This window comes from Phaseolus vulgaris, chromosome 6 (genome assembly GCF_000499845.2).
Source record: "Phaseolus vulgaris cultivar G19833 chromosome 6, P. vulgaris v2.0, whole genome shotgun sequence".
Taxonomy (NCBI): Eukaryota; Viridiplantae; Streptophyta; class Magnoliopsida; order Fabales; family Fabaceae; genus Phaseolus; species Phaseolus vulgaris.
In genome coordinates, this window is record NC_023754.2 from 27,376,142 (window position 1) to 27,520,320 (window position 144,179).

General features: G+C 30.6%; 17 protein-coding genes across 22 annotated transcripts; 7 read left to right on the forward strand and 10 right to left on the reverse strand.

Annotated features, from left to right (window-relative positions):
- Positions 1–2,975: 2,975 nt before the first annotated feature.
- LOC137832441 (dynamin-related protein 4C-like) lies at positions 2,976–5,291 on the forward strand. The gene has a single exon (XM_068640609.1). It carries the CDS (start codon positions 3,034–3,036, stop codon positions 5,062–5,064), a length of 2,031 nt encoding a protein of 676 aa, XP_068496710.1. The 5' UTR covers positions 2,976–3,033; the 3' UTR covers positions 5,065–5,291.
- A 737-nt stretch (positions 5,292–6,028) lies between these two features.
- On the reverse strand, positions 6,029–16,008 carry LOC137832440 (probable LRR receptor-like serine/threonine-protein kinase RFK1). Of its 5 annotated transcripts, none has more exons than XM_068640604.1 (24): positions 15,621–16,008; positions 15,147–15,321; positions 14,917–14,988; positions 14,690–14,758; positions 14,528–14,599; positions 14,272–14,343; positions 14,082–14,153; positions 13,915–13,986; positions 13,734–13,805; positions 13,559–13,630; positions 13,379–13,450; positions 11,995–12,063; positions 11,702–11,767; positions 10,396–10,452; positions 10,254–10,301; positions 9,808–9,851; positions 8,993–9,381; positions 8,721–8,919; positions 8,090–8,242; positions 7,774–7,892; positions 7,461–7,671; positions 7,075–7,312; positions 6,835–6,985; positions 6,029–6,720 (listed from the first exon to the last, which is right to left on the reverse strand). In XM_068640604.1, the coding sequence occupies exons 1-24, from the start codon at positions 15,712–15,714 to the stop codon at positions 6,334–6,336; spliced, it is 3,045 nt and encodes a 1,014-aa protein (XP_068496705.1). In that variant the 5' UTR covers positions 15,715–16,008; the 3' UTR covers positions 6,029–6,333. The 5 variants fall into 5 exon arrangements, with proteins under 5 accessions (XP_068496705.1, XP_068496704.1, XP_068496707.1 ...); XM_068640603.1 differs by having other exon boundaries at positions 10,254–10,304; XM_068640606.1 differs by having other exon boundaries at positions 10,254–10,304; positions 14,917–15,057; positions 15,621–15,875.
- A 2,040-nt stretch (positions 16,009–18,048) lies between these two features.
- Positions 18,049–22,513, forward strand: LOC137832446 (26S proteasome non-ATPase regulatory subunit 14 homolog). Its single transcript, XM_068640614.1, has 6 exons — positions 18,049–18,366; positions 18,459–18,636; positions 19,112–19,193; positions 20,262–20,438; positions 20,553–20,720; positions 22,133–22,513. Exons 1-6 carry the CDS (start codon positions 18,234–18,236, stop codon positions 22,322–22,324), a joined length of 930 nt encoding a protein of 309 aa, XP_068496715.1. The 5' UTR covers positions 18,049–18,233; the 3' UTR covers positions 22,325–22,513.
- An 84-nt stretch (positions 22,514–22,597) lies between these two features.
- LOC137832444 (uncharacterized) lies at positions 22,598–28,561 on the reverse strand. The gene is made up of 10 exons (XM_068640612.1): positions 28,320–28,561; positions 28,115–28,167; positions 26,852–27,660; positions 26,610–26,759; positions 26,434–26,532; positions 26,060–26,185; positions 25,801–25,899; positions 24,706–24,963; positions 23,926–24,287; positions 22,598–23,360 (listed from the first exon to the last, which is right to left on the reverse strand). The coding sequence occupies exons 3-10, from the start codon at positions 27,402–27,404 to the stop codon at positions 22,749–22,751; spliced, it is 2,259 nt and encodes a 752-aa protein (XP_068496713.1). The 5' UTR covers positions 27,405–27,660; positions 28,115–28,167; positions 28,320–28,561; the 3' UTR covers positions 22,598–22,748.
- Positions 28,562–29,961: 1,400 nt separating this feature from the next.
- LOC137832445 (seipin-2-like) lies at positions 29,962–32,795 on the forward strand. The gene is made up of 2 exons (XM_068640613.1): positions 29,962–31,099; positions 32,028–32,795. Exons 1-2 carry the CDS (start codon positions 30,056–30,058, stop codon positions 32,502–32,504), a joined length of 1,521 nt encoding a protein of 506 aa, XP_068496714.1. The 5' UTR covers positions 29,962–30,055; the 3' UTR covers positions 32,505–32,795.
- Positions 32,796–35,878: 3,083 nt separating this feature from the next.
- On the reverse strand, positions 35,879–41,615 carry LOC137833573 (nodulin-26-like). Its single transcript, XM_068641914.1, has 6 exons — positions 41,511–41,615; positions 38,051–38,134; positions 37,642–37,866; positions 36,553–36,750; positions 36,351–36,412; positions 35,879–36,250 (listed from the first exon to the last, which is right to left on the reverse strand). The coding sequence occupies exons 1-6, from the start codon at positions 41,613–41,615 to the stop codon at positions 36,037–36,039; spliced, it is 888 nt and encodes a 295-aa protein (XP_068498015.1). The 3' UTR covers positions 35,879–36,036.
- Positions 41,616–43,282: 1,667 nt separating this feature from the next.
- On the reverse strand, positions 43,283–46,273 carry LOC137832442 (nodulin-26-like). Its single transcript, XM_068640610.1, has 5 exons — positions 45,628–46,273; positions 45,004–45,228; positions 44,040–44,237; positions 43,809–43,870; positions 43,283–43,644 (listed from the first exon to the last, which is right to left on the reverse strand). The coding sequence occupies exons 1-5, from the start codon at positions 45,751–45,753 to the stop codon at positions 43,434–43,436; spliced, it is 822 nt and encodes a 273-aa protein (XP_068496711.1). The 5' UTR covers positions 45,754–46,273; the 3' UTR covers positions 43,283–43,433.
- Positions 46,274–58,420: 12,147 nt separating this feature from the next.
- On the reverse strand, positions 58,421–60,125 carry LOC137832443 (pyridoxal 5'-phosphate synthase subunit PDX1). Its single transcript, XM_068640611.1, has one exon. It carries the CDS (start codon positions 59,883–59,885, stop codon positions 58,947–58,949), a length of 939 nt encoding a protein of 312 aa, XP_068496712.1. The 5' UTR covers positions 59,886–60,125; the 3' UTR covers positions 58,421–58,946.
- A 9,796-nt stretch (positions 60,126–69,921) lies between these two features.
- On the forward strand, positions 69,922–71,015 carry LOC137832447 (uncharacterized). The gene has a single exon (XM_068640615.1). It carries the CDS (start codon positions 70,003–70,005, stop codon positions 70,858–70,860), a length of 858 nt encoding a protein of 285 aa, XP_068496716.1. The 5' UTR covers positions 69,922–70,002; the 3' UTR covers positions 70,861–71,015.
- A 7,696-nt stretch (positions 71,016–78,711) lies between these two features.
- Positions 78,712–82,573, forward strand: LOC137832450 (uncharacterized). The gene is made up of 5 exons (XM_068640616.1): positions 78,712–79,070; positions 79,403–80,323; positions 80,519–80,719; positions 81,101–81,296; positions 82,175–82,573. Exons 1-5 carry the CDS (start codon positions 78,957–78,959, stop codon positions 82,354–82,356), a joined length of 1,614 nt encoding a protein of 537 aa, XP_068496717.1. The 5' UTR covers positions 78,712–78,956; the 3' UTR covers positions 82,357–82,573.
- A 443-nt stretch (positions 82,574–83,016) lies between these two features.
- Positions 83,017–87,085, reverse strand: LOC137832451 (uncharacterized). The gene is made up of 6 exons (XM_068640617.1): positions 86,492–87,085; positions 86,241–86,390; positions 85,781–85,987; positions 84,866–84,925; positions 84,093–84,598; positions 83,017–83,859 (listed from the first exon to the last, which is right to left on the reverse strand). The coding sequence occupies exons 1-6, from the start codon at positions 87,057–87,059 to the stop codon at positions 83,206–83,208; spliced, it is 2,145 nt and encodes a 714-aa protein (XP_068496718.1). The 5' UTR covers positions 87,060–87,085; the 3' UTR covers positions 83,017–83,205.
- A 3,423-nt stretch (positions 87,086–90,508) lies between these two features.
- Positions 90,509–92,692, forward strand: LOC137832452 (uncharacterized). Of its 2 annotated transcripts, XM_068640620.1 has the most exons (4): positions 90,613–90,787; positions 91,163–91,216; positions 91,313–91,599; positions 92,486–92,692. In XM_068640620.1, exons 3-4 carry the CDS (start codon positions 91,335–91,337, stop codon positions 92,563–92,565), a joined length of 345 nt encoding a protein of 114 aa, XP_068496721.1. In that variant the 5' UTR covers positions 90,613–90,787; positions 91,163–91,216; positions 91,313–91,334; the 3' UTR covers positions 92,566–92,692. The 2 variants fall into 2 exon arrangements, with proteins under 2 accessions (XP_068496719.1, XP_068496721.1); XM_068640618.1 differs by lacking the exon at positions 91,163–91,216 and having other exon boundaries at positions 90,509–90,787.
- A 7,979-nt stretch (positions 92,693–100,671) lies between these two features.
- Positions 100,672–102,941, forward strand: LOC137832453 (heat stress transcription factor A-4a-like). The gene is made up of 3 exons (XM_068640621.1): positions 100,672–100,799; positions 100,971–101,656; positions 101,796–102,941. Exons 2-3 carry the CDS (start codon positions 101,438–101,440, stop codon positions 102,735–102,737), a joined length of 1,161 nt encoding a protein of 386 aa, XP_068496722.1. The 5' UTR covers positions 100,672–100,799; positions 100,971–101,437; the 3' UTR covers positions 102,738–102,941.
- A 6,232-nt stretch (positions 102,942–109,173) lies between these two features.
- Positions 109,174–110,621, reverse strand: LOC137833170 (transcription repressor OFP5-like). The gene has a single exon (XM_068641529.1). It carries the CDS (start codon positions 110,544–110,546, stop codon positions 109,329–109,331), a length of 1,218 nt encoding a protein of 405 aa, XP_068497630.1. The 5' UTR covers positions 110,547–110,621; the 3' UTR covers positions 109,174–109,328.
- A 5,435-nt stretch (positions 110,622–116,056) lies between these two features.
- On the reverse strand, positions 116,057–119,268 carry LOC137832454 (U-box domain-containing protein 17). Its single transcript, XM_068640622.1, has one exon. It carries the CDS (start codon positions 118,424–118,426, stop codon positions 116,276–116,278), a length of 2,151 nt encoding a protein of 716 aa, XP_068496723.1. The 5' UTR covers positions 118,427–119,268; the 3' UTR covers positions 116,057–116,275.
- Positions 119,269–127,634: 8,366 nt separating this feature from the next.
- On the reverse strand, positions 127,635–134,031 carry LOC137832455 (ankyrin repeat-containing protein At5g02620-like). The gene is made up of 6 exons (XM_068640623.1): positions 133,612–134,031; positions 133,269–133,352; positions 130,404–130,856; positions 130,231–130,311; positions 128,561–128,967; positions 127,635–128,387 (listed from the first exon to the last, which is right to left on the reverse strand). The coding sequence occupies exons 1-6, from the start codon at positions 133,631–133,633 to the stop codon at positions 127,710–127,712; spliced, it is 1,725 nt and encodes a 574-aa protein (XP_068496724.1). The 5' UTR covers positions 133,634–134,031; the 3' UTR covers positions 127,635–127,709.
- A 2,962-nt stretch (positions 134,032–136,993) lies between these two features.
- LOC137832456 (fasciclin-like arabinogalactan protein 11) lies at positions 136,994–138,136 on the reverse strand. Its single transcript, XM_068640624.1, has one exon. It carries the CDS (start codon positions 138,068–138,070, stop codon positions 137,141–137,143), a length of 930 nt encoding a protein of 309 aa, XP_068496725.1. The 5' UTR covers positions 138,071–138,136; the 3' UTR covers positions 136,994–137,140.
- Between the last annotated feature and the right edge of the window lie 6,043 nt (positions 138,137–144,179).

The following is a 144,179-nucleotide window of genomic DNA, read 5'->3' on the forward strand; positions in this document are numbered from 1 at the left end:
ATTTGTTTACCTTAATCCAAATAATCTCATTTTTTTATATATTTTTCATTAAAATGATCTGAAATAAACTCTCTCAAATCTACTTCCTAATTTAAAGAAAGCATAAAAGAAAAAGAAAGTGAAGTATGATTACAAATTTAGATAAGATATTCTTAATTTTAATATAAAATCTCAAAACGAATAAACTTTTGTTTGAATGTTTTTAACTAGGTTATTAACCCGTGCCTTGCGCGGAAAGATTTTATCTATAAAATGGGAAAGATTATATTTATGAAATATTATTAATATATTAATAAATAATTAAATGATTGTAATTTATATATATATATATATATATATATATATATATATTTATTTTGTAATAAAGATGGATAGAGATTGTCTTATAGTGTCTTATATAAATAATTTTATACAACCTTAAATTGAAATATTTTAATAATAAAAATGTTTACAACATATATATTTTCATCTAATACAATCAACTCATACAATTTGTAAGTAAAGAAATTTAACACAATATAACAAAGATACTAAATTTATAGAAAATAACAAAATATCAAATAAAAAAAACAAACAAACATAAATTAGAAAACAGAAATATAATAGTTATAAATATTAATAATGTTTGAACAACCTATATGTTGTCCACAATAAGTTTAACTAAAATTAAAAAATTATCCTTTTTATTAGGCTTAAAAACAGTCATGACTCCCAAATTTATTACAATAAACTTTCAATCAATTTTTTGTCCTTGAAAGTGTTGCCATGCTTTCTCATCATCTGCTTAAAAAATAATTTTATCATTCTCCTAAAGTGAGTGTTCCCTGCAGAATTCTTTCCATCCACCTTCCAATTTGACAGTCTTTTTGGGAACATTCCGCATTAAAACTTTACATTGCACCTGCTCGTTTGGTCCGTGCAAAGTGACATTTTGGAATCGACCTCTTCGCATATGATCTGCGAAAGTCACAGGCAAATCCTACCCAACAATAAAAAGTTAAATATTTGAAATTAAGAAAAAAAAAATACATTATTTAATATAAATAAAGCAAAAGTCAGTTATAAAAAAAAATACCAGACGACACTTGTTGTGCACTGAGAAGCAGTCAAAGTTAGTGTAAAATGCACAAGTGCATGATACGTTAGTGAGCTTCGACTTTCAATCTCTAGAAAAAAATCTACGACAGTATTTTCGGACAACGTCTCCTCGAACATCGTTACATCAAAACAGCTATCCCTATGTAACGGAAGAGAATTTGATGAGATCCTTCTTTTAACGTGTACAACTTACGCATTTCATCACAACCTTAAACGATCAAGGGATTGTACAGGTCCATATTATAACGTACCTTGAATATGTTTTCTCTTTGATCCGCAAGAGTCCATATACAATCCAGATCTGTAACAAATATAATTGCGAAAGATCAATCCAAAAAATCATAATATCATAATGCAGATAAAGAAAGTAGGTAGAGTACTTATTTTTTTAAAAAAATTATCAATATTATTGTTTTTGTGAAATTCCTGTAAGGTTTCTCCTTTGCATCCTCTTATAGATATTCAGAATTTCGGTCTTCGGATATTTGGATATTCGTTCTTCAAGTCCTCGGAAACATGTGATTATATTTCAAGTCTCCGTTTTTTATTGTCATTATCAGGTTGCAGAATGTGTGTTAGTTTCAGAAGAAGGTGTCAATAGAAGTAAAGGCTGAGTTGGAGAAAAGAATTGGCAGGGAGGAGATTGAGAGAATCAAATTTCAGAGTAATGACCGAAAAGTTGAAAAATGGATGAGAGGGTAAGAGAAGAAGATTACAGAGCTAAGGATAGAGTACACAGATGATAGCGTGTAAAAAAGACTGAATCTCTGGTCAGGACCTGACGCATCAGAATTCTGTTACTGTTCTCTTTTGAAATCACCAAAAGAGATTCTCCTTCGTAAACACGCTCCCACATTTGTTGGGATTAATCCAAGTCACGGGAAGAATAATTAAATAATAGAGTGAAAAAGAATGAGATAATTTGAATTAAATAAATAATAAAAGATAAAAACAAAATCTTTTTAGAGGATTTAATTAATATAATAATATATTATTAAACAAAATAATAACATTTTTAATATTAAAAATACAACATGATTAAATACTAAAAAATGGTCTCCTTATAAATTACATGTTTACTTATCAAACAATATATTTCATGTTTTGTAATTTCGTAAGATAATTTTATGCAAGAAAATATTTTTTAAAATACAAACTAGAATAGAAATAAATATTAAATTAAATAAAAAACCATTTTGAAAAGTTTAATACATAAACAAATTATTTTAAAACACAAATTAAATAAACTATTTTACAAAGTGTATTGTTTAGGTCGAAAAATCAACAAGGTTATACTGCCATGTGGAAAAGGTTAAATAAAAAAATAAATAAGTAAAATTAAATTAGATACGGTAACAAAGTTCATAAAACAAACTCAAATATACATGTGTGTTTACAAAATGTTGCAAAAAAAAAAACTCAAGTAGTTTTCAAGACCAATAAGAGAGTCTTATAAATAGATGTTCAACTTAAAAGATAAGTAAAATGAATTTATCTGATAATAATACAAAACTGATTCTAACTTTGGCATCAGAGTGTCTTCCACACACCAAATCATGATCTTTCACAATCCAAATGTCACCTTATAAACATTTTTTATAAGGTTTAAAGTTCATTAATAAAATAAAAAGTTAAAACTTAAAAGAAAAAAATTATAAAAGTTAAAAAATGAAGTTATTTAAATTCACTAAAAATAAAATAAAATATTTTATTATTTTTATGGTAATAAATTATTATTATTGTAATAATAATAAAAGAAAATATAGGATTATGTTTGTTATTATTATTCCGTAAAGTGTCATAAATATGATTAACTTAGTGATATTAAGCAGTATTTTTGCATAAATATAGGATAGGAGCTCAACTCTTGTGAACACAACTTCCTTCCTCAATCTTTGGCAGCACTCAGTCTTACCTTACTCCTCTCACTTGAAAATGGCAGAAAGAACACTTCCCTCTGGTTTCGATCACGCCACGCCAAAAACCGAGCCATACGAAAATGTTGCACCCATAGTGTCTTCTTACAATGAACGCATACGTCCGGTTCTTGATGCTCTTGATAACCTGAGGCGCCTCAACATCATGAAAGAAGGGATACAGCTTCCAACCATAGTGGTTGTTGGTCATCAATCTTCTGGAAAGTCCAGTGTCCTAGAATCTCTGGCTGGAATCAGCTTACCCCGTGGACAAGGTATCTGCACAAGGGTACCCTTGGTTATAAGGCTCAAAAACCACTCAGTTCCGAAACCTGAGTTGGAGCTGGAGTATAATGACAAACATGTGCCCACGGATGAGGATCACGTCTCTGAAGCCATTTGTGATGCGACGGATGAACTTGCTGGGCATGGGAATGGAATTTCCAACACCCCATTAACTCTTATAGTGAAGAAGAATGGTGTTCCTGATCTCACTTTGATTGATCTTCCTGGCATTACTCGAGTGGCTATTAAAGGTCAAGCTAAAGATATATATGACCAGATTGTTAATATTATTATGGAGTACATAAGGCCCCAGGAGAGCATTATTCTCAATGTTTTACCTGCCACTGATGATTTCCCTACTTGTGAGTCTATTACGATGTCACAGAGTGTTGACAAAACGGGAGAGAGGACTCTTGCTGTTGTCACAAAAGTTGATCTGTGGCCGCAGGGACTGCATGAGAAGATAACTGCTGATGATGTGAACATCGGTCTTGGTTATGTGTGTGTAAGAAATCGCATTGGAGAGGAGTCCTACGAAGAAGCTCGAGAAGAAGAAGCCAAATTATTCAACACAAACGCGCTTTTGTCCAACATTGACAAGTCCATTGTTGGCATTCCGGCTTTGGCAGAGAAGCTGGTTCAGATTCAAGCGGTTAGTATTTCTAAATTATTGCCGGAGATTGTTAAGAAGATCAATGACAAGCTTGCTTCTCAGCTTTCCAAGCTGGAAAAATTTCCCAGAAAACTTACTTCCTTGGTTGATGTTATCTCTGCATTCATGCATATCTTTGGGTTGGCAAGAGAGTCCCTCAGTAAGATTCTTCTGAGAGGAGAATTTGACGAGTACCCTGATGACAAACAAATGCATTGCACTGCTCGCCTTGTTGAAATGCTGGATCAGTACTCTAATGATCTTCGCAAGGGCTCTGAAAGTGATGCCGAGAATAAGTTTTTGATGGAAGAAATTAGGGTGCTGGAAGAAACCAAGCGAATTGGACTCCCGAACTTTATCCCACGCACTGCTTTTCTTACTCGTTTAGGACATAAAGTGAAAGCTATTTCATGCATGTCAATTGAGTTCATTGACAAGTTGTGGGACTATCTTGAGGAAGTGGTGATGGCTGTTCTGAAACATCACTCAGAACACTATCACCAACTTCAGACCTGTACAAAACTAGTTGGGCGGAAGCTTATTGATAAGATGAAGGAAAAATCTATGAAATATATGAAAGAGGTTTTGGAAATGGAGAAGCTAACTGATTACACTTGCAGTCCTGAATACACAATGGAGTATAATAAACTAATTGCCAACCGGCATAATTTGGTGGAGAGAGTTAATGCAATCTCTCCTCAGATATATGCTAATGCTTCTGGAGTAATTAAGGTTGCAGCCACTTCTCCGATAAATGTTGGTTTTGGGGAAATTCAGGTTAGTCATCTGAGCCAGTACATAACTTTGCTTCCGCAAGCGTTTGACTTGAAAGTGAGACTAGCAGCATACTGGAAGATTGTGCTTGAGAGACTGATTGACAACACTGCTAAGCATATGCAATTCAGCATTTTCAATCTTTTGAACGAGGATGTTGGGTATGAGGTTTTGAAGGATATGGTGTCTTCTAGTGGAGGTGGAATAGAGAGATTGTTTGAGGAAACTCCTTCTGTTTCTGTGAAGCGTGACGAGCTTAATAGGAGCATTAAGGTTCTCAAAGAAAGCAAGGAAGTGATGGCTAGCATAATTGACAAAATTTCTACAAATGGTAATTAGAATTGAGAATGTGTCTTTTTTTTTTTTATGTTTGTGACTTTGTTATGTTTGCTGCATATTAAGGTTTTAAAGTAGGTGTCGTTTAGTATTAATATAAATAGATATGTAGGTTGTAGGTTGGCGTATGTCCTAGTTGTATAACTTGTACTGTGAGGATGGCACTTGAGGGAGATTCACATGGATGTGTTGAGGTTTTATCCTTGTTCTTGGAAATTCCTAAAGTGTTTTGCTGCAAAATGACTGACTTGAACTTCTGTTTGTCTTCTAAGAGTATCCCTCCCTCAGAAGATGGAGGCCTGAAGGTTACACTGCCTTGAAAATAATATATGATTAGTATTTACATAACAAAACAAAAAATTTGACCCCAAATGTAAACATAAATATTGTATTTACATAACAAAACGGTTGACATAATATGTTGTCCCACGCACGAGCTGTCACTTTCGACGTGAGGCGGTGTGTTAGAGATCCCCCAGTGGGTGCAAACCTCACTCCATGAGCCGGTTTTATGGGATTGAGTTAGGCTTAAAATCCACTTCGTAACATATTTACATAACAAAACAAAAACAAACCTGATTGAAAGCATTGCATAAAGAGTAAACAACTGTAATGATCATTAACATTGACTCTACCTAATTGGGTTAATAAACTTTTCTTTTTTAATCTCTTTTTGTTTTTCAAAATTTAAGACAAAATGAACCTTTGTATGTGGCCACCCGTAATGAGAAGGTTCATACCAATTACCAAAAACATTTCTATCCGTAAGAAACACAATACATTATTATGGTTAACATTGGGTAAGAATTAAGCTTTTACATTATTTTGTGTGTGTAATGCTGGTAGTAGTAAGAGAATCAATCAGAAAACTATATACCACGAGGGAAACCAAAAGTATTTACTAAAGTCAAAATGGCTAAGGAAAAAATAAAGACGGAATATCATAGAAAGCTTTTAACTCATCGTGTAAGGAATAAAGATGCAACCAAATTTTATGATTCAGTGATGGCTTTATTTGTAGCAATATGTTTGTACACTACTAAATAGAAACAAAAATAAAGTATTATAAAGGTGACACAAAGGAAAAATATTCTCGTACTCCTTTGGAAAGACCTCTGCAGAAAGCAGAAAACTGCTTAAGTGGAAATGGAAGGTTATATGCATATGTAAAGATAACTCTGGCTGGTTGATGATAAAAAATTTCAAGGCCTAAAGATATGGAGCAACCAGTGCTAACGGGTAAGTGTGTATCCGAGTTGTTGACAGGGGTAGCTAACTATTGTCAACTGAACAATAATCCTCAATATTACTACTAGTGTGAGTATTACTAGCAGATGCTGAGCTGAATGTATGAGTTGATGAATTCTGGCTCTGGTTTACACTCAAACTCTGCTTTGATCGATGTTCATTGAGATCCCTTAAGGCTTTGAACCTTAAATCTTCACTGTAGGTACTTGGTTCTGGGATTGCATCAGGAATATCTAAATGTCCTTCAAGCATATTCACCACCTCAGACATTGTAGGCCTAAGTGATAGAGAAACATTTGTGCACAGAAGAGCTATTCTGACCACCTTTTCTACTTCTGTTTTATTAAGGTCTGGTCCCAACCTTTCATCAACAAGCCCCACTAATTTCTTAGCTTGATTTAATTGACATGCCTGCAAATATCAATTATTGTTTATCTTCAAAGGATGAGGTAACTTTTAATAAGTATTGAAAAAAAGAATGAAGGGTTTATAATTAAAAAATACAGCAAGGGGCTTTAAGCATACCCAATCCAAAAGACAAGTACTTCCATCGTCTGGTAAATAATTGTTATTGTTTTTCCCACTAACAATTTCTAATGCTAGAACTCCAAAACTGTAAACATCGGCTTTGTATGTAAGATGGCCCCATAATGCATATTCTGGTGCCATATACCCTCTACGAGAAAAAAAAAATGAAAAAGGAAATTTAGGTAACGGCAAATATTATTTAGAGATTTATGTATGATTAGTGCAAAGGCAACCTACATGGTTCCAGCAACTCGGGTGCTGATATGGGTCTTCTCTGCTTCATCAAGCCTAGCCAAGCCAAAGTCAGATATTTTTGGATTCAAATCGCCATCGAGTAACACATTAGAAGCCTTGATATCTCTGTGTACTATCTTGAATCTTGACTCATCATGGAGAAATGCTAGACCCTTTGCTATGCCAATGCAAATCCTAAACCTTGTGGGCCAATCCAATTTAAGCTGACGGTTCTCACTACCTACAAAGATCAAGGGGCCTTACAAACATATTGCCGAAATCCATTCTAGAGGGCATAGAGAAATATATGTAAAAATCAGATTTATTCAAGCAGAGCTTCTTGTATGACCTCATATGATCAAGAAATTCATGGACAAGTAATGACTAACCAAATAAAGCTCGGGCAAGGCTGTTATTTTCCATGTACTCATATACCAACAAAAGTTGTTCCCCTTCAGCACAATATCCATGAAGCTTTACGAGGTTGGGGTGTTGCACACAAGATATCAAGCCTATTTCATTTATAAATTCACGATTTCCCTGCCGTGATTGTGATGACAATTGCTTGACCGCTATAAAAGTACCATCTAGCAATTCACCCTGCATTGTCGCATCCAGGTTACCAGAAACCTAGTATGCCAGGCATAAACAGAAAAATTCCATTTAAATAAATAAAAAACAATATGGAAGTTATCTAAAAACCTTGTATACGGGACCAAAACCGCCTTCTCCAATCTTATTAGCAGAAGAGAAGTCATTGGTGGCAGCTCTGATATGCTCCAAGCTAAAATTGCCTGCCTGAATATCTCCATCTTTTGCACCTGGCCATGTAAGCCATGCAAAATTTGTATTAGTCAGTAGTTATCTATATTCCAATAGTAAACAAAAGCCTCAAAGTTATCATCTCTGCAGAAATAAAATAATGATTGAAAACAATATAATTAGTTTGTGCAAGCTTTTATTCTCACTCCCCTATGGATATTTCGTAGAATACAGTTTTCAAAGTATAAGACTCCACCTTCTTTCTTTTGCAGTTTCCCTCTGAAAAAGCCTTTCCACTTCCACCAAATGAGTCCAGATAAAAATAGCACTGAGCATAGAGCACCGGCTACGATGGCAATGATTATCGAACGATCAACTTTCTTTTCTCCATTTGAGCAAATTCTAGAATCTGTTCAAAGAACAAGGTATCACACTGAATTTTATTCAGCACTAGCCATCATATTCATAAGATCGCTTCAAACAACTAAAAAGTCATCCCATTCATAAGATTGCTGTCAGTTCAGTACTAAATTGTGTAGTATAGCCTTCAATTAATATCTGTAGAAATGATATTGAGAGTATGACCAATGCTTACCTAAGAAGTGATAAGAAACAGACATTGCATTTGATCTTTACTAGAAAGATCAAGAAAGCCATGTGAAGAGTTCTATTTAAAAAACAGAAAAGAGCATACCAAATATAAAAATGAAAGTAGAACTACTATTTCATGACGTTCATTTTTCTTTAAGGGCATTCTGTTTTCAATAGTATCAGAGTAATATACTCTAGAGAAGTGAAGTTAGACTTAGACATCATAAACAGTGATGATGACACCCTTCATTAAATCTAATAAGTTTACACTCATCTTGCCATGGGGTAGTATTCACCTGAAACCACAGATATAGCTGATACAAGTGGACCATAAACTCCAACATCAGGAATTCTAGTCGTTCCTTTTCCAGCCCAGTAGAATCTGATCTCCAAGATATTATTTGTGATTCCGATATTGTGTATTGGCAGTACCAGTGGTTTTTCAGTAACATTTGTCTCATTCTCTATATTAAAATTTTTGCGAGCCCTTCTTCCCTGAGACAAAGTCAACGCATTATTAATTCATATTCTGGAAATTAAAGCAAAATTCACTAGATAAATTGGTTACCTGAACATAGATATCAAATATGCGCTTCCCAAGACTTTTATATGTTTTATCATTTGTAAACTTTATTTCAGCAAAGTGAAGGTTTACAGTATAGTTCCCATTTGCCATGCAGTTGTGGAAATAAGTAAGTGTAATTGGAGATACACGCGCCGTTTTGTATAATTCTGGCATATTTGAAGATGGCAGAGATACAATGTAACGTACGTTCTGGGACTCAAAATCATCCATGAAGTCCCCGGTGCTACTAAATCCCCAGTGATCATCATTACTGTAGAAATAAGTTGCAGCGCCACCCTGAACATCTTCGTCTCCCACATAAAGGTTTTCTCCTTTATCATCTTTAACACTTACATCCTTCCCACCGCAGTTAACATGTAAACAACTTGAAACTGAAAGTTGGTTCAGAAATTAAAACAGTGCGAGAGTTTTTTTTAACTACTACTAACTGTACAAAGTTTCATATGCAATTTAACATAACAGTGTCATACAAAGCAAAAAGTTATTTTGCTACTATGCATTTATTTTGATTTGAATATTGCTACATATTAACACACATATCACCTTATATGTTACAATCTTCATCATTTGATTATGCAACATTTGATATATAAGGGGTAATGATATTTTAAATAATAGAGAATAATTTAGTCAAGTACAATAAGATTTTTTTTAATACAGAGGATATTTAACATCTTTAAATCATTAAATAATTACGTCATAAAATATATTTTCATAGTTGGTAGATGGCTGAGAATAAAAACAATAAGTGAACTGCCAGCACCGATGGCTTGATAACTGATAATAATATAACTTACAGCGTGAACAGCTGAAATTCTTGGAGCAAGGAACATACTCCTCTCTGTCAGTTTCAAATACAGTTTAATTAGTATGTACTGTTGGAATAAAGAAGTTTGAAGGCTTCTAGCAAGTACTAATATATCCTTTGACAAACATTTCTTCCATACATTCTCCTCGATCAAATTTTTGTGAGACATTATAAAATACATTCATTACTAAATTATGTCTTAGAAAGACACTGTCAAAGAATGTATTGTTTGCATTTTCTAGGAAATTTTATACCAATATCCACTGATTTATTACTTTATCATTTTCTCATTAATTAAAGTGGAAATAAATAATGATGTCAAAAATAATGGTCAGAGCTAGCATAGTGCTTGCTTGTTATATGGCAGTTAAATTCTTCCAAATAAATCATTTTTCAATTGCTTCTTCTCTCCAAAACTAGAGAAGGGGATCTTACAACTTATTCTTTCGAATCGAGCTTCTGAACAGATTCAGATTCAAGTTCCTACTAAAGGAAACAATCAGAAACAAATTTCAGTTTAAAAAAATATCAGCTTGAAAAATATAAAGGAAATTCCATTAAAAATGTTTTCACTTACATGCCATCCTTACAAGAAGTTTCGTCTTGCCAAGTAAAGTTGTTATATGATAGATCACTGTGTCCAACACAATATGAGAGCTTTTGTCAAATAAACCATAAATTGAAAACCAAACATGCTTATAATTATGTACTCCCACTAAAAAATGAAATTTAAAGCATTCAAGACCAGTTATGATAAATATCTTCTAGTATCCAACATATATTAAAATGCCATCATGGGTTCCCACACCCTCTTTCAACCTTTTCCAAAAACTAATATATAAAAGATCAGAGGAGAAGAAATACTGCAGAGGAGACAATACGTTGCATTTGCTGTTTATTCATGCCCTTAGAGGAGATTCAACAGTATGGCTTTGTATTTATAAGATAACTTCCTTAAATGTAGTTAATTCCTTTGTACACACAAATGACATCAGTAACAAAAGCCTAAAATGATAAAGAAAAAAGAATCTTGCTTTATAATATTTTCATGTATCTGGAATAACCCAGACGAAGCTAAAAAGGAATAAAGGGACCCTGGCTGCATCATCCTCTTTATGATGAAGACCAATGATGATGCCCATCATGATAATTCTGACATTTTTTGGCATGCTAACCAGAGATTACTTCCGTCCCAGTTTTTCTCAGTGCTTTTCTATTCTGATTCCACAAGCATTGATTATGAAACCATTTACAATTCAATAATATACTACATTTTTTATGCAATTAACACTAAATTTTTACAAGTTTGTTCTGACATTTTATTAGAACTCCCTAATTATAATATTTTATCTGTATTTCAATTTCTTAAAAAGATTGTTGTTGATATTGAAATATTGTCTTTTATTGTTAAAACTCATAGTTCTTAATTTTAAGACCTCCATTATATTATATAAACTTGTTCCAATAATGTTTTTATAAGATTTGAGTTTTAGACTTAAGTTACTTTATAAGATCTCTATATTAGAGATGTTCTAAGCGTAAAAAAGAAATAGAAGTCCTATTGCCCAATAAAGTACAACTTCACATTGGACATACTAAGTTCTTTCAAATACCATTTGAGATTTAGATGAGTGAGTTCAGGTTTCTCTCTATAGGGAATTTGAGTGGGAGTGTTTTCCTTTCAACAAGCTCTTATTAAGTAGATTTAGTAAATCACATCTAAATTTAAAGTATGAATTACTTCTAGAATAAAGATGAATCAACCGGGAATTGTCTATATTTTGACTATTGCTAGAAAATAATCTCATCATGATTTTGAGAGTTAAAACCTTAATTGCAGAAAATTAATATAGATAAAGAATTTTGAACTACAAGAAACTTACATGCTACTTCCATCCTTCAGGATTGAATTGGGTATATTGCCACTAAGCATGTTACCTGTTAGGTAGCTAACAGAAGCAATGCCAAACTGTTTAATTCATTGTGTCAATTGAACATAAAAACAATTATTTAGTTTCATTATAAAAAACTACGTACATTACATGATTATGGAATCATGAAAATTGGTTGAAAATTATCTAGTAGAAAAATAGCTTTCAAATGCATCACAAGTTCTTATCCCTTTTGTTTTAAGTTAAAATTTAAGTGTCAATATACATTAGAGTAAGATGCTTACATAAATCTCAGACGCCTTGCACTTACAATTGATGAAATTTCCCCAACGAGCTTGTTAAAACTGACATCCCTATCATAAATTTTTTTAAATATAGAATTTCAATTTTAATGAGGCAATGTCCTTTTACACGAAACATGTAATCATACAATTTGTAAAGCAAGTCAATAACAAATACAGTGCCAATTCATAAATCTTAATACACTGGAGATTCGTAACTTTTTTCCTGTCTCTCCTGACAAATAGGTTTGCAGTTTATGTATTTAGAGAATAAATAATTCTGAACCTTTAACACATCAAGCACATAGATTTACACTAATATTGCCTGGTACAGTTGCTCAACTTCGGATTCTAAAGTTGCAACCATGAATACTTAGCTCATTCTCATCTAGATATTTGCAATGTATTTGCCCTTTTGCTTTACTGTATTCAAATATGTATTGTTTAGAATTCAGTTAGCAGAAAATCTTTTCCTCTGTTTTTACTTTTTAATGCAGATGTAGATATGACTTATTATGTATGTTTCTAACTCAAACCTTTGATTAGTATGCTAGACAGGGGTGGATGCGCATTATGGATTATGGGAGCAATTGGTCCCACAAGAATTTATATTTTATCTGTTAACATAAAAAAAAGTACCCCATTAAAATTTATATTTTACCTCATATTATAACTATGGTGAAAGGTCAAACATAATATCATATTCAGTATAAGACATTCCTCCAGCATTTACGAGGGAGGTTAAGTTACTCTCTTGATCCCAGTCACAGAAAAAAAGGATTTGACTATGAACCTGGACATGGATCAGCCTGTGTCACTGCCAACATAAGGAGAGAGATCATTTTTTCGTAACTACTCCCAAAACACCATCTCAGAGGTGCACAATGCTAGCTCAAGCAATGGAGCATCATTGTAGGTACTCCCCACTGCTCGCTTCTGCACATGGTGCACCCATTCTTCACCTTCATCCATTCATGAATCAGGTCAGTCCTAACTTGGATTGAACACTATGCATGAAGAGAATAGAAGTATCAAACACCTAACTTGGTTATTGACTGGCTTTCATTTTCTATTCTTGATTCTTTTTTAACAATGTTAAAATTGTTAACATGTCATAGGTTATGAGAACATATACGCACGGCGTAACTTAAGTCCTTTTTCTCTGGTCATCCTTAAACAATACTAACCTCTTAAAGAATTAATTATACGATCTCAATATGCAAAATGATTTCATAAAATTAGGTGTAAACTTTTTGTGCATTGAGCAGCAGAAGACTTACTCTACCATCATTTGTCCGGAAAGATAAACTAAAGTAGTCTATTCTTATCAATACAGACATGCGGAATAAACATGTTATAGGTATAGAATCTTCGCACGCTTACTTACAGAACCGCCAAATTCCTCATTGTCCAGACGTATGAAGGTATAACACCAGATAAGTTACAACTCCTTAGAACCCTTAAACACAAAATTGAGTTGCGTTAAATTTCAGACTAATGGTTAAAAGAATATGTATTCCCATTTAAGAAACAAAATATGAGAAAATATTATCACTTGTAGACTTACAATATACTCAACTTTTCCATGTTTTCCAGATGTGGAAAGACCTGGGCAGGACTTTCTATATCACTGATTCTTCTGCATAAATATGCGTTACCATGAGCTAGAATATAAATATGATAGATAAAGTGAAGCACAAAATGTACCATGATTCGTAGGACTAAAAGAAAGATACACTCACAGCATAACTAAGTTCTTCAAGAGAGAGATATTTGATGGGAAGGGTCCCTCTAGTCCACTTGCATACATTTCTCTTCATAGATTTTACATTGGTAAGAGTATGGAGTTAGAAATAATATAAGATTTAATATTTTGCAAAAGAACCGTCAAATCATTTAAGAAAGAAAGGATTAGAATCTCACAATCTTTGGAGAAGTTGCCAGCTCGGTATGAAACTAGGTATTGTTCCAGTAAAATTGTTATCATTTATTCTACTGCAATGTGATAATGAATTGTATGCATGAGATGCGGTGTATGAGTTAAGTAGTTGGATTATATTTAAGGAGAAGGAACAAATATCAAAGCTTACAAGTCAGTCAAATTTTGTAGTCCAGCAAATGTAAGTGGTAAGTTCCCAGTCAATTGATTGGAGGACAGAACCCTTCAGTGTTAAATTGCAGATAAAAAATCATAAGAAAACATGATATCTTACAAGAGAAAGTAAAAATAATAGTAATTATATTAAAAAATGAAAACAAGAAAAGGAATTGTTGTCTTACAATGTCTGCAAGTTAATTAGTTTCCCAAGCTCCGGTGGAACAGCACCAGAAAATTGGTTTCCTTCAAGCATCCTAATTGACAAGACAAATGAAGAGATTAGTAAGGATGATAAACCACATACTACCACAATAACACCTTTAAAGTATACCTCATTCTTTAGGATTTAAATAAACTCTTTAGGATTTAAATAAACATGATAAGAGTATGTAATATGAAATAATATAGGAATGAATTGAATTAAAACTTGGAACATACAGGTATGTAAGAGAGGTAAAATTTCCTAGATGCTTTGGAATTTCCCCAGATAAGCGATTCACAAGAAGAGAACTGCACACAGTTTTATGTAATAGGTAAGTAATATAAAATAAGAATGGCAGAACGAAAAGTTTGCAGTAGTTGGAAAAGACTCGAACTAACATTGAAGTTAATTTCATTGAAGCCCATTCCTCTGGAATCGAACCGGTGAAGCAATTGTAAGCAAAATCTCTGCCCACAGAATAAATTTTTTTGGAAATATTAAGATAAAAGAGTCACTGAACTATTTAAAATGTTTATAACGGGAATGAAACAAAAAAAGTTGTAAAAAACCATTACAATTTATTTTAACAAAGAAACAATGATTAACTTATTTAAGTTGGTCATACACTTCTCGGAGAAAAGGTAGCTTGGCCAGTTGAGGTGGGAGTGTGCCAGGTAGACTAAGGCGCTTGAGAGTCCTAAAACATTGAAACATTGTTCATCAGGGCGAAAAGAGAAACTTGAGATTTCCTTGAGGATTTGCATAACTGGATGAGGAAATTTAAGAGATAATATCATGAACACACTTAATTCAAGAACTTTAGAAAAGAGAAATAAACTAATTTCGTAGTCATACATCTTCACAACATGACAGACAGCATTGTCTTCAAAACTGCAGTCACAACCAATGCTTCTCTCTGATTCAGCTGGTGGCTCTTGCGTTAGTCCAACCATTTCAATACTGCATGAATCAGCATCAAATTTCCAATATTTCGAACCCATCGCACTCGCAATTTCTCTGAGGGCAACAACTAAATGACAACATAAACATGGAAGCATAAGCATTTGTAGTTGTAAACAACAGTAATTGGAATGTGAATCTAATATCAGCTTGAAAACTTCCAACCCAAAGGGAAATACTGTTTCAATGTTCATATAATTAAGAAAATAAAAGTGGATAGATAGAAATATTAATAAAAATATCACTCATAAATTATTCCTTTTAAATCATGAGCAACTACAACAAGAAGTTACTGAAATACGCTGAACTAAAACTTCAGAAGCTCCAATCCGTAGTGTTTCATATCTACAAAGATGAAACTAAAGATACCTTCTTCTTGGGGTACTTTTGATGCAGAAACTCTCAGCAATTGGAAGCAACTTAGAGCAATAAAAAGGAAGATAAAGAAATTGACAGCTCTCATGTTGCTCTGAGGGGTGAAAAAGAAGCACTAGATTGGCTAAGCTTTAACCTCTATGAGTCAAGGCTGACTTTTCCTCAAACTGCAGCTAATATCGTAGGTGCAATAATTGAGTTGAAGGAACCTAACTCAAGTTGGACAATGAAGATGATGCATCTGAACATGGAACTGTGCAAGTCTAAGACCCTGCCACTTTATTAATTACGTGTTTGATTTTTTCAGATGGTACATAAATTTGAAATCTTTGTTAAACTTTATGCATTAAACGAATGAGTACTTCTATACTTCCTCCATTCTAAATTATCTTTTCCTACGTATGATTTAAGAAAAACAAAAAATACATATACGTTTTTATACAATTTTATTAAATACTCACACTTTCAACAAATACGAAGAATAAAGTAACTATTATAATTGAACAATTAGTATATTAATTTATATAAGAAGATACTAAAAATTTAATAATGCAATGTAAAAAATATTTATTTTCGAGTGAATTTTAAAAAGCAAAAAATATGTATAATTTGGAACCTAACTTGTATCATAAAGGCATAATGAATGAATATGAAACATTAAAGTTAATTAAAGTTAGGAAATAAAAACCTTATTTTGTTTGAGTTTTGAAAACGGATTTGAAAAAGTGCAGAATGATGGTGTACTCTCAAGGATTGAATGATCCCAACTATGTCAGTACTAATCTAACTATATGTGTTTGAGCGTATTAATTAAAACGTGTATTAATATTAGTTAAATCATACAAAAATTAGATAATATGATTGTTAATTGGGATGTACGTTTTAATCAATGTCCATTAGTAAAAGAGTCTATCAGATATTATAAATAGTCACAACAATCAAGATAAATATACATTATTATTATAATATTAACATATTATTATTATGTAATACTTATTAGTTGGTTCTCTACTTTACACAATATTGAATATGAGATATGTTTGAGTATTTTAACCTATTTTGTTATTAATGTGTTATTGTATTATTATTATTATTATTTTTCGTTAAACTCCTAACTTTGTTAATTTGATTTTTCTCTCAAGTGTGTTTTTTTAAAAAATTATATTTTTTAAAAATTGTCACATTCTTAATTTTTTTGGGCGAGTGACTTATATGAGTATATAGAGTGAGTTGTAGATCTTTTGCATCAAAAAGCCTTCTAAATAGAACATAACAAGTAAAACAAACAATTTGTTATAATAGTAACTATGTAAATAAGAGTTATTATTAATATACTTAAACTTAAATAATGTTAAAGCATATATATATATGTGGAAAAGACTCATACCTAAGAAAACGTTTGATAATCTTCAAAGGTGAGTTGAAATTGTACATTACATACAAATAGACAAATTGAGCAAAATATAAGTGAAAAAAAATCACAAACCTATCCTTAAAGGTTTGGTTGAAAATGGTTTTAAGTTTTCTTGGTCATTGATGAACATCTCTTAGATGTTTTCTTCTTCTTCTCAAATCATGTTTGGTGAATTGAAAAGTTAAGTAATAACTTTAGCATGTATGTATGTTATGCTTCATTAATTAAGAAATCTAAACAATAATTTAATATGATACCATGAAGAAATGGAGCACAATAAACACGGTGTGTGTACTTAACATTTATTTTCCCCAAAAATGACTACTTAAAATAAAGATTAAATTTAATCAAGACATCTAATATTGACATATAAAAGAGACATTTGGATGAAATGTTTATAATAAAAGTATGCGCTCAACTAAAGATTATTTTATACATATATTAATTGACATGTATTTTAGTGAAAGCAAGTTTGAATATTTAAAACATGAATTAACTTTTTATTATTTTTTTTGAATTATAAAAATGAAAATATAAATGATAAGAAACTGAAAAAATATTATATTAATCTTATTTTTTAAATAAAGATACTACTATAAGTGTATAAACAGGAATTCAGACTCTATTATAAATATTACTTCATATCGAAATATTATATTTTATTTAAAAACATGCATTGTTGGAAAGTAATGTTGCCCGTGTAATTATTTATATTGGTTAAAAAAATTTAAATTAAAATAACTCAAATAATATATAATGTTTATTTAAAAAATATAAATTTACTATTTTATATATTAAGATCGAAATATTAAAGTTATTTAATTACAAAGCTTTGATAAATAAATTGATAATTGGTAAAAAATAAATAAAATAATAAATTATATTAAAATAAGATTTAAATACAAATTTCGTTTTTGGTTTCATCATTTCTAAATACGGTTTTTAATGTACATTTAAAAAATTGAATCTAACCCTATAAAGGTAAAGTTGTTGTATTATATATAATTGTCATTATTATTATTATTTTATGTTTTTCGTGAGAGTAGAGATAAACTTCTGAAATAGATCGTTCAATCACCATTTTCTAGTTCATCGCTTCTGTAGTTTCAACTTCAACTTCAAATTCTCAGGGAAGCGAATTCAGTTAATTTCAAATCTCAAATCCGAATCAAAATTTGGAAGTGAGATTCGCGATGGAGCGGCTTCAGCGAATGTTCGCAGGTGCAGGTGGAGCGCTGGGGCACCCTCCCCCAGATTCCCCAACTCTCGATTCCTCCGAGCAGGTCTACATCTCCTCACTCGCGCTCCTCAAGATGCTTAAGCACGGTAGTTAAAGCTATAAAGTTTGCGTTTTTAACCAATTGAGTCAACGGGTGCCCGATTTCAAAATTAGGGTTTTCGTGTTTTTGTAATCACAGGGAGGGCTGGGGTTCCCATGGAGGTGATGGGTTTGATGCTGGGAGAGTTCGTGGACGAGTACACTGTTCGTGTGGTTGATGTCTTCGCAATGCCGCAGAGTGGCACTGGTGTTAGCGTTGAAGCCGTTGATCATGTTTTTCAGACTAATATGCTTGATATGCTCAAACAAACTGGACGGTATTTTATTTATTTATTTATTTTGTAATATTTCATGTAGCACAAACACGGAAACTGATACGTCAACACAGAGATATACGCATAATCTCTAAAATGTAGGAAAAATGTAGAAGAAGGATACAAATTTATATATTATATAATTATGAATTATATAAATTGACAATAAAGATTTACATACACAAGTATGTTCCAGTTGGAATTTTTTCATGACTAAGTTAATAAGTTTGATATTTTAGAAAATTAATGTATTTTTTCTTTTTAAAATTGTGTTAGAACCGTTTTTGAATTGACACTCCCTACAAGTATCATACGAGTGATACAAGTATCATACGAGTGATACAAGTATCATACGAGTGATACAAGTATCATACGAGTGATACGAGTATCCGACACTGACATGCTATTTAAGAGGAGTGTCCGAGCTTGTGTGATGTTTGGTTTATGAATTCATTGATGTTGGTTTCTTGTGTTGCAGACCAGAGATGGTTGTCGGCTGGTACCATTCGCATCCTGGATTTGGCTGCTGGCTCTCTGGTGTTGATATCAATACACAACAGGTTCAGCTCCATTTCTTTCTTGTATACGTTCTTTGGTTAATTCATGTATTTCCTTATATTGTTTTTGCATCTACCATTCCATTCAAAGGATCTGTGTGGTGGATGATGTTAGTATGTTTCGATTTTAATGATTTTTCTTAGTTTTTCACATCATGGATTAGACATGGATGCTGTACTTTTATGGAGGGTCGCAAGGTTTAAGTGGATCTCGTGGTTTGAATAGACTTCACGTTGTTGTTTTTCTTTCTTCCCTAGTTTCATGTCTTTTTGTTGAAAACTCTTTGGAATTTGGTTACTCGCTCATTTTTAGGAAGAATTCAAGAATGGTATGGAATGTGCAATAGTGAAGAGAACAACATACCATACCATCCAACTTGGGGAAGTCACCTCACTAGCCTCAAATTATGTCTACTATGATATTTACCTATTACGAATCTTATTTAAATTGCTAATGTGGCTTTGATCTTTGCTAGTTTTTGATTAATTAAGTTGATGCCTAAACTATATGCCTAGATTCTGTTAGAAGATGATGACATATGAACTATTCTCTGGGCTTGCTTGGCAGAAAGAGTACTATAAGATGAGTTTGAATAATTCGAGGAGTAAATTATATGCAATTTAAATAATTAACCAAAATTTCTAGTTAAATATATTTTCAGGGTTGATATTGCTATATTACTCTGATTTTCGAGAGATCTGGGATTCATTAATCAAACATCTTAGATTAGATTTTGATGTTCGTTAAAAATCAATAATTGTTTGTTAGTATAAAGCTTGCTTTGATTTCCCGAATAGTGAATATGGTGCGGCTAATTTTCATATAAAAGGTTTCTTGAGCTATTAGTGGAAGCAAACCATTTTTTTGTTAATTGAAAACAGTGTCATGATATGCACTTCCAAGTGCCAACTGTTGTCTACTTAAAATTTAAATTGTAAGTAATTGAAATTTCCAGCCAGGCCAGCCATTTACAGTTAAATTCTGAATTAGTAGTGACTTTTTTTTCTTCTTATTAGTATGGTGCTGCTGATTAGTATGAGTAACTTGCTCTTCTATGGTTTTTCATACAGAGTTTTGAGGCTTTGAATCAGCGTGCAGTGGCTGTGGTTGTAGATCCAATACAAAGTGTTAAAGGCAAAGTGGTTATTGATGCTTTTCGATTGATCAATCCACAGACTATGATGCTTGGTCAAGAGCCAAGGCAGACAACATCTAATCTGGGACATCTGAATAAACCATCTATTCAAGTGTGTTACCAAAGCCCTTTTTTATGTGTATACTATTTTTTCTTTCTTTCTTTTGGAAGCACTTGTTCTGCTTTTTTTAACTGTTAGTGACCTATATTAATTGCCACTCTTTAGGCATTGATCCATGGGTTGAACCGGCATTACTACTCCATAGCCATTAACTACCGGAAAAATGAACTTGAAGAGAAGATGTTGCTTAATCTCCACAAGAAGAAATGGACTGATGGTTTGACACTTCAACATTTTGATACACATTCCAAAACTAATGAACAGACTGTACAGGTAATGTAATGATTCAAAGTGTAAGGTAGATTTGTACTCATCTGATTACTCATAATAAAATCCCTGCATGTATTTTGTTTATCCTACTTTTAAGATTTAAAAATCTGCCTAATATCGTGATAAGAAACTAACTGGTATTGAAATAGATATTGAATTTTATTCTCTGGAACTGGCACCGATATGCCAAAGTACGGAAGACACTAATAACAGTTAATACAGTACACACCACTCTGTCCAAGATACTGAGAGCTTGTCTCTCCCTTTCCCAATTTTCTCTACTGTCTACCCCCCCTTTTTCCTCCTACCCTTCCTATTTCTGCTTTCGCTTGGCAGTTTATACTTGTCCCCTAATAGACATTAGAACTGCAAATTACAGCTAAAACCGCTAGCAAATTGCTATAAAACTGTCTTACTTCAGAACTTTATTTCTGGTTCTATATTCTTCCATTGAACCTGTCTACTTGAGACTCAACAAAGGATTGCCAACCATGGTTGGTTGGAAACATCTAAAACTGCTTTCTGGAAATCCTCCCAAGTTTGCTGGTGCGTTGAGAACTCTCACCATTGATACCAGGTCACTGTATTCCTTTCTATGGCCATCACAGCCTGCAATTTTTTCTCACATGACATCCCTTTCAAGTTGAAATATCGCTCCACTCGAGTTGTCCAACCATACACATCTTCCCCTTCAAAAATAGGTATCTCTAACTTCCTCCACCTATCTAACCTTAAACCACCCCTCATTATGGGTGCCAGTCGTGTCGCCTTGACATATTGTTTAGCTTTCATTGCTGGTCCTTTCCTCCTTCAGTGTGCGAATTTCTCATACAGCAGTCTGCAAGTCAGTCAATTGTTCCACGTTTCTTTTGATGGTGTCCCTCATGCCCATTAAGCCTTCAAACCGCCTCTCCAACACCTCCACCATTGCGTCCATGTGCCGAGTCGTCACCATCAGTGGTCCCTAGAACTGGTTGCTCTGATACTAGTTGATTAGAGACCAACTGTTATAAAAATAGATATGGAATCTTATTCTCTGGAACTGGCATCGATATGCCAAAGTACACAAGACACTAATAACAATTAATACAGTAAACACCACTCATTCCAAGATACGAGAGCTTGGTCTCTCCCTTTCCCAATTTTCTCTACTGTCTGCCCCCCTTTTTTCCTCCTACCCTCCCTATTTCTTCTCTTGATTGATAACTGCCTAACGACAGCAGTTATGCTTGTCCTCTAATAAACATTAGAACTGCAAATACTGCCAATGGCTTAAAAACAACAACAAATTGCTATAAAACTGTCTTACTGCAGAACTTTATTTCTGGTTCTCCTCTTATAATGTTTACTTATAAGAGGTCTAACATATCGTTAGCAGAATAAATACTGATAAATCTCAATTAAATTGCATGCAGGAAATGCTGAGCTTAGCTATCAAATATAACAAGGCTGTTCAAGAGGAAGATGAGCTGCCTCCAGAAAAGCTTGCAATAGCTAATGTTGGAAGGCAAGATGCGAAGAAGCACCTTGAAGAGCACGTCTCAAATTTGATGTCTTCCAACATCGTTCAAACTCTCGGAATGATGCTTGATACTGTTGTCTTTTAGAGTTGTTATTTTGGACCTTCTGGTTTCTCTACTCTAGCATGGTAAGGATGCAAATTGAGTTGTTAAAATTCCTATTTCCTAATCCTTCTCAAACAATATTTGAAGACACTAGACAGTTATATTCTTTGGACGAGCTGAAAAGGTCAAGAAAGTAAAACTCCGCGCATAGTTTGTGTGGTGTCTCCCTAAGTATTACTTACTGGGTATCTTTAATGTTATTGCTGGATTTATCTTCTATAAAATTTGTCAAAACAAAAATTTCAATTATGTTTTAAAATACTATAAGAAGCAGTTAACATTACGTAAACACATTGAAATATACATTTTGTAGTCTATAAATGCAAGATCTACATTAAGCTCCACATATCGACAATTAGATTACATGCAGTATTATTTTAGCTCTGCTACAATGCTGGTCGTACAGCTATTGTGGAGAGGTTTTGTAGCCACGCTGTGGTACTTTCTTAAAAGTAGCCAATATGAGATCGATGTAGAGTGGAAATTGAGCCAAGCCAAAAAGTGTCACTGGCAGGCATGTCACGGCATAGACAGGGAATGCAGCAGATTTGAGTTTGCCCTTTAGGATAAAGAAATGACCAGCACAGAAACAGACCATCATAGAGGTAATGGACATGAACAACGATGTCAAACCCACTATAAGCTTCCTGGGAAGACTTCTACCGAAGTCACGCTCTTGATACCGAGATGTGAGTATTGAGAGGAAAATCACCAGTGAGGTGACAGAACAGCAAAGAGCATTGAGAGATGAGATAGCAAAGGCTTTAAACTCTGGCCTGTATTCAAGAGTTGAGGAGCCGGTTTCATCTTTGAACTCACCGGGAACGATGGTGGATGTGGAAAATGCTACTGTGGCTATCAGTGCTGCTACCAAAGAGCAAGATTCAGAGGTTTTTTTTAGCCATTGTTCACCACTCTCGAGAAGGTCCCTGTGAGTCTCGCTGAAGATATCTCTTGGTGTCTTGTTTTTATTGTTGTACCGACTAAAGAAATGAGGTTGCATCGATTCCTTGACGAACTGTATCACAGCACCAGTGGGAGAGCAAGTAGTTTCAATAACCAAATAATGTAAATCATTTTACAGGGATAATAGTTGAATTCAAATTAACGCACCTTAATATCAATAACATAATGAGGACTTGTTAGGGTAAATAATTCAATAAAAAAATTATTTCACACTTGTCTAATAAGAATTTAATTAATCTTTGATCGAGAGACTTATTAGAATAAGTTAAAAAGGAATCTTAGTAAGATGATAGAATTATAAAATTTATAGAAATAAGTTTAAATAAAACCCTATAGAAACCCATAAATCTCTACTATAATATTGAATAAGCTCTTCTAAACTCTCATAATCCATTTTTGTAGATAATTACGTAAACAACACGTTTGATAATTATATTTTTTAGTGGATGTTATTTGTAGTATTAAAATTTAACTCAACTTCCTCGCTCATCTTATATAATTTATTTCAACATTATCTGAATTATCTCCATTTATGTTCTCGCATAAAAATTGTGTCCCCTTTGAGTTAACAAATTAAAAACAAGTAAGTTAAAATGCGTAATCATATGTAAACTTACCAGGTACCACTTGATTTCCCCATGCATTTGCAGCGCTTCGCCAGGAATGAGCCAAGGTTTATACTCTCCAAGCTTGGCTGCCAAGTGCAATGCACTGTTTCCCTCGCTATCCACTTTCCCAAATATACTCTCTTTCACATTTTTCTTCTTCACCAATAACTCATATAAGTGGATTTGCCTGTTCTCTGCTGCCAATAGCACTATATTTTTCTTATTGAAATCCATATCATTAACAGCTACAGGAAACAAGTCCATGATTTTCACTACCATTTCTGTCACACCGTTCTTTGCAGCTATTAATATCGGTGTCTCACACATCTTCTTTTCTTTTATGTTAACCTTCTCCTCCACTGCGCATAAAACTAAACCAAATAATGATAAATAATTATAACCAACACTATCTAAATATATGATTAAATATCCTCTTCCTTTTTATCTTTCTATTTAACGTACTCTTATGACGGAAAACTTCTTCATACTAGAATTTGGACTCTTTAGGCTAGGACTTGTACCCTCTTGGTCAAATTAATCATAAGAGTATTTTGAATAAAAAAAAAATCTTAAATAGGAGTAACAATGTAGAAACAAGTGACAAAACAATGACTCCCCTCTGAACTAATCTATATGAAAAAATTATAACGCATTAATCGAGTTGTTCAACTCTCAGCCTGTTTGATTCTGCATTGGAAGAGGCTGTAGATGCATGTGCGTGAATCATGTGAAAATTTGAAAAAGTAAATATAAGCTTAAGCAGAATCATACACAGTAATAATGTTATACCATTCTTTTGTTGCTTGGGTTCTCCTTTGGTGGTGAGATGTTGCTGCTCTTCTGTGATACCAGCCAAAGTAACATTACCCTCCTCATCAAAACTATAAGGGTCTTTACGTTGATCTTCATTCTCCAATATTTTCACTGGTATGCTGCCCTCGTCATCATACTCATACATGCTAGCTCCATTCAGAAGTTCATCCATTATTTGAGCTGACCACACGTGCTTTTCCTTCTTCCCACGTATCTTCTTTATCTTCGATGACCCTTTTGTAGTTTCATTAGCAGAAACATTGTCACGTTATTACTAGAAAAAAAAAAGGTGCTATACATTCATGAACTGCAAAATTAAATGTTTTTCTTATATATAAGTAGAAAAAATGACATTCTTTCCAGTGATTTTTTTATACTTATAAGCTATTAAATATATTTTTATAAAATATTCAAAGATTAATAAGATAATTTGTAAGAGTTAATCCATTAAGGATTGATTTATAATTGTTATCAATTTTTGGCAAAAATGTAAATAGCCATAGTTGCATGATATCACCTTATATACTTGACCATCAGTGCCTGATTGATGTATGGGTAGCATTTTTTAATAAATTTTTTTTCTTTTAATTCATCTATTATAACTGGTGTGTGGTTTTTATTTGTAATAATTTTAATTAAATTTAGTCTTATGGTTTTATATACAAGGACTTAACTGCAACAGAACACAAAATTAGAAGACTATATTTATAGCAAATAGTAAAATAAAAGGATCAAAACTGCATATTAATCATAAGATATGAGAGTGACAAGAATACTGCTCACAATGGAAGAATGAAAGCAAATGAGATTGAGAGGAATATGTACTAGACAAGTCAAAATATGAATAAGATCTTAATAAGTTTTTTAACCTGAAAGTGAGAGGAATACATTAAACTTATTAGACAACATATCATGTACGAATTAATGATAAATCAAAATTAAAACAGCCAAGTCAAAATCTCAATATACTAATTAAATTCATAATCCCTTAACTTCCAATTATGAAAAATCCAAGTTATTTGGAGACTATAAATACTATCATCTGCTCTAAATATGTTCATGGAGACATACCTGTTCCCAAGATAACCGACATTATCACAAATACAAACTTGAATAAACCTACACAGCTTTGGTATTTGACAGGATGTGGCCAACTGCTGGTTTCAGATCCTAAACAATTGATATTAAGGTTAATGAAATCTCTGCTAACTCATAACTCTTAGTTCATATTTTTTCAATTTGCTTATAAAATAAACTTTTTCTTTTGGGTCCAAATATGGTGCGTGGAAAGCAGACGTATAAGAATTTTAGTAGCCAATTTAGTGATCACCTGGAGATTTTGTTTCCGCTCCATTATTTGTAGCAGTTTTTTTCGATGCTTCGAGGTCTCTTTCTGTTCCAATTTGATCATTATGCGCCAACTTTCTACGTAAAAATTGTGCCAAGGGCTCGATCACTGGATACACGGAAAACGAATCAAATCATTGTTACAGTACGAACTAGAGGTTATTAAATGATGTTCAAGTCGAAGTTTTCAGCAATAAATTTCTCTAAAATTACCTATATGTTGCAAATAATAGTAAGAATACCGTGGGTGTATTTAGTCTACTTTGCCTATACATTATTCTAACAAAAATACTTTTAAAAACAGGGATTGATTTATTCGTTATCTAAAAAGAGAGAGAATTTATATTTTTTACATACCAACTAAGGCGAACTTTTTTGCCACCCTCAAAAGCTCCCTACGTGTCTCGTAATTTTCTGGATAACTGGGTGCTTCTTTGAGTTCCTTCACGATTATAGCTTCCAAATAAACAACACGTATATACATTATGATTCTCCATATATATACAGAGTGAAATTTCATATTAATAATTTACCATTATAAACAATTTTTTCAAACCATCCCAAGCGGTCACCACTCTTGAAAACAGAAGGCTTATTTGCCAGGAGATGAAGAGGAGTTAACCCACTCTGGTTCACTGAGTTTACAAGATCTCCGTATAAATGAATTATTTGGAATGCCAAATCTGTCAAATAAATTACTCATCAGCTAAAACTAATAAATCACACATTCATACATCAGAAAGTTCAATTATTATTAGATTCAAAGAAAGTTTACCAAAATAATCTCCGGCAATGGCAGAATGAAGAATTGTGTCCCCATCAGTTCTTCTACAGTTGCTGTAGTAGTTGAGAGGCTGTGGGTGGTTGTTGTTAGAGAGATAGTGAAGAAAAAGGAAAGCTTCTTTTCTGCCATGCAGAGCAGCCAGAAAGAGAGGGGTCTCGCCATCAACGTTGCGCATACACAGCAACGAAGCCTCAGCGGAAGCAATGTACTCGCACATTTGCACGCTCCCCATCGAAGCCGCGAAGTGCAAGGCCGTGTTTTTTCTCTGGTTCTGAATTCTCAGTGCCTCTTTACGCTTACCCTCTTCCTCCTTGGAGCAAATAAGCTCCACCAGTTCTCGCACGACGTCGTATTGGCTGTCGGTGACGGCGACATGCAATGCAGTGTCACCTGTCCTCGTTATTCTGGCCGTGTGAGCCGTCTTGTCCTCCTCGTACGTTCTCACCACTTCCCCCCACTCACCTTTCATGCAAAATTGGAACAAACGCTTGCTTTCTTTTTCTGTTTCCTCACTCGCCCTACCATCTTCCCTTTCGGCCATCATCACATCACCTATTATTACTTTCTCTCTTCTCAAATCTAGACCTAGCCACAACTATATATATCATATATGTGTGTGTGGAATGTAGGGGCTGCTATTTTTTTCTTTATCTCTTTTTTGGCTTTCATATCAAGTTATTCCAACACAAAGTGACGAATTCACCACTGCGCAAAATGTCAACTAACTTTCCTCTTCATTTCCCCCCAGTTTGAAGCAGACAGAATATGGCAAGTTATAATAATCACTTTGGACTACAAAACTGGGAGAGAGTGAGAGAGGTGAATTAATTTACTTGCGTTTTTAGATTATATTCATAATTTTGATGCAAATTAATAATGAAAAAAATGACAGTTATAGCAGTTGTTCATTTTTTCTATCTATACTAAAAAAAATGGTAAACTACGATGTGATTGTGGTGAGTATCGGTGCTGTGTTTCCTCTCCAAGCAAAGTGATGAATTTACTTTGTGGAACGTGCCACTAACTTTTCTCTTTCTTTACCCCTCATACACACACCGCGTGGGTTTGGAGAACTGTTCTTAGCTGTGCAAAAGGACGCAGGAGGAGGGGTAATTCCAAAAATAAAATGAAAAAATTACACTCATTAATTTCAACTGTGAAGTCAAATTCTAATATTCTTAAGGTTTAAATCTGTATAAAACTTACCGAACGGAGGGTGAGAAAGACGAAATTCATGATTCTATCTAACCTAACCTTCTTTCTGATGGAATAACTTGAAGTGGAAGCAAGCATGAAAAATCGCGGCGCTGGTCAATTAAGAAGCATGTGTTAGTAGTATAAAAAGTGGTCCCTTTAATACAAAAGATAGAACTGGAAAGAGCAAACAAGCGTTTGTCCAAGATTTACAAGAAAGGAAAAGAAAGTGGTTGAGAGGTAGAAGAAGGACAAGAAAGTTCACACTGGCAGAATAACGAGGACAGGTGAAACTGGATTACATGTAGCGCCACACCGATGGTCAAGATTCCGTCGTGCAGCAACTTGTGGCACTGATTTGTTCTCATCAACGGAAAGAGGCTTTGGGAATTCAGAATGAGAGAGGGAATATGGCTTTGCACTTCGCAACGTTCAGTGCATTGCTTCTGCTGAGGCTTAGATGTTGAGTGTTCGCAACGTTGATGGTGAGAACCCTCTTTTTCTCGCTGCACTTCACCACAGATAAAAGAAGCTTTTCTGTGCCTCACGACAGATAAAAGAAGCTTCACGACAGATAAATGATAATTAATTTTAGTAACATTTTATCAAGTTGTGAATACATAAATGTTACTAAAAACTTTTAATAACATCTAGTTATAGTAAGAATGTTCCTAAACAATTTGGTAATAACATTTATTTAATAAAAGAATAATATATATAAACATGTCACTAAGTAAATATTAGCCACAGGGATCCGAAGGCTTCAAACTACTATTCAATAAGTCAATTATCTCTAATATAATATGAATCCTAATGAATTTATAAAAATTAATATTATTTATCTTTCATTATATTATTAACAATGACTCTATTGATAACATTTTGTTTATTTTTCACGACGACTGAGTTTATTTAATAATTTTAATATGAACTTTTATATAAATTTAATACGTTGTAATTATTAATACATCTGACAAACACATACATTAGGAATGAATACATATCCACCAACACATGCAATTTTGCACCATCCTTCAAAGGTTAAAGCTGAAATTTCTGATAGCACAATATATAGAAAACCCAATTTTTTATACAACCACATTACAACTTTTAATACTATTATTTTAATATTTTTTTATATCATTTAATTATAAATTTACTCTTTATTATATATATTTATTTATTAATCTATCACATCAAAAGTTGTATACAATTTCAAGAATTATCAAACTATCATTTTCCTTTTTGATATATGTATCTTGCTTTTTCTATCGGTAATTGTTGATAATTTAGTGCTATTTCGAATTCTTTGAAGATTATTCCTTTCAAAAGAAAACATTACTAACATTATTCTTAATAAATAAATATTACTTCAATTTTATCCTTTTTGGAATATTAAAAGTATAAATTTAAATTATGTATATTTTGGCTTAAATTTATGTCCAAGCCTTTTCAAAATGTAACATGATGTTTTTCTAGCATCAAAGTATAAAATATGCGAACGAATTAAAAAATTTGAAGTATTAAGACGTTTAACATATAAAATATGGATAGTAAAATATATGAATGAATTAAATGATTTGAATGAAATTATTTCATGGAAGGTTAACTAATATTTCAGTTAAATATTGTATTTACTTAATAATATAAGATATATTGAAAAATATTCGTAATAGTTTTATTTATTTTATACGTTGAATATAAAATGTCTTAGAGGAAAGTGAAGATAAATTTTACACGATTTATAGATAGGATAAACATAATTATGTTTTATTTTTGTTTCTCTAAGACAATTTATACCAGAAATATTTACCTTGGTTTTTTTTATTTTAATTTAGCTACTCTTAAATATTATTTTTGTTCTTGTCTTTAGAATATGGAGGTTATTTGCTAGTTTAAATTATTATGAAGCATTTGAATATATTTTGACTTTTAATTTTTCATATGAAATGTATAATGCTGGGACAAAATCTCCTAACTAAACCAAGGTTCAGAATCTGAATGGACCGGCCAAATTCGATCGATCAAGACGGCGACGTTTTCGTAGACGCGTGTCAACACTTCCCCGCCGAGGGCTCGCCGGAGCATTCCGATTCGGCTTCCAGGTTTTCGGATCCACCACCCAAACCTCAGTCATACTATCCGGCTGCCACAATCCGGCGCCGGCCAGTTCGTCGCGGTTGTGTGGGTACTCAATCGTCTGGTTCAAGCTTCGAGAGCGATTTGATCAATGACGACTCGAGAAGGAGTTTCCGACACCGCACGAGGCATAGAAATATCAAGAAAGACGTGAATTCGGAGAAACCCGATTCGAATGAACCGCAACAAGTTAATGCCTCGACGGAAGAGAACAACGAGGGCTCCACCGTAACTTCAGCTGTGAACGATGATGGAGCTGTCGACTCCGTTGACTCGGCGCCGCGACTCGGTGACTCTTCTTCGAGTTTCCTCGACCTCCCCGCGGGGTTAGCGATTAACTTATTAAGGTTTCAGATGAAGTTAATGTTCATGTTCATAACTTACCCCCTGTTGTTCACGTTTTATTCATGCGTGTTTTTCATGGATCCTTTGGGGACAACGAAGAGGGGCAAGATTTTCCTTATAGGAATTTTGAACAGAGGGTGGTGTTTTTTGTTTCGGTGCATTAGGCCTTATATTAGTAGATGTTTCAAGGAGAACGAATCGGTTTGGAGCGTGGCTTTTCGGTGGGGGTGGGGGTTCTTGTGCTCAATCTACGTTTGTTGCGTCATGTTTGGTCTTCTGGTTTCGTCGTTTGTGTTTAGTGGGTTCTTTATGAAGCATTTGGTGGAGAAGCCGATTCAGATGAGGGAGGTTTTGAACTTTGATTATAGCAAGCATAGTCCTGTCGCGTATGTGCCGATAATGTCGTGTGCTGGTGTTATTGGTGGTATAGGTTCCGAGGATAAGGTTCATGATCGGAAGTGGGTGGGTGAACGGTTTATACCTTCTAAGCACAAGGTGCAAGCCACTGTTGAGTTAAGTGTGCCAGAGTCAGGATACAACAGAAACCTTGGGATGTTTCAGGTGCTTATCTATTCCCTTCAATAGAAACAAAAAACTTCTTTTACTTGTTCAAAATCTTCTTCGAATTTAAATTCAGAGTGCGAACTGATCTATGGTGGTACAAGTCCACTCACTGCACTTTGAGATTACAGATATCAAACTATGGTAGCTAGCTTGGTGTTACTGCTACTGGGCCTAGAGATTACAGTCTTTTTTATTTAGATTAAGGGTTGGTTTAGATAAAATTATTTGTAAGGCCTTTCAGGAAAAGAAAATAAGAAAGTAAAATAGATTGAATTTTTTTTTCATTAGTTAAAATGAACTTATTTACACACTACATTATTTATTTTGGTCTTTGAAGTAGTTTTTCCCGATTAATGTTGTCTTTATCCGTATGGATTATTGTTTATTAACTAGAAGGAAAGATGTTGATTCTTTGTTTATTAACTTGAAGGGAAGATGTTGATTCTGTAATGAAACATTATACACTACAATGGTAGAATAGAGACCTCTCTCTGGAAATATGCCAATTGGGTAATTGTGTTCATTAGTGTTGACTTTTGAAGCAAACCGGTGGTAAGATTTGTTAGACACTCAAAATAATTTCATAGGACTTTGTATAATAGTTCAAACTTTTGGGTTATTTGGTTTCTGCACGTTATTTCTGTTCCATTTGTGGTTACTATAACGCGTTGGTGTTCTAATACAATTGTTATATATATTATGCAAAGAATGGAATTAGTTGTACTTGTTCCATGACCGATGATTATAGTTTCGTCAAGCATCTTAGTGCATGCTATCAAACTGTCACTGCTCTGTAATTTGTATCATACTTATGTTAGACAAGTAGAATTGTCGATGATGATATGTGATTATAGATGTGGCAGTTTATAGTTAGTTTCCTGTAGCTTGCTTTTGAGTTTCTTCATTAATTTCTATTGTTTTATAGATCAGGGTAGATTTCCTATTGTCTAATGGTAAAGCTATTGCAAGCTCAAGTCAACCTTGCATGTTAAGATTCAGAAGTGAGCCTATCCGCCTAATCACGACTCTCCTCAAGATTGCTCCTCTTGTTACTGGCTATACATCCGAAACTCAGACTCTGAATGTGAAGATGAGAGGTTTCGTAGAAGGAGATCTACCTACTTCGTGCTTGAAAGTGACCCTTGAGCAACGAGCAGAATATCAACCAGGTGCAGGGATTCCTGAAATATATGACGCATCTCTGATTGTTGAATCCGAACTTCCCTTGTTCAAGAGGATTATTTGGCTTTGGAAGATGAGCATATTTATATGGATCGCGATGATGGCATTCTTCACAGAGCTACTTTTTGCTCTTGTGTGTTGTATGCCTATTATTATTCCGAAAACAAGGCAAAGGGTGGCTTCTGCTCGCACATTAAACCGTCCTCAGGCACTAGATTGAGATCGCTCTTTTTCCAGTCGTTATTAACCATGAAAAGTAAGGTTTTTGTCTGACAAGTTAACCTAGCATGTATTGATTTGTGTTAGTGTCCTAACATCTAATTGTTCTTTTTTTCTGTTGAACTTCCTTCGCAAATGCTTAAGAGCATGTCATGTATAATATGTAATTTATTGTCTAACACATCAGAAGGGGAATATTTTTAGCTAACCCGATGCTGCTGTGCTAATGAAGTAAATATGTCTAGACTAGGCTTTTTGATAAACTGATTAATAAAAGACATTTGTTGGAGTATTCCTGTACCAATTCAATACACTGATTGCATTGTTCCTCATTGGACTGAATGATTTTATGTGCCATGTTCAAATAAATTTTCAATTATGCATAGCTCACTATACCCATTGGAAATTCAAAAGCTACTTCTTAGATTACTTAATATTATAATATATAAGTAAATATTAGTTTTATAAGTGAGTTTTTGTAAAATTGAGTTAAGTTTATATTTTATTTTTTAAGATGGAATTAGATTTTATATGGGCCTATTTTAACGAATTTATTGGACTGTGTCACATTATCAAATTTTTCTTTACTTCTATCTTGGATGTTCTCAGAATGTATTTTATTTAAAATTTTACTTTCTTAATAGTAAAATATTTTTTTTTTTGAAAATAGTAGTTAGTCACTTAATACATCTTTATAATAAATTACAAAAGTTGTCTACTTTAATTAGAAATACCATACTAGAATGCAGAAAAAAGTAAATAAATACAATAGTATTTCTGATTAAAACAATTCTCAGAGTTAATTTATACATTCAAATGTGAATTTTTTTTCATCATGTTATTAAATAACTTACACTTTATAATTAAAAAAAAAATGTGATTTGTGATTTATAAGGTTCTCAAAGGAACTCTAAAACGAAGGAACTAAAAAAGCTCCAAACTATTCATAATTTTTCCCTGTTCTCTTCCCTCTTCTTTCTCTTGTTGTTGGTATTAACTTAAGAAAAAATCATTTTTTATTATTATTAAGGAAGAATTGTTTATATGAGTAACTAAATTTTTCTCTTAAACAACTTCATGCTTTAATGAAAAAAAATCATTTCGAGCAATAATTGTAACATCCCTAATTTTACTCTTTTTTTTATTTTTTATTATGCGTGCAATATCTAATTAACATATAAACATATATTGTTTTCTCATATTTGTATCTCAAAATATATCCTTCTTCATAGGAATTTAATATATACATCCAAAAAGTTTAAAAACAAAACAAAGCAAAGCATTCAATTTAAATCTATCTAATCCTTCTGCCGTTCACTGAGGAGCTCTATTACCTGCAATCTCATCTGCTCCCGTGTAAATACACGATCATCACAGTTAGAGAAACAACACAACCAAAATAATAGGGTAAGCTAGCCATAGAAAACAAAATTCTATAAAATTTCACTTTGAAATTAATAAAACATAAATCATAAGTCTTATACAAATTCTCAAATCATCAAATATCCTACAAATTCTCAAATCATCAAGTGTCATACAAATTCTTAAATCATCAAGTGTCATACAAATTCTCAATTTCATCTTTCACATGTCAGACTTCCACTGACTCTACTTCCAGAAGACTGGTGCGTTGACTTAGACTCAGGGATCGGCACCTGTCATACTATATCACTGTGAAATCCACACAGCTATGCACATATATAATCTCAATATCATCTCTCTCCTAGTATGACAGGGTTAACTCATATAACAGGTCAAGTTAGTTATCTTTCAAACAACTTACCCATTCATATGAACCTCCTTCGACTCTCACCACCTGAATAACTTCATCTATATGATTCCATCATCTCAGTAGAGTCAAGATATCTCCTTCTAGACGAATCCCTAGTCAATGCACATCCTAAACAATCTTAACACGGTATTTTCTTTCCTGAAAATATTATGTCTGGATCTTACTTTCACATCATTGCACACTTCTTTTAACACATTAATACACCATACAATCATAACATATAATTTAACTTTCTAATAATCCAAATATATCCAAAAAGTTATTTAACAATAGTAATCTAAAATAAGCTATGCTAAAATAATAAAAGTAGCAATATTCATATATGTATACAAAATTTTGGTTTGAACGAAAATATTTTAAGTTGATCGAAATCACACCAGAGAGCACCCAGAAATTTTGGTTTGAACGAAAATATTTTAGGTTGATCGAAAACACACCAGATAGCACCCAGAAATTTTGGTTTGAACGAAAATATTTTAGGTTGATCGAAATCACACCAGATAGCACCCAGAAATTTTGGTTTGAACGAAAATATTTTAGGTTGATCGAAAACACACCAGAGAGCACCCAGGAATTTTGGTTTGAACGAAAATATTTTAGGTTGATCGAAAACACACCAGAAAGCTCCCAGAAATTTTTGGTTTGAACGAAAATATTTTAGGTTGATCGAAAACACACAAGAGAGCACCCAGATTAACAAAGACTTTGCTATAGCTAAAATTTCTCTAATCAACATCAAACAACCAATACTCAACAACATTATAATTGTATAACAGCAACCATATATCAAATTTCACCTTCAATCTTCTAACCTAGTGTTCTATTGGAAATTAAGGCTAGCTTCCCTTACCTGAAAATTAGAAGATATTCACTAAGAGCTCCAAAACCACCAAGAACCCAAAGATAACTTAACCTGTAACACAGAGTCCTAATAAAAAATCTAACTATATCACTAAGACCCTGAGCTAACAGAGATTAACCCTAAAGCTAAAAGGGTCACATGCAAGCAAGGAAGAAAACAACCTAACAAGTTCCAAATTTGACTCAAAGAGAAGAACAAAAATGAACTTACCCTATCAGAGATTCTGATCGGATAGTCTTGTAGTACTCACTGCCAGGAGTCTGATGGTGGACTCTGATCGTCGAACAGATGAACGAGTAAGTCAGAATTGTAGAGAGAAGGGAGAGGAAAGGAAAAGAACTTTCTAGAGAGATGGTGGTTCTTTTTAAAATGAAACCCTGAATAACTGAATTTCTATTTATATGCCCTTTTCATTTAAAATTATTCGGGAGTCATTTAAAATATACCACTTCTACTCTAAAGTAATTTTCTAGATCCTTACAATAATTACTTACATTAAGCAAGTTTGATTAGCTTTACCATTCGAGAATGTTTTAATTTAAGGCATATATTGACTGCACTGTTTTATTAAACATTTAAATCATTTTTTTTAGCTTTTAGTAATTGCAATTATATATGGCTTTCGAAAAATAACAATTTTGTTGGCATAAGATACTGTTTTCGGTCACATAACAGCCAAGGTAATTAAAAACTAGCATTAAATTTGCACAAGCCCAAGAGATTTTTTTATTTTCCATTTGCTACTTATATTACTTTATTATCCGGCAAACTAAACCAGTGATTCTTTCTTCTTTACGTTTATAACAGTCACAGAAGCTAATGTGAAGCATGGAAAAATGAAAAAGAAAAAAAGATCTCAGTCTTGGGTTTGTTTTTGAATCAGTGAGCTTGAAGACGCCCTTGGAGGAAAGAGGGAGTCCTGGTGATCTCACGCGCTGGCTTGTTTGTGTAACTGATGAAATTGTAGAGCCATGTAGCAGCTAAAGCTCCAACAATTGGTGACACCATATATATCCATATTCCTCTATACTCATGGTGCAAAATAGCAGGCCCCAAGCTTCTTGCTGGATTCATTGACGCTCCGGTGATTGGCCTGTCAAATACAATTCTTAATCCATTTCAACATCTTAATTTTAGTTGTTGTATATTCTAAATAGTAAAACCAGTTGGTTTCTGATGAGATAGATTGATACCCGGCAATCATCACATTTAGCAGTACCGTTGACCCAACTGCCACCCCTGCCAACTCACCAATCTGCAACGTTTTAGAATAAAATTAATTTGAAACAACAAAAGCTATGATACAAAATGTTAAAAAGAAATTAAGACACAAGCATGGCCAAAGTAGCAAAGTCTTTTTCTTTTCTTCATTTGAATAAGAACAGGAAAGGTTACCGCTCTGTCATCGGTGGCAACTCCAGAAATGACGAACATGAGAAAGAAAGTGATCAAGAATTCCACGACAAAAGCTTGCATATCAGAACCGGCAGGGACTGTTCCTGCAAAATGGTCACCCTTGCCTCGGAATACAAGTCTCAGAGTTCCACTGGCAAGTATGGCTCCAACAACCTGGGCTACTATATATGCTGGTACCTTCAACTCAAAATGTACGAAAATTCAATTATTTAAGACATACCGACTCCACTTGTGTTTTGTTTAGAAATGTAATAACAACTGTCACTACAATATATATCACTTTAAACAACAATATAAAATTGTTATTTAAAACATAAATTTCATAACCTAAACTTTAAACAACATTTTGATCACAAATTTTGAACTGTTAGGGGTTGATTTGATTTGGATGATTGTTACTTTTTTCTTCTTACTATAATTATATTATCATTATTGTTATTAATAGTATGTTTATTAAAAATACAAATTTCATAAATAAACATAAAATTTATAATTCTTATATCAAACAAATTTTGTAGTTATATTATAATAGTTATTATTGATGATAATAATAATATATTATTAATAATTTTGATTTCATTTTTAGAATTGGTGTTTGATTTGGATTTTAATTTGTAAATCAACAGAAATAGATTTAGAAACATGTTAGAAAATAAAAAAATAAAGCAAAATATATTGTATATTTGAAATTTGAAAATATATATTTTTTATTTTACTAATATATTAATTAAATATGATTTTAAACAGTTTCAACCTAAGTGGATTAAACTAACCACCTTTTAATAAATACTATTTACATTAAAAAATAACTTTAATTTAATATAGTTTAAAATATATATAATTATAGGACTACCTATATATTATTTTAAACTATATTTTTTTTAATATAATTTTTTTTTAAAGTTTAATTTGAGTAGATAATGTATGATAGATTTTAAATAATTTTAATAAATAAACTTTAAGTATAACTCAATATTTATAAGTTGATGTTTTCAGTATTTATATATATTATTAAATTTTCTCATGATTTAGGATTTAGAATTTAATGATTTATTAATTAACACTCACCTCCTTTAAAGGAAACCTTTTGATGGAGGCATGAGCAATGGTGACTGCAGGGTTGAAATGAGCACCAGAGATGTGACCAACAGAGTAAACCAAAACCGTAACAGCGAGTCCCCAAACAATCGAAATCCCAGGTTGTGTCACCACCTTGTCGTTACCAAGGTTCACCACAATCGAACTACACCCTGCGAATACCAAAAAGTACGTCCCCACCGCTTCTGCCACCAACTACATGCAACACGTACAATCCAAACCATTATATTTTCAAGCTCAATATATATATTTTAAAATTTTTGAATCATTTTAACCTTGAAATCCTCCTTATACATCACATTCCATGGATTCTAAAAAATGTTCGGATTTTTACAACAATTAGTGTATGAAGAAGGAAAGAAGGGATTAAGAGAGTTACCTTCTGCAAAAGGGTCACAGAGGCTTCGTTGTGATCAGAACTTTTGGAGGAATCAGCGTCATGGTTCAAATCAGCCATCACCAACTACAGAGATTGAAGATAAAGCTAGGAAATGGAGTGAAAAAACAATGTTGTGTCAAAGAATGCTGCTATAGAACACCGGAGAGCAACACCAATTTATGTGGTGCCAAAACATACAGAATAATTTTCAGTTTCCATTTAGCATAAATTTCTTTAGATTTAATTCAATGCAAGATTATCGCCACTTGAGTTGACTTTAAAACTTTAATTACACAATAAGCGTTTAATTTAGATACTAGTCTCTTATAAATGCTCCACTACCTACTACTCTTGTCTTACATAGAATATAATGATGCAAATTTGGAGCTATGCTTGTGTGTGAGTTATGATCTCAGAAATGCATTCAAATCTTCTCCAAAACCACTCACCGGAAATCCAGAAAGAACGGGAAAAGCACTCCCCCACATTAATTTTAGACGGGATTAAGGCTAATTTTTGGGGAAAAAGCTTCTGGTTTTTGAAAACAGTCGTGATATATTGGTAACCCAGAAATACTTCATATTAAAACTGTTAAAATTAAAAGAAAAAATAATTTTATACTAAAATGAAGACTCACGTGAAAAGATAGATAAATTTTAAAAAATAGTAAGCTGGTCTATTTAACTTCAAAGTAACATTTTTCTTTGTCAAAATGTATGATAAGAGATTATCACTAAGAGATTATAATGGCACGAGTTTTATTATCTAAATTCAGCCATGAAATATTGTACTATTTGAAATGTATCAAATATTTCATTCTTAGTTGTTTCATTTTTCTTATGTATAATCCATTTTAAAAAATTTACAGAAATTGTGTGCTCAATAAGTTTTCCAAAATCTGTAAACAAGTTAAATGAGGTTTTCGAATGGATTTTTTTTGTTGCTGTGTTGATGGTAGAGAGAGGATCAGATGACGTGAGCACAATTTCAATTTTAGCCAAATTTTAACCTGAATGATAATGTTTTTTTGGTAATAATAATACCTAATTTGTATATGGGTGTTAAATTTAAATAACAATACGGTCACGTTATATTTAATTTTTTATTAATAAAATATAAATAAATTAAAAAGAACATGACGTCTTAACCTTTAAAAAAAACTTATAACCAAATTATTTTTATTTCAAATCCATAAATATTACAAACTTCAAAAAAAATCATATAAGACCGTTACATTTGGAAGTTTATGTTTCCTGCAAAATTATGCGGTAAGATTTAAATAATAAAAATTGTGATTTAATGTTAAATATGTAAAAATATGATAATTATATTCAATCACTATTTTTTATGATATATTAAAATATTAAAATATAAATTTGATAATAGTTTTTTTATAACCAATTTGATAGAAAAAAGTGTTATTGCATTATATTTTTTTTGTATAAATTTCATTTATTTTATTGATTGTGATTGATAAGTGGAATAAACTAACTAGTAGTTTACTTAATTAACTTATAAGGTAGTTTGATTAGTACAAAAATATTTAATAATATATTCAAAATAACTTATTTTTAGAAGTTAAAGTTTGTATTTTATTTAATCTACATATTTTCATTACCATTTTTTATGTTTTAATACAATTTCTTATTTTCTTTAATTTATTTTTGCATGTTATTACTTATTTTCAGTTTTACATTGTACTTTTTTTAATATTTACTGGTTGTTTTTATTATACACACCCATTGAATTATATAGCAAATATGGTTATATTTTTATATTTTAAAATTAAATCGTATTTCAAAATAGTGATTTAGTTTAATTTTATTTGATACATGTATCAACTCTCGACATGTCTAATATATCTTCTGTGATTTTTAAAATGTTACTTGACTTTCCTCTTAAATAAATTTATAAATTCAAAATTGATGTAATGAGACGAAGACAGAGACATTAAGATAATTTAATACTTAATTAATAAAAAAGTATTGATCTAAAGTCATTTTATGGAAGGAACTTACACCTACAAAGAACTAAATTATCAATATTATAACTTAAATTGTAATATAAAATAAAGTTATATTTTCTTACCTGGATTTTCCTTATACTTTAAGGAAACTATCCTAATCCTAACCATTAAACAACCCAAAAACTCCCTTTATACCCAACAACAAGAATGCATGCATGCACTCAAAATTGATGTTTTGCACACTCCCTTAGCTACCATGTAAAGGTTGAAATTCACAAAGGAATGGAAAAGGGAATTTAGGTTGGTAGTTAGGAGAAAAGGAAGGAGTTACAGAAGAAGATTTTGATGAAGAATGAAAGAGTTGGATGTTTTTGAGAAAAATGATAGTTTGACAATTCAACTCTTAAAGTTGTATACAACTCAAAAATAAATATATATAATAAAGAGTAAATTTTATAATTAAATAATATAAAAATATATTAAAATAATAGTATTAGGAGTTGTAATATGATTGTATAAAAATTTAGAATCGTAAATGTATTGTTACTTGTTTTCTGAGACTAAAAAGAGAAACCTTAATTTACTATATGCACCTCTCACATTTACTAAGTTTATGACTCTTCTATTTCATTTTCGCTACAACACCAAAAGCAAGGGCCGACGTGTGTGTATATATATATATATATTTTGTTCAAATTCATTGTTAACTAAAATGATCATATTAACAAAATAATAATAAAAGTAAATCATAATTTTTTATTATATTAAAATTATAAGTTTTAATTTAAGCGTACACTTGGTGCCTTTTACGTAAACATCCTGGGGTTTTAAAAAAATGTTAAATATATTATTGTGAAAATATTAATTTCACTAAACCAGTAAGTATAATGGAAGAAGACGTGTATTTATATACAGTAAAATAATTACCATTTACGATTTAATTATGTTCTTTTAAATTAAACAGAATGAAAATATTATTAATTTTTAACGAATATCTTATAAAATAATTTAAAGAACTGGCTAAATAAAAAGGACGAGTATAGTGAAGGTGTTACACCGATTGTTAGTTTTAGACGAGTATAATGCTTTTGGATATATGTCTGGTTTTTAATTTTCGTGTATTTTTAATTTAGCCAGGAGAATAATTTGATTTTAAATAGAAAATTTTCATTTATTTTTCCCTGCTTTTTTTTTTCTTTTATATAGTGTTGGGTCATGGGCCTGACCCGATGTTTGGTCATTTATGGGTCGTTTCCCGACCTATGTATCTAACATTATGAGCAAGTCAAGGAATTTCAATCAATCAAACTTAATCATTCTTAATGACTCAATTAAGACAGAATCATGACTAAAGGTGGAGAGGTTACAATTCAGTCTATATATACCTGATTATGCTCTACAGAAAGACATCATCTAAACATCTAATAAACAACAGAGAGAGTAATTTCAACTACTATTTCATATTATACTCATTATATTTATGTTTTTACTGACTTGAGCGTCGGAGTCTCTCTCGTTTTCAGAAGGCCTTTGAAGAGAGACCACAAAGAACTCATCCAAATTCTGATCGACCTTAAGTTGGCTAGAACATATTGGCATATGTTTAAAATTTAACTATCACGGGTTCTAACGAAAATCAAACATGCACACCTACAGAAACAGGGCATTATCTCGTGTATTAGTGCATAGCATTCATGTGATTCTGATAATATTTGACTCTTGACGAGGCACTGCAAAAAATTGTAGATGAACATTATATCATTCAATTTCTTCTTTGATCATCAACTCCTGGTCAAAAATGTTTATCCAATGTTTTCATGAAATACTTCAAATTCTTGTTCAACTTACAAACGTCATATATATAACCCACACAAATGAAAACATGCAATTCTTAGACATGAAAAAATTAAAAATAACTTCAACTATCCATTTAATTAATTTTAATATACAAGATCATATAACCCGTTGCATATCGTTGGTATATGAAGCACAATGAACATATTTCCTATTGAATTGGTGTTAATTAACAACGTCATCTCCTTTATCTTTGGTGGATCATGATGAACCCTATTTTAGTGGTTTCTGGCCTAATAAACTTCTTTCACGATTCTCACCATTCCATCATAAAATTTTATTGATGCAATCATACCGCCTTTGAAGAAAGAGTCAATGAAGTAATCATATATGTCATAAAGGTCCCATTTGGCACATTCTTTAAAATTGTTATTTTTTGGAGGTGGGTTGAATTTTCCCTATGAGGATCATGAAACAACGAAACCTTACAAAAAAAGTTATATATACACACACATATGTAATCTCATCAAAATCATAAATATATTACACTTTTTAAGATTAAATTTATTATAAATTCCATGAGTGTGAAATTGTTTATATAATAATAGCTTCTTTCTTCAAAAATAATCCACTACACCTATAAATATGAATAAAAAGTAAACACATGTAGAAATATTGAAATTATGTTAATATCCGAGTGCATGCTTATTTTTTTTGTTATTGAATTCGAGTACGTAGTGCTTTTAATGTATTTTTTTATGGCGTTATGGTATTTTATTTATTTTGAACGTAGTGCAACATAGAAAAGATAGTTAGAGCATATTATACCTTTTTAAGTAAATGGTTTTTTCAACTGTTACTTTTTATTCTATTTCATGTTAAATAACACATCACCAAGCTTAATGTGTGTTTGTTATAAACATTACACCATTACGTTCCTGATTTACTTTGATATTTTAAAGATCATTTTTTCATATTTTTTGTAAAATAAAATTTTCAATAGAAATTTATAATAAATTCATTTTAACTGTTCAAAACTTATCGAAAGCAAATATACTCAACTTTGAAATAAACAACAGCAACCAAAATCTTCTCCTATGAAGACAAAAACACGTATTAAGTGTTTGTTTATATTGTATTATCATTTATGTCAGTTATTAAGCTGTGCTAATATTTTATTCTGCATTTATTAGGATAAATATATAATTGCTTTAGTAATTTGTCAATACCATGAAAAGAAATTGAGCCGTGCGTATTCATATACTTGCTTGTAACTTTTTCCAGGGCAATGAAAAGCGTATTATATTTATAATAAAAATTTCCAATACTTAATTGTTTTCCTTTTCTATTCATTTATAGTTTTTTCCTTATCTCTCACTAATCTTATGTCACGATTTATCGTCTTCTTACTTCTCAACAACTTATCGTGTTGCAAGTTTTATGCAAAATATCAGTATAGTGATGCCTGCATGGACAAGGAGAATCTGTGTTTTTGATATCCTCTAGGTATATTACAGGATTATTTGGCACTAAATCAGTGATTCTTCCTCAGACTTTAACCTAATCATGATCAACTTTAACATAAGGAAACAAGAAAGGAACATTCTTGCATTTGCTGTTGAATTATTCGGCTGGAGCACTTTTGAGGAAAGAGGCACTCTTGGTGATTTCACGCACTGGTTTGTTTGTATATCTTATGAAATTGTAGGCCCATGCACCTGCCACAGCTCCAAGAGTTGGTGACACCAAATATATCCATATTCCTCTGTACTCATTGTGCACAATTGCAGGCCCTAAGCTTCTTGCTGGATTCATCGATGCCCCTGTGATTGGCCTGTCAAATTTAATTGTTAACGAATGTCAGTACTCAAAACTGAGTTCCGTGTTTCCCAAGGGTGCATCATCTTAATTCTAATTTATTGAATAATGTAAATAATAGTGTTAAAAGCATGCGATTAAATGGTATAATGAATAAGGTTTGAAGATAAGTTAATATACCCGGCAAACATCACATTTAGTAGTACCGTAGACCCAACTGCAAGCCCTGCCAACTCACCAATCTGCACCATTTATTAGATAAAATTAATTTGAATCAACAAAAGCTATAAAATGTGGGTTGAAGAATATTCAAAAGATAGATTTTGATACGCGTTGCATGTGTCCTGTGATGTAAACTTCTTGCACATACAACAAAATTCTTTATTAAACAAAAACAGGATAGATTAATACCGCTCTGTTATCAGTGGCAACTCCAGAAATGACAAACATGAGATAAAAAGTGATTATGAATTCCACCACAAAAGATTGCAAGTCAGAACCAGCAGGGAGTGTTCCTGCGAAATGGTCATTCTTGCCATTGAATATAAGTCTGAGAGTTCCACTAGCTAGTGTGGATCCAACCACCTGAGCTATCACATAAGCTGGTACCTAGAACATATGGAAGAAAAATCAATAATTATAGACAAACTCGAACCATTATGTCTTTTTGTTTGGAAATGAGGTATGGTTAGTGTTTTTTTATCAGCAAAGTGAGGTATGGTTAGTTATTAACCAAGCATAAATCCTTTAATAAATCTTAACGTGTTGTTTCTTTCTGATTTCTTAGATTTTGGTCATGATATTTTTTTCTGGGAAATTATTTTTGGATAATCTTCAACTTATTTCACCATGTAATTGCATATACTTAAAAGTGAATAATCGATCAATGGAGTATAATGAAAATAACACAACATAGTTGACCAAATGTTCATAATTATATATTAGCTCAGACAATAAGCACAAAGTGAAAAGTGACAAGAAAGAGTGAGGAAGAAGAGGGAGAGCGTGTAGGATGACTGGAGCGAGCGTCTAGCACGACTGGAGCGAACTTCTAACGCGGCTGAGAGAGAGCGTCTAGCGCGATTAAGCAAGAGAGAGAACCGGAGAAGAAGAGAAGAAGAGAGATCTAGATGTGAAACCCACGAAGTTTTACAGAAAATGGGGAGCCCAACAGTGGATCCGCGCATGCATTAAAATGAGAGAGGAAAAGAGTATTGTTACACTGTATTTTGCCCATCCCCTGTTTTACAACTGCAATTCATAGAAATTGACTGCTACGACAAGCAACACTCAGCTCTAGCTAACCTAATAATCAACCTCAGTTAACCGAACAAATATAACGAAAAGAGGGTGTAATTGTTTCGCTAAGACTCACCTGCTTCAGTGGAAACCTTTTGGTGGAAGCATGAGCAATAGTGACAGCAGGGTTGAAATGAGCACCAGAGATGTGACCAACAGAGTAAACCAAAACCATAACAGTGAGCCCCCAAACAATTGAAATCCCAGGTTGTGTTATCACTTTGTCCTTGTCAAGGTTCACAACCACCGAAGCACACCCTGCAAATATCAAAAAGTACGTCCCCACCACCTCTGCTATCAACTGTATTAAACATACACAACCAAACCAGAATAAATTTCCAGCTCAACATATTTATTCCACAAGTTTGGAATCACAATAAGCTTCAGGTTTTCTAAAATCAGCTCAGTTAAAGAAAAACAAAACAAAAAAAGTGGAAAGCCACCCTATACATCATCTGATTACTACAAGAAAATATAAAATTTGTCAGGAAATAATTCGCATATAGTTTTTAAGAAATTTGCCACTAAATTTTTCATGATGCAAGTGAGTAGTAGTAAAAAAAAAAACTTTCGTCATAAAATTAGTAACTGATCTGATACTTTGTGGTTCGAATTAGATAGAGAATGAAAATCCATATGGGTACTTTGTGGTTAACAAGAGTACTTGAATGGGAAAGGAAGCATTAGGAAAGGTAAACACCTTCTGCAGAAGAGGTACACAGTCTTGGTTGCCTGAATGGTCACACTTTTTGGGGGTATCATCGGTCACATTTAAAGCCACCTGGTGGTTTCCACTGCTTACTGAATTATCAGCCACCACCGACATGGTCTTTGGATAAAGCTAAGAGACGGAATGAAAAGGGTGTGTTGCTTCGTTAAGGGTTGATAAACTAGCTTTGCCTCATACACCACGAAGTGATGGAGAAGAGAAGCAGCAACTCCAATTTATGGACACCAAAGAGCCTGAGATTCAAAGACTGGACTAGTACCATTTTTTCCACGAGAGATTTGACCAAAACAGCCACTTTTAATGTATTTCTTCTGTACATACGTCTTTTAAAATTCTGATTTCTCACCGAATATATTGTTCTACCTTATTGCATATCGTAATTTTTGGATAAAAAAATGATCTTACTTAGGGCGTGTTAATGAAAAGTATGATAGTAATAGGTTGTGAGCTGGGGTCTGAATAAGGCATTGAAAGCTTTTCCAACTACCCACCGGAAATGCAGACTGGGTCATCAATGGCCAATCCTTTCCTTTAATTTTGGACGAGATTTAGCCTCTTTTTTATTTGGGTTATGTCTTCCTCTTTTGTCGACTGTTTAAATTACAATGGACTCAGCAACTAAAAATTTAAACCAAATTAAAATAAACTACCCTTCCAATAATTTTGATTCCTTGTTAAAAGTGGATAAGATCACGTGAATTATAATAGCTCTAATTTTAGTACAATTAGAACTCTAGTTTTAGTACATTCACGACGCCGTATATCGGAATTCTATTTTTCTTTCTTTTTTTGTTTTTTAATGGCTGCCGTACACGTGCTACTCTCAAAATGTCTCTTCTAGATTTTTGTTTAATTTTCATTTACAAGTACTACTTTTGCAAAAACTAAAATAAAATGATAAATCAGTCTTCTGTAATTATAAAATGAAATAATATAGTATATAAAATTTCTTTTAAATGGTTAACTTTACAGTAATCAATTTAAAAGCTATAATAGATCACTTATAATTTAATGACGGTGTAAGAAAATCTCTATAGTATCTCTAAATTAACTCTTTAAACATCACGATAAAGAATATATATAATATCTCTTTTTTTCCTTTTATTATTAATCCTAGGACAAAAAAACATCGTTTTTAAAGCAGTGTATGTGTTTGAAAATCCGTTGAATCTTTAATTTTTCACTTTTACATACAGTAAAAACATAAAATTGTTAATTTTAACATTGAATCAGATTAACCACAATAACATCATGATTCATTTGGTTATCAAGTACTTTGTATGCGTTGATTAAAAACGTGATCATGTTTCATTAATATGCATCTGTGTTCTTCTTAAGTAATTAAAATTTCTCTTTTTTTGTTCACTTAAATAAAATAGTAAACAATTTTTAAACAAAGGAAATTAAAAGGGTAATTTTTGCTTCAAAATTAATTAACTAAAATAGATATTGTATATTAATGAATACGTATGAAAAATATAATTTTCTAAAGTATACTTATAAAAAGGGCTACTTTAACTTATGAACATGTTTATATGAAAAGATATACGAAGAATGCGCATGATACACTTTTAAGCGAAATAGTCTTATACTCCGTATAATCTAACTGTATGCATGATATTGTTTTAAGAAGGTATTGAGGTAAGTTTCTTAACCTTTGGACGTTAAAACTATATGTTCAAAATCTAAATAGATTTTATAGAATTGAGTAAAATCTAAATTTACTTTCTATAGGTTTTCATGATGATTAAATTAATATATATATATATATATAAACTTTATCTTATTTGTAAATTAAACTCGCTTTCTAACGTTATATTTATAAACAACCTTGTATTTAGATTTTAGTTGAGATTATTGTTATTTTAATGTGAGAGGACTATAAGAGTGTTTGAAGTTTTCATTCTTTCTTTCTCCCGTGGAGAATTGCAATTGTAAAAAAGTATACGAATTCAACTATTAATAGATTCGTCCCTAGTGTTCCCTACATATACGTCCGTAGTTAATGTGTTAGTTCGTGTAGATACCTTCGTATTAATAACCTTCTCCTACAAGTCCATAATTAAATTGGTTGACCTATATATAATAATTTCGTATTTTTTTGTTTATACTTTTTTCACAAATTTAAGAGTTTGGCTTTATGAAAATGATGGATCATATTATATTATATTCATATAGCATGCTAATTAAAGAATTTTTAAATGACATGCTCAATTCATTTAACATTTGCACATGAACTTTGATAAAGTTATGTTAAATACGTGGGGAAAGTGATAAAGGAATACGTCAAATGTGATGGCTGAACTTCACTGCAACGCACGTGCCAATGAAAACCCTTCTTTCCGTAACGCATAAAAGATAGATTTGCTGTGTAAAAGATAGAATGTGAATCATGCAGTGTGGGACAAAGGAAGTTACGTGATTTCTATAATAATTCATATATCTATTATATATATATATATACACACACTACATTTTAAGTATATATAATGTTTGGTCTGAACACATCACTCCAATATTTAAAGAAATTTGTGTTTCAGATTTCAATGAAAGGAGTACAACAAACTTTTACGATAATTTTTATATTTTGTTCCCATTGTTTTTTTCATAACATTACTTTTCTTTTCTTTTTTTCCCCTCTTTTTAGTCATGTAAAAGTATTTTCATTCTGATTACTTATAAAAGTTGTTAAAATTATATAAAGCTAATTAATCACATTTATTATTAGGATATAAGATAAGATGTGACAATATTATACAAATATTGATGTTGGTATTTAAAAGTCATTTCTAATTCAGAGTATATATTAATAAAAATTAATTATTAGTGCGTTAAATTCATTGTAAAAGTAAAAAATAAATAAAAAAATTGTCACACCTCCTTGTTACAAAACATACATTTTTGTTATAAAAAATTTCAAAATAAACTTCATTTTCATAGGAATCAAAATACATATATACATAAATATGTTCCAATAAAATGAAAATAAACAAATCATGAATGAAGTCCTTTTCACACTATTCAACATATCTAAAAAAGTCTTAATATTAAATTTAGCTTATGCATAAAGAGTTTAAATTTAGGTCACATTATACTACTTTTTTTAAATAATGGGAATGTTATAAGTTGGGTTAGTGAATTACGATAAGTTAACGTGGAGTAGAGTGGTGAGTTATCATAAACTCTTTTTTATCTGTTTAATTTATACGGATAACAAAATAGAAAAATATGATTTTTTCTGTTTTTCTTTTTCCTTTTTTATTTATCTGCTTGACTCGGGCTGCGGTCGGGGTTATGAAATTAATATGGGCTGAATCTTTGGACATTCACAACAACTCTTTCTTCTTAGCTTTAATGCTTTATTTCGATTATTAGTGAGATATAGAGAAAATATTCAACTTAAAGAAAACCATAACGTTCATAAACGAATGGTGTTAGTTTTCAAGTATTATTAACTAATCAAAAATTAATGCTAAACGACTTTTATTTCTCCTAGAAGATATTGGACATTGCTCAGATGAAAAGTTAAAAACAAATAATTATCTTAAAATTGTTGATATTTTATTAATATTTAAAATAAATATCGAAAATATAATTAATTATATATTTATGTTGTGTAAATTTTGTCTTTTTATAGGAAAAGTTTAATGTTAATAGTTTTTATTATTTTTGTGTGTATTAATAATTACGTTTTTGTTTTTCATTTTTTATTTATTTTTCTTTTGTACTTTTTCATTTTCTGAGCCAGTTAGAGTGAGATAATTAAGGCGGATGAAAGAGAAAGAGAAAGAGAATTTTGTGTGAGTGGCATGTGCATAGGGAATTTAATGTTCTGGCTGATAGCTTTGCCAAATTTGGTTTATCTTTGTCTCGGGATAATATTTTCTTTTATTTTGTACCTTTTTCTGGTGCAGCCTCACAAGTGGAGGAGGACTGTGTTTACTCTCAAGTAGAGGTTATTTGATTTTGGGTTTCATAAAAATAAATAGAGAACTCATTTTTCATAGGAAGCTTAATTCACTAAAACATTCTTTAAAAATAAAATCTTGATGAAATTTTTTAACTCCAAAACTAACCAATATCTCAAATTTGATACTCTATGCTTTTACTATATCTCTATACTCTTTGAGCATTACAGCACGAAGCTCCATTCTCTCTTTGGTAGGTTTCTCTTCTCATCATTCTCGTTCTTTCTCTACAGATTTTCATTTAAATTATTTTAATCTCTTTTGGGTATTTTTATTATCTTTATAGTTTAATGAATTGTATTATCTTTTTACAGTTTCATAACATTATGAGGTGATGATAACATTTTCCATTTGACATAGACACTGCTACTTAGCTTGTTTTTTTTTCTGTATTTCCATTTTTCTGCAAGATTCGCGTCAGAGATCTCGAAGACCTTCGAATTGAAACTAGAGGAGTTCTGGAGGATTGCATCAAAGCATCAAGTGAAGAGGCCAAAGGTGGATGATACGGTAGTTTCAAAACTCATTCGTATGTCGTTTAGAGGTCGACAAGTCACTGTTGTTGCAGTGGACTTTTGCAGCAAGAGAAATGTATGACAGTTATATAAAAACCTGACATACTGAAAAATCTTAGTAGTTATTTATAACCATATATATAATGTATGTATTAGATGGAGTTAATTATAGCATTGTACCGGTATGGCGAGGCAGACCCCTAGCTTCCCTGCCCAAGACCTGGTCAACCTAACCAAAACTAAAGGAAAGCCGGTCGAGACCTGAGAGACTTGGCCGAGATGACGAGGCCGACTGTCTGTTTGGCCGAGATCTTGGAAGACTCGACCGAGACCTTAAGAGTCTTGGCCGAGACGATCGACACCACCGGAATTTGGCCGAGGACCGACCCATACCAAGGGTATTTGGCCGTCGGCCGACCCCTACTAAAGTTAACGCTCAAACCAAGGTCAGTGAGGTTAATCCATTATTAAGAATTAGGTAATGCAACCCTAAGCGGTATCCACCTCGATAAACGGGCCCAACAAGGTATGCCCATTAGAATAATATAAATAGCACGCATCCCAAGGGGTAAGGTATGTCATTTATTACTGTTCACCTGCCTGAGAGCTGACCACCCGCTTTACTGACTTGAGCGTCGGAGTGCCTTCGCAGGTACCCCACCATCCGGTGTTCAACCGAGGCCGAGTGTCGAAGGAGAAGCAGGAGGACGAGAAGAATCTCAGTTCACCATCCAGTCACCTGACCGACCGAAGGAAGGAGAAGAAGACTTCAATAGTTCTCTAGGCCTCATCTCCCTAGTAACAACAAGCATGATTAAACCTTAAATGATAAAGTTAATGTTTTTCTTTAGCTTGAATTAATTAGTTCTTCTGAAAATTTCAGCAACCATGTGAAAAAACTGTTCGAAGATTGAATCTCTTAATAATATATAAAAGCAGAATAGTAGTGCATTTCTAAGATAATTTTCAACTCAATGAGAAAGACAGGCCCAAGTGTTTAAAGCGAGAGATATGAGTTGAATGCGCATGCAAAGTTTTTCTAACCTCCCACTGTGAGATCCTTCATTTCAACGGCAGGCTCATTTATTCTTTTGACTTTCCTTCACTACCTTCATTCTGGACACTTCGGATATTCTGCATCTATAATTGCCAGGCTCATTATAATTTAAGGACTGTATAGTTTACTTGAAAAAAATTATTTTTTTTAGCAAAAAACGATTACTGTTGAAAGGTACTAAAAATAAAAATAATTATAATATATAAATAAGTATGAATAATAATCTTATCTTCTAACCCTTTGTAAAATTAATTGGACTTAAATTTAATTTTTAATATAATATTTAAGTAGAAGAAGAGGGGTATTAGGTATTTAATACTTGATTGGCGGTCAAAGAGCCTTGGGAATGTAAGGTAGTTACTATTTATCCATTATAATAAAAGATGGGATGTCTTTTGTAAATAAAGAAAACTTATTATACCGATTAAGACTTTATCAATTATAGTAAATATTTCTAAAGTGAAAAAATAAATTTTATTTTGTGTTTTAACATTAACTATTTTTCTTAATCTTATCATAGTAAGTGCTTACCTTTTCACACAGCTAACGTCTTTTTAACCTTTATAACTGAGTTGGGAGTGTTATAAACTCACTAGAGTATTGCCTTTTGATTAAATCCTATAGTTATACATGGGTATTGTGTGTGTATGTGTTTTTTTTTCTTTCTTGTTTGAGTGAAGTAACTATTAGTTAGTTATTACCTTGGATTCTTGTTGGGTGTAAAGTACATGCATTACTTATTGGAAAATGATTCTTTGATTTTTCAATAACGATACGTATAATGTCAAACCATAAAGACTTTTGATGCTTGAATTTTCAACAAGAAAATACCCTAATTAACGCATTCACGCAGTGGATTAATCGTAATCACGGGATCATAATTGTAACCATGTTATGAGAAAACTTACTTAAATTTAAAGATGTGGAGATACAAAAAAAAGGTTATTATAATTTATTTATATATTAGATAATAGTTATAATTTACAAAATTAAATTTCAGAAATTTTTTTTTAGAAATACTTTTTTTTAAGAATTATTTTCTCCTTCAACTTTGTATATATTATTGTATTCCTTGTGTAAAAGCTTTTTTATTTAATTGAAATTAATTATTTTAAATCCCTTATTACCAGACTTTCTCAAACAAAATTTGAAACTGATTTTAATCCATTATACATATAATTTATAAGAGAAACGATTTTATTTAGAAGTTATCAAAACCAAACCTAAGTAATTGTTGGATGAAAATTGTATTCTTTACTATATGGAGTTTGAATCTTATCCGTGGTAGAAATTACGAGCTCTGTCTCCTAATAATTTTTGTTAAGTAGAAAAAAAAAGTCCCAAATAAGTGTGTGTTTACACATTTATTTACAATTTATTTCCAAATTAATTAATCTTCTTTTCAATAAAAAAAAGGTTTATTAAAAACATTGTTATTTTAAAAAGTATTATATTTATTGTTATTCATTCTAATAACATGAATGGAACTATTCAATACACCTAAATTTCTTTTTGTCAGTTACAAAAAGTTCCCTTCTCAATTTGATACTTCCTCTCCTAGTATTTTAATAAAAAAAATCCAATGGTGTTTGTAAATTTTCAAATGAAGTGTTTGTTTTAACATTAATTTATCTTAATATTAATTACCTTATCTATCTGAATAATATTAATATATTTATTAAGGGAGTTAAATTATTTTAAAAAACAATATATTCATTATTTTTGTTAATAACGTGTGAACATTGTTTGATTCTTTCCACACTAATTTCTAAATATGCTCTAAGTCTTTGTTTGGTTGTGAAACAGTGAAGATGGAAATAAGAAGTTTTTGTGGGAGCGAAACAGAAGAAAAATCATTTAAAAAAATTAATGAGACTAACTGTTTTATTTTCTCACATATTTATGTTTATTGTTTTATCTCTTTTCAACTAAATACTTCAATTCTCACCTATTTGTTATGCATTTTGATTATTTTCTTCAATTAATCGACCTATTTTTTCTTGTCCTACAGTAGTTCACGACTTTGTTTAACATTTTAATTTCTAAAGTTTATAAATTTTATCTTTAAAATACAACTGATTTAATAAAACTATATATTGGTATATTATAAATTAAGATATACCATTTACAGACTGAGACTTATACTCTTATTACCTCAAATAAATATTTTTTTCAACATTATCTTTTCTCTAGATCCATTTCACACACTATTACTTTGACATTTTGACTATTTTCGGAATCAAGTTTAAGAATTATTTGGTTGGAGGGAGTGACAGCAGAAAAAAAAGTATGAATAGGGGAGTCATGGCTAGGAACAAAAAAGATGCCCAAAATCCCATATTAGAAAAATATGTTCATAAAAAATTAAATTATTATGATGAATATAAATTTGAATTATATGATGAGCTATTTTGACAAGATATTTATAGCAAAATGAAAAGAAGTTCTTACTTAGCCAGGTAACAAAAAGTTTATTAAAGAAACTACAATTAGAGCTTTATAGACAGCTTTAGTTATTCACACTTTAGTTACACAAGTCAAATTCCAACTTATGCTCTAATATATTATAAAATTGTGTCTAATTAGTTATATATAATTTGCACTTTTAGATATTTTTATATTTTTACTTGATTAAAGATTGCTGCATTAATTTTGGTTAGAAAAGTTGTGTTGCACACTATAAAGTCTTTTTCTTTTTGCAATTCCTTTCACATTTATTTGTTAACAGAGTGATTGCTAAGTCTTTGATGATGTAATGCTTATTAGCATAATGTCTCATGTAGTCCACCAGCAAGATTTACACAGATATAGCAATTTACTCTTTTAACCTACTCCTTTTGGTAATTTTTATTATTATATTAAATTTATTAAAAATCACATAATTTTAGTTTTTATTTCATATTTATGCATGGTATAGTATCCACAGATCAAGAGCTAAATAGACCCCTTTTCCAGAATATATGTGTTGCAAACTAACATTAATTTTTATAAGAAGTTAACAAACTTTTCTTGCCAATTATAAAGGAAAAAATGACATTTTAAAATGGACCATAAACTATTTGATAAGTTGGTTGTAAAACAAGGTTTTTATACAAAATCATTAAAACATATAGGCCCAATTATCAACCAATTTACAAAGTCTATGCGAAAATCAAACTATTAAATGCCCCTCAATTTATGTGGAAATTAAATAGTTCTCTTGAATTAAAGTAAATATGTTTTTTATTCTTTAGTTACTGATTTAATCAAAGTAAATTATATACTGTAAAAGTACTAATGGTTCTATACATACAACAAACAATTTTGGTTTTCTTGATTTCTTTAAGCAATAATAAATTTGTATATGCACTCAATATATATGAATAAGTTATTAACATTTTTATTTTAATAAACATTCTTATCGTTTAAATTAATTTTTAAATATTTTTAAATTGTATGTTTCGTTATTTGAAATATTTGTGTAGTGAAAATTATTGTATCTTAAGATTACCCAGTAATGTTATTATCACGAATTTTTTGTTAAATCGTATGAAATAGTTACATGAGTGTAGTTTTGTAAAACTTAGGATGAAAATTAATGATGGAGTATTATAAAGTAGTTTAACTTTAAATTTAAAGGGCCCAAAAGTAAGCAGTATAATATAAATGCTATAAAATGTAGTTGTGAGTGAGAATTCTTTTCATTAATAATAATAAAGTACTAATGACAATAAATAAAGTACGATATATATTGTTGTTTTGTTTTGACTGATGAAGCAATTAGAAGACAAAAAAAAACAAAGTTAATTGTAGACACGGTTGACTCACAAAGTGTCGTTTTATTGGGTATGGTAGGTTAGTTGGTTAGGTTTGTTTTCTTACATAATCATTATGTCCAAAGTTCATCACAGAATTTTGTTTCAGTAATCAACCTGGATTTAATAATTTTGGTTCGCTGGAATAAATATTTTTTTATTCAAATAATGCTTTACTTTTACAAAAAACAATTACCATGCTACAGTATTTATAGTAAGCTTCTCAATTTTTACATGAAATAATATTCAATTATTTTCCTCCTACAATATTTAAATTTATGTGTGGATCATGCTTTGGTGTGAAAGAGTGCATTACAGTGAAGTTTCAACTTAAGTGGATTTTTAATCACTTTCATATATTTTTGTGTGTACTTTAACTACCCAACATGAGACTAATTCCTTAATACTTTCCATCTAGTGCAACTAGCTTAACTCAATTACAATTTCTCTTCAATATAGGTTTGGTTCAAGGGCAACCAGTTTACCTTTTAATTATTGTATGAATTTATGCATTTATCCTTGAGTTTTCTTAAAAATTAATGGACCAATTGTTTTTTTTTATTTACTAAACACTTATTTTTTTTGTACTAGATTTTTATGTTGTTTAGATTTTGGGTATATAGATTCCAATATGATATTAGATATTTTAAGTAGGTGTAATTTCCAAGGTGTGGGAGAGTGGTTTGGTAAAGTTTTGAATGCTAGTGATCTATTTGTCAAAAAAATGCTACTATACCTTGACTTATGGTCTTCTCTCCCTTTTTATAATTTTATTTGTTTTAATTAATGTTGGAGTTGTTTCCTTACCAAAAAAAATATATTTAATTTTTATTTCACATTGTTTCTAGATGATAATCTACAGAGATATGATCCTAAGAGTGTGACTCTTCAGATTATAAATTATTGTAAACACATGCACACTAGTAAATTTTCAAAAGAACTAAATAAGAATTCATCTTTTATTCAATTATGCAACATCTCCAAAGTAGACATTAGTTTTTTTAATAAATATACATGGTACCTTCTGATTACCAATGTGTGCAGTGAAATACTACCTCTGAAGAAAAAGGGTGAATAAATAGAAGGAATATTACCCAAACTTGTGTGTTCAGTATTTCATTTCTAATTTAATACAAAAGTTAAGTGTGTTTTTTCTTTCTTTTTTTTACTGCTCCTCATACATGATTCTTCCACAGAAATACCATTCTTTTAGGATTTTTAGATTTTGATAATCTTCAAAACCATATAAGAACATAATGCAACATGTATGGTCATGTGCAAACTTTGTATGTATTTCTTTGGTTATTAATTTATATTGGTCCCCATTCAGTTTAACAAGAGAAATAGTGAAATAGATACACAAACCTTATAGGTCACCTTGTGACTATGCCGTTATTATGTTGTGAGTTGCTATGTCATATTCAATTTCAACTGTAATAAGACTGTTTCTTCCTGCACCTCCATATCTTCTTTTGGCACCTCCATACACAACATGAAAATACATTTTTATCCTTCTTGTGCCACTTCCATAAAATAACTTTCGGATTAATCCGGAAATGCATTTGAAAAAAGACTTCCGAATTACATAATCCAAAAGTTAAAAAAGACTTCCGGATTATGTAATCCAGAAAGTAATGCATCTGAGAAAAGACTTCCGGATTATATAATCCGGAAGCTAATTACAAATTTGAAAAATGACTTCCGGATTATGTAATCCGGAATATTACAGAGGGGCATTTTTGGAAATATGAAAATCTATGGAGGTGAGAGAAGAAGCTATGGAGGTGCAGGAAGAAGCAGCCCTGTAATAAACATGCAGCTAGTTATTGGGCCTTGACCCAGTGACTCTGCCTATGATGAACTTCAAGTTATGTCCAAGAATCATAATCAAAGTAATTTTACCATGTAGCTCTAAAATGTCACAAGCAGAAGTACCTTACCGATATTAGTTATTTAAATTTGAGAAAAGTTTGAATTTTTTTTTAAATTATTTTTTATTTAATTTGATTCAATCTTCTATTCAAAAGCGTACCTATGCGTTGTCTTTGTAATTATTAATTATTTTAACAATTTATTTTGACTATATTTAAGACAATATTTAAAAAAAAATCATAGAGATTAAAAACTCAGTTTTAAGTTTAAAGATGGAAAATATTTTAAATTTAAGAAAACAGAAAGATATATATAATTTAAGAAAGAATATATAAACCATAAGCTTAGACTTAGAGGTAATGATGAAGTTGTCATGGACATCAATGCTCTTAAAAGAAATTGACAATGTCTTACCTTCATCAAAAAGCCTATGCAAAATGACAAAGCTCTTATTTCTTTCATCAATTTGTTTAACTCTATCTTTAAATTACTTTTAAAAAACATCAATATTTAAAATAACTTCATTCTGCACATGAAAATCATAGTAAAAGTACATAAAAGAAAAGATGATGCAAAGCTAGGCAAAAGTAGTAACTAAGGGTGGATTTTATCATAAGATTTGTTTACCTCTAAGAGTCGAGAAGCAATGCTAGACAGAAGGGACAGATTCTGCAATCTATTGCACAACTACACTTCTGATGTCTATTACAATTTACCATTGCACAATTACACTTTCAATGTCTTATGCATATTACAATTTACAATGTCTTTTGAGGAATCTGGATTGCCTGCAGTCAGTAAAGTGACTTCGGAATCTTGTCTAATATCAGATCATGGTTGATAAACACGACATATGATATCACTGTTTTATACTAGAGGATTCTGGATTGCCTACAGTCAGTAAAGTGACTTCGGAATCTTGTTTAAAATCAGATCATGGTTGATTTACACATGACATATAATATGAACTGTTTTTTCCTAGAGGATTCTGGATTGTCTGCAGTAAGTAAAGTGAATTAGGAATTTTGTTTAAAATCAGATCATGGTTAAAAAACACATGACATCAGTATTAACTTTTTTTTTCCTACGGAGAATCCATTTTTGGGACGTCTGAGGCTGATGTGACAGTAAACTGCTATATGCAAGCTAAGAACAGATACTGATATTCTGCCACAGACATCTCCATCATACCCGCATTACTATCTCTTCCTTTATATCCGAGTCATTTACTTTTAGGTATGTTTTCCTCATTAAAACAAATTTGATGCAGCCCCAGCCCTTTACAAGTTTCCTTTTCAAGATTTGTTCCCAGAAGAAGGGTTACATCTTATAAAGAAAGCAAAAGAGTTATAATATAAAACAGTCGTCTACTTAATATTTGCATCTTTGACAACTAAGGAAGCTGGGAGGGCAATACTAATATTCAGAACAGAAGTTATGTAGTCCAGGAAAACAACAAAATTAATATGCAAGAATCATCGCCTAATCGTATAATAAAAATAAGAATCCAAGAGAAAAATATCCTCAAGGAACATTACAGGCCACAGGAAGATAGGCTTGAACTACAAATGAGTGAATTGATAATACTCAGCAAAATAAAATGACATATCCAGAACACTAAACTTTACTTTTCAGCATCCAATTTTGGCTTCAGCAGATACAAAAACTGTCAATTTCAAATCACACTCGCTGAACTTCGCAAAGCAAAAACTAGAACACTCCTTCAACTTATCAAAGCAAAAACTAGAACACTGAAGAAGCTGAAAACAACCACAGGCTTTCAATCAATAAAAAACTAACCCCAGAAATAAAAAATAGGATTGAATATCCAAACAAGAATGATTCGATCCTAGTATATCAAGAAAAAACTAAGTCCACAATATAGTACCACGAAGCTGACTATTGTATCAGCACATTACAAGGCAGACACAAATAGCTATCTAATTTCTTTTTTCTTACACAGTTCCAACCAACAAAAAACATAACCTTATTCTTACCAAAGTAAAATAAGAAACAGCTAAAACCACTAGGAAAACCTTAATCCAGATTGAATCTGAGAACCAAGACCAGAGGAGAAGAAGAATCATTCAGAGCGATTGGCGAACCTCTCAACGTTGGTATCGCTCAAATTGATTCCAACCATGGCTTCACCCAAGCCGCAACTGACCTCAGCCAAAATCTCGGGGTCGCTGTAATGAGTCACGGCCTGAACAATGGCTCTAGCCCGTTTGGCGGGGTCACCGCTCTTGAAGACGCCGGAGCCAACGAAGACGCCATCGCAGCCGAGCTGCATCATGAGGGCCGCGTCGGCGGGGGTAGCGACGCCACCTGCGGCAAAGTGGACGACGGGGAGGCGGCCGAGTTGCTTGGTCTGCATGACAAGGTCGTAGGGCGCGGCGATGCTCTTGGCGAAGGTGAAGACCTCGTCATCGTCCATGTTGCGGAGAACCCTAATGTCGCTCATGACGGAGCGGACGTGACGCACGGCCTCGATGATGTTGCCGGTGCCAGCCTCGCCCTTGGTGCGGATCATGGCGGCGCCCTCGCGGATGCGGCGGAGGGCCTCCCCAAGGTTGCGGCAGCCGCAGACAAAGGGGATGCGGAAGTTGTGCTTGTTGATGTGGTTGGCGTCATCTGCCAGGGTGAGAACCTCGCTCTCGTCCACGTAATCGATGCCTATGGCCTCCAGGATCTGGGCCTCTACGAAGTGTCCGATGCGGGCCTTAGCCATGACGGGGATGGTGACGGCCCGCTTGATTTCCTTAATCAGCTGTGGGTCGCTCATGCGGGCCACGCCACCCTGGGCCCGGATGTCGGCGGGTACGCGCTCGAGGGCCATGACGGCGCAGGCCCCAGCCTCTTCGGCGATGCGGGCCTGGTCGGCGTTAACGACGTCCATGATAACGCCGCCACGGAGCATCTGGGCTAGACCGACTTTGACGGAGAAGGGGGACTTCTTGGTTTCAGTGATGGCACCGTTGCCATCATAGAGGGCAACCACACGAGATCCTTCTCCTTCCATTGAGTGAGGTATAGGTGTGGTTTGTGTGTGTGTGTGTGTGTGAGAGAGAGAGAAATGAAGAGAAAAAGAGAAGAGAAAGGATTGTTGTTGTGCGGTGGGAAAAAAAGAGAATGCAAATGAGATGCTTATGTAGTCCTCACATCTCTCCTTTTGTGGCCTTCCCTGCCTTCATCCCTCCCAATCAAAAGCAGCCACGCATTCATCCACTATCTCATCATTTCATATTTATCTTCCCCTTCCCTCTTCTTCACTCTCCCTTTCATCCCTATATTTATACCTTTTTCATTTTTCTTTTCTTTTTTTCCCTTCTCTTTAATTTTATTATTTATTATTTTCCTTTCACATTTTATAAATATATTTATAACACCTTTTTTCTTTTTTTGAGGTCACCTATTTATGAACTCAGACGTGTATACAGATTTTTATTAAACTGGTATTTTAACTTGTGTAAGAAATATTGATTTATATAATTAAAAATTTATTATAAATATAAATAATGCTGAAAACTAAGTTTAGTGTAATTAAATTTTTCATTAAATTTTGACAATGATAAGGATGGTAATAGTTACCATTAAGTTTTTTACATTAGATTTATAAATAGAAATAAGTTTATTATTTTTTTTTCATCATTAATATTTACTATATTAAATACGAATAAATTAATATTTACTACATTAAATACGAGTGAATTAATATTCATTATTTACTGCGTTAAATAGAAATAATTTAAACTCTTTAAAATTGAAAGCAAAATATTTAATTAGTCTCTCCTCATTTTACAATCGAAAAAAATGTTTTTAAACTTCCTCTATTATTGTTTTGAAATTACATATTTTTTAGGTCTCGCTTGTAAAATGAAAGAGAGAGATATTAAATGAAAATTGAAATTCTTCAGATTTTGTAATTTTTAAATAATTTTCGGCCCAAAAAAAGAGTGTTAGAATATGTGAGAGTGTTTCTAGTACTTTTATTCTTTTATGATTTTCAATAGATTTTACTAGTAGTAGAAGTTGTATTAGAAACAAGATATTAGGAAGTATGTTACTAAATTTATCTTAAATTAAAATTAATTCTATTAAATTTTTCAAGTAAATCAAAAAAATAATAAAGCATTTATTAAAAGTACACAATTTTATAAAAAAAAAGGAAAATAATTACCGAAATAATTTTCTTGCAATGTTGAAAACTCAAATTTATAATCTATATCGTTTTCATAAGTCCATAGATTAATTTGAGCATTTTTAGTTCATAAATTCATAATTCATTTCTTTGTGGCTAGAAAGAGAGATGCATGACATCTCTATATTTTGTTAAACAAGACATAAAATAAAATAAAGAGACGACGAATGTTAAATGAAAAAAACGAAAAGTTGGGGTAGAAAACTATATATTATTATATATTATTGCATATTATGTATATTAGATGGTAGAAAGTAATAACATCTTTTGCATGTTTTTTTTACTTTAAACAAAAAATTTGAAAGAAATAAGAACAAGTTCCTAAAACTACTATTTTACTTATTGTTAAAATATAAGAAGGATATAAATTATTTTTAATATGTTTTTGTAACATTAATTGTTAAGTTTTAAAAGAATGTGAAAATTAAGGAATATAATATTTGATATTATAAGGTAATATGTTGAGAAAAATAGTTGATGTTAAAAATATCATATTTTATATTTTCTACGTATTTAGTGGTATGTTTAGTTTGTTAATTAGAATATTTTATGAATGTGTTTGGTCATGAGAGTATGTAATGATTTTAGAAGTTTAAGTTTGGTTAATTAAATTGTAAAACAAAAGAAACTGATAATTTTTGTTAATACTTAAAGATAAATGATAGTGTTATTTGGTCACAATTCTTAAGTTTTATAACGGAAATGTATATATAAATGAGCTATTGAATAGTTGAAAGTAATGAAAATAGTGAATTTGTACATTTTGTATTGTATGTTTTGGTAATTAAAATATAAAATGTTTGAAGTGGGCTAAATTGATTCAAATTATCTTATTTAGAAAAAAAAAAGTAATATATTATATGTATGAAAAAATAATAGTAACATTATTGGAACAATTTGACAAAATCTATGCATTTACGCAAATTCAGATTTAGTCGTTGGAGGATAATAGAGTCGCTAAACGAAAATAATTTAAAGGAAAATCTGAATTTCTTGTTTGTTAAACGATTAAAAGGTTGTTTAGAAAGTAAACTAGTTACTAAGTAATTTTGCATGTGTTTGATTTGCTAAGCAAACAGAATTGGTGATTGAATGAAGATGATGTTTCTTAGAGTTTAAATAATGTTTATATATATATAACTTATTATATACAGGATAAATAGTAGATTCAATAAATTAAATATTTACATATTTTTTTCAGTATAATAAGAAAATAATAATATTATTAAAAAAATATTAATTTTATAAATTTTTTTAACTCGGATAATGGTGTAGGTAACGAATATGTATGTGATATTTAATAATTTTTCACGTGTGTTTAAAAATAAAATGAACATTAATATGTTATTAGTCTTAAAAGAGTTACTAAATTTTTTTAATTTATAAAATAAAAAATAAAATATTCTCAGTTAATGACATATTAATATTAATCTTTCTTTTAAATAACTTACATAAAAATTATTAAGGCTAGACATTTTTTCTCAAATATTTTAACTATTCACGAAGTTCGAACTAAACTAATGTACTCAAAACGAAATATACAAATATTCTTTATACTAAATTTACTATATATATATAAGTTATTCATAAAGTTGAAGTTTTTATTATTTAATAAATTAAACTCAAATTTTCCAATATTTTTTTAACTATTTATGAATGATTTTTCTATTTAAATTGACAAAGAAGTTTTGTTAGAAATTTTAATTTATATATTATTTATGAAAGTATGTAAAAAATAGCAGTAACTTAAACATACTCTCAGCAGCTGGACTCAACTTAAGTATACACATGTAAAACAATAATGATTGAGAATAGGTATAGTTTGTCTTTTGGGTATGTACTTTTATGTGATTCTATTTTAATGTTTGTTTCAATAGTTTTGCTTTCAATTAAAAACTGTGGAAAAAGTATAACCCATCTATCATTATGATGTCATAAGATTAGCATTGTAGTATGGCGGCGACATGAGTACGTGCAATAAAGTTTTTTTTTTATTGTGGCAATTGGCACTCCACAAAGCTTTTATTTAGAATTGCCACGTTTTAATATATATAAATAATCTATTAACTGAAAATCATGTTACTCTAGCAGTATTGAATTTAATTTCTAGTGAAGTTTTAGGTTTTGGAAAAGGTTTTGTTAACACTGGACAGAGTAAATAAGACTATTCAACAATCCTTTATAATAATATTATAATATTTTAAATTACAAATTAAGATGGAAATAGTTAAAATATTATTTTATTTGTATGTTAAGAGTGTGATTTTACTCTGTGCAGTGTCTAAGGTATAAGGTTCCTTTTGTTTTTATTGTTGTAAGAAAGTGCTTGTGTAGTTCCAGAACCAAAAGTGGTAGTATGCATGTGAACTTCTTTTCCAAAATAACCAATTAATAAACTTCATCTAGAATAGTGATCTCTTCTCGTGACTAATTATTACGAGCCTTATTTTTATACTTTTATTTTGTGCAAACTAATCTTCATTCACAAACTAATCCTTCATAAGGAGTTTATAATAATAATAAAAAACGTGCGTTGCAGATGAATTTTCGATTGCCACTTGTTTAACAAAGCCGCCCCATTAATAGAGTATCAAAAAGCTGTTTCAAAATGTAAAAAAAAAAAATAGTTTTTTCATTAGTTGCGAGAGGATGAACTAAGTATTAGTACCATGAAACCAAAATTTATTTTAATATATAATGTATAACTCTTTAAGACGCGATTGGTTTTATTAGAAATGGTAAACAATGTATAAGTTTTTTTTTATTATTATAAAAGATTTCATGTTATTATTATGCAATTTGAGAACGATTGATATTTCAATTTGTTATTATATAAAAATATTTTTATTAAAATAATAAATATAAAAATAGTGAGGAATTAGAAAAAAAACTCATCAAAACTCATATGTTATAAAAACCAATACATAAATAAATTATAAAAACAAACTAACTAAGAGTTTATTATACCAATAAAAGTTTTAATTCTTTTATAAAAAAAAAGTTCACATGATATGCCATGAATGCAAAATGTACCATGAATGTAAAATGAAAAAGACTAGTTATGTAAGTATTTGTATTAAAGTCCTTTTACATGGAAGTGTACCAGATTTGCTGAAGTTGATATTTGTATTAAAAGGTTTCTCAATAAAGGTGTAATTAATTATGAAAATATGAGTGTGAATGTGAATAAGGGTGTGGATGTTGTAGAGTGTATTCCACTCTTATTATTTTTTAACTTTGAGTGAATTTTTTTTATTGAATTGGAAAAATTAATCAACATAAATTTGTAGAAAAATTTATTAGGTTTTTTTTTTATCAAAATAAGAGTTAACTTGATAGGATTAATACAACTCTATATATTTTATTTAGGTTATGCCAATGTATACGAGTATAAAGAAACAGTGGATTAGAAGTTAATATTTTAATGTTTTAGTATTTGAAATGTTATGAGATCGTCTTTTAATTAACGACAATAGGGATGATGATATATGTATGCGTGGAAGTTTCTGAGAATGATTAATATGATTTGGTAACTAGTACTTATAATTATACAGGAAAATCTTGTATTGAATTAATTAAATTGGTTTGAATTAATGTGAGTGATAATTATCTAGGTGGTAATTTATTTAAGAGATTTAATAATATTGAGCATTAAGTAATTTTCAAGTCGAAAAACCAGAGTAAATCTTCCATTAAAGTGCTTTCACGTGATACTCAAATGTTGCTTTCTCGATTGTTTCTATAGGCAAATTCAAACAACTCAACTTTAAGAATAAAAAACATTTTATGATCACTGAAGCAATAAAATTTATTATGTACAATAATCAAGTGAAACTGAAAATGTAACTGATACATAAACTTAAGAAAGTGTAACACACTGTTTTAAATATTCTTGTTGTATATATTATATATTGAGTTGAATTTGACTAGTTTAACGTTTATTGGTGTGTATGCGGTGTGATTGTAATTATAAAAATTAGTGATACATGAATGAACAATATATATTATATATTTTAAATAGATATCAGAAATTCAAAATACAAACAAGCACAATATTAGATGATATATAATGATAGAGTAATAATTATAATAAAATAATATGTAATTATTATTATTATTATTATTATTTTCACAACTTACTATTAAATTGAGCATTTCTTTTACATAAATTACATATACAAACTTTTATATTAATCTAAAATTATTTAATATGTCTTATATATACATTAATGGAACGTATATTTTAAAAATATACTAAAGTATGATTAATTTTAATAAAAGTTTATATGAATAATTATAATAATAGAAAATTGCAACGTAATTGTTAAATCAACAAAATTTACTTTATATATGAAGTTATTAATTGTATAACATTTAACAAAAAATAGATTTATTCCTCTCCATATTTTAGTTAATATTTTTATTTGATGTTTTTATTTCAATAATATTAATTATCTTCATTTTATGTAAAAAAAAATTATATTGTCCACGAGTAAAGATATCTTGAATGTTTTGTCTCGTGTTATTTAAATATGAACATATAATTTTGTAAGGTTTGATAGCTTTTTCAAAATATTGAATTAAATGAAAAAATATTAGAAATCCACAATTTTGTATAATATGAAAGAAATTTAATTATATAATAATTGATCGTAATAGAATTGTGTTATAAAATAAGTGATATTTTTTTTATAAATATATCCAACACATACTATATTGGTAGACGTAGATGATAAAATAAAATGAATGCAGTGTGTATTAATTAATTAATTATCATTTGAAATGGTGTAATAACTACACGAATCTTATCACCAATTCAAATAATGTGTTTCACATATTAAAAAGAAAAGTTATCGATTTTCTTCTGACGACGATTCAATTATTATCAACGTAAAGTCGAAATATATAACATTTTATTTTTCTTTTCAGATGAGCCTTATTCGAATCAATCTGTGGCCAGAATCTGCATAAAATTTTGATAATAAACACTGTTTTCCTTGATTATTTAAAAACCCTGGTGTCATATCCTAGACCAACAAAAAAAAAAATGTAAAAAACAAAAAGAAAAAAAAAATCTTAAGGTGACTGATTTTTCAGTTATCATCTTACACAAGTGAGACAAGAAGTGAAACATATGGATGTTCTAAAAACACGCCTACGTATATCGTTGCATTTTTAATAAATAAAAAAACTCATCATAGCACATTGTTTACAGAACGAGTAAATAATAAATATACCTTTTTATTGTAATATGTTAACATTATCACATATTTATGTGTTTTCCTTCTGAGAAGATACTTACTCAAATGAATTTGTGGCTACACTGTATTATCCAGCTATTTAATTTGAGAAGGGGATTATATAAATGAAAAAATGTTTAACCAAAGGAATCATAAACATAAGGTTAGAAGAATTAGTATAAAATAATATTAAATTTTGAAATAAAGAGAGGTTTTAGAGGATGAGATAAAGGCGTGAAGGGAGGCATTGGTTTTCAATATCGAGTTTGGTTAGTGGGCAGAGAGAAGAAATTGTATTTTGAATTGAAGACGTCGATTACATTGTTCCACCTCCACTTGTGTAATTAGAAGTACTACGTCACACAACACGACAACAGTGGTCAATTGTTTCGTTGTTTTGTTCGCCATGTGGTCTGGCGTCTCACTCACGTATAACCAATTAGAGTTTGTGGTCTCTTTCATTCAATCCTCCTTTGCTTTTTTTACTTTGACGCTCTTTGGACCAGTTAACTTTCTTTTTAATAAAAAATCTTCCACTGCTGTCATTCTCACTCTCAGGTTGAACAATGTCACGTTGAGATTTTTTTTTTATTGGGTGTTTGGAAAGGGCATCAAAATAATTCCTTTATTTATTTTAGCCAAATTTTTCCTCCAACTTGTAACTTTTTCGTGCACCTTCGTATTAATATTAAAAGGGGATTTTGATCATTTTAAAGTACTTTTACAAAAAATTTAATCTTACTTTTTTTTAAATACGACACTTTCATACTTTTTCTCTAACCACATATTTTTTTTATCAATCATATCACACTTCTTTTTTTCTCTTAGTGTTTCATAGTTTCATTTTTAAACGTAGTGAGAAGATTGATGAAAAAATTAATTATATTTAATGTTTTCTAATGTAACGAATTTTATTTTCTAGTTTTTTATTTAATTTTTGCAGCTCAATAATTTATTTTCTTGAACTGTGATTTTCAAAAAATAAAAAAATAAACAAATGAAAACACTTTTAGTGTTGGTGAAAACATTACAAAATTTATTTCAATCAGCAACGTTTACTATCCACCACCATAAGTAATCACATAAAAAAAAAATATCACACCATTATATTCAGAAAGTGTTGTGGAAAATTAAAAATATCCTAAAGAAAAATATGAAAGTATATGGAAAATTTGCCAATTTTATTTATTATTGATTACATGGGGTCTTGCTGAGATTCCAGGCCCAAAAACATTGATGTCTAACTTGGACCCATATTATAAAAGCATCCAAGCAAATATTCATCATATTCTTCCATTATACAACATCATATACTAAGAAAACTACGTATTGGTATTTGATTTCATTGGTATAACTTTGTCAAACAAAACCTATATTATTAATTAAGACATTGCGAACATGCATAAATAGTAAGACATAATAAACTGATGGATGGTTACGTATAGGAAAATAATATATAAGGGTAATATATCAAATCCACAATATAATTATAATAATAATAATTTATTTTTTATCAAACACAAATAAACCATTAGAAATATGACGGTGACATATTTTTTTCTATCAATATATGTTTTATTTTCATTTTAAGGATTTTATAAGCGACAAGCTAATTTGGGTTAAATGTGACTTTTTTAAATACGTTCTAAATTATTAATAATGGTCAATTTTTGTTTTTAAATTTTTTTATTCCGTACATAATGTTACAACTTTACTTTAAATCTAATAGAGTATTTATACTACATTTTCTTACTTCTTCAAGATAAAATATATTTAAAATAATTATATTTATCCTATTTGATTATTTAAAATCTAAAATCACATTCATAACTATAATTACTTCAACTACTTAATTACTCAATTAAATATCCAAAATATACATAAATATGAATCTCGCCTTATCAAACTTAATAAATTTCTCATATATCAAAATAAACTATTCCACATCATCATGTTAGCTTCCTTACCTAAAGGTAGTTTGTTAGGTAATAAAATGTAATTTCAACATCTAAGACTTTTAACTCAAAATAGAATAATTTTAAAATATTTGTTTGTCGAATCTTTAACTATAAAATCAACACCTTCACTCCTTAAGATCATCACTAAATTTTATTTTTCAATATACTCACACACGTAAAATATAAAACTTACACATATGAAAACAAAGATAACGGGTACACACTTACTAGGATCAAAATTTTAATTGTCATATCTTAATCTACCTTTCAAGGTCACTTGATGAGATCTAAGTAGTAAAAAAGATAGATGAGATGTCAAAAAATCACTTAAAAAAGAATTTAAAGAATTTAGAGGAATATAATTTTATAACAAACAAAGAATACAGTATTTAAATTTATTTAAAGAATTTTTTTAGAAGGCATATTTATTATTTATTTAATTTAAATCTTATTACCTAAATAAATAAAAAAACAGATCTTTAAAAGATAATTATAATTTAGGAATTTTATATTAAATACTGTAGGACAATTTTTTTTTTTTTATAAAGAAACATTCTTAAAAATAAACTTTGATTATTTTCCTAACTAAAAAAAATCATCAAAGGAGGTGACAATAAAAAAATCACCTTTAAGGAAGGAAATTAATTTCATATGTAATTAGGTATTTTTGACATACCGGACATATTTATAATTTTTTCACATAATATCTGAATCACTCCCTTTAATTGTCTTTAGTGATATTGAATCTTTAATAAACCTTTGACAACGTTGAAAACCATTTAAATAATTATGTGCATTAATTAACCATTAATGTTCAATAAAGTTAGTAATCAATATAAGATATTTCTGTGATTTTATATAATTTAGAAGATAAAAGAGAAGAAGAAAATATATAATCCAAACAAGTCAACCAAATAATGATTTAATTAGCAAAACAATTTTAACTAAAATAATGCATTGATAAATACTTAAAACTCAAAGTAACATAAACAGTGACAAATATTTTTATAAGAATCAATCCAACTCAAGGAGCATTTATCTTAATAAATACTAAATAAAAACTTTAATTTTTTTTTTTATATTTTTAGGTGCATAATAATAAAAAATAATCTAATGTACTACTTTTTGGTTAGAAACATAACAAATTATTTATTTTCTGATATTAGTTTTACGTTTGAACAAATTATTGTTTTCACAGGAACCAGTGCAACTCAAAGTTCCACATGAACACCTTATCTTGTTATTCTATGAAAAGAAGTTTTTTATTTCCCACTTTTTAACTTTCCATAAAGAAGTATTATCTGTTCATCTAATTGGTTAATTTAATCTTTCTAATTTTATACGGAAAAAAAAATATACAGTCGGATTATCCATTTCAATTGTTTTCTAAAACTACATATTTGTGTGGGTGTAAATTACACTTTCGTTAATAACAAAACCAATTCTTACCCACTTAGATTTTTGTCCTAAATTTTCATTAATATAAAATAAAGAACAAAATTAGGGAAACTTCGGAAACTGAAGTTAAGATAAGCACAGCAAAGAAACAAAACAACAGTAACTACCCAAAAGGCAAAAATTCGAAACAAGAAGACAATAATATAGCTTCGGTTCCGAAGCTGCTCATTACCGTTGCACCGTACCTAGAGTTTAAAACTGGCTTCAATTCGACAGAGACACCATCACAATCGCATCATTCTTTGCATTTCTCTCTCTCTCTGAAATCCAAAGAATCCAAAAATGGTATCAAAGGTGAAGAGAGGACCAGTGAAGTCCATCAAGGACCTTCGTAACAATAACAACCGTCGTTGGCGCCGGAAAACCCCAATAAAAAATGTGGTGGCGGCGTCCTCCGCTGCCCTGGCCTCCATCCGCCGCCGTATCACGAAACTCTTCTCGAAGATCGCGCGCATCAGCACCACCCACAAGAAAAAAGCAACCTCCTACAAGATCCTCAAAAAGACAACAACGACAGAAGAACACGAAGAACAACTCGATGCCATTCGCCGCACCCTGGTGTTCGACGATGCCACCACCACGCCGCTCCTCCCTCCTTCCCTCTCCATCAGAAAAACCGTGTTCCTCGACCTTGACGAAACGCTCGTCCACTCCCACCCCTCGCCGCCGCCGGAGCGCTTCGACTTCGTCGTCCGGCCGGTCATCGACGGCGAGCCCATGGACTTCTATGTCCTCAAGCGCCCCGGCGTCGACGAGCTCCTCGAGGCCCTCGCCTCGAAGTACGAGGTTGTCGTTTTCACGGCAGCACTAAAGGAGTACGCGTCCATGGTGCTGGACCGGCTCGACCGGAACCGGTTCATCTCGCACCGGCTCTACCGCGATTCGTGCCGCAACATAGACGGGAAGCTCGTGAAAGACCTTCAGGAAACGGGTCGCGATCTGAAACGGGTTGTTATAGTGGATGATAACCCAAGTTCATTTTCGAACCAACCCGAGAATGCAATTCTGATTCGGCCCTTTGTGGATGACATTTTCGACCGGGAGCTTTGGAAATTGAGAAGCTTTTTTGAGGGGTCTGATTGCTGTGATGACATGAGAGATGCTGTTAAGCGCTATGCCGCTGTGCATCAGCAACATTAGATTTCTTCTTCTTATTATTTGCATTTTGTATTTTTATTTTACTTATTTCCTTCCCCTCGTTTGTTGAACTATCAGTAGTTTGTTCAATGTCTGTTGAGAAGGAGGGAAAATGCTGTGTATTACTAATTCTTTAGTTAACTTTAATTCATGTGTTACTTATTGGTTCTTTCTCTTTCACTATTTTCTACTAATGGCTGCAATCTTCCATTCAGACATGATATTGAGTTGAAGGATTTGTAGCAAATGACAATTCCCTAAAATTAGAACCCTTAAGTCATGGTTGCAGTTTTTGTCTTCTACAAACTTTTTACGACAAAGATTATTTCCAATTAAAATGCTCGAGTATTCGAAAACTCTGTTTTGCTTAGAGGAAATAAAGCACGGAGGGAAATTTATTTAAATTTGAATTGAACAGATATTAAAAGGTGAATAAAACTTTAGAACTTTTGTTTTTAAGAGTGAACAAGAACTATAACGGTAGCTGCTGAAATTTCCACACAAAAACTCGATCAAGATCTTAAAATCTAATCAAAATGGTCTGATCATCGCATATTAGCAGGAATTGTAACCTAATAATCTCTTATATGTTTGCTTTCTCTACGCGTGAACAATTTTGGCTTAAGGAAGGACATTTCAGGCACGGTCTAATGCAGACCACGATATCTTTGGTTTGGTCAACTTTCTAACTCTTAATTATCAAGAAGATTTTCTTAAATAAAAAAGGATCTTCCAAACTGATCAGATACCATTTCAACACTCATTCTTGCATAATAATATGCTACGAAGTGAATACAAAATTTTCGGTTCTCAATCAAACTTCTCTGTAATTTAAGATGACAAAACAATCCATTTAGATAATATTCATCTCATCTAAGTAAATTCATCTCGTTCATTCATTAAAAAAAAACATAAAATCCATCCATTTAATTTTATGGAAGAATAATGATCCTTTAATTATTTTTCAAAATCAAATTAAATGGATTATCTAATTAATACAAAACAGATAATTTTTTAAGATAACCCTCTTATTAAAAAAATTACCACAGGAAAATTATCTTGGGAATATAATATGAGTGAATTTGAAAGAAGTTGAATAGTTGAGGAAGAATAAAAAGAATTGTGTAACAAAAGAGAAAAAAAGGAAGACTTACAAAATTAAAAAATATAAGTTTTTTAATTATCCAATAAACTATAAGTGTTGTACTCAAACGTAGGATACGTGACATGTATCTATATATTATATAATTTTGAATTATATAAATTCAAAATAAATATTTATGTGCAAAAGTATGTTTCAAATTCTTTTAGGAACACGAAGATACTTTTCATGACTGTTTTATTCTTATTTTTATAATTATAATAAAAATTTATAAATTTGAGTTTTTAGAAAGTTATTGTATTTATACCTTTTAAAATTGTGTTAGAACCATGCTGGAATTTTAAAAAATCCAACAAATATTTGTTTGAATTGAACATTTCACGGATAAATATCCTACTAGTGATGTACAAGTGTACGGATACGTATATTAGTTATACTACTTATAGTCAGTCAAAATGAGAATTTTACTCCAAAATAAGATAGATATGTTATAACAGTATACATGTGACGGATTTATTTGTCATTCCTATCTCCACATACAATCTTTGTTTTCTATTTTCATTTTTGAGATTGACCTTGTTCAGGAGCTCTATGCCACTGCTTTTATATATGGGTACTCTCTTCTGCTGGAAAGAGAAATTATCTACCGAAAATTTGACATATTTTTTGCCACCACATTTTTTACTTTACTAGTGTGCTCTTGGGAGGAAGAAACATTATAGCTTTGAGCATTGATGATATGAAAGTTGGTCTATGAAGGTAAACTACATCTTTTGTGCTCATCAGTAGGATTTGAATTGTAGTTTCCAGTAGCAGAGAAAATTTCACAAATGACTTTAGATAATTGATTGCATGGAAAATCAAGCTCATCAGCAATTTTTTTCCTCCCCTTCAGACAAAAAATCTCGATTGGGTGATCTGCACCTGCGAACAAAATCAGAAAGACAACAGATTCTGTTTTATAAAGTATACCATTATATCTGTTCACCGGGGCACCTTGTCCATATAGAACTCTCAGGGCTTGCTCATCCTTATTAACACTCACTATTGAGGTATTTCTGAAAATGAAAGATGCATGTGAAGAAATTAACTTGACATGTCTGCACAATTTGTAACATTTTACCCATCTTAAATTCTACCATGCTGACCCACTAACTGGTAGCTGGAAAAGAATGTCTCGGAAACACTGTAAATTGTTTTCTCTTTAGACAGACAAGCTGAAGCTTTGGTATCTTATTAGGATTTCATGAATACAATGAATCAATTAATTAATCTATCAATCTTTCTCTCAGTAAATTTGGAATCAGCTACCCCGTCGCAGTATGTCTCCAGGCATCCCTGAAACATTTTATTTTACTTTTTAGCATATTGGTAATTAAATATCAGTTACAAATATGAAAGAAAAATTTCAGTTCTCTCGCGTATGGTGAAAGTTGTAGCTTCTGGAATACATAAGCCATTCTTGTCACCTTCTTTAATTGCATTTTTCATGCTACAGCTGAGGAAATATAATGACTATACATTGTTGATAAAGAGCAAGAAAATTTTCCTGCTCACGGAGCACATCAGAATACCTCCAAAATACACAGAAGGGATATGAATATATTACAAATGTAGTATCTAAGGTTGTACAATTCAAGAGATCTTGGGCTTCGTTCTCTTCCAGATGTCACACAAGTACAGACTTCAGGCACTGCGTGTGTGGTTTAACGTAACACTATTTATCATGAACAAACTGGGTTTGGAAGTTCTGATGATTCCTTCTCAACAAAGCTTATTTCTTTTGTATATATTTGTGTTAATCTTGGTAAATCTATCTAATATTGAAAGTGCAGATTTCAAGCACCATATAAATGGATTAACATAAATCTCTTTTTGGTCATGGAACCTTTTTTTTGAAGTTTCGGTGATTCATTGTTAATTACACAAGGAAATGATATACCCATTTTTAATTTAGTGGTCAATTCTCTGCACATATATTTCTCATGTTAAGAGTCTTCTATTAGCATAAACAGAGTTCGTGATCTCTCTTTTTTGTGTCACATCCTTCACAACAATAATAATAGCCAAGCCTCTTTAGTTTACAATCTTTAGAGGGGCTTCTACTCTACTAGTCTTCTTCCACAGCCCTATAATCTTTTCTTTAACAGGTGCTATCCCAACTCTGTCAAATGGATTCGTTTCTAATCCCATCAGATCTAGTACGTTAATTCATTAAACGCAACATCTTTATCTTTACTGCATTCTTGAATTAATTCTTATCTTTATCTTTACTGCATTCTTGAATTAACTCTTATCTTTATCTTTACTGCATTCTTGAATTAATTCATTTAAGTTTGAGCAGTGACAGCTATTGTTGACATGGTTGTCACTCGAGCGTGCACAGCAATGGCTGTTCTGATGCTGGTGACTGGTCAGATGAAGAGAACTTGGTCCTCCCACGATTCTGGTACTGAGATTGTAGTATTGGAGCATGCGTGAAGGCAAGGTGTTCTAACGCTAGTGTTTCATGGATCTTTTTTATTCCAAATTTGATGACTGAATTTTGGATTCAATCATGCTTTTGTTCATCATCTTAGCTTCAATTTTTATTTCAAAATATTATTTCATTTATTTTTTCTTGTTGTTGCCTTGGTTGATTTACCTTACATGCCTTGCCGGGCAATATTTTCTGATATACAACCATTGATTCTGCAAGATGGAGTTCTTTATTTCAGATGATAAATCACTCTAAATAGTGTAATTGCATTTATGAATGGTAGCTTGACAGGAAAAGTAAATTATACACCCCTTAGAGATGCTCTAAAACTTTAATATAGGGATTACATCAGTGTGGATTTAGGTTGAATACTATAACTATGCCCCTACATTCTGTTTTCAGAAATCACCTATCCTAAGAACCATACCCTCGTAGAGTCATAATAAGTAGTAGTCTCTGAGTAACTTAAACATCCATACTCAGACCAATTACTTGCAAATCTTTAAAACAAAATCATTCCTATACTGAGTATAGGATGATTGATTGGTAATTTTGAGGGAATCTACTAGGCTTAAGTTCAATTGTCCTCCCTGGCTTCTTCCTTCTTTGCCATTGTTAGCCTTACCATAAAATCTTTGATCACGTCAAACCTTCATTGCCTTTGTTCACAGTCTTACTGATGTCTAATTGACTCTCTTGGACTGTTTTGCAATGAGCAATGCTCAAATCTGTCATCTTCCCTTTCTCCTTTTGATTTGACATTTTCAGGCTGTTTCTTGTGATTATAGCGGGATTGTTGTTATTTTGACTACTGTAATTTGTATGAATCTTTTCAAGAGGTTGTACAGGATTGGGGTGGGTGGTTTGTAGGTGTTCGGCTTCACCAGCCTCTGTTCTAGCAATGGTTCGGTGCTGTTGGGAATAGTTTCCATTTTTTCATATCATGTCCTTATTTTAATTATTATCAGAAGTATATCATCACAATATACAGAGCTTAGTGCTTTATCTTTTGTATCACATCTTCACCTTAATATCAATATGATTCCGTTATTACTACTTCATGAAAGGAGAAATTGTTGAACATTAGTCTCATCGCAATGAAGCTTTTGGATTATCAAAAAAAGAATCAGGTCAACAAAATTACTCAACACAAGATCAAACTTATTCATCTACTTCTGTCTCTCTATCCTAAACATAGTTCGAATCTTAAAATCATAGACCGAATGAACAAAACAACAACAATTACAATTACAATATCACCACCTCCATCAACTCACGATTTCATACAAATTGCAACCCACAAATTGCACTTTCGGGTGGCACCGATCCAAAGAGAAGAAACCAAAAGATAATGGATCTCACCGGATCAGGGCGCAAGAGTAAACCTGTTGTGGCAACCTCCACGCCTCAGATTTGCTGAAACACATATCATCAAGGTCCTCACTGGTGCACCAGCTGCATTTTGAGTTCCGAGAGCATTGAGACTGCGCCACCAACTCTCCACAGTTGTTGGGTTGCTGAGTGTTCCTGGACTCCAACAGGTGCCGACTGGAACCATCCCCGGAAATTCTAGCACCATATCTGGAGAAGCCGTGAAAAGATTCGCAGAGAGAAGAGTTTAGGAGAAGAAGAAGAAGAAGGGTTGACAGCAAAGTGAAGGGTTGGTTGAGAGAGAAGGCCATGGAGGAAATGAAAATCTCAAAGTTTTGAAGTTGGTAAAGCTCTCAAGACGCATACATGACAACGAAGAAAGAATTAGAACCGAATACAAAACGTCTTTTATATTTGACGCATATTTGAAATCTTTTTTATTTTCAAAACGAAATTTTCTACCTCTTGGTAAATGTCGTTTTTTTCATTGACGTGACTGGTAAATGTCGTTGAAAACAAGAAACCTTGTTTTTTATTTTAATATAATATCAATGCTATATAATTCTCCACTTTAATATTTTATTTTATTAATTTATTTTAATTATTTAAACATTTTATAATTTTAAAAATTAATAAAACAGTTTCTTTTAGTTTTAAAATTTTATTTTATTTGTTTTCAATTAATTGAGATGAAAGTACAGAGAAATTAGTTATTTTTCTTTTCTTTACTAAAAAAACAGTTTTTTAATTTTAAAGTTTTATTTTATTTATTTTCACTTGAAAGGAAAATGAAAAAAATATTCTCTTTTTATAAAACAATTGTAAAAAACAATTTTAAATATAGAATAGTTTTTAAATTTTTTTCTCTCTTATTTTATTTTTTTCTTCGTTAAATCTCTTAAAATCTAACAGCATATCTGTTACATATAAATATATATAAATTTATATTTATATATATATATAATAATAATAATAATAAAAATAAAAACTAAAAATTGCACCGGCACAGGCTGTGTTCCGCTAGTAACAATAAAAATCATAGGGCTTTCCATATAGCGACATCGTATCTGTTTTTTTTTTCCCTGATGACAACGAAATAGTTCATAAAATAGTCAGTTATAAATGGCAGAATATTAAAACTAAATTAAAGTGTTGGGATTTAAAATACGTATTAATAGTTTAACCTTTTTATTTAATAATATATAATATACTCTTAGTAATAGTTATAAAGGCCTTTTTTTGTTCTTAGATGTGTATATAATAATATATTTTAAAACAAAAAATCATGTAAAAGATAAAGGAAAAGTGCAGGTTTTCGTATCGTTATTAATTAAACACCTTTAATTATCACTATATCTTAATAATTTTTTTAACCTTTATTTGATACTGAATTGTTTTTTACCTAAATACTGTCACCGATTATTTTTGAAGTACTATTAGTACTTCTATTGCCATAACTCAGGTATTGTTCCCAATTATTTCTAAAATGGTATAAAAAATTTAATTCATGGACGTCTTGTATAAGCCAATATAATATAATAAATGATTTTTTAATTGAATATTAGCTCGTTAATAATTAGCATATCCTACTTCAAACTGCAGAACCATTTTCTTTGTTCTTATCGTTTTCACTCACTTTATTTTTTTTCTTTTTCCCTTTTATCCTACTTCAAACTGCAGAAAAATATATATAGTAGAATATAATTATTTTAATATATAAGAATAATAAACATTAGAAATTATGATTTTTAAGAATGATTAAGTTGTATTTTGTTAATAAAAAAATATTACTTAGAATATTGATATAAGTTTTGTAAAAATGAAAGAGCAATATATTATTTTTGCTAAAATTTTAAATTTAATAAGAGTAACATGATACTTTTTTTATTAATTTTTTTTATATATATAAAAGTTGGATTCTCACATATTTCTTTTATGGGAATTGGTAAAAATTGGCCAAAAATTATTTTAAAAAACATTATTTCCTGAAAATAGTATTTTAAAAAGGTAAACCACAAATTGGCCTCTCTAAACATTAAAAAAATGAATTTTTAATTTCAGATTCAAGAGAAGTTTCTCTTCCAAGCACATCCTTGATGTAAATATATTAAATATGAATTTTAACTAAGTTGAAGCTAACTAATTAAATTAAACAAATAAGAGAGAGAAAAAAAAACTTCCAAATTTAATGTGAATTTAATTTGTCATTTCCAACCATTTTCCTTTCATTAAACTTATTTATAATAAGGATTTAAAACTAATAGTTGCTGTATCCATTCAGAGCTTGTATTTAGGGAGGCCAATTGTTGGGAAACAGGGGATGCCTAGATTCCAGGAGTTTAAGGCTGTTTCTTTTTTCAGAAAAAAAACTGTTTCTTCACACCTCTGTCACAACCTTGCACCCTGCAACATTTTGCATTTTTTTTAGATTTTTGTTTTTGAGTTAGAATTTAATTTTCATATTTTATAGTATATTTTTAATAGAAATAATTGATTAAATAATTTAAGATGTAGTGTTTAAAAATTATTATTTCATGTATTCATTTGAAGGGCTTTCTATATTGTAAAATGATTACTGTAAAGATAGTTACTTAATTTTTTTAAAAGAAGTTTCAAAAACAAATTATTATTATTTTCTTTAAAAGGATCTCTATATAAACACTTTATTATTAAAATAGAGATCACGAAAACTAAAAAATATAGGTGACATGCAAAAAAAAACAACTTAATTTTGTTTTTCTTTACAGTACCTTTATTATATTTTAGTCTTTGAAATTTAATTTTAATTTATTAAATTTAAAAACAATTTAATTTCTAAAATTTTTGAAAATACGAGTAAAGTGGTTTTTTTAATTGAAGAAAAGTTGTTGTAAAACCAAATAAAAAAATACGTGGATAAAATAACAATAACAAATCAAAAAATAGAAGGAGGATAGAGAGGTTGAAAATATAATAATCAGGGCAGCACGCAAGGGAGACGTAAAACCTTGGGGGAACTCTGTTTTGATCACACGCCATTGAAGCTCTAATTCCATTTCAAAGTTTCGTTCTTTTCCAATTCAGTGCAAATCTTTCTTTTGCTGATAGTAATTGTAGATATTATACGCATATGCATGCCCTATTTTGGTGTTTGTCCTAGGTTTGCCAATGGAGGGCAAAATCTTGGAGTGTCAGAATCAGGGGCAAGCTGTGGAAAATTTATCTGCAGGGCTTTCTAGTTTCTCCCTTAGCGACCAGATATGCAATTCCGGTTCTCCTCAGGTAAATTTTCTCCTTTCCTGACTAGATTATACGTATGTGTTTTTGTTTGAGGAATTCGAAATTTCTGCGCAATTTTGGATTTTTTGTTGTCTCTGTATGCATGGAATTTGACCTTAAATATCTGTTTAGGGGGGATTCGTGTGTTCATGTAGCCTTTAAAAGTGAGACTATAAGAGAAAGAGGAATAAGGGAATTATTCAGGAATCATTTGCAAACATGAAATTAATATGTTACTTTAAAGTTAAAATTATATTCATTTTTCCTTTTTGAGACTGGGTGTAGTTTGGGGCTCCATGTTTGATTTTGTTTGTGGTGCTTGATATTATTGACAGGATGATCAGGTGGGTGGTAGGAGGAGGAATTGCGATACTAAAGAGTATTTTGATTCCTTTTCCTCTGATAGTACTGGACGGTGTTCTACAAATGCTTCTAGATTATATCCTGAATTCCCCGAAAAACAATTGGAAAAACATAACGAAGATATGGAGTCTTCAGCTAATCTTCAGGGAAGGTATTTCTATTACGATGCTCCACTGCAGGAAGATACTGGAGTGTGGATACCAGTTTCAGTTCCACCTATGTTGGAAGATGATCATAAAGAGTGGGCCAAAGGTTTTCCATCAAACGGTGGCTATTTTCCTGATGATGACTTGGGGTGGAATCAATATGTAGGAGACGAAAGGGAATTGACTATGTGGGATGTGCTAGCAGAAATGTTACTTGTGGCTCGGGGAAAAGTGACTTCTTTGGCTTCAGGAGATCTTCATATGTGTAATTTTTCGTGGATATCCAGCCATGTACTAGAACAAGCTTGGAGAGAGATGGCACAAACTCTTACAGAGGCCAATTTTGGTAATGTGAGGGAACTATTAGAAGCTGATCCTCCAAAATGGTTAGCTGATAGTGCTGCTTCTTCTTGTATGCTTTGTGGTGTGAGGTTTCATCCCATCATGTGCTCTCGACATCACTGTCGGTTTTGTGGAGGAATATTTTGTGGTGAGTGCTCTAAAGGGCGGAGCTTGTTGCCATCAAAATTCCAAGTTTCTGACCCCCAAAGAGTATGTGATGTATGCTGTGTCCGACTTGAGTCTGTACAGCCTTATTTGATGGATCATGTAAGCAATGCTGCTCAGTTGCCAACCCATGACCTGACGGATCTGAGCACTTTGAGATCTTGGGTTAATTTTCCTTGGGGACAGTCCATGGAATATGAAATTTACAAGGCAACTAACACTATCAAGGCTTATAATCAGGTATCGTTTTCAATTGTTGAAGTAGAAAACATTTACAACTGGTGCTAATTATCACGGGCTTTACATGTATAAAGAACTTATAATACTGATCTGAACTAGAAAGTTCATTGTTGTGTCTTGTGAATGTGGAAGTCTACTGCATAAATTTTATGTGCTAAAACAAGTTTTACTTTATCTAGAATTTCACTTTTGCAGATTGGTTTTCTAAAGCCCGAGAAGTCAATTCCAGATGTCATTCTAAGAAAAGCAAAGGGCCTTGCAATTATCACTGTGGTTAAAGTAGGAGTGGTGGTCACGTATAACATTGGAACAGGACTTGTGGTCGCACGAAGGGAAGATGGTTCATGGTCTGCTCCATCTGCTGTGTCCACCTTTGGTGTAGGGTGGGGGGCTCAGGTGAAGTAACCATTCTGTAACAGTATTGGCTAAACACTACAATTAGTAATGGCTTTGCTTTCGAATGACTGTGGATCAATTGCCAAAATCTGTTACTATGTGCATACTGTTTCCGGTCAACTGTAACACCATAACATTTATTTTGTTTAGACTTTAGAATTACATGGTAACATGTATTGAAATTTATTGAAATATATATTTCACAATAGCTAAATTTCCACAAAGATCCTCATTTTAATATTATTCCATTTACTCCTCAACTGTTCCAAGCACTGATTCTGACTTCCTAAGACATATAAATGTAGGACATCTCAAGGTTTTACTGATATTTATTCATATCTATACATTCTGAAGTGTTGACTTGTTTTGTTTATTTCACAGGCTGGAGGAGAGTTGACAGACTTCATTATTGTCTTGAGAACAAATGATGCTGTCAAGACATTTAGTGGCAATATGCATATTTCACTTGGAGCTGGTTTGAGTGCTGCAGTAGGCGTTGTTGGTAGATCAGTTGAAGCTGATGTTCGAGCTGGTGATGGTGGTTATGCTGCTTGTTATACCTACAGCTGCAGTAAAGGTATGTTATTTGTGATCATGTAGTGTACTGAAGGCCTTGATTTCTTTAACAGTATGCAACTGGATCTTCTCTTTCGTTATTCTATGTAAATATTTCTTAGTCTAGCAGTTCAACTTTCAGTGTACTCTGCGGTCTCTTCGTATAGAACATACGATTCTTGTTTTCATCAACTACCAATGAATATTTATATTTTGAATTGGAATAGCTGTAAACTATAGCAATGCTGTTTGAGAAAACTTTAGTAACTGAAGATGCTATTATTGTCGTAATTATCCATGTATTGGTTTGTAGATAAAATTCTTCAGTAGATATGTGTGCTGCTAATGTTCCACTCTTAAGTGAGCAGTTAGGCAGAAGGTTTTCTTGAGGGTGGAAGAGGTGAAAGGAAAGCATAATCAGAGGTTAACCTTGATTTCCAAATCCCATTTGGCTTTGACGTGCTCAACTTCGTAGTTAATTGCTTGCTATAGAAAACATGAGAGCGAATCAGCAAAGCTTCCTTCCTTATATTTTTCTATCTTACCTCTTCATACATTCTTTAGGTTTTTGTCACCACATGATGGCTAATGTTGACTTCAGTATGGAACCCTTGGAAGGCTGATTGGGACTTGATTGTTTCACACTTAACATGACCCACTGAAACTTGTATTTTAGCGATTACCAAGCATGCTGCAAGTGAATCTCCAAAAGCCATTCTCATAAACTTTTTAGATTGATGTTAATATTAATGTAACCTTTATACCCTAGAATCGAACATGGTTTTATTGAACTTGATGATTTTTTGTTACATTTGGAGGTTTTGCTTAGGTGACCTGACTGGAGTCCATTTTGTTTTAGTTTTGGAGTGTGGTGTTTGACGACAATATTACTACATGCAGGTGCATTTGTTGGATGTTCACTTGAAGGGAGTATGGTAACTACTCGCACGCAAGAAAATTCCCGTTTCTATGGCAGCCAGTCTATAGCTGCAACAGACATACTTGACTCACTGCCTAGGCCACCTGCTGCTGCCATTCTCTACCGTGCACTTACTGATCTCTATTCCAAGCTTGATGGATGATTGAATGCTTCAACATCATTCCTTTCACCCACGGGACATTGGCATCAAGTACATATTTTGTACAGTTTCTAAGTCACACTCATTGTAAACCAACGTGTCATTATTTGTCTTGTAAATGTATATGCAGATATTGATATTTTACAGTTATTGTTGACCAAGATGGAGGGATTGGTGACCTGCTTTAATAATTTTATTTGGCTAGAATTGCCTTTGATGATTTTTTGAGCCCCAACTTCCTCAACTATATTAATGGCCATCAAAGAAAAGTTTATTAACAATTATAATAATACTTTGGCTTTATAGATTCAGTGGCATATTGAATTAAATTCTTGTATATCACGACAAAATATGTTATTTATTTATTTTGAACTCAAATACAACAATAAATATCTAATTTTGATATTTATTAAGAATGATAGTTTGATTCTTTTAAAGTTCTTGATTTTATAAAAATAAAAATCTATTTTCTAAATTATTTTCAATCATATTTATTGAAAATGGTGTTCATCTCTAAACAGAGAAATTTGATTAAAATAGTTACTTTAAATAAAGTTGAATTAGTTTAAATATATGTATATTTAAATTCATCAAGTATTACTATTTTTTTATTTATATTTGAGTTTAGAGAAAATATAAAGTATGTTTTAATTTATGCACATCTATGTCCAATGGTGGTTATTTTAAATAATCCATACAAATATACAGTGTATGATTACAACCTTGAAATAGTAACGTGACATAATAAAAAATTGTACACAACCAAAAGAAATTATGGTTGAAGAAAAAATGTCAAAAAATTGAAAAATGGTTGGGGAGGGGGGCACAGAAAATAGATATATAGTTTCCAATTCAGACGTCCCATAGTTTCTTTCTCCTTTTGACCAACTTAAGGAGGAACCTAGGAATAATCTTCTTAAGGTTCCTACGTAAGCTACGAACACATCCTTTGATGGCCATGAATAGAGGGAACTGCACCAATGCAAATATGCATACAGGGAAGAATGCTGCACAATATGTCAAACTTGAAGTCCATTTGTTCCCCTCTAACTTGATGTTGATCAAAATTGTGGCGCTGAATGCTAGCATTGTTGTGGCCATGGAGAAGAACAACAAGGCAAAACCTGCCATCAATTTTCGAGGGAGAGATTTTCGAAAGTCCCACATCTCACAGGGTGATGTGAGGATTGAGAGGAACATAATCACAGAAGCCAAAGAACCTATAAGAGCCACAATATCCATAATTGTGAAGACGAAGAATATGGCGTGATGAAGAAATCTAGGGAAGCCATAGTCATCTGTGCCTCCAGGGACAGTGTAGGCTGCTGCAAAGACAACAGTGGCAACAAGAACAGCTACTGCAGAACACGATTGAGCAGTTTCTTTTATCCATTCACGAGCATCCTTAAGGAGTGATGCATGCTTTTCCACAAAAAGTTGCTTTGCAGTTTGGTTGTGTTGGTTTTTGTGAATGGTATAATGATAAGGGACTCTCTTTTCTATGCGCTGTATTATTATGATGAGTGCAGACAGTAAATGATTTGAGATATACAATGGTATCAATTAGTGAGATACACACATCAGATACTAATTAGTCCTTTGCTTTACAATTCTCTTACTAGCTAATTTTCTAAAACATCAATGATTGTACTTATAATATCCAAAAGTTGAGTGAACACATTGAAAATGAGAAGTAGGAGTATAATTTCTGATTATGAGAAATTGAAAAGGATACTTACATCAAACCAATGCAACTCCTCTTGCAGCTGCATGGCATAACCAGGTTGGGAACCCCCTTGAAATTCTGCAGTGTGATGAAGGACAGTGTTATTGTCCTTGTCTATTTTTCCAGCAAGACTTCTCACCATTTTCAATTTCTTTAAGATTCGATAAATTTCCTTCTGGCGGTGCTTTACAGCCATGTACAATATGTTTTGCTCATCTTCACTAACATGCTCAATTGAATGAGGATGAAAATGAATTATTAATTCAACAATCTCTGTAATTCCATTGCAAGCAGCCATAAGCAAGGGGGTATATGTAGTAGGTTTGCTTGCACCCTCTTGTTCCTTTTTTTCCTCTTTGGGCTTTCCTTCACGTTGTGATCTCCCCATGGAAACTGTTTTATCCCTTGCTATGGCAGTATTTCGCCATGAAAAGTCTTTTTGTACTAGCAAGTGTACTAGTTCCTTTGCTAAATTATGCATTTCCTTTTTCCTCCAAAGTTTATCAATCTCTTTCCATTCTGAACATCAACAAAGTAAACAAGTAACGCCAGGAAAACAAATTAAGTCAAAACATATTATATATAATTTTTTTCATAAACAATTTTTAGACTAAAAATCAAATTCTTTTTTCATAATTTAAAACTAATTTATGCATAAGTTCATTTTTTTTATATAAGTTAACTTTTATGAATTAATTTGAACTTATAAAAAACAATTTTTTTTTTAGTTTTTCGAAACATGTTCTAAATATATTTTTTTGTTGTTGGGAGAAATGTATGTTGCACCTTTGGCTAGAACCTTCCACATGGAATACCACAGCCATGAAAAAACTGTAGTTGACCAAGCTGCAAAAAAATATTTAAATGAGTTAATCTTGATTACGTAAATCATACATACATGTTGAACATTATTTTAAATAATTATAACTGTTCATTTTGAAATAAAACATTGTTCTTCTCACATTATAATCTAAAGTGTATTAGTGTATAATTTAGTTTCGAAGGTGAGTTGAATAAGAAAAATATTAATAAACTAGTTTTGGGTAAATTCTGAATTATGTCAGACTTTTAAATATAAAAAATAAATTCTCACTTGATAATAAGGGTTGGGATAGTTTCTTATTTGAATACATTCATAAATTTCATATAAATTAGAAGTCGAGATCAAATATTTTTTATAATCTACTTAAGTCTACTCTAAGGACAAGATTCAAGAGTCATTATATAATGTATGATGTTTTAACTTATCTTTTATGGTTCTATTGAGTCATTATATAGGACTCCTTACAAATTTTACTCTATTAAAAGAGTATAATAAAACTCACCCTTCAATTAATGTATTTGGTTTCACAATATGCACACGACAGTCTTCTAAATTTGAGTTGATATTATTTTTAAATCAAATTTTGGGTTTTATCTCAATATTTTATATAATAATTAATTTTGTTAAATATATAACATATTATTAAAGTAAAACTTAAATATAATTGAAAAACAACGTTAAAGCATCCATATTGCATGCAAATTTTCCTCTGAATAATAATGGTTATTATGAATACAAGTAAAGGGAATAACATTTCGTATCCTAATTTCACAAAATATTTTATAATTGCTATGTGCTCAAATTTTACTTACAAAATTAATCTTATATAGATATTTATCCAAAACTGTTATTTATGTTTTAACATGTCAATTGGATACCTGAGAGATTCCTTTGAGTTCTAGGTGACTCCTTTTTTCCTTTCTTGTGTTTTTCCAGTTTTTGCCCTTCTCTCATGTTATCCTCAAGGTGCGTTTCAGTTGAAGATGGTTCATTTCTGTTGTTTCTGCCTCTTTCCAAATCTTCCTCTTTTGTAGTGCATCCATTATTTTGATCGTAGTATTTGTAATCTTGAAAGTTAGGAAGCACTGTGTCACGATACTGCAACTATTAGCATAACTTCCTATATAACTTCAACACTGTGCTTACTATTAACTTCGAATTTCATTATTTATATAATTAATTTGATCAAAATTCTTCATTATTAATATTTCAATCAATAATAATGAATATATACACACAAAAAACACACCAAAATATAAAATATTTCTTTGGATACATATGCATGTTTGGAATTGGAAAAGCTAAACCCAGGAGTATAAATAGATGCAGAAGACATACAAATGTATAAGAAACTTTTGAAAGGACCCATTGGGGTTTGACTTTTAAACGTAGAGGGCATCTTTGCTAGCAATTGGAGAGTTGTGAGATCATTCTGTTCTTTTTCATTAGCGAGGTAGTCATAGTTTTTTAAAATCCATAAAGCTGTGCCTGCATTCAAAATAAACATGTTACCAACTTCATAGAAGGGAATAATTTTATGTGTGTGATGTGAAGATGCATGAAATGATGAGAGAGAGAGAGAGATGAACCAAAGAACTGATCAATGACAGCAGTGTGAAGAATGGACATCTTATCCTCTTGTCGGTGAAAATGGATGTTGGGATCAACTTGACAGTCTTCAAGGAAGAAGATGAGCAAGTCTGTCTTTCCAAGTGCAGCTGCTCTGTAAACAGGAGTTTCTCCCAAATTGTTCCTCATCTCTATCAATGCCTGATACTGATCGGACCCTGCTTCCTCCTCGTGCTCCAGAATGCTCTTTGTCATCTCCACTTCTCCTGTGAAGGCCACCTCATGGAGTGGCGTGTTCCCCATGTCATCCTGCAACCTCAGAACACGCTTTATGTCTCCCTCACCCACCCACTCAATCATCTCCTTGTACATTTCTGGGTTCCCACAGTGTGCTGCGTAGTGAAAAGGGGTGCTGTGGTGCAAGTCGATTTGCTTGTCCAACAGATTCTTGTGTTCGCAGAAAAATTTCCGGAAACCTTCCCAGTCATATCTCTTGGCCATTATATATGGCCTTTTCATTCTTTCAATGTGCAAGGCTAGTTGCCTTGTGACCTCTAATTTCCTCCTCCCTACCTGTTCCTCGCTCATCACTCAGTCATGGATCCTTCTTCACTGCATCCAACAATTCATGTCTCCTTATATTGTGGAAAGGAATCCATCGTAACCCAGAAGCCAGAATTTCAGCATATGTGCTTTGCTTAATTTATTCACAAAGTGAATTGGCTTCCGAGAATAACTCAACTCGGAGGTTTTCCTTTGCTTTCCAACATTAAGTATTCCTGTAATGGCTGGACTGCCTTTGTTAATACTCACATGCACACACATATGTGGAAAACGTTTTTGTTAACACTGCACACACCAACATTCAACAACCCTTTATAATAATATTTTAATATTTTAAATTAAATATTAAAATTTAAAATATTAAAATATTAATTTGTTTATTTGTTAAGAGTATGTTTACTGCAGTATGCAATGTCAAGGTATCAGGTCCCACACATATTCCTTCTAGGTTTATTTACACACATTTACTAACTTCTTATTAATTATAATAATTTTATATACCCTATTCCTTTCACATAGTTAATAGTATGTATAATATAGTGGAAACAACAATAAATATACTATTTTTTAAACAGTTCTACTTAAATAACTTCGTCTTATATTACATGGATCAAGAAACGAAATTATAATTGTTTTTTTTTTCAGTTTTAATCCTACTAAGGCAGTTTCTTCCTGCACCTCTACATTTTTCTTCCTGTACCCCACAATTTTGTAAATTTCAAAACTAACTTTCACCTGTTATTTGAATTCGGAATCTGGGAGTGTGTTATGGATTCATCAATCCGGAAGTAAATCATGTTGCTTTCTAGATGAGGGGGTGTTCTGAAAGCAAAGTTTGCATAAATTGTTGATTTCTAGATTGCTGAATCTGAAAACCTAATTTATATTACGGATTGGTAGATCTGGAATGATTTTTTTCATGCATATTTTAAATTACGGATTGGCAGATCCGGAATGATTTTTTCAATTATGGATGTTTTGCATTTTTTTATTTTGGATTAACACTACCATTCATATACTACCGGAAGCACCAATCCGGAAGATTATCAGATGCGCCAATCCAAAATTTTACCGAAAACGCAAATCCAAAAATTTATCGGATTTCATAATCCAAAATAAAAAAAAAATATAGGGATAAATTTGTCTTTGCACAATCTTGTAGGGATGCAGGAAGAAAAATGTAGAGGTGCAGGAAGAAACTGCCTCTACTAAATATTTTATTCGCGATTTGTTTTTCTCTTTAAATATTCAACGTTATTAAGAGATTATTGAAGATTTTTACTAATACCTAAAATGATAAATATTTTTTGGCAATTTTTACTAATTTCTATAATGATAAATACTTATTTGAAGGATATGTTTCCATATTCCCAATATTGCAACGGGTACTATTATTTATTGAAATATTTTTTCTTCATGTTAGATCGTCTAGTAATTTTATATAGCCGGTCCAAAATATCAATATGTCCAATCGTTTTCATGATAAGTGAGAAGGATAATTCAAAGTATTTATAGTTTTTTAACATAGATAAGATTATTGAAAGTAAATTCTAGTATGAAGAAAACAGCATAATCAACAACAACAATGGATATTATTTAGAAGTTTCACTAATATTGATTTGATCCTATCAAAGTTAACATACACATTTTTCATATGTGTCATTTGATTAGTCATGAATCTAATATCCAAATTTTTACCTTTATCATTTTAGGGTACACAATAATCACAATGAATTTATTTTTGTTAATAATTTTTTCTATTATCGATAAAATTTACTTATAGATGATAGAACAAATTTTTGTCCGTTTAATAATTAATAATTAGTAGTTAAAGCTTAGATAACTAATTAAATATGAATTTAAAATATTTATTAATAATAAAAATAATTTAAATATTAATAAGTTTTTAATTTTTAAAATAATATCAGATTTATTTAATATAATAATTAATTCTTATTTTTTTAAATTATTTTTAATAATACAAATTCTACGTGGCATTCCGCACCTATAACAAGTCTTGTAACGATATAGTATATAAAAAGAAAAGGTGAGATAGGAGAAACAATGTCTATGATTTATGTTATTATTTTTAGTTTAACTTCTGCATGATCATAGCCCTGTGATTAACTATGAATTTATTTATCAACGGTAAAGTAAATGCCAGAGAGTAGGTAGATTTCTTCAACTTGGGAATAGTTTAAGCATATATATTTAAATCATAAAATTGAATATCACAAACACGAAAATTTTGGTAAATTAGTAAGTGTAATAAACTAAACCCTTAAAATCAAAATGATAAACCCTTAAAATTTTATTTCGTATAAAAAATTATATCAAAATATTATTAAAGAATATAATAATTAAACATTATATTAAAATATTTATAGTATATTATGCTACAAATAATTTTTATATATTTTTATTATACTATTATTGTGATTATTGTTATTAGTTGATCATATTATATTATATGTTACTTATAAATAGATTTCATATTTTTATTATTTTTAACATAAAAAGTTACTGGACTTGAAGTGAGAGAGGTCGAAGATACACCAATAGAAAAGGACAATTGCTTCTTGCACCATATCACTGCATACAATTAAAGGAAAAAGACAAAAATACCCTTAAAAAAATGGGGTTCATATAAAATTACATTCTAGGTCCTCTTTTCCGGAACACAATAATCTTTTTTAGATAAATTTTTTCATAATGAATTATTTTCAATTCCAGATTTTTTTTATCTAGAATGTGATTTTGATTTTTTGTTTTCGGATTTTTATATTCGGAACACAATAATCTCTCTCGGATCTATTTTTATGGAATGCATTATTTTCAATTATAGATTTTCATTTCTGAAATAAAAGGTATTTTTGGAATTTTTGAAACTGTGTTGAGTGCAGGTTCAAAAGTGTTGGGTAAAGGAAGCAATTGCCATATAAGAGAGGAGGAAAAAAAGGGTGTTGCATTCTTCACCCCTATGTTTTTAAACCTGTCCCATTATGAATGAAATAATAAAATTGTTTCTTAAAAATATATTTTAGATTGTATTTGATATATATTTTGAACTTAAAAAATATTTTTTAAAATATAATTCAAAATATATTGATATATATGATTGTATAATTTAATATATTTTTTCAAATTAAAAATACTTTTAGAACATACAATAGTACATTCCAGATTATATATTATAATATGTATTTCCAAATTTAAAATATATTTTTTATTAAAATAATGCATTTTTATGTTATAATACATTTACATAATACTTTTTTTATTTGTATTTTAGAATTTATATTTTAAAATACATTTTTTATTTATTTTAGATTGTACAATTTAAAATACAAAATAAAAAATATATATTTTGAATTGTAAAAAATGTATTTCAAATTTCACAATCTAAAATTAAAATTTTAAAAAGGTAAGAGTATAATTTTAATTTATATGCAATTGTAGTTTAAATTTATAGGGGTGCAGAATGCAGAGCCCAAAAAAACCACTAAAGCCCTAAGATGACCCAACCGAGTAATTTGTCGTCCTCTGAAATGAAATGGCGAGAGAAGAGTAAAGAACAGGGAGAGCAGTAAGTAAGATCGCAGGGTGTGCAGGAAAACTCAAAGGAGAATGTGGAAAAGTAAAACGACCTGAGAAAGACACCAACACAGATCTGTTCGTGCTATAGGAGAACGCAACATCAACAGACAAACGGACCCGAACTTGCAAGACAGAACCACGGAATTGCAACCCTGGTACGTTCTGCATAAATCCTGACCTACAAACAAACAATTCCACTGTCTTTTTTTGCTTTTTTTTCTAGTGCCTAACGGAGCATGCTGAATCGACTCTAAACTCGTGCGAATTTGCTCGAGTTCACACCTATTTGCGAGTTAACTAGGTTCGAGGTGTGGGAAAGTTAACTCGTCCCAGTTTACGAGTTGACTCGCGATCTTGATAACCTTATAGTGGCATGTGCAGAGTCTCTAAACTGACGCTTGATTCCCTTGTGGTCACATAATTGAATTATGGCTCTAAATTAGAGTTTGTTGAAATTTTGGTGTATCTCTGTGTGTTTCTGTTGTTTATGAATTTGTTAGGGTGAAGTGATGAATTTTTTTATTATGCAGTACAACCTTCCTTGACTGGAAGAACTTCAGTCTTCAAGAATCTGTCAATTAATTGCAAGTCTTTTCATCCCTTGTTGTGTTAAAGTTTCTGGTTTTCCCATCTGATCCCAATCTAATGTGGTCCTTTTTTGTTGGGGTTAAAAAATTTAGGAGCACATAGCTCTGGAAAGATATGGCTACTAGACGTGTTCGTTACTCCCCTCTTGCCACAGATGACGATGATGGTGCTATTAATAGACCATTTGACCCACGATTTGATTATACACCGAGGGCCTTGGATAAAGTTCCCTGGAAATCCATTGCCCTTGCACTCTTCCTGTTATTCCTTGGCACAGGACTTCTGTTTCTTTCATACTTTATCTTCTCTGGTCATATGGGGGGAGAAAGTTCTCAAGCATATGGTCTTTTAGCCCTTGGCTTCCTTAGCTTTCTCCCAGGTGTGTTGGATTCTCTGAATGTGATATGCATTATGTATGTTTAAGTATCTAGTTTAATTAATATAAAACCAAGAATAATTGTTTTGACAACTTTGAGACTGCTGAGCTAATATACTTTTGGACGAATTGGTTGTTAGTTATGCATTACGAGCCCAGCATCGAGATTGATTAGCTCAAACTGCATTTGATCTTTACCCCCTGAGAAACACAGAAACCATGCCAATTTTGTCATGTTCAATTGAATTTGTCGAAATGGGGGATAGTGGATGCACTTCATGATTAGCAGAGAGATAATTCACAGATCATAAACTATGCCGTTTGCGTTGATCAGCCTTTACAATGAATCAGTTAAAAATGTTTCAAAGAAATGTGACATACCAATACTCTCACCTGATGAGAATATCATTGCATATAATGCGAAGCATACAATTATGGATCCATGTCAGCTGTCCTCTTTGTCTATCCCACCACATAAAATATGCTACCTAGACAATAACATGACATTAATACTATAGTAACATAATTTCATTAGCTAAAACTTTTCCTTGCTTATTAAAAAAGAACTTTAATGTGTACTTAATTGATGAGAGTAGAATATGAGACTGGGCATGGAATGGGTGGAGGTCATGTTCATCTCTATGATTATGTTTACAATTATGAATTAATGATTATTTCCATCATATATATGGAATGATGTGTCTTGCCGTACTTTTTAGCCTGTTTTATTTGTTCTAGAGCTTGAAGTGTCTCATTTCTTTCGTTCACAGATGCTTCTTGACTGCTAAATATTAATTTAGTTTGTATCTACCATGACTATGCACATATTAACTATCTGTCACGTGGATCTTTTTCTGGAAACATAATTCTCCTTAATTTCTGGATACAGGTTTTTATGAGACTCGAATTGCATATTATGCATGGAGGGGTGCTCAAGGATACCGCTTTTCTGCCATTCCTGATTATTAGAGCATTACTGTAAATGAGTACTAGAGCTATACCTTGAAATCTTTGTAATGATCAAATTTGGTTGCAACTGTATGTTTGAATGACACAGATAGAATAAAATGGTAGATGTAATCGTGTTGATATACAAGTAGATGATCCAGTGACAAAATTTAGAAAAAAAATGCATATAACTTAAAATTATTTCAATCAAAATTGGGACATTTAGGCATTTCAGTGAGGTGGGATCAACTCGTTATTGACGTTTGATTGTGACAATTTATAATTTTTTGAATAATAACGGATGTTCTCAAGACTCACTAAGGTGTGTTTCCTTCAGAGGAGGGAGGAGGGAGGAGGGAGGAGGGAGGAGGGAGGAGGGAGGAGGGAGGAGGGAGGAGGGAGGAGGGAGGGGTGTTTTTTTGTGTTTGTTTCCATGGTTTTGAGAGTGGGAAAGAGGATGGAGGGATTTTTTCATTCTTCACAAAATGAAGAGATTCACGAGGATTTAATAGGATTGTTGCATTTTACCAAAATACTCTTGTACATGTATTTTATTTTAATATATAAAATTAAATATTACATAAATTTATTTATTATTTATAATTTTAAAAATATTTAATTATACTATTAATAACAACATATAATTATAAATAATAAAATAAAATTATAATATCAACAATATATATAGTTATATAAAATAACAAATGAATATTATTTTCATAAATTTTAATGTATTTAATTTATTTCAATTTAACACCAAAATATTTTATATTATATTTTTTAATTTTTTATTAAAAATATAAATAATTATGAATATTATATATTAAAAATATTTAATTAATTCAAATCTACACACAAAAAATCATAATTCATTATTTAAATATTTTTTAATAAGAAGGATAATTTTGTAAACTTACAATAAACCATTCTCACAAATCCACACTATCATCTCTCCATCCAAACAACCTCACATATTCTCACACATCCTCTTCAATCCTCACAAATCCATTCCCTCCCATCCTCACAAATCCCCTTCTCAATCCAAACAGAGAGCCTCAGTTTGGGTTATTCTTTTGCAGGTAAATGCGATTAAGGAAATGTTTTAATAAAATTTTCTATAAAAAGGTTAGAAGAAAAAAAAATAGATTTTTTATAAATTAAATTAATATGGGAAAGTTATATAAAAGCCTTTTACAATTAGTTTTTTTATAATTTAATTTTAATTTATAAAAGAATCTTACTTTTCTTTTCGTAGAAATTTTGATGGAGAAGTTTGTTTGAACGGATTTGATGACTAACTTTGGGACATAGATTGCGTGCGAAATGCAAAACGTGCACACGGGACTTATGCAAAAAATAAAGTGGCACTTATCTTTCATTATTATTTTTTTTATAGTTTATTTAGCACAAATAGTTTCAAAAGTATAATTTATTTAATACATGATAAAAGTGAAGAGAATAAACAACCACGAGATCCTTTTCATTTACAGTTGAATTATAGTCTCCTGGAATAATTACAAACTGTGGATAGCCCCATTGAAGAGTTCAACAAAAAACTAAAATTCGTTATCATGGGGTGAATTTTTAAAACATTTACTACCTTTTCAATGATGCAGATTCAACCATGGCATTATAACAATCACATCCAATCATGCATTATTTTTATAACTTTGCAGGGCTTTGATAAATAAGGAACGTGCGGTGAGCTAATTTTGGTTGGGGATAAGGTGAGATGAGAGTATTAAGATAATAGTTTGTGTAATCATTGTAATTAAAATTGTTTTTGGTGGGCCTACACAGAGCACAATAACATTGCTTTTCTTTTTGTCCATCATTATTATTCTGTTTAACAATAAAGATAAGTAAAGAAAGAAATCAGAAAAATAACAAGGCCTTCCTTTTCGAAGGTAAGAGAAAGAAGAAAAGTCAACTGGTTGCATTCTTACTTGTGCAGATGGTTAATCTTATTATTCTTTTTTTAAAACTTCCACGACAGTATTATTAAACACATGGAATATGCAAAAATTACTCTTGCTTACTATTTTAATGATAATTACAACCATCCTTATCTTTACATAAAATATACTTAAAATATAAAGATAATTTTTTTACATATTTGTGTAGCTAAGCCGAGATAGCAACCTAGCCCGTGAAATATAGCACTGGAGTAATCAAGTTGGATACTATTTCTCGATAAGAAAAAAGTTAGATTCTATATAATGATTAATTTAAAATATAAAGTAATTAATAGTTATATTTATAAATATTAATAATTTATTATTTTATAAAATAGTATTTAATTTAATTAATATAATAATTATTTTTTATTTTTAAAATTATTTTAATTTAATTTTACATATTTGTGTAGCTAAGCCCAGAAACAACTTAGCTCGTGAAATACAGCACTGGAGTAACCAAGTTGGACACTATTTCTCGATAAGAGAAAAGTTAGATTGTATCATTACACTGTAATTGAAATTATACACCACACATGTGTGTATAATTTATAATGATTAATCTTAAATATTAATAATTTATTAATTTATAAAATAGTATTTAATTCTGTTAATATAATAATTAATTATTTAATTTTTAAAATTAGTTTTTATTTAATAAATTTTTTATAATATTTAGAATTTATTTTTGCATATTTTTATTTTGTTGAATTTTTATCCTATCCCCAATAATATACACAGTCCAATATCATTTAATGTACATTAATTTTCTTGGATTAGGTGGGACACCTTTCTTTTAATACATTTATTTTCTGAGTCAAATAAATGCATTCTGCACTCTCCACTTCTTTATAATTTAATTAATTTAGAAGAAGCTAAGGGCTGAAAGTGGTGATATCCCTTGTCTCACAATTATTCTAGATTTATAATGGCAGTTTCAGTTTCTTTTTTTACTATTACTTTATCTAACAAATAATGGTAACAAGATTCAAATAATAAACCAACACAATTCTTCTCTCAATCATTCCATCTACAAAACCATATGGATACAAGCCACGCGTTTCATTACGAGCCAAGCAAGCTTTTTCTGTGGAAAAACCTTCCAAATTTTCCGCCTTTTATCGGAGAATATGTGAATCAATGCGCGTAATTTTAATTTAGTTAATAAGTTTGAATCTCAGATATTATAATAATTGTATCATAATATAATATTCTCATACTTTATGATTGGTCCAAAATTAGAGTGAAGGAGACCTTAATTGATTCAGCTGCAGCCACAGGATCCCCCAAAGATAATTCCAATTTGCAGTATCCAACCCAAATATCATAATCATGAAAAACAATATAAGAATATTTAACGAAGAGACAGAAACAAGAAGAAACAGAAATATTGCACTTGAGCCACGAAAAGCTTGAATCCATGCTCTTCATTTTTCAACATTACTCAAGTCATTATAACTCAAGTGAGAACTTACATGTTGACTAAGAAAAAACAGATGCAAATCTCTTATTTTTAAAGGGTCTTAATTGGTGAAGGTAAATGTAAGTTCTAGAATTTTGAAAAATCATGTACGTACATCAAGGAGCTTGTGTGATGATATGGTTCTTAAAACGATAATAAAGTGGTAGTTGAAGTTCTAGAACTTAGAGTGATTATTAAAATCCTAGAATTTATTGAAACAAATCTAACAAAAGTATTTTGAGAATGCTCAAAACATAAGCATTCAAGTAATGTGTTTTACAAATTGATTTTGGGTCAACTTAAGTACTTGAAAAAAAAAACAATTTGTAATTATTTTGAATTATGAGAAATAGAAAAATGAAATTTCAATTTTATTGAATTAGGTACAAATAATGTAGCTATGTGTTGATATATGTTGTTTTGAAGTTAGTGAGGAGTGTGAAGTTGATATTTGATTTGCATAATAAATATTGAATTAATGACGTAGGTACATATAAAGTTCTTGGTATACATAATGAAATAAATTTTAAAAAATTAAAATAAATTTTATTTAGTTAAAAAATGAAAAATGGTGTGAAATGATATAATTAATAAGGTTTGAGATAGTGAAATGAAGTTATATATATTTTTACATTATATTATATTTGGTAGTTGAATTGGGTACATTGATGTTTTTTTTATCTTGTTGAAATAACATATTTTTAAATTGCCAATAATGAAATTAGTTTTTTTTAGAGGATTTTGATTAATGAGTTTTATTTCGCCAAACAAAATCACTCCGGTGATAAAGTCCATGTAGTTTGCAAAAAATCATTTAGCAGATTAGGTCTGGAAAAAAAAATTGTACTTAGTGACTAAATTTTGATGAGTGGCTTTCTAAAATGTTGAAATTTTATAGTTGTTTATTTTTTAAAACGACTTTGATATTTATAATCCTAATATAGTTTAATAGATTTATGTGTAGTGTATGTTTTGAAATGTTTTTTCTTAATGCTTAAAATTAGAATAATCAGTGAGATTATCCTCCAAATCACTTAAATAAAGATTTTAGTTTTGAGAAGTAAATATAGATTTTACATGCAAATATGCAAATAAGTTATCCTAATTGGTTATGAACTATCCTATGTATATATATGTTTAAATTTTCAGTCAGGTGTTAAGTGAAAGTATTCAATATATGTTTTAATATAATTTTGTTATATAATCATAGATTAAGTTGAAATTATTTAAATTCTAAGTATAAATATTATGAATGATAAGACTGATTTGAATTTTTATTTTAATGACTCTAACTTTTATGTTTTATATGAATGTATTATTTTATTTTATTATTATATTTTTGAAAATTTCCTACATATTGTATATATTTGTATTTTAGTGTACAGAAAACTATTTATTGGGAATTATATGGTTATTTATTTATCAGTTTTTTCGGATATTCTTATAATAGTATTTAAATTATAAACATCATTTATAGAGAGAATACGTTACAATTATTTTATTACATGACACACACATGAAAAAAATTATATTAGGATTATTAATACAACATTGTTTATTTACTGTCTTGAAAACTGATCTTTTATGGAAATAACTTTTTTATTCTGATGCTATATAATGTCATATATCTTTTATTCCATTCATAAATATATTGTGGATAAAGGAATTGACTTATTTACACAAAGATTGGTCAATTCCATCTATATTGCAAAATAAATTATTATTTTTAATTCACATCTTTTGAATATATATAGTTAATGGATCTTTGCATGCAGGTTGACTGTTACCAAATCTTCATACCCAGCTATCCTATATATATACATCATAAAATTAAAATGAATAATGCATAAACAATGCATGTGCTTTATATATAGTAGCAGTCCTCTTGCAATAAAGTCATAAAAATATAACAAAATTTCATAGATTGTACTATATTTAATCATGAATGGATCACACGACTAGGTTTTCTATTTATACTTCTTTCATACTTTCTCTACCAATTCTGATTAGATCCATGTACCAAAATTTCCCTAATATGAAAATACCTCCATATAATAAATAATTGCCAACTCACGATATTTATTTTAAAATTTGATAAAAACAACAAATAAATAACATATTAAAAGGAATAATATTTTGAAATTTTAATTAAACTAATAATATTAATCATTTTAAAATAAATTCATAATGTTAAAGAAGAAGTTAATTGTAAAAAAACAATATTCACTAAAAAAAATCATTAAAAAAACAAATTTTAGATAAAAAAAATAATTAGTTGATATATTGATTAAGTTAAATATTATTTTAGAGACTAAAAAAAATATTTGTGTTTAAATTAATTTCCATAATTGATAAATATTTTTTAAATTAATATTTAATTAGCTATCAGATTTTAACTATCAATAATTATTTAGATGTTAAAGTTTGTAGCTAATTGATATTAATAATTTTTTTAATTTTTAAAATAGTATTTAATTTAATTAATATAATAATTAATTATTTTTTATTTTTAAAATTGGTTTTTATTTAATGGTTTTTTAGAAGTGTTTAATTAAAAATATAATTATATATACAAAACTATTTAAAATATTTCAGTACATTTTAGATTCACTAATATTAATTATATTAATGAATTAGAATTAAATATTTTCAATTTGAACATAATTTTCAAGTTAATGACATTGGTTTCTTAGCTCTTTTGCTAATGTTTGAAATTATAAGTCCTTTTCGAATGAATTCAGAGTATAAAAGAAGAATAAAATTATTATGTTGATGACACAGTATTATTTCCTTCCCCAAAAATTATGCAATTGTTTCTTCCACAATATTAGACTTCTCACCCAAGTCCCTTTGGACCCATTTGCACTCAAGCACTCCAAACCAGAAATTTGTTATTTACAACTCAAACATTTTAAAAGTAATTGAAATTAATTCCATATTTTTTAAATTTTTTTTTACTAGACTTTAAAAATTCAAAACTTAGAATATAGATAGTTTTAAAATAGATTCATGTCTAAAAGAAAAAACATAATCGATAATCATTATACTTATATAGTAATTTTATAACTACTGTAATTATAATTTTTTTAATTAAAATATGTTTTGTTCACATGTACATAACTCAAAATTATAATATAGTTAATAGATGAATTTAAAAAATCTGATAGTGATAAAAAACATATATTTTAAAAGTTGAAAATGTTAACTAATTCAAATATGTAAATACCATACCACATCATTCATAATTATATCAAACATATTTCTTATCCCAATAAATTCACAAAGAAATCACATCATACTAAAATTCAGAGCTTATAAAAGACGGCATTGAATAGTTTTATATGAGACAAAGACTTATGATTAGGGTACAGTTGAGTATAATTTTGATTGCAGAAAAGAAGAGACACTTCCTTAATATACTCATGCATATGTCTATCAATCTTTCATCAACGCATATGTCCATCAATCTTTCATCACTTTTATTTCATTTTTACCATTTAATTTGGATATATCTCATTTCTTTAATACCACACTATACTTAATTAGATCATACACCTCTAACATAATTATACTTCATAATTCTTAACTACTAACAGTTATATAATTTTACAATATTAATTATAACAAGATCATACCATTTTAAGGATTATCCAAATAAATATAATTATGTTTTAAATACGGAAACATTACTTCAGTGAGTTCCTTTCATTTAAATAATATTTTCTAGTAAAATAGAAATTACTCTTAACTTTCTCTTTATTTGAATAACAAGTTTTGCTTGAATAATGAAACTCTTTATTTTTTAAGTAACAAATTCAAAAGTTAAAAACCCTCTCTTAATCTCAATCTTACACTACAAAATATGCAAATTATAATACTTTTCAAACATATCAAAATAACTACCCGAATATTTAATTTTTATCAAAATCAATTTTATTATGAGATTAGACAAAGTCCAATTTTTTTTTAAAATCTATTTAACATAAGAAATCACATAAATGATTGAACCAATCAAACTTAATAACCTAATTTAATATCATTAAGTTAAATTACATGCCTACCACCTTTTGATTCACATGTTTCAAACTAACCAAATTTTATTTTTAATCAAAAGATATAACTCTTCTTACACCTAACTTTCTTATTCCTTATATCAGTTTATAATTTTGTACATAAACAACTAATCTTAGATCATTTATAAACTATCAGTACGGACTCAGTTACATCTACTTGTTATAATTAAAAAAACACCTACAATATCAAATATACATAATTTCTACTGATATATTTTATCGCTAACATCTCCACAAAACTATTTTAATTTTTTTTATATACTATTAATTTATTAAAATATAAACGTAAATTAAACTTAATTATCATTAATACCACACAATATATTAAGGCAAATAACAGGCTCTCTTACATTTTATGTTTACTGATATTAATGATTTAAAAATATTATTTTTTTAATATAATGAGAATGATTTTTAGTTTTGACTAGCCGCATCTAAAAGAAAGAAAAAAAGCTAACCATTTGGGATACTAATATATCGTACTTATTCATGAACTTTGAATCCATGTACGAGGTAAGAGCAACACAAATCCTGTGATCGATGATCCAAAAGACTATTGAAATTAGCCTTTTAATTATTTATGGTGTAATTTTTAAGTTTTTATTTTCAAATTAAATTAACCAGAATAAATAAGGTTGAAAGAGAAAACAACCCAAAGAAGAAAATTCAAAATTGTCTACTTCTTGGCCTGGAAGGATCCAACAATATTTGGAAGCACGGATTGACCGAAAGACGTGTTTTCCCCGCACCTTCCCCACCAAAATGGTAATTTATTTAGTTTTAATGTCTTTCTATTTTAAAAAATAGTAATTAAATAATTATTTATATTTACTTGAGCAGCAAGTTCTATTTCTTTTTTTTATGTCTATGAAATTAAAGATATTCCATTTTCTCTGGGAAATTCAAGTCATTAATACAGTTGAAAAACATGGTCAGAATTTAAGCTTTTGGCTACGATGGACAAAGATATGAACTTTCCATATTTGGAGGAGAAGCAATCTCTTTTGTGTTACGCTCTTTCTATATTCATCTTTGTTGTTGGGTTTGAACATTTTAATCTGGACAAAGATTTCACCTTTGGGTTTGTAATTCATCGCCAGCTGTAGCTGGGGGGACTGAAGATAAGGCTGTGACCACTGATTTTCTCGAAGGAGGGTTTCTGAATTGAATTGGCAAAAAGGGTATCTCTTTTTTGGGAATTATCACTTTCTGTAATCTGGGATTGGTGAAACCTATCGAGAGAGCAGAGGGGGAGAACAAGGATGTATTTTTTTAGATACATGTGTGTGTTTTGTTTTGCAGTGGACATATTTGTGAAAGGGTGAAGGGGTTTTAAATTATTTTTTTCTGAGTATACTGAAGGGTTTTTGAGGGTTCACGTTGTTTTGAGATTTGTGTTTTGGATGATGGAGGAAGCTCAGGGCAATTCTAGCTCCTTGCCTCCTTTCCTCAGCAAGACTTATGACATGGTTGATGATCCTTCAACCAATTCCATCGTTTCCTGGAGTGTCACCAATAAGAGTTTCGTTGTTTGGAACCCACCAGAGTTTTCAAAGGATTTGTTACCCAGATTCTTTAAGCACAGTAACTTCTCCAGTTTTATCAGGCAGCTCAACACTTATGTAAGTAAATTCAATCTTCTTCATCTTCATCGATTTGATAATTGTTTTCAATGTTAATATTATTATTACTACTATTTTCTTGTTTCCTGGTAAAGGGGTTGATTGTTTTGAACTATGTCATGGTTTTCTGTTTGATCAGGGGTTTAGAAAGATTGATCCTGAACTATGGGAATTTGCAAATGAGGGTTTTGTGAGAGGTCAGCCACATCTTTTAAAGAATATTCATAGGCGCAAACCTGTTCATAGCCATTCTTTGCAGAATATTCAGGTTCAGGGGTCTTCTCCACTGACAAAATCAGAAAGGCAGAGTTTCAAGGATGAGATACGGAAGCTTAAAGATGAAAAAGATCAAATTCTTCGGGAGTTGGAGAGGCATGAACAGGAGTGGGGAATGTATGAGGTACAACTACAATACTCAAATGATCGATTGGAACAGTTGGAAAAGAAGCAAGAAAATTTGGTTTCTTCTGTTTCTGAAGTGCTGCAGAAACCTGGGATTGCCTTAAATCTCTTGCCACTGACAGAAAACGGGGATAGAAAACGTAGGTTGCCAAGAAGTGGTCTCTTCAGTGATGATGATAGCATTGAAGATCATATGGAAACTTCCTCTGTATTACCTGGGGTAAATGCTGAGGGTGCCTCTATTTTCGCACCGAACATGGAGCGATTTGATATACTCGAATCATCCATTATGTTTTGGGAGAATATTGCACATGATGTTCAAAGTCATGTGAACATGGATTTGGATGAAACAACAAGTTGTGCAGATAGTCCAGCTATATCTTCTGTCCAGCTGGAGGTTGAAGTTCAGCCTAAATCACCTGGAATCAACGTGAATTCTGAGTCAGCTGTAGCGGCTGTACCTGATCTTGATGCATCAAAAGAGTCACCAGTGGGAACAGTTCCTGTGGCTACTGGTGTTAATGATATATTCTGGGAACGGTTCTTGACAGAGAATCCTGGTTCTGAGAATCAGGAAGTGCATTCTGAAAGGAAAGATTCTGATGGCAGAAGCAATGCCAAATTTTGGTGGAACATTAGGAATGTAAATAACCCTCCAGAACAGATAGGGCATTCTTAGTCAAGCAGAGCCAACTTAGTACAATGATTATTCCTTCTAGCTTGAGATGCCCTGCAATTTCATGTAATAAATGTAGGTATGAATGGTTGGCTCTACTATGTATACATATGCCATTTTCATGGTTAGATGGTTGCATCATCTATAGAATTTTTGTCAATTATTATAATGTTCAATCAAGTCTCTTTTAGTTCTACCTTATCAAAACCTGTGCTGAAGGTGATTATGGTTTTTCCCTCTTGATCTATTCTCTTTGTTACTTTTCCATACAATAGAAACCAATTGCATATATACCATCTGTTACTGTCTGCTGCAGGGAGGTACCCAATATTAAAACTGCCAAATATTGATGTTTAAAAGAGGTCTATGATGGGATTTCTGTAAATCTTTTATGTACATAGTTGCATATCCTACATCATTAAGTGCCTCTGGTTTTTGTTTGAGATTAAAGATTGAAGTGAGGTAGTTCTTGTCCCTTTTCTTTCCCTATGATCATGAATATTTTTTTAGATTATGTAGGGTTATATTACCTCACTGATAGGGTGGAAAAACTGTTGCTTATGATTTGTGAGATTTAAATGAAACCAGGTTTAAGAGTATCACATTTAATAACAGATTAATGCAAATTGATATTGTTTGTTTTGGAAACAAAGAAATATTGGGAGTACAGTTTTAATATCATCATTCAATAAATTTTACAAATCTTCTGATTAATAGATTTATTGACAATCAGACTAAGGCAGAGAGTATCTAGAAAGAACTTATTGAAAATTAGAATTTTTCTTATTAGGGAATACAAGATGTAAAGGTTTATGATTGTGGAGTATATTTCTAGTTCTGTTTTCTTTATTCAACTATTTTCACAGGGTTTTACATCTTTTTGTGAAGCTCACTATATATACAACATAGTGCTAGACTGATGAGTGACCACATATAATTACAGGCTACAAGGAAAGAAGTTCTGGATAGATGGTGCAAGGGTAATCAGTGTCCTCACACAGTAAATGATGTGAAATTAACTTCTAGAGTTCTAGTCAATATTGCATTTTTCCTACTAGTTTCTAAATTGTGTTGGAAGTCTTAAAGATGTTGACTGTTAGTTGTAACTTAAACTGAAATGAGACTGGCAAGGGAGGCATTAGCATACATTAAGAATAAAAGATTTCAATGAATAGGATTGATGCTTTGATCAGTTGAATCTTGGTCTGCCTTCTCCATAAAGGCTTTTGTGAGAGAAAAATATAAATAAAAAATGAAACTAACTTTTTCATGAATTAAAATTAGCTTGTATAGACTTTTAAAAAAAAATTATGTTTAATTTGTGAGTAAGTTAATTTTAATTTTGTTCATATTTCTCTCTTCTAAAAGTCTTTATTAAGGAGAAACTAATTTAAATAAGTATTTGTATATATAATTAGGAACAGAAAATATTCTTGCTTCATGTATATTGAAACAAAATATTTTATTTTACATATGAAAGAGGAGGGATTGTTTAGATGTAAGACACTTGTGATCTATTTCTGGTCATTTGTGTTGTATTTTTATATCAACTTTCTCTTTTTCAAGAATTTTATGTATGACAATCTTTTTTTTTTGTACTGAATCTGGATAACATGTCAGCTATGCCAGTTTGATCAATTTATATTGATTTATACTTGAAGAGTCTCTGGCATATTCTTTTATATATATAATGCCATATGGTTGTGATTTGGTAAATCTTTGCTTAATTTCACAGAAGCATTATTATATGGGCGTTATTTGACTCTGAAATTAAATATGAGGTCAAGTGATTTTCTGAGGCTGTACACCTAATCATCATTTTTGTATTTGATTATTCTAATGTTGCTGTTATTTTGCTTTGTGTTAAGATGGAATTTGAAATACTTCTCTAAATATCTCATTATGCAGGACAATTGTTTTACCATTGATAAAAATTTAAGTCAAATTGGAGGATTCTGTTAAAATTTCACTTAGTTATCTTGTTCAAACAAGTCAAGAGATGGAGTAAATAGTAGTGAAAATTCAATTGAACTACTTTAAAATTGGAAAAAAGGTGGTTTAAATTGATTTTTATTTTTATGCTTAAGTTTTTTATTTATTTGAAAAATAGTTTTAGACAAACAATTACCTACAGACAAAAAAAAAGTTAACGTATAGGTTGTTTGTTATTTAGTCTATTGTTAATTATTTTTACTTGTAAGGATAAACATGATTATTATATAAATTTAAAAGTCTGTTTAAGTTAATTTTTATTTTATTTTATTTCAGTTTAGTATTTAATATATCACCTATTTATTAAAAATATATTTACCACTTCGATGATGATTTAATAAGATCCTCAAACGTTCTTGAAAAGTTAAAAGAAGTATTTCCAGCATAAAGTCAAAGTGTACTGTTCCAATATGTTTTCATTACAACACAATAGGTTTTTTCTTTCATCAACTTTCGACATTGTTTTGTTTCTTTTGAACTTTCAGAAAGTTTGTGATAAAAATAATAATATGAAATAATTGTGAAAATGTTTTTACTTGCAACTTGTAAACAAGAATAAAGCAGAAGTTGCTGACAAGTTGTAATCCAGTTCACTTTCACAACCCACTGAAAATGAACTCATTGGAGAAAGTAGTGGAGAGAGAGACCCAGTCAAAGTCAAACTAAACCTTAGATTTTGACCCAAGAGGAAAATTGCATCATCAATGGTCAAATAGCTGTTTCTAACTATAATCCATTACTAAATATACATTTTGACTCTGGAAGTTAAAAATATGCTTATTCAGTCCCTATATATGATTTAGTTTTCGTTTTAGTTTTGGGATGTGCAAAGTTTATTTCAACTTTATATTTTGTATCAACTTTCTTAATATTTTATGATGAAATGTTTAAGCTTATAACTGTTAATTGCACACTTGGAATGTTAAATATCATCCTAGTTAACCCAAAATAGTTACATGGATTTCATGCAACATATATAATTTACGAAAATGTGATAATTTCTTTATATACATATACGTAAATGTGACGTGCCTCATGCTGTTAAAACTCAATTATTTATTTATTTAAAAAACAGTCACATATTGAACTCTATACCACTTTGCCATATAAAAGATTTTGATACCATGTTAACATATAAAGATTATTGGATATAACTTGAGAAATTAGTCTAAAGAATATATCAAAAGTCAAAAAGTTAGTCTGAAGAGTCTATAAAAAAAAGTTAGTCTAAAGAAGAATGTTAACTAAACTTAGTAAAATAATATTTTGCCTGTATTTCTAATAAATATGGGTTATATTAACACTCCTATAATGTTATTCATTTGTATCAAGTCATCATTTTGTTAAAGCTTTAAGAAAGTAGCTTCGAATATTGCCAGAATATGGTATTAAGTCAAGAGTCAAATAGAGTATCATTTTTTTCTATTATTTATTATTTTATACGATATAGTTAGTCAAATTTTGAATGATTGCAACTAAAATTTTTAACTTCATCGATGAGGATGATTTTTAATGATTTCGAGGTAATGCGTTATACTTAAGTCATTTAAAAAAAGGGAAATAGTTTGATGAGATAATTGTGGAAGAAATTACGTAAGAATCCATTTATAATAAGATAGATGAGAGTGTATATAATAGATAAAAAATAATGTTTTATTAATTTAAGTTATATATATATATATATATATATATATATATATATGTGTATGTATGTATGTATGTATTAAGATTAATTTACTTTTTATTTATCTTAATCGTTTTTTTAGTTTTCATCTAACTTGTTTTAAAGGTTGTGAGGTGTCTATTGCTTTTATTTTTAAAACCACAATCTAGAAGATAATATAGAATATATTAAAGTTGGACTACTCTAACTCCTAAAATAAGTTTTTTCATATATTTCCTAATGAACATGATGCCTTCTATGTATACTTAATTATGGAGTGAACTTAATTGCATAACTTCAATTAGAATTATTCTTCGTAAAGCATTTTATTTATTACTTAAAATTTATTACAAAATTAAAATAGTTCTTCAATTACACTTATTCATTCACAATTAAGTTTATATATATTTTTTAAACGTTTAAGTTGACTCAATTATGGTTATTGATATTACCTGTTTTTACTATAAATTTTTTAAAAAATTAAATACAATCTGCGTTTTAGATGAAAAAGTGAATTTTTTTTAACCAATGGTTGAATTTTTTAAAACATTATGTGAGTTCTGTTATGATGGATGCATAAAGATTCTATCACAATTTTAACTATTAATTTACCGAACAATTATTATAACTTTCTTTTTTCTTTTTTAAAATGCATCTTAGGATTTTAGAGTACCTCATACAATTTATCTAATTTTCTTATGCGTGATGTAGTCTTAGTTGCATTAAGATTTTTTTTATATGAAAATATCACTTTGTATTAACTTTTAAAACTAATTTTTAGTTAATATTAAAAAAAATAGTTTTGATTTGATAGTGTTAGAAAAGAAATCAAAATTGATTGCCAAAATAATTATTGAGATTATGTAATTCAAGATTTTGAGTAAAAACGCTCTTTTAAGATGAGCTTATCTCTAAATTGAGTTAGAAAGGATTGTAACAAAAATTAAATTTATTTATTTTAGATAAAAACTTAGATTTTATTTAGTCACAACCATCTTATTGTACTTAAATTAATTTAATGATAAATCTATATTTGTTTACTCAGTTGTTGAGATAAACTAATTTACGCTTTGGATTAGTAACTGACATTAGCTCTATAAACTCTTTACTCCTCGAAATTTTGATTCTAAAACAGAGTTTAGAAGCATATAATCGATTTATTCTATTACATCAAGGAGTCATGTGTGTTTATTTCAGCTATTTATATATTCAAAATATGAAGTTGCTGATAAAAAAGGCAGATGTAGCATTTTGGAGGTAATCTTCTTTATCGACATACGAAGCATAACTGCTTCTGATTTGAACAGTTATCCAAGAGCCATATTTTGGCAGTGCTGTAATTTGATTATAACTAACTTAACCATATGTGTCACTCCCACTTAAATGCTTGCTCCCATATAATATTTTTACTTCAGATTGTATCATCTATTTATCCTTATAATATCTGCACCCACAACTCATCATCAGCAAGCGGTCTCCCGTCTTTTGCGTTATCTCAAGGGCATCCTTGGTGAAGGACTATATTTTTCTCACACTAGTTCACTCCACCTTTGTGGTTTTAGTGACTCTGACTGGGCAACATGCCCTACCACACGCAAAATCTGTCATTGGATATTCCATCTACTTAGGCGACTCCCTAATATCATGGAAATCAAAAAAGCAGCCAACTATCTCCCGCAGCTCCTCTGAAGCCGAGTATAGAGCACTTGCCACCACCACATGTGAGCTACAATGGTTGTCCTACCTCCTTCAAGATTTACATCTTCCTCTCTCCCAACCTGCAAACCTATATTGTGACAACAAATCTGCCCTTCAAATAATTTCCAATCAAGTTTTTCATGAACGAACCAAGCACATCGACTAGAGATTAGAACCTTTCATTGTATATAAGTGGGTGCAAACCTCAACCCTATGAGCCGGTTTTATGGGGTTGAGTTAGGCTTAAAGTCCACTCTTTCGTAACATGGTATCAGAGCCATTTCGAGCCTATCCTAGCGAGTATTTGTTGGGCTTATCAGGCTACCCGCTATCGGGCCGCTATCGGACCACCCATAATATATAGTCCCACGCACGAGTTGGTAGTCTCGGCGTGAGGGGTGTGTTGGAGATCCCACATCGACTAGAGATTAAAACCTTTCATTGTATATAAGTGGGTGCAAACCTCAACTCTATGAGCCGGTTTTATGGGGTTGAGTTAGGCTTAAAGTCCACTCTTTGGTAACATCAGCTGAAACTTCTGATACAAGTAGTGATCAAATTCATGAACTGTGAAAAAGATGTTATGTTTACCATAGACATGCTTCACCAGTGCACTGAGTACTTCCAGAGGAACGCTACTTCCTTCAAACATAAATTTATGCAAGGGTTTGTCTCCTTGGTACCACTCACAGTTCATATTTTCTACGGCCCCATAAATTTACAGTATAAATTTAGTATTTATATTCTTCAAAGTTTTTTTTTTTCCTTTACTCATGCCTCTTACAAACACACACAAAATTATTATTTCATTTCATCCTTTTTAGTTCCATTCCCTTCTTTCTTCCCGAGAAGCCATACATGATTTGCATAGCAGATTGTGCTTTAACTTTTGCCGGCTAATATTGTCATTCGGATTCGTAATTCTCCTTCTTACGTTTCTCTATGCAGGAGTAATTGTTTCAAACTATTTTCAGCAACCTACTTCAACAATAACGTCAACTAGATAATTAAGCATAAATTCCACCTTGCTTCCAAATAACTAAAACTAAGTGTTATCTGTGCATGTTATTTTCATATGCATGCACATTGCACAAAAACACCTTCAATTAATAGAAATTTGGAATTTAAAGAAACACTATTACATGGAGAAAATACTGAGTTCCAAGAAAAACTAAAGCATGGCAAGAACAAGAATAACTGTACATTTTGGTCAAGCGTTTAAACATAACACAGGTTGTTATTCAATAGTAACCACATTGCATATTTAGTTTAATACCCAAAATACCTTGGCTCATGTCAAACCATACCTTCCTGAACACTTTTATGATGAGATCATGATACTCATCTGCATTCAAAGTTAGATAGCATGCCAAAAGATCTTCCATTTCTTCTGGATCAATAATCTGATTCTCTATGATCATCTCAATCATTGAATCTCTGAAATCTTGCTTTGGGTCTATTGAAGACTTAATCACAGCAAAGCTCTCTAATCCTGGTATTTCCTCCACAATCTCCTCCCTTTCTTTCTTCATCTTTAGTTTTGCTTTCTTCATGTCTTCCAAGGCCTTTATTTTGCAAATTTCAACCTTAGAAACCATCCTTGGAGAACGTATTTGGACCCTAGAGCTCGGCTTTGGTTTCCTCCTCTGATGTTCTCTGCTGAGTTGATGTGATTGCTTCTTCCTGTTAGTCTTTACCTTCATCTCCTCAGTTTGTTTCAAGTTCTGCCTCACCGAACTCATTTTCTTGTGAGGTTGCTTTTCAGTTTTCTCAAAGTTTTCTATAATATCTCCAAGGTTGGGATTCCTTGAAAATGCTGAAGAGGAAAAAGCATGTGTTCTTGGGGTGCAAATTGTTCTAGGTGATTCAAATTGCAACACATCTTTTTCCACTGCTTTACTGGATCCAAACTTAAGTTCCTCCATATCTCTTTCTAATGTCAAGAGTTGGTCTTGAAAAGCCTTTTGCGCTTTGCTCTCAAATCTCCTCCTTAAGTTTTCATATTCCTTTTCTCTATTGTACTCATCCATCTCCTTTGAAACCCTTCCATCATTCAACCACTTTCTTTCTTCTCCTTGACCAATATCCCTCTCCTTTAACTCCAGTGTGCCCTTCTTTCCATGCTTCTTGGCATCCCTTGTACCACCAAGACAACTTAAGGAGGGAAAGACACTCTCATCAATATCTTTATTCTTCTTATCCTCACAACTTTCTTCATTTAAAGGTTGTCTACAGAAATCACCATCATCCTTTACACAACATCTATCTCCAATCTCACAAAAATATTTTGGTGAACCACTGGGCTTGGCCTTCTGCTTCCTTTTTGCAGCACTTGGCTCTGAATTGATTCTCATGTTCTTGAACTTGAATAACCAAGAGAAAGGAGATGCATGAGAAATGAAGGAAGAGCCAGAAGAAGAAGAGGAAGTTAAAGAATGCTTTCTTCCTCCCCACTTCATTTGTTTTTATCAAGATGACGATGACTCTCTTCCTTCTGATTTGGTTAGGTTAGTAGTATTTTGTAGAAGACAGAATAGAAGAATGAAAACTACTGAAGTGGAAGATAACGTTGCTTAGTGGCATAACATAACTCGTGAAACATAGTGGGACGGTTAGGATGTTAACTAGGAACGTGGGTTTCCTACTGTTTTCTTGTGCAGTTTTTTAAAGACACAACCACCTAAAACCTGTGATTGTTACCAACTTTGGGTGCTTTTTAGATTGTACTTAGTACTTACATACTAGCAATTTATAATTGCTATTTATTAACAAAAGGACACAGAAGAAATGTTAGTGACATGTTATCTAACACTCTCCCATGAATGGAATTCTTTTTTTGTTAGTTAAAATTTATATAAATTATAAAATTATGTCTCTAACATCCTATTTAATTAACTTATTTCATGTTTTTAAATTTTTAATAAGTTTGAACCAATAATAAAAAAAACTTATACAAACAGCTAGTTAGTCCTGAATGGGGTTACCCTTAAAGAGTAGCGTACCGTTGCTTTTATATAAGTTACAGTAGGAGCGCTTGCTAAGGACTGCAAGGACCAATCATGCAAAAGTTGTAGGGTGCCCTGAACATTTAAATCCGTTCATTTTTATAAGTCTATTCTTCGCAAGACTAAAGTGCGCCGTTGTCGTGAAAAAAGAATATTTTAAATTGAATTATGAATTTTAAAGAATTAAATTTAAAAAAAAAAAAGACAAAATCGCGAATTAAAAGGGACAAAATACAATTTAGTCTTATTTTGTTTCTATTATACTTTAAATTATATATACGTTATAATATTTAAAACAGAACTAGAAAATAAAGAATGTAAATCGACATCTAAGTTTTAAGAAGCCTACTGTAAATTATTTTTTGTGTTAAAGAAGGGGATTGTTCTTATCAATTTATGTAATCTTTAGTACTTTGGCAGCTTGTCAATGAAATAAAGGAATCATAAAAATAAGTTTCTAAACGAAAGCCCAATAGCTATCAATTACTTTTAAAATTTGATAGGCTTATTGGGCCTCAGACAAGCTTTTCAATATGTACAGCGATTGAGATAACAGTTGGAACATCTCTACAATCCAAATATAACCCTAATTTCCAACTGCTGATTCCATTCAAGACTATTATTTATTTTCCTCATATGCTGCACAACCAAATTATTACAATTTTTCATATTAATATTGTTGGGTATAAAGTCAAGATCAATTGGGTTAGGCTGACTAGACACATGTTTAGCGAGTAGGCTTAATCATTATGTTTATTTTATAATTTTTATTTAAAGAGATAATTGTATTTGTAATTTGAGTGCAACAAGATAGAATGAAAATCTAATAGTTGCCCGTGTGAATGTAAGTTGCAATTAACGACCGAACCACGATAAATTTTGTGTCGTTTATTTTTCTGCAGTTGATTCGTGATCATGTACTACTTCCGCGTGCATTTTTTCCATCGAATATAACTGATATTTTTGTGTTTTACTCGTCTCATATATATATATATATATATATATATATATATATATATATTAATTTAACCTTAATCATATTTATTAAAAGAAAAGGGATCTATTTACTCTAAGACTAAGTCAAAATAATTACTCCGTCTCATATTTTATTTTAAATGAACAACTAATTGATTACATGATAATAAATGTAATGTAATTCTCTATCATAGAAATAATAATAAGATTGCTTTAAAATGTGCTCAAAGGTGAATGATATTTATAAAGTGCAATTCTCTTTCTTCACTTTCTCACTAATATATATGTGATTTTAAATTTATATCACATTCAACATTTATATGTAATTAAAATTTTATAACTACTCAAGTAACTATTATTTTTATTAATAAGAATTATTTCTATTTCTATAAATAAGTCTGGACGAAGATATACACGCATAAGAATAAAAACTAAAATCATAAAAAAAAATATTAATATTATTTATATTGACTTTAATAAGAATAATATAATAAGGTATATTCAAATTTCTTAAAAATAGTTAAAAAAAGTATTTTAGAGAAATAAAGTAAACTAACTAGGTTATTTGATGAGAAGAGAAGAGAAAAAAATAATTTTAAAATGTTAGTGAAATTCACTTTATTATTTGTTACTATTTTCTGTATCTCTTTTCTTATCTTTTTATTAAATCAATCAAATTATATATTTTAAAAAATTATTTCTTACCTATTTCTAATTTAAAATAATTAAATATTAATTTTCTTTTTACCTATCTTTTAAATTTGTTTCTTCTCTATTTCTTTCTATTTTTTCTTCGTGGAAACTGGAAATGACTTTACACACTACAAAGAAATATACCCAACTCAACTTTCATCGCACTAGCTACATTTTTACTTAATTTTTCAACCTTGTTGAGCAAGATTCATTTTGCGATTAGAACTGGAGGGAATTTCACATTACTACGCTGAATGTTAATATTAAAAAATGGTTATTTTTTACAGCATTTAAAATTTGTAATGAAGATTAGCACAGAATAGTAAGATTAAAGTATAATTTTGATCAAACAACTCTAACAAAAATCCATTTTGATGCACAAGATAAACTGGTTCTTAGTCGAACAAAACGATGGAGCAACAAAGAGTAATAATTAGTTGGGAAGAATAAAGCAGTTCCTCTTACTCCAGTGTATCATATTATTCAACCCCAACTACCACCATGTCTCTCATTATAACTTTCTGACGGAAACTCCAATTGTTTTTCATTTATGTGTCCTCCACTTTCTTTTCCATTTATTTATGTTTTCATTGGATCAAAGTGGAGTTGAAAAAAAAAGGAAACGAGGAGAAACTCAATAGAAAATGAGATTGTTTAGATGTGAAAAAATAAGTAAAAAATTATATAAAAGTTTGTAATCAATTGAATTAATGAAAGGAAAAAAAATTGTAATATAATAAATATTATTAATATGTTTTTGGGTTATTTTTTTAATAATGTATGTAATTATTTCATTTTAATAATAATTAATTAATAAGAAAAAAAAATTCTTCATTATTTATTATTTTGTTAAATTTGATCTCTTAATAAAAAGTTCAATCAGGTTTTAAAAAATAAACATATGATCACATTTCTAAAAGTTGGGAACATAATTAAATTTTTGTTAATAATATAACTAAATAAACAAATAAATAAAACATTAAAAAGATAATGAAACCTAAAAATATAGTTTTAGGTATCAACTCTATCTGATTGCTAATGAATTTACTAAAAAATTGTAAAATTACTAATATTTGTATATCTTTCAAAATTATTCGCATTAGTTACACTTAGGTAAAGAAGTGATTCTTACATATAGAGGGTATAATCATACCACTTTTGAAATTAATAAAATTAAAAATATATTCTTATAATATTAATTAAATCTTTAAATTTAATTTAAAAAATTAATCATATAAAATATTATTATTAATATTATTAAATTATCTAATTTTTTAATTTTAGAATAATATAAATTATATTTTTAAATATTTTCTTAATTTTAAAGGTTAAGACGACACACGTGGTTTTTTGTCAAACCAAAAACCAATGTAAAATAAAAATTATATTTCTTGATTATATTCTAGATTATAGTCGATTATGATTCTCTACACCAATATAATGGCACTTGAAAAAATTAAAATAAAAAATAATTATCCAAACCTAATTTAAATTGTGTTTTTTTTAGGTATGTTTTCTCTCAAATCAATGAATCCAAAACACAAGATAGTGCTTCAGGTTTCTCTTCTTACATTTCCACAACTACAATAAATGATGCTATCCAAACTCGGTGTTGTTAGTCTTCAATACTGAATAGTCCTCTCCTGAAGCCATACCCCACCTTACCTAATCCTGCAAAAAAAAACATTTATCTCATGAATACTGTGCCTATAATGGAATTACCCTTACCAATCACCTCTTTATGCTCAAGCTTTATTACTATGTATCTGTTTAACTGAAAACTGTTCTAAAGTTAGATAAAATAATTACAATAGTATTAACTTTAAACTATGAAATGAAATTAATATATTTTCAAATTAATTTTAATTATAATTATAATTTATTGATTAAAACGTGTCTACATCTATCAGACGTTCTTAGTCAAACACTTTGAAGTCAAGTGTGGTTCCAATTGCTGCCTAAAAAGTAATGGTAGAAACAAGCTACAACAGAGTCATCACCATAGTTTCATGCATTGTTTTGGACCGCATGGAATTTGGACGTCTGCATTGAATGTTTAAATCGAAGGATTAAGAAATTTCTTCTTGATTGTTGTAAATATCTATGATTTGAGATACTTAAAGACGTAAACAGAAGATAAAAAATAAGGAATTTTCTTTAAAAAATATTAGGCGTTGAGAGTAAACCAACGTTTCAAACAAATCGTTGAACGCGTATTCTTCACATGGAAAATTCTATTCTATTCCATACTTTTTCTTCTTCGTTGGTAAGCAATCCTTTTGCTAACTTTAGAAAAAAAACTAACTATTATTTCTTGTGCAAATATTTGAAAGAAATAAAATAAAATAGTGATTCTTAGCATTGAAAACAAAAGTTAAAAAAAATCAAATCAAAGATGTGATAAAGTTTTTACGCAGTGGAGGAAACCCGGTTGGGTCATCAACGTGATGATTATGGAAAGGAAGAATAAGGATGAGTGTGATGACAATCCTGCACCACTGAAAGGGGCCAATTACTTTAATTTGGAGAATAATATCCATCTTTGAAATAATATCTACCTCCTAACATTGTTTTCAGGATCTTCATAAAATTAGTCCAAGAATTTTGTCCAAAAGAAAATACCCTCGTACCTTTTCACGATACAAATGCACGTCCAATTGCTTCTGAGACCACGTATGGATAAAAAAGCATAGGAAGTCTAGGCACAGAGCATCTCATCTCATCTCTGTGTGATCGACCTTCCTTCTAACTTTATGCCAAGAAAAAGTGTATCAATGACAAAAAGGGATAGAACATTCACCGGTAACATGGTCTACTCTAGATTCTTCTAGGAACAGATTTAGTGGACTGTGCTAACTTAAGAATTCAGAATCACGCATGCTGCACGTTTCAGGCATTTCCACATAATATCCAGCTAGATGCAACTCAATTTGAACACCCCCTTCGTTGACTGGGGAACAAATTGAATTTATGAAAACACACCTTAAACAAAATGTGACCACCCAGAAACTGGATTAAATTATAACACACAAATACTCTAGTTGTTCACACTATGGTCCAACGTAGCAGTTTTAATTCAATACTCACAAATCACTAGGCTGGTCCAACCGCTAAACTTTTGAAGATAAAAAAAATGAAGACAAATTAGTAAGTTGGTACATTGTTTGTGAATTTGTGGTAAAAAGTAATAAGATGATCCGCAAAGATGTAGATGCACCCATTACATATGATATGATCGCATACGTGAGTGGGGAAAATAAGTAGAAAAAAATGGGAGGGGTGGCACTGAACAAATATGATATCAGAAATGGTCCCTGTCTCTTTTGTTGAGCATTTTCTGTTCTTACATAATTTAACTCATTACATGTGTGTTGAGGCTAACTGCTCCACAACACTTGTGGATCTCTTAGATACATGATATTGCTATAATTTCTTATGACTTTAAATTTCAATGAAAGAATCTGTAAAGACTTACAACAAAAATTGGGAACTTAGTAAACACAGAAGTTTTACCACTATAAAACAGAAATGGACATTGGTACTGAAACATCACCGGCAAAGCTGGTATCCCTAGTTGTAGTTGAATTGCTAGCAAACGCATAGCCTACACCTAATCCACCATAAGGTAAAGATGCATGCTCGCATCTTTGAAACACTCTTGCAAGTGAAGCTGCTTTTCTTCTTGCACGTTTTGTCCCTGTAAAAAGAAGGGTTTGAAGTAAGCCAGCCAAAGCCGGCGCCTTCACAACTCTTTCTGTTGCAGCTGAACCTCCACTCCGGCATAACTCAAGCAATGCTGCAACCGCGTTCTCTTTACCTCTCGGCGTTCCACAACGCATCATGCCGATTAAACCAGCAACTGCTGCTTCCTCATTTACCACTGCTTTGGCCCCAATAGGCTGCCGGACGATCAACGCCAGTGCACCGGCTGCTTCTTCTGCAACTCCTTCGTTCCCTAAAGCACCTACAAGTGCTGTCACTGCCCCGGCTTCTATCATCCTAACACAATTCTCAGTGTGTGTGGAAAGATTGAACAAAGCTGTCACGGCATCCTTCTTTCCTCTGGGAGTCCCCTCTTGCAACAGCCCTGCCAGGGCCTCAACTGCTCCAATCTCATCTGCAATTATTTTCTTATAATCATGGACGGCCGATAGGCTGAACAACGTTGCAGCAGCGTTTTCCTTTGCCTCTGTGGTGTGTCCAAATCTCAACACATCAACAATTGATCCAAGACATCCTTCCTCGTCCATGATCCTACTTTTGTTCTTGTCAAAAATGGACAAATTGAGCAGTGCAGTCACAGAATTCTCCTGAGCAACAGCATTGGGCGATGAAAGTAAATTCCTAAGATAGGGAATCGCCCCTGCTTCTGCAATGAAGGCGCGGTTTTCCTTTCCCGTTTTTGCAAGCAACCTAATCTCCCGAGCAGCCACAGTCTTCCCAGCCTGAGACCCACCAGCAAGCTGTTGAATAAGAAGCTTTGCTGTGGCTCTGTTGGCTTCTAGGGCAGCTTTGGTGGGACAAGCCGATGCAAAAGCTTCACCCATCGCATCCATGACCTCTGGTGGCTCGAGAGGAACCCCATGTGCAGTGCACCACTGCACAATCAAATTCCTTAGAGCACGGTTCGGAACAAGGCGAGTGTGTGCAAGCATTTGACCTGTTTTGGGGCAAGTAGTGTGCCCTTCTTCCATCCACCGTGAAATGGAACTCCTATCATATGTTTGACCAGTGGAAATAATTACAGGATCTCTCATCAAATCCAACGAAATTGGACAGGAGAAGTCCTTAGGAACGGTAAAAAACGTTTCAGCGATTTCTCGAGTAATCAACCTCTTCTTAGGCTTCTTCTGACTCCTGTTCTCCAGACCAAGTTCATCCTCCTCAAAGCCAAAAAGCAAAAACCTGCAATATCTAGTCATAGCCACCAACCCATTAAGCACAGAAATAGTAGGCTCAATGTCACCCTCGTGATTAACAATCTGCTCCTCCAATGCCTCAATTTCAGTCCTACAACTATCTGCATCCACAATCTGCAACTTCTCAACATAGAAAGATCTCAATTCAGCAGAATCAGGAATCCTTCCATTCTCAAACTCGTCAAGAAAGGAAAAAAACCGAATCCTGAGAGCATCATCCTTCATATCTATAAAAAGCTTAGCTCTCCTCGACTGCTTCTGCAAGAGCTCAACCTGTTCCCTAATATCCTTACTCAACAAAACATCCTTAACGGGAAAAACATCCAAAAGGGTCGAAATCTCCTGGTTCAAATCGTGGAAGTGACCAGAGATGGAATCGTTCTGAAGCAAGAGCCACAACTTACTCGATTGAGCGCAGTAGTCAAGGAGAATCTTGGAGCGGTAGAGCAAGAGGTAGAGCTCCTTGAGACAAAGCACCGTCGTGGGTGGAAGACACGACGAACCTGAATCGGAATCATGCAAATACTCCAAAAGCAACTGGAAAGCCTCGACTCTTCGGATCAGAGACCACGAGTTCTTGCGCTGGAAGAAGAAGCAACGCTTCGAAAAACAAGACACAATTTCGCGGGCAACACAGAGAAGGGTCTGAACCAAAGCGACGTCGCTTAAGTCAACGGGGGCCAGAAACGCGTCCAACGTCGGCGACCTCCTCCGCCTGAGCGAGGAGAAAATTGCTCCTGAGGCCATTCCAGAAGTTGTAGGGTTTCCGCGTTGAAGCACACTTGGGGAATTCAATATGTTGTTATCTTGGATACCCCGATGGCAATTTTAAGAACCCAGAAGTGTTCAAGGAGAAATATAAGAACTTGCGGAAGTTTCAGATCTGGGGGAGCGGGAGAGAAAGAATTTTCCGGGAAAAGAAACTATAGCTTGGCAAACAGAGAAAGAAAGACTATGAAACAGTTGTTGTGTTTCGGTGGTTATGTCGGGTGGGGTTTAGAATGTTGAAAGGGTTAAGAAATAAGAAGATGCGATGAGGATGGAGGAAATCCGCGTATGAGTTAGAGAGGAAAAGAGAGAAGGACTGAAACTCTTAAGACTTTGTTTGTTGTGCTCTTTTTTTTCTCATTTCTTTTCTTATTTTTCAATCCCGTAGGAGTTTCGATGCAGCCTGCGTGACAAGGACTTTCCTAAGTTTGACGGATTGATCATGCAGATTCTAGTCCATTCGTTTTATTTTTTTATTTTTCTATTCATTTTGGATTTGCTTTGCTTTGCAGTGAGACAGGGAAAGAGTAAAGGAAAGGGTTAAAGATAGGTAGATAGATGGGTTTGGCTTGTCAACCCCAAAAAGAAGGGTTCGACTTTTGAAGGAAATTACGATTGTGGTGTTATTGGCATGGTTTCAGAAAGATAATGCTGTTTTTTCATATAAGGCTTAAACGGTAATTGAAGAAGAAGTTGTGAGTGTTTGTGTGTGGTTTTGGGTTTGACTTTGTGGGTGGAGCAGTGCCTCTGATGCCCTTCGTCCGTTTTTGCTTTCTTCGGCCATGATTTCAAATTTGTTTAAAGTCCACACTGTTTGCAGTTCCTCGATTTCTGTGCATCATGTTTCTTTTTCCCTCACAACACAAAAAAAACAGTAACTATGGATAGATGCATTTGCTACCGTTTTGAGCTCTTTTTATTAGTACTTCCTTTGCTTTAATTCGAAAATGTAAATGCCTTCATCATCCATCTTCGTCTAGGTTGTTAATGCCGTGTTTTTTTTCTTACAATAACATAGAAATAGATATAATTTCCATTATTATTGTCAAAACTTCAACTATAGGATAAAAAATGACACTTCAAAAAATAGAGGGTAATAATTGTCATTATTAGATTTGTTATTTTCTACTAATGTAGTGTTTTATTAAGGATTTTATCATACTATTTTAACAGACAAAAATATCAGATAGTTTTTATGAAAAAAATTAGTTGGCAGACTTTTTCTAATAAAGAAATATTTTTTACCTTTTTGTCCTGATCATCTATTTCCTTTCCAATCTATAAATAATTATAAACTAGAAAAAATGAATCAGAATTAAAAAATAAAAATAGAGAAATTAAATGTCTCTATTTTATAAAATGACATATTATACCAAATAAGATACGGAACTCTATTCAAATTAATTTTTTGTTAAAAAACATTTTTAATACAAAATAATAACAAACAAAATTAAACATATTTATCGAAATCGAACTAGGTCGGCCGGTTCAATTGGTTGAACCAAAAACTGACCCAGGATTTTGTCCAAATCTTTTAAGAAATAGAATTTCAATCAAATTGAATTAAAATTGATCAAATCAGTTATGATTGGAAAAAATAAATAGTGAGGTGAGGAGTTTAGTCGAATGGTTAAAATATATATATATATATATATATATATATATATATTGTTGATTTTTTTAAAAACATTGTAGTTATTAATTTATTTTATTTGTCACGAATGTATTATATGTTATGGTTTATTCGGGTTTACAAAGTTATGTGTGTAATCTTATTTTTATTTTTTATTAATATTGTTTTGCGTATTATATTACTATATTAAAATAATAATATTTTGTTAAATTTGGTTAGATTTTGATTTAGCCGGATTAAAGTTTGACGTCATGTTCCCTGTATAAGTTGGTTTGGAGAAATGGGGAAAGAGAGTTGACTTGAGAAAAGCGATGGGAGCATTATTATGATATATAGCGTGCTTAATGCTTAGCTGTAATTTGGAGGCAAACGCGGAGTTAGGCTCTTTTGACTAACCAAAGAAACACTTTAACTAGCAGCAGTAGGCACCACTCCAAACGCCAACTTCACTGCTCAACACACATTTTCCAACTGCACAAAGGCTGACGCCACATAACTGATTCTTCAAACACATAAATAGTAGTTTCTTTCCTAAAAGCATTTTTCCAAAATTCATAAAAAATACTATTTTTTTATTTAAAATGCATTAAATGAAATATTTTATACAAATAATTTAATTTCAAAAAATACAGGACATATTTATAAAAATGTAAAAATAAATAAGTCTAGAAAATAAAAACAACAACAATAAAATAAAAACAAAAACCATAAATAAATAAATAAAGATTGCAGAAAAAATAATAATAACTAAAAACATAAAAGGTATAAAATAAAGGAAAAATAAAATAAGATAAAGATAAAAGATATAAAAAAATCAAATAAATCAAAACAAGATAAATATAAGAGATATAAGACGATATTAAATAAGTATATGTTGATCATAAAAAGGAAAATAAATGAGAGATTATCATTCATTTAAAGGAAAGTATATGTTACATCATCAATAATAATAAAAATAAATACTAATTTATGTTTATAGATTCAACTTTTATGTTGTTGTAGAGTTTAATTTTTTATTTTCTTCATTTTAAAAAAAATAATTTTAAAGTAAATATTTTTAATTTATTACTTTTTTATTTTTATTTTGTAAAAACTCATTTATTTAATCATTAATTATATTTCTAATTATTTTAAACATTAAAAATATTTATTTTTTAATGCATTCAAAATTAAAATTATTAAAAAAATAAATTATTATTTATTTATTTATTTTTAAAATGGTGCTAGATAGAGAAATAAAAAATAAAAGAGTGCTAGATAGAGAAATAAAAACAAAAGGGTGATAGGGAAATAAAAACAAAAGGGTGCTAGATAGGGAAATAAAGATGTAAATGGTGTAGATAGGAAATTGAGCCACTATATTAACTAATTAGATATTATTTCAAAAATTAAAAAAGTTATTAATATATAAAGTAATTTTTATTACTAATAAAAAATAAATAAATTGATACGTAATTAAGTATTAAGTTTTTAAGCTACTAATAATTATTTTAATTTTATTTAATTAATTAATTTCTTAGTTTTAAAATATTTTTTATTTAATAATTTTTTGTAGGGTAATTTTAGGTTGTTTTGATGTAGTGGCAAGGGTTCACATGTTATATGTAAAAAGTTTATGCAGTGAAAATATATTTTTCTATATTCTTCGGTCACATAGTGTTTTACTTCTTCTTTTTTCTATCATTAGTTTAACTCGTTTAATACTTATTAGCTCTCTCAAATTTTAAGGTATTTTTTCTTTTAATAGCTATTATACTTATCATTAAATTTAAATTACACATAATTTTTTTAATCTTTTATTTTTTTTATAATTACTTTGATATTTATGTTATTGTTATTGGTATGACATTTTAAATTTTACATAATTATAATTATTTTTTTAAAACTTAACATTGAAGAAAAGAAAGTGCATGTCCGTTCAAATATTGAATATTTAGTGTGACTTTTTTATAAGAAAAATATTTAATAATATATGAAAGAGTAGAACGAGAACAAGATTGATGTAAATAAGATACAAATTTTATATATGATACAAATGATTATAAATATGAAGATGAATATTTAACTCACTTATATTATATTTCCATTATCTTCACCAATAATAATTTATCATAGTATTATAATATATTAGAGAACATAGTAACATTATTTTATTTATTTATCTCTTTTTATAAGATTAGTTTTTCAATTCTCTTTTTGCATTAAAATTTTAATACTATTAAATCTTAAATCACTTTTAAGGAACACGTGTATATATATTATTAGTTACTAATTAATTTTTAATATTTAATCTTATACTTAATATAATAGATTCTGTTTAGCTTTTTAAAATTGATTAAAACTAAATAAAAAATAAAAAAATTAATTTTACTCATTTTCAAAATCCGACTAACAAAAATGTTACTTAACTTAAGTACGACGCACTGCCAAACACATATTTTTTGGGAAAAGTCAAAAGCTAAAAAGAGGCCACGTGTTGCACGGTCAATCCAGGACTTATTCGATAGTTGAAGGAACATGTGATGCTTACGTAGGATTCCTTTGACCTGTGCCAAACATGTTTTGATTTTGAGCGAGTAAATCACGCTATCTCTTGCCCCTTTTTACACGATCTTAGTTGTTACCTGTCACTAATTCTAGTTTAAAAAAATGGTTCTCATATTATGATTCTTCAACAAAATCACTTTAAACGGTTCATTAAAAAGTGCTTGTTATATTTGTTCCTCTTCTCCCTCTCTTTCCTTTTCAATGCAGATATATTTTCCTATCAAACACTATAATCTTAACAATATATACATTCCTTTTCTAATAAATATCCAAAAATCAAGTGCATTCCATGAAAAAAATGTGCTAATTCTTTCACTCGGTTCAGAATTAGTTTTTTTTTTCATTTTAATATCCAAATATCATATGCATTCTATTAAATAAATTAAGTCAAGTCAACTATACTTACTTTGATAATTAGGCAACCTTCTTTAAAATATTTAAAATATGTTTTTAAACTTCATAAATAGTTTAAAATTTAATTTTAATTCTCATAACACTTTCGTTAAGTTCGGGACTTTATTTTTAAAATGAATAATTTCAGTTTCTGTTATTAAGTATTTTACGTTCAAGTTTTATTTCTCTATGTACTCCTAACTTAATATTGCCACATGTATTTCAATAATTACTTAAATATATTTATAGTTTTAAAAATATCTCAAAATTTAGTTTTATATATATATATATATATATATATATATATATATATATATATATATATATATATATATATATATATATATATATATATATATATACATCCTATTATTTAACTGGGAGAAATTGATGCTATAATTAAATTTAGAAATCATTTAATAATTATAGAAACTAATTTGGAAGTCATTTAACAATAATAGAAATTAATTTAAAAACTATAATTTTTTTTAGTTTCTAAAATATCTCTAATTTAATTACTATAATAACTAATTATTTTTTATCTCTAAAATTAGTTTTTATTTCATGATTTTTTTTAGTGATAAAAATAACAATAATAATAAATTTTTAATATCATAAATAAAAATTCACTCACAAATCACAGTATATTATGTTTAAATTAAACATAACAATAAATAAAACATGTCAATAAGTTTAAATTAAATAATACATAATAATATATATTAAAAAATATAAAAAAATATAATGGATAAAAATATGTAACATATATAATCATGTTATCAACTGTATTATAAATTAAGTATGAAGTTGAAAGTCTCAAAATTAAGAAAATATGAAGAAGATGATCATATATGAAAAAAAAAATCATTAGATATATTATTTTAAGGTTTTTGGTAAAAAAAGTATGTATATTTATTTTATGTAAATTGACTTATGAAATGATTTATTGATATGTATGAACTATTTTTAGTATACTTTTTTTAAATCCAATAAATTATTAGATTATACTTAATTTAAAACACATACTAATTATAAATGAAAGAGATACCAAGTGGATTTTTTATTTGTCATTAGAGTATTCAGAAGAAACAATGAAATATAATCTATCGTATTTCATCCCAATTTTCATTCACTCTAATTCTAAAGAAATAAGGCATACAGGTAATTTTGTTTATTTTATCATAAACTATTTAAAAGCAACGAAGTGGAAATTTTATTACATTATAATTACACGCTATTCCATTTTAATTGAATCAATTCAATTTATTTATTTTTTCAATCGAAGCATAACTTTGGGTATATTGTCTCTTACATTTTTTCGATAAACTATTATCTTCAGACTAGTGGTGTTATATACTCAGTTATTTGAGTCCTAATATTATTATTTTTAGGTAACTATATTTATATATTAATTCTTTTACCCTCTCTTTCCAATTTATTCTTCTCATCTCTCAATTTAATATTTCATGATTTTTCTTCTTCAAAGAACACTTTATAAAATATTATGAAAAAACTCATTTTCTTATAATTTTTCATAAAAAAATTCACATGAAAATTTTCAATGTGTTCACTCATGTTTGTTACATTCATCCACCTCCAAGTGAGCATGTTATCTATTTGGCATTATTTTTAACGAACCTTAAATGCACACCTACAATAATTAATCGAGTAGATAGGAATTAAAAGGGTTGTCCTTTTATATGTCAAAATTAAAGAGGTGTCTATTACAAAAAAAACAAATAAAAAAAATGTGTCAGAACCTTTCTTGATACGGGTCTAATCCCCTTTTTTTCTTATAAACTTTCCACCCAATTCCAAATTTTGTAGGTATAGAAAACCTTAATTATATCACAAATATATAAAATAAATTTGAACATACACTTATTTAAATAGAAGGCATACAAATAATTTAGGCTTGACAGTGAAAAATGTTACAGTAAAAGAAAAACGCGATTCTTGATATTCCAATCTCTATCCAATTAGTTTCACTGTTTTCAACCTCAGGAAGATGAGTGGCTATCCATGCATGAGATTTTGCCAAGCGTCGAAAGCTCCAAAGTGCAAGTGTCTCTGCTTAGTTTGTGGTTAATTTTATTTTAAGAAGAAACAAAAAAAACACAAACATCAAAAAGCACGAGGCTGTGCTATGGTTTGACGAACTCAGTGCCCTTTGAGAAAAGGCACCAGAAAATACTTTTTTTGTGGCATAAGAAAATCACCGACCATGGAAATTTTCATGTTCTTAAGATCACACATTTTTCTTTCCTTACCATGAAGGAAGCAAGCAAAAGTCCTATTATATGTGTAAATGTCACTGCTCCTAGAGTGTACACCACAAACATAGAAATCAAAATTGGTCACTCCTTCTAATTAATGTGGATCACGAGAAGGAGGAAACTAGAAGCTAGACAGGTATGGTTAGTTACCGATATTATTTCTACCTGTTCCTTTTAAACTTAAATAAATAGTAGTGATTTGATTTCCATTAAATTAATTTTCAATAGATGCCTACAATGTCAAATAATTAATCTCATTTGAAACCTGTGTGTATCTATAAAACATTAAATGTTGCCTTTTCAAGAATTTAAAAGTAGGTTTGCCCTTTTGCTCTCTAAATATTTATTTCAATTAAACAAAACTGAGGGAAGATAGAAAAATGTGTTCTCATAGATAGAAAAATAATCAATATGTTGGAAGATGTTAGATTTGAATTTGAAATTAGTTATATCCTATTTGAATTAGTTACATAATTTTTATATTTTATAGAGATATTCATATAATGTAATTTATATTTTTTAAAGTAGATTTATGTTTCAAAACTAATCAACGAATTTCAAATACATGAACATCAATTAATACGTTTGTGATCCAGATAATTTATATCATTTTATCAACCATCTTGAATTTTTGTTTAAGGTTTTTTCTACTATTTAATCTTTGAAATTGAATAAAAACTTCATAACAGTATAACAAAGGTTTTCAACAAAAATGAATAATAGCGTGCATATATGGATTAGGCGGCTAAATCATAATCGACCCAATAATAGAGGATTATTGGGTTAAAAGCCCAGAACAAACATATGAAGGAGAAAATGTAAATTATGAGTCAGTCTACTCGGCCCACAATTAGAAAGGATTGGATTGGACCAACGTGAGTTGCGCATCTTAATGGACCCACTCTGGTGTGTTAAAAAGATGGGCCAGTGATCCAAAATTCCTCAATTGTAGAATTTTGTGATCCATATATGTTGTTCAATGAAGCGTTTAAAACAAAAAGGAGCTACGTTATGTGTGAAACTGCAGTTAAGTTATGGTCTGACCAGATAATAATCTTGTTAATTTCGTATGTTATATAATTCAAAGTTTTCAACTGTTAAGAATTTCATTTATGGGATTAGGGCCACCAGTTACATTTTATTATTGAACAAGAGTACCCGTAATACCACGTTCCTTGTCCGATTAATTTTTTAATATTATTTCATTTACATTTTATTAAATATATTATATATTACAAAGGTCAGATTTAAATATAGCTGGAGAAGAATAGTTACTGTACTGTATTTGTAAATTTTTCCATTATTATTTGAGGAATTATCATCACATGGTAGAAACTAAATAATTGGTAGTTAAAACATTGATGGCTAATTAGATACCAATTTAGAAACTATTTAACAATAATAAAAACTAATTTAGAAATATTTTTTTTTTAGTTTCTAAAATGATCTCTAATTTACGTACTATTGTAAGCATTAATTTGGTTATGAACAATTTCCTACAGTTATTTTCTATACTTAATGAGTTTTATAACAGAACATCTTAATTAGAATTATTCCTTATGGATTCAACATTCGTACTTTAAATAGTATTATATGTACTATATTACAGTTGATTCGGTATACTTGTTGAGAAAAATCAATATAATTCGTGTTAATCACATATTATACATATTTTCTACATTAATAATTAAGTGTCTATATTTTCATTATGAAAAAATTGTACTTATATAGTATTACGAAACCTTGGAAAGTAAATAAAAAAAAGAAAGACAATAGTGTAGTAGTGTTAGGTGGTAAAAGAAGAACAAAGGGTTTGAGAAAATTGTTGGATTATTTTGGTTCAACATTTTTATTATTTGTCACATAATTTTGTATATATGCACCTCCTAGAAGTAACGAGCATTTCAAAACCGTCGACAATAATGGGGGTTTCAAAACCACTGATAATAAAGAGGGTTTCAAAATTGGTGACAATAACGAGGGTTTCAAAACTGTTAGGAGTAACGGATTTTTCAGGCGCTTGTAGAAATCGCTGGTAATCTGTTAGTGACACTGGATCTTTTAGGAAAAAAATAATCCACAGGTAAGGTACTTAACGGGGATTAAAACTATCGAAAACGCCAAATATAGTGTAAGAGGTGGTGAATGCATCTTCAATCTTTATTCTTCAATAATAGTTTATTATAATTCAAATTAGATAAAATTGCGAGATAGTTCAAAGTTTTCTTGACTTTAGCAAGGATATGAATGTTTAGAATATGAAGATCATGTGAATACCAATTTTTTAGAGAGAAAATCCCCATATTAAAATGTAAAAACAATCTTAAAACAAGAAAGGTTGTGCAAACTTTTCATCTTATTATCCTCCAAAACTCTTGAGCACAATCTCATATTTTAGTTCATTGAACCACATTTAAGCTTCTTTCTTTGCTAAAGTGAGGAAGACATGAATTATCTTGCAGATTGGCCAAAATATTGTTTTCCACTTCGGTGGAGCCTCCTCCAAATAAGCTAGCACTGAGTGTAAGACAACAATCCATCGGTTAAACTCAAGTTTAAGATGCACAACCAATGCCACTAAACCAAGTGCATAAATGAAATAAATGATCCAACTGGATAAGAATTCAAAGATCAACACGCAACCGGAAATTATAGCAGTAAACATGAGTCCAAGTGAGACGAAAAGTGATATATTCCCAAGTATCAACTTTGTTTGCTGCAACCGGATAGATGCTTCCTTTGGTGTTGCCCAATATTGAGGAAGAATAACTGAAGCGTAGAAGAACATAGACAAAGCACAACAACATGTTCCAAATGCAAGCGATAGAAAGTAAAACGTATACCATATCTTCCTTGGAAAAAAAGGAGTACGTGTACCATCAATATCCTCAATAGGAACGGTTATAGCTGCGGTGATCCCTAGGGTGATGACGATAGTTGCTACCACTAACAATGTATTTGCCACAGTTTGCAGTCCTGATATTGATTCTTTGTGCAACACTTGATGTCTCTTATAGAACAGTTCTTTAGGAGTCAAACCTTTCTTGTTTCTCATAGTTTTCATTGCAGGTGGAACTATTTTCTCCACGGTCTGTGTTTGGTTAAAAGTGAAGACTATTAGTGTAATAAGGAAGAAAAAGAACATAAGTACTTAGCAAAGTAAGTATAAAAAAAGTATTATAAATGCATTGAAAAAAGAGAATAAGTAAAGAGGAAAAACATTATTGTTACAAAGAAATGCTAATCGTGTAGATATATACGTACCCGAAACCATTTCTCCTCACTGCTCATTAGAACGTGGTGTGTTGATAATCTGGATTGTTTTTCAGCTTGTTCCATCTCTCCAGCTAAGTGAAGAACATTGTTATCCTCAGAATCAACTAGTTTTGTCAGAACATTCTTTGCACCCTCCTTGCTTAATATTAGTTTGTATACATTTTGTTGTCGATGCAGAATAGCTATGTGAAGTAAGCTTTGTTTGCAGGAATTCACTTCAAATAGCAAATCAGGATAGTTCTCCAAAAGAAGTGTTAAAATATTAGTGTTTCCTGATTTTGCTGCATTGAACATTGCTTTTGACAATTGTGCACCGATAGTATCTTTCTCCTTTTCCATTCCATTATACACCGAACTTACACTATCTGGATGGCCAACAGTATCCTCATAAAGGTCTGCCATTGAGTTTAAATTATACGTCACATTGACTTACACGCTATTTAGTCAAATAAAGTCATTACTACACATTAGCCCATCTTAATTAATATCTAAATAGTAACTCATGAGGTCACAATTGAGTTAGATTTATGAAGGAATTTGTTTGAATATATTACACATATAATGAAAAATAATTAAAATTATTTAAAGTAAGTTATGTTGAATAAAAAGTAAGTTTTGCACTAAATACTTTTTTTATATATTTTCTTCTAATACATAGAGTATGTAGTTATTTTAAGATTTTTTTTCTTCTATAAGATATTATTGGGACATTCAAATGTAAAATATGTATGGCTATAGAACTATTAATTCATATGATAATAAATATAATCTTCAGTCATTTTGAATTACATGGTTTTTGGAATCGAAACAAGAATTACAAGTTTTGGTTGACTTACAAGATCCAACAAAGGTGCTCGAAGGTGAGAACTGATTGTGAGTCACATTGTTAGGTAAATGAGGAGATTACAGTCAAAGCACAATGTAATACAACTAAGTCTATCATATAATGTGTTATGATGAGTAAGAAGACTCCAATGAAAGGTATAGGAAGAGTAGTTTTTAAAGAACTTATCTGAAAGTTTGAAGAATATAAATTTTCGTTGTAATTAGACAAAACATACCTAGTAAATATATCGATATCAAGATTATTTATGAATTTTAGAGTAATATTTTATCCACATGAACCAACTCAAATAAATTTTTATTCACATCCTAAGTTATATGCAGATAAAATTCTCTAAATCATGAATCTCCATAATACCGAATGGCTCATTACTCCACAACTAGTCAAATATTGTTATTTGAAGTTATGATATTAAACTAGAAGATGGTATATATTTCTAGGACTTGGAGGGCGGCAAATGGATACAAATTGCAGTGAAAAAAAGTAAGTTCTCTAACACTTGGCATTTTTATACATTAAAAAGAAGGAGAATAAAAAAAAGGTTATTTTCCTCTCTTTAATTTCTTTTACCAAACTAGGTATAAAAGGGGTGTTTATAAAGTATGATTTTACTGCTATGATAAAGTAAGTGTCTATTAAAAAAAATAATGGTTGATATTATAACACATTTATGATAAAGTTATACAAGTTTACAACATTAACTAATTTTTATTAATATAAGATAAATAGGTTGTTTGCTTTAGAATTAGATTCAGAAGCTAATTGACATTTTGGAACTTGAAAAACAAAGTGTTTAAGGATTGTGAGAACTCACATTGAGCATGCCTTTCCCAAGCTGTCAACCTCTCTTCGTCAACAAGCTCTTTTGATATTCTCAATAATTTTGATGTCACAGCTGCCATAATTTTGAAGAACACATGCGTAAGAAAAAAATGGCATCATAACATACTACTGTTAAATATGCGAAAGAAATGTGCATCAGCTTACTGTCAATGTTGTTGTTGATGGTGAAGAAAAGTAGCTTCTTAATGTCTGGGAAGGATAGCTTTTGTTTTAATAAGTCTTCTGAAGTCTTTTCAAATAATAATTCTGTCATTGGAATGTGGCCAGCAGAAGAGGCTAATTGCATTGGAAGCATATCGTTTTGGTCTCTAATCCATAGCAAACTTTCATGATTGAGAAGCAGAATTTCAGCAATTTTCACATTTCCAGTTATCGCTGCCAAACGAAAGGCCTTTTCCAAATCTTCTTGCTTCATATGTTTCACCAACTCTCTTACAAAAGCAGTTTGTTCCATTCTCATTGCAACGTGTAGGGCCGTTGTTCCAACATCGTTTAATGGAATTCGCCACCAATAAGGATGAATTTCAGAATCACAGGATGAAGCCTTACTCAAATCTCCTGAAGCTGCTGCTGTATATATTTTCCTTTTTTGCGTTTCTGCATCTCATGCATTTTCTAATCAATTTTTTTGTACAACTTTGGCAAATATATAAACCATTATATACATACATACATACATATATATATATATATTTATATATATGTTTTTCATTCATAATATATGCAGGAAATTGGTACCGAAGCAAAGTTCCTTTGGGGTCAAGAATCTAACTCACTCAGTCATGCTTTGGAAGGGAGGTTAGGATCAAAATCTGGTTTTTGTTTTGCTGTTTTATTCATGTTCCCCTCTTTTGACTGCTAGAGTAGTGTTAGGAGCCTATACAAGGAGTATTATCTTTTTCTTTTTCTGGTTTAGGTACTGTTATTCTTTGGGTATACCCTGCTTTAATTAATTATACGGTGCTATTTGTAATTATTATTTTTTTGATAATTTTAATTTTGAATACATTAAAAAATAAATATTTTTAATGTTTAAAATAGTTAGAAATATAATTAATGAATAAAGAAATGAATTTTTACAAAATAAAAATAAAAAACTAATAAATTAAAAATGTTTAGTTTAATTTTTTTTAAGAATGAAGAAAATAAAAAATTAAACTCTACAACAACATAAAAGTTGAAAATCTATAAACATAAATTAGTATTTATTTTTATTATTATTGATGATGTAATAATGTTAATTTCAAGTAAAAAATACTGGACATAATTATAAAAAAATTAAAGTCAATTAGTATTAATTAATATTGAACGCACAAATAATATTGAAGTGTCTATCTACCCTAAATGCAAAATCCTAAAATAAAACTAATGCAATTGCTACACTTAATGCTTAAAAATGAGAAGAAGAAAAATGTAAAAATAAATAAATATAGAAAATAAAAATAACAACATTGCAACAAATCTTTCTTTCCTCCAGGTTATTCATTCATGCATGTTACGAAAGACTATTTGATGGAACTCATAAATGAAGAGTATTGGTCTGCATACACTGGTCAAATACTATGCCCAAGTCCCGACATGAAAATAACCTCAAAGGGGAGACCTAAGTCAAGTCGAATAAGGAATGATATGGACATAAGAGAACAACATGATCGAACAAAAAAATGTTCATATTGTCAAACACCATGACACACAAAAAGAACATATTCCAACATTATTGGATTGTGCACTTCTCGTCATTAATTATGTTTCATTTCGCACAAACTATTTAATGTACCATTGAAGAAAATATTAAATAAATGATAATCTTTCATTTATTTTTCTTTTTATGATCAACATCTACTTATTTAGTATTGTCTTATATCTCTCATCTTTATCTTGTTTGATTTTCTTTTTTATATCTTGTATATTTATGTTTTTAGTTATTATTTTTTAATGCCATTGTTTATTTATTTTTGTTTTTATTTTATTATTGCTGTTTTTATTTTCTATACTTATTTATTTTTGCATTTTTTTCTTCTCATTTTTAAGCATTAAGTGTAGTAGTTGCATTAGTTTTTTTTTTTAGGATTTTGCATTTAGGGTAGTCACTTCAATATTATTTGTGTGTCTATTATAAATTAATACTAATTGACTTTGGTTTTTTTATAATTATGTCCTGTATTTTTTACTTGAAATTAACATGATTACATCATCAATAATAATAAAAATAAATATTAATTTATGTTTATAGATTCAACTTTTATGTTGTTGTAGGGTTTAATTTCTTATTTTCTTCATTCTTTAAAAAATAATTTTAAACTAGACATTTTTAATTTATTATTTATTATTTTTTTTTTGTAAAAACTCATTTCTTTATTCATTAATTATATTTCTAACTATTTTAAACATTAAAAATAGTTATTTTTTAATGCATTCAAAATTAAAATTATAAAAAATAATATAATTTATTATTTATTTATTTATTTTTGAAATGGTGCTAGATAGAGAAATAAAAAATATAAGGGTGCTAGATAGGGAAATAAAAACAAAGGGTGCTAGATAGGAAAATAAAAACAAAAAGGTGCTATTTAGAGAAATAAAAGTGTAAATGGTGCTAAATAGGTGTACCCATATATCTTAATAATTGTAACTTAATATTTATTTTCTAATTTAACTAAAACTAACTTATAATAAGTTACGAAACTAGCTAACAGTAACTTCTTCTTGCACCACTTCTAGTCTATCAAACAAATATGTATTATACTAATTGGACGGAATTAAACATTAATTTTATCAACTTGAAAAGTCAATCCAACATATTTTTTTAGTAAACCTATTCAAAGTGTCAGACTTAAATAAAATTAAAATAAAAAAAAAAATCATAACAAGATTAGTTAACCAAATTAAATTATAAAATATCCTTATCTTTATTGTTTTAATATATTTGTTGGATCTCAATTAAGTTGTCACTGAAACTTAAATAACTCTAGAATGAAAGAACAACAAATAAACCAATTAAAATCATACTGTTCAGTTCTGGGAAACTTATTTCGGGTGGCAGTAATTGTGAGTGCTCTGTAGGATGGACAGCAATATTCAGTTCTCTACCATCTGTAGATGCATTTATCAAAGGATATATGTCATTTATGATATCTTAGATGAACCGAAACATACATAAAAAAAAAAGAAGCAAAGTGCAATGTTATTTATACAACTAGGAACTTAGAAAGTAAATACCGTTTATAATTGAGTTTATGGTTATACATAATACTAAGGAAAGTACAAAACTTAAACAGTGCAGGTACGCATTAATGTACAGAAGTTAGAATTGAAAATATTAACAACGTCATTTATAAGTTAGGAAGCATACTCTCAGGCGTACTTTTCATCATTATGATTCCGGCTACTGGGAAAGAGACAGCAGATAATTTTCCTTGCGAAAAATCTATTTCCTGGACCGGAAAATGAAAGAAAGTAATTTGGGGAAGGTTTAAAAGGGTCACTTTGCTCCTGAAGCCATTCCAGAAGTTCTAGGGTTTCCGCGTTGAAACACACTTGGGGAATTCAATATGTTGTTATCTTGGATACCCTGATGGCAGTTTTAAGAACTCAGAAATGTTTAAGGAGAAATATAAGAACTTGCGGAAAATTCGGATCTGGGGGAGCGTGAAATAATGAACTTTCCAGGAAAAGAAACTATAGCCGCCGGCAAATAGAAAAAGAAAGAAAGACTAAGAACAGTTGTTGTGTTTCGGTGGTTATGTTGGGTGTGGTTTAGAATGTTGAACGGGTTGAGAAATAAGAAGATGCCATCAAATTTCTAAGACTTTGTTTGTTCTTTTTTTTCCTCATTTCTTTTCTTATTTTTCAATCCAGTAGGAGTTTCGATGCAGCCTGCGTGACAAGGACTTTTCTAAGTTTGACGGATTGATTATGCATATTCTAGTCTATTCGTTTTATTTTTTTATTCATTTTGGATTTGCTTTGCTTTGCAGTGAGACAGGGAAAGAGTAAAGGAAAGGGTTAAAGATAGGTAGATAGATGGGTTCGACTTTTGTAGGAAATTATGATTGTGGTGTTATTGGCATGGTTTCAGAAAGATAATGCTGTTTTTTCAGATAATGTTATTGGCATAGTTGAAGAAGAAGTTGTGAGTGTTTGTGTGTGGTTTTGGGTTTGACTTTGTGGGTGGAGCAGTCAGTGCCTCTGATACCCTTTGTCCGTTTTTGCTTTCTTCGGCCATCATGATTTCAAATTTGTTTAGTTTAAGGTCCACACTGTTTGCAGTTCCTCGATGCAACATGTTTCTTTTTCCTCTCACCACACAAGAAAACAGTAACTATGGATAGATGCATTTGCTACCGTTTTGAGCTCTTTTTATTAGCATTTCCTTTGCTTTAATTCAAAAATGTAAATGGCTACAAAAATATCAGATAGTTACTTTTAAGAAGAAAAAAATAGTTGGCAGACTTTTTATAATAAAGAAATATTTTTTACTTCTTTGTCCCGGTCATCTTTTTCCATTCGAATTTATAAATAAATATAAACTAAAAAAAATTGAATCAGAATTTAAAAAATAAAAATAGAGAAAGTAAATGTCTTTATTTAAAATAAAATGACCAAAATGACCTACTATGCAAAATAAGTTACAAAACTTTATTCAAATTAAATTTTTGTTAAAAAAACATTTTCAATACGAAATATTTCTATACAATAGTATTGACAATCTCAAACCTAGAGAATGTATTCACCTGCAGAAGATACTCTGCAGAAGATACTCTGGGGCTCAAATCAGTAAAAGCATAAAATATATTGAGTATAATGTAAATGAATTAAAAGTACTCAATGTTTTGTTGTGTCTACTGTGAGTTGTTTTCTTTATCTTATATAGGGTAGTACTCTCCTCCTTCTCACTGTATCTGATCTTATTATTAACTTAATTTAGTAATAAATGTTGTCTCCTCCTTCTCTTTGAATTTGAAATTAGTTATATCCTATTTGAATTAGTTACATAATTTTTATATTTTATAGAGATATTCATATAATGTAATTTATATATTTTTTAAAAATTAGATTTATGTTTCAAAAATAATAAACGAATTTCAAATACATGAACATCAATTAATACGTTTGTGATCCATATAATTTATATCATTTTATCAACCATCTTGAATTTTGGTTTAAGGTTTTTTCTACTATTTAATCTTTGAAATTGAATAAAAATTTCATAACAGTATAACAAAGGTTTTCAATAAAAATGAATAATAGCGTGCATATATGGATTAGGCGGCTAAATCATAATCGACCCAATAATAGAGGATTATTGGGTTAAAAGCCCAGAACAAACATATGAAGGAGAAAATGTAAATTATGAGTCAGTCTACTCGGCCCACAATTAGAAAGGATTAGATTGGACCAACGTGAGTTGCGCATCTTAATGGACCCACTTTGGTGTGTAAAAAAGATGGGCCTGTGATCCAAAATTCCTCAATTGTAGAATTTTGTGATCCATATATGTTGTTCAAATGAAGCGTTTAAAACAAAAAGGAGCTACGTTATGTGTGACACTGCAGTTAAGTTATTAAATGGTCTGACCAGATAATAATCTTGTTAATTTCGTATGTTATATAATTCAAAGTTTTCAACTGTTAAGAATTTCATTTATGGGATTAGGGCCACCAGTTACATCTTATTATTGGACAAGAGTACCCCTAATACCACGTTCCTTGTCCGATTAATTTTTTAATTTTATTTCATTTGCATTTTATTAAATATATTATATATTACAAAGGTCAAATTTAAATATAGTTGGAGAAGAATAGTTATTGTACTGTATGTGTAAATTTTTCCATTATTATTTGAGGAATTATCATCACATCATTTACAGTAGTTGAGATTCTTTAACATTCTATCCTGATGTGATATGTACAATCAAATTTAATCTCTTCAATTCACAGTTTAACTACTTGATCCACGTAGTTACACTTTTTGTTTAATTTCGTACTAAAAAAATATCCTTTAATTCTTACATGCATATAGTCTTTAGCTTTTGTATTAAGGAAGATTTATTTAGAAATGTGTATAATTTATCAAAATTTAGATTTTTTTGGTGTACATGATTTTTTTTGTTTAATTTTTTATAATACTTGATCTCTCTTTAGAGCAATCAATTATTGAACTTTAGGGTGTCAAACTAGTTCATAGACTAATATGATGGTGAAAAGGGAAGAAAAAAAAGGTATGTAGAAAAAAGTATTTGGATGTAAGAAAAATATATTACTATTTAAATTTTAGTTCTATTATATTAAATAATTATTTTATTATAATGAATAAAAACATAAAATTTTAAAAAAACGAAGAAATAATGGAGTATGTTTTCCACGTGATAATTATATTGTAATTACAACATAATCAATTAAATTAAAATACATAATTGATAATTAATACATTTTCACTCAAATCTTTGTATATATAAAAAAATGGACAAAAGTTTTATTTTATTTATTTTTTAAAATATTTGTCTCGTTTTTTATGCTTCCCATCCCTTTCTCGTTGATCACTTTCTCCACTTTCCATCCACATATTCAAACAAGAGAAAAAAAAACACTTCTACTTACAAAATTTTATTTTAGATTAAACGTATTTGTTTTTTATGTATATATATTTGAAAGATATATTATTATTTTTTTGTAAAAAAGAATGAATTGATTAAAAAGAATTGGGTTACGGTGACCAATGTTGATGCAAAGGGAGAAAGAAATAGAGCGTGTATAGGTTTGAATCCAAGGCTACATGCAAACAATTAAAGCAGAAGAGCAATGAGAAGGATCCATCACTCACAAGACTCAAAACTGAAAACAGCAGAACTGAAACACTCGCCCTTTCTCACCCTCTTCACATCACATCATGGCTTCACCTATCAAAGCCACTCCAATAACAATACCCACCAATATTCCCTTCGCACCAAACTTCAAACTCATGGAACCGGCAGAGGAAGCTTCAGCGGGCAAGTCCTTGTTGTCACCATCATCACTATCATCACCGGCGGTACCTTCACCGGCCTTCGTTTTATCAGTCTTCGGCGATGCACCTTTAGCCTTGGACGGCGCCGGCGCCGGAGCCTCACTTGGAAGCACCAGGTCGAGAGGGAGAAGCACCTTGTCGACCTGGTATATGGCAAGCTTGTTGTCCGTGTAAACGGTTCCGGTAACGGAGGCGTTGACGGCGCCGGTGGCCATGCTGACCTGGCTGCCGCCGAAGGTGGTGACGTTGAGCTGCAACCGTTTGGGGTCGTCGCCGGCCTGAGTCTGAACGGGGTTGGTGAGGGTGTCGAAGTTTGAGATCGAAATGAAGGAAGAGAGTGTGTGGAATTGTAAGAGTTCTACTTTTTGCCTGTCGCTAAGAGAGTTGAGGAACCCAGCTTTGAGTTTAGAGAAGGCACCGTCTTCTGGGGCGAAGAGAGTTAACCCTCCTGAGCCTGAGGTTAGAAGCTGTGAGTTGAGTTGGTTGATGAGTTGCGTGGTTTTGAGGAGCCTAACAAGGACGGAGAATCGCTTGGCTTTTCGGAGGATTTGGACTATGTCAATGGAAGATGCTTTTGGGACAGTGGGAGTGGGGGCTCCACTTGGCGTCACGGGAACTAAGGGTACTGTGTTGAATCCAGGGGCTGGAGCAGTGGCTGGTGGAGAGGGTGGTGATGGTTGTGGTGGAGATGGGGGTGATGAAACTGGGGCTTGAACCGGTGACAGTTGAGCTGAAATGGTATGGAAGAAGGAAAGTGTTATAATTAGTAAAATGGAGGCTGAGAAGAGAGTTTGTTGTGTCTTCATTTTAGGGCACTTTGAGGCTGCTGCTGCTACTTGGTAGTGTAGTATTGTGATGAAAGAGGGGGTAAGAGGTTGGGTTTTATTTTGGGTATAGATAGGTGTGTAGGAATAAAGAAAAGGTGAGTTGCATCTTTCTTATAGCTATCATGGAAATGGAAAGGTGGTGCATCTTGTTTGATGAGTTGTGTGAGGCAGAAGAGAGTAGGAGGCCAAAGTGCATAGTTGCAATCAATTTGTCCCTGAAAATGCAGTTGCTGGAAAAGGGGCTGTTATGGTGTGTGATCTGTTTAGAGGTTGAGTTATAACATCATGATGAATCAGGAAGAAAAGGAAATCAAATTATTAGCCCCCTAAGATAAAAGGACTGGGGAGCTAAGAATCACACTTCAAACTTTAAACCTAACCATACTTTTATATTCTAGGGACGGTTTTTTTTTACTATGATACTTATTTTTTTTGTTTTTACTAAAATGGAGTCTGTTTAAAAAAAAATACAAATTTAGGCAAGTCGTGCCTAATTGGACGACTTCATATGCAGAAGTCGTCCCAATTAGGTACGACTTCTGCCATGTCATACTAAAGTCGTGCTAACTTGGTACGACTTCTGCCCTGTTATATTGAAGTCGTGCCAACTTGACACGACTTCTGTCCTGTCATACTGAAGTCGTGCCAACTTGACACGACTTCTGCCCTGTCATACTGAAGTCGTGTCAATTTGGCACGACTTCTACCACGTCATAATTTTTTCTTTTATTTTTAATTCTATTGTTTATATATTGGGTAGTAAATTATGTAATGTTAAAAATTAATTTATTCTCATCATTACGTGTTTTGTAAAATCATTACTTCTCAAGCTATTTATTTTGTAAATTCACAACAATAATTCTCTATTTATTTTTCAAATATAATAATTTTTCATTTATCTATTTATTTCCAAATTCAATAACAATTTTCTTCATTTTTTAATTAATCAAATAATCAAGTTATTGTATTACATTATCCTCAAACATGATCCATACACGATTATCCAATTTTTTGTTCCTTAAAACTAACACTCTTAAAAAATTATGTATCAATTAATTTTAACATTACATAACTTACTATCCAATATATAAACAATAAAATTAAAAGAAAAATATGACGTGACAGAAGTCGTGCCAACTTGGCACGACTTCTGTATGACAAGGCAAAAGTCATGCCAAGTTGGCACGACTTCAGTATGACAGGGCAGAAGTCGTGCCAAGTTGGCACAACTTCAGTATAACATGACAGAAGTTGTGCCTAGTTCGAACGATTTCTACATATGAAGTCGTGCCGAATTGGCACGACTTGCCTAAATTTGTAAATTTTTTTACCCATTTTGATAAAAACAAAAAAAAAATAACGCCATCATGGTCAAAAAAACCTCTGGGGACACTAATATAGAGTGATCATATATCCAAAACTATGCACCACATTATAACTATTTTTTTTTCTGAAATAAACAATTTTAAAATTTTCACTAATATATACTATTTCTTTCCTATTTCACGACCTTGCTTTTTGTACCCCATCTCCACCGTTTTTACACTTCATGATATGAAGATTTTACTGTTTCATTGGGCCGAATGCAGCCTCAACATTAGTTATAGCAGTTTCTCTCAGGTAGGCTTTGTTTTCGGTTCTCTATCACAGCAACATTTTAAGAAAGAAAAAGAAATGGAGGATATGGTCCCTATCAATAAAAACTCGTACCATAAAAAAAAAAAAAACTTTAAAAGGTGAGGAAAGTTATGTTTGGATTATCGTTAAATATCCGTTAAATTGTGCTAAACGTATTTTTAGAAAAAATATTCTTTGTCTTTTACTTCCAACTTACTTTTGAAAAGGTACAAACGATACTTAAACACGCACAAAATAAAATGAAAAGGAAGTTTCTTTTCAATTGATATTACATTTAAAATAAAAATTACAGAAAAAAAGTTATCCCACTTTAATCATATACGAAATGAATTTTGGAAAAAAAAAACTAAGGCAGATAGACTAATCTGTGCCAAGACTGTTTAATTTCTTAGATCTTGTGTATTTTAAAGTTAGAAAATAAACTATAATATTTTTTAATGAAAAAATTAGCTTTTAAAAAAAAATAAAAGTGTTGGATTCTTAGAATAGAAATATCACGGTGATTCAGTACTAATAAGTCAAAATCTATATAAAAAAAACCCCTCTAACCTAAAATCTTAAGTGAATGATTTTTATTTTTTTTTATATATTACTTATGTAACATATCTTTACTTAACGTGTAACTCCCAACCCATACATGAATTATCTTGTTCAAGTAGAAAACTTTACCACACATTACAAACTTCTCATCCAATCTAAATATTTTACTCATAAATTCCTTATTCCTATAATATTTTCAACAAATGACACCAATCGTTAAGTATTTTCAAAGGAAATAATGAAGAGATTTAATACCAAAGAATCAGGAGTAAAATCTATATAAAAAATTATAATATCATCTTTAACCCAAAAACTTTAAGATAATATATTTTCGAGTTTTTTCTTCTTAAATGTTAGCCATTTTGCTCACTATATCAAATTTATTGATTTAATCAGATGAACTGAAGTCAATAAAGCTTTAAATTTAATCCTTTTGAAAATTAGATTTCATTGGAATTAGTATCAAACAAACCATGAAAAAATAGGTTAAAAATTTCAACTAATTAATGAAAAACCATGTATTCTTTTTGTTGTATGTAGTTTTTTTGGAAACCTATAGTTATTAATAATTAAACTACTTCATTGTATCTGCATTTATAGGGTTCATCACAACCTCCGTTAAATAAAAACCCAAACACCCACAATTAATATTGCAAAGAAAGCACATCAACCAAGATTTGAACCCAAATCCTTCCTTGGAAGGATTAACCACTAGACCAAAGAAGTTCTTTGGTCATATTATCATTTTTATTTTACTTATTATTATTAACATAATTTATACATATTAATATTATATTAACATTATTATTAATATTATTATTATAATTAATATTATATTCATATTATTAATATTATTAATATTATTAATATTATTAATATTATTAATATTATTAATATTATTAATATTATTAATATTATTACTATTATTATTATTAATATTATTATAAATATTATTATAAATATTATTAATATTATTATTAATATTAGTATAAATATTATTATAAATATTATTATTAATATTATTATAAATATTATTATTAATATTATTATAAATATTATTATTAATATTATTATAAATATTATTAATATTATTATAAATATTATTATTAATATTATTATAAATATTATTATTAATATTATTATAAATATTATTATTAATATTATTATAAATATTATTATTAATATTAATATAAATATTATTATTAATATTAATATAAATATTATTATTAATATTATTATTAATATTATTAATAATATTATTATTAATATTATTATTAATATTATTATAAATATTATTATTAATATTATTATAAATATTATTATTAATATTATTATAAATATTATTATAAATATTATTATAAATATTATTATAAATATTATTATTAATATTATTATAATGAATAGTTTCCAGTGTATGATTCTTCAAAATTTGATACTGCAAATGTAACCAAAAAATAAATTATGATGATGTATATATGTGATAAGTTAATGTCACTTCACACACAACTTATTTTTACTTATTGAAATTCATAAAAACAATCTTTAAGAATTGAATAATAATTTCAATTAATGAAGTGCCTTCTAACTTCAATTAATGAATCAACCTCTAAGACCTAAGTTCAAAGCATATTTAAATATGTATACCAGTTTAGGCTAAACTCACTAAAAAATTTAATTATATCTATTTATTAAGAATTGAGAAAATATATTTTATTGATGTTTTACAATAAATTTTTGACACTTAAAAAAAATTAAAAAACTCTATTATTTTGATGAGATTTTAGAATAAATATTTAGAATTTAACGAAGGTTTTAAAATAAACCTTTGAAAATTAACGAAGGTTAAAAAAATCTTTGTTATTTTATGGAGGTTTTAAAATAAACCTTTGTAAATTAACAAAGGTTAAAAAAACCTTCGTTATTTTGTGGAGGTTTTAAAATAAACCTTTGAAAATTAACGAAGGTTAAAAAAACCTTCGTTATTTTGCGGAGGTTTTAAAATAAACCTTTGGAAATTAATAAAGGTTAAAAAAACCTCTGTTATTTTACTGAGGTTTTAGAATAAACCTTTGGAATTTAGCTAAGGTTAAAAAACCTCCGTTATTTTGTTGAGGTTTTAGAAAAAACCTCCATTAATTAAATCAATTCCTAAGGTTATATTAACCTCCACTAAATAACCTCTATTAAAACCTTTTTTTCTTGTAGTGTACCTATTCATAAAGAATTCTAAGAATAGACAAGGTGGAAGCCTATTATACCAAAGAAAAGATTCTCTATGAAAAAATCCTAAATTAGCCAACTTATCAGCACACGCATTTCCTTCACGAAAAATATGAGTAACTGTAAACCTAATTTTCCCACAGTAATTAAGACAAGCATTCCATCGATTACAAAGCATCCAAGGAACATTTGTCCTAGCAGTAAACGCAGCACAAACCAAAGCAGAATCACATTCCAGCCAGACATTAGTAAGCCTCATCTTTTGAGCTTCCTCCATAGCATGTATAACCTCATAAAACTCAGCAACCAGAGCAGTCTGAACTTCAAGAAACGCAGAAAAAGCTCCAATAAATTCCCCCATACTCCCACGAAAAATACCTCCGCAAGTAGCAAGACCAAGATATCCCTTAGCAGCCCCATCAGTGTTAATTTTTACCCAGCTTGGTGAAGGAAACTCCCATATAACAGGAAGAGGACGTAGAACTTTACCAGTACGAGTGTTAATACCAAAAAACTTTAGCACATTGAAATCAAACATATCATTCTTCATTGAAGCTTTAGACGAATTACCCACTAGACAAGTTAAGTCTTTAATAACCAAAATAGCCCTAGAAACCTCAATCTTATCCTGAAAACAAACATAATTCCTCATACGCCATATCATCCAAATAGAAAAAGTTATCACAACTAGCTTAATTAATTTAACCAACGGACTACCATCACTCTTAATAAAAGAAAGAAGATCATCCTTATTAGAGAAATGATAAGTAGGAAAAATGTGTTGAACCCAACTCCAAATACGCAAAGCATTAGCACATTCAAAAAATAAATGTTGAATAGATTCCTCGTGTTTTTCACAAAGCGTACACATAGAACAAATATGTAAACCTTTATTTTGAATATGCTGATATGTAGGAAGCCGCCCATGAAAAACTTTCCAAAGGACAAGAGTTTTGGAAGGCGGAATATATGAAGACCAAATAAATTTACCCCAACCACAGGAAACCCCTGGATCCAAGAAAGAAGTCCTCGCTGATTTAAGAGTGAGACGACCAGACTCATCTAGAATCCAATTAGGAATATCCTGTACCGCCCTAACCATGATATGACTAAAAAGATGAGGCATCTGCTGTAAAGACAATGGAATATTCCAATCACCACCTGTCCAAAACTGAGAGACTGTATCCGGAATACTAGCACCATTAGATAATCCTGCAATATTTGCTAAAGAAGTGGTAGCACACCATTTATCATTCTAAAAATTAATAAGAGAACCTGTACCAACAGTCCAAGAAGTATAATCAAGTATAGTAGAATAAAACTGCTTAATTCCAAGTCAAAGAGATGACGATCTATAAACCATTCGAAACTCATATTTTGATTTAAGAACCCTAGCTTTCAAGAGCAAAGACCAAGGCTTGTTGCTATAAGCAAAGTTCCAAGCAAGCTTAAGAAGATATGCATTATTTTTATGGTGAAGGTTAATAATTTTCAAACCTCCATTCTCAAGGGGAGAACAAATCGTATCCCAATTAACAGTTTGTTATTACTTATATTTATATTAATTTTTAATTAAATATGTTTAAAACAATTATAAATCAAATGTAATATTATTGAAGAACTTAATATTTTAAGAATGTGATTCTTAACTAAAGAAATTGAAGTTATTAATTTAATTATAAAAGAAACT

Bases quoted from the DNA above. Each gene is read 5' to 3' on its own strand.
- LOC137832441 (XM_068640609.1), top strand. From the start codon at position 3,034: ATGGCAGAAAGAACACTTCCCTCTGGTTTCGATCACGCCACGCCAAAA.
- LOC137832440 (XM_068640603.1), bottom strand. From the start codon at position 15,714: ATGAGAGCTGTCAATTTCTTTATCTTCCTTTTTATTGCTCTAAGTTGC. The intron at 15,322-15,620 runs GTATCTTTAGTT...GTTGTCATTTAG, and splicing joins AAAAGTACCCCAAGAAGAAG to TTGTTGCCCTCAGAGAAATT. The intron at 14,154-14,271 runs GTAAGACAACAA...TTAACACTGAAG, and splicing joins CTAATTAACTTGCAGACATT to GGTTCTGTCCTCCAATCAAT.
- LOC137832446 (XM_068640614.1), top strand. From the start codon at position 18,234: ATGGAGCGGCTTCAGCGAATGTTCGCAGGTGCAGGTGGAGCGCTGGGG. The intron at 18,367-18,458 runs GTAGTTAAAGCT...TTGTAATCACAG, and splicing joins CCTCAAGATGCTTAAGCACG to GGAGGGCTGGGGTTCCCATG. The intron at 18,637-19,111 runs GTATTTTATTTA...CTTGTGTTGCAG, and splicing joins ATGCTCAAACAAACTGGACG to ACCAGAGATGGTTGTCGGCT.
- LOC137832444 (XM_068640612.1), bottom strand. From the start codon at position 27,404: ATGATGGCCGAAAGGGAAGATGGTAGGGCGAGTGAGGAAACAGAAAAA. The intron at 26,186-26,433 runs GTATGTAAAAAA...CCGTGTATCCAG, and splicing joins AAAAAAGTTCGCCTTAGTTG to TGATCGAGCCCTTGGCACAA. The intron at 23,361-23,925 runs GTAAGTTTACAT...GCTGTGATACAG, and splicing joins GGGAAATCAAGTGGTACCTG to TTCGTCAAGGAATCGATGCA.
- LOC137832445 (XM_068640613.1), top strand. From the start codon at position 30,056: ATGGACCGGCCAAATTCGATCGATCAAGACGGCGACGTTTTCGTAGAC. The intron at 31,100-32,027 runs GTGCTTATCTAT...ATTGTTTTATAG, and splicing joins GAAACCTTGGGATGTTTCAG to ATCAGGGTAGATTTCCTATT.
- LOC137833573 (XM_068641914.1), bottom strand. From the start codon at position 41,615: ATGCCAATATGTTCTAGCCAACTTAAGGTCGATCAGAATTTGGATGAG. The intron at 38,135-41,510 runs GTCAGTAAAAAC...CAATCTCTGTAG, and splicing joins AGAGAGACTCCGACGCTCAA to TTGGTGATGGCTGATTTGAA. The intron at 36,251-36,350 runs GTATCAATCTAT...TGTATTTGACAG, and splicing joins CTAAATGTGATGATTGCCGG to GCCAATCACCGGAGCGTCAA.
- LOC137832442 (XM_068640610.1), bottom strand. From the start codon at position 45,753: ATGTCGGTGGTGGCTGATAATTCAGTAAGCAGTGGAAACCACCAGGTG. The intron at 44,238-45,003 runs GTGAGTCTTAGC...CATATGTTCTAG, and splicing joins AAAGGTTTCCACTGAAGCAG to GTACCAGCTTATGTGATAGC. The intron at 43,871-44,039 runs GTATTAATCTAT...TAAATGGTGCAG, and splicing joins TTGCCACTGATAACAGAGCG to ATTGGTGAGTTGGCAGGGCT.
- LOC137832443 (XM_068640611.1), bottom strand. From the start codon at position 59,885: ATGGAAGGAGAAGGATCTCGTGTGGTTGCCCTCTATGATGGCAACGGT.
- LOC137832447 (XM_068640615.1), top strand. From the start codon at position 70,003: ATGGTATCAAAGGTGAAGAGAGGACCAGTGAAGTCCATCAAGGACCTT.
- LOC137832450 (XM_068640616.1), top strand. From the start codon at position 78,957: ATGGAGGGCAAAATCTTGGAGTGTCAGAATCAGGGGCAAGCTGTGGAA. The intron at 79,071-79,402 runs GTAAATTTTCTC...TATTATTGACAG, and splicing joins GCAATTCCGGTTCTCCTCAG to GATGATCAGGTGGGTGGTAG. The intron at 81,297-82,174 runs GTATGTTATTTG...TACTACATGCAG, and splicing joins TACCTACAGCTGCAGTAAAG to GTGCATTTGTTGGATGTTCA.
- LOC137832451 (XM_068640617.1), bottom strand. From the start codon at position 87,059: ATGAGCGAGGAACAGGTAGGGAGGAGGAAATTAGAGGTCACAAGGCAA. The intron at 86,391-86,491 runs GTTCATCTCTCT...TTTTGAATGCAG, and splicing joins TGTCATTGATCAGTTCTTTG to GCACAGCTTTATGGATTTTA. The intron at 84,926-85,780 runs GTATCCAATTGA...ATTTTTTTGCAG, and splicing joins AACTCAAAGGAATCTCTCAG to CTTGGTCAACTACAGTTTTT.
- LOC137832452 (XM_068640618.1), top strand. From the start codon at position 91,335: ATGGCTACTAGACGTGTTCGTTACTCCCCTCTTGCCACAGATGACGAT. The intron at 91,600-92,485 runs GTGTGTTGGATT...TTCTGGATACAG, and splicing joins CTTCCTTAGCTTTCTCCCAG to GTTTTTATGAGACTCGAATT.
- LOC137832453 (XM_068640621.1), top strand. From the start codon at position 101,438: ATGATGGAGGAAGCTCAGGGCAATTCTAGCTCCTTGCCTCCTTTCCTC. The intron at 101,657-101,795 runs GTAAGTAAATTC...CTGTTTGATCAG, and splicing joins TCAGGCAGCTCAACACTTAT to GGGTTTAGAAAGATTGATCC.
- LOC137833170 (XM_068641529.1), bottom strand. From the start codon at position 110,546: ATGAAGTGGGGAGGAAGAAAGCATTCTTTAACTTCCTCTTCTTCTTCT.
- LOC137832454 (XM_068640622.1), bottom strand. From the start codon at position 118,426: ATGGCCTCAGGAGCAATTTTCTCCTCGCTCAGGCGGAGGAGGTCGCCG.
- LOC137832455 (XM_068640623.1), bottom strand. From the start codon at position 133,633: ATGATGAAAAGTACGCCTGAGA. The intron at 133,353-133,611 runs GTATGCTTCCTA...ATGCATCTACAG, and splicing joins GATGAAAAGTACGCCTGAGA to ATGGTAGAGAACTGAATATT. The intron at 130,857-133,268 runs GTATGATTTTAA...CATGAGATGCAG, and splicing joins AAGTTTCCCAGAACTGAACA to AAACGCAAAAAAGGAAAATA.
- LOC137832456 (XM_068640624.1), bottom strand. From the start codon at position 138,070: ATGAAGACACAACAAACTCTCTTCTCAGCCTCCATTTTACTAATTATA.